The sequence below is a fragment of the Spermophilus citellus genome (assembly GCF_964194105.1).
Source record: "Spermophilus citellus genome assembly, chromosome: 1".
NCBI classification, from domain to species: Eukaryota; Metazoa; Chordata; class Mammalia; order Rodentia; family Sciuridae; genus Spermophilus; species Spermophilus citellus.
In genome coordinates, this window is record NC_138182.1 from 153,344,598 (window position 1) to 153,488,776 (window position 144,179).

At 34.3% G+C, this 144,179-nt stretch overlaps 1 protein-coding gene across 1 annotated transcript; it reads left to right on the plus strand.

The window, feature by feature from the left end:
* Window positions 1-34,105: 34,105 nt before the first annotated feature.
* On the plus strand, window positions 34,106-80,841 carry LOC308652000 (solute carrier organic anion transporter family member 4C1-like; the record flags this gene model as incomplete). The annotated part of the gene is given in 13 exon segments (XM_081299660.1): window positions 34,106-34,295; window positions 34,298-34,444; window positions 37,162-37,311; window positions 37,314-37,415; window positions 63,223-63,405; window positions 65,528-65,624; window positions 68,063-68,184; window positions 69,946-70,064; window positions 71,423-71,567; window positions 72,119-72,314; window positions 77,266-77,330; window positions 79,213-79,350; window positions 80,681-80,841. Coding segments are annotated over 13 exon segments (1,815 nt in total).
* Window positions 80,842-144,179: the final 63,338 nt, after the last annotated feature.

A 144,179-nucleotide genomic window follows, 5' to 3' on the forward strand; every position in this document is an offset into this window, starting at 1 on the left:
TGTAAGATTTTTACATGTCAGCTTATAATATAGTTCTTATTAAGAAATTAAAGGAAAATAAGGGGAAATAGGAGGGTGTCCCATGAAAACAGAAGGAAGATCAGTGTCAGTGAAGTAGAGAAAGGGGAGACACGGGGAGGGAGGAGGGACAAGAAAAGGGATGAACTATGGAATAAAAAGCCAAATTATGCTATGTACACATATGAATATACCAAGTGAATTCCACCTTTTATTTATACTTATGAAGTACCAGTTTTAAAAACTATAAATAAATTGAAGGAAGACCAATTGAGTGGAGAAGGGAACAGGGGGAGGGAGAAGGGGAGGGTGAGAGGAAGTACTGGGAACTGAAGTGGAACAAATTGTACTTCATGCCTGTATGATTATGTCACAGTGAGCCCCAATATTGTGTATAATACACTAATAAAAACATAAAAATAAGCATAAGTAAAAATTAAGAAGTAAAGTTTTAAATTTTAAAAATATTTTCTTAATATTTTGCTGTCTGAAAATGTATACAAATAGGGCTGGGTATATAGCTCAGTTGGTAGAGTGCTTGCCTCGCATGCACAAGGCCCTGGGTTCAATCCTGAGTCTCTCTCTCTCACACACACACACACACACACACACACACACACACAAATGTAATACAAATAGAAAATGAGATAAAGATAATAAGATTTAGGTCAACTTTGAAGGTACTTGTAATATGTCTGCTTCTTTGTGTGTATGTATGTGTAAGTACATGTTGTCAATATCTTTCTTTCTCTTCAGAAAACAAATGAAGCAAAGGTTTGTTTTAACAAAATTATAGTAAGTTTGGTAGTAGTGCTAAGATTAATACAAAACTGTGTTTCTGTATCAAAAACCATTGTATAGTGGCCGGGATTGTGACTCAGCTGTAGAGCACTCGCCTAGCACATGTGAGACCCTGAGTTCGATCCTCAGCACCACATAAGAATGAAATAAAGATAATGTGTCCAACTACAACTAAAACATAATAAATATTTTAAAAAATTAACAAAAACATTATATATAAGGCATTGGTAAAGAGGAAAGTGATGTAAATATAACCCATCAGTTCCTTTGGTTAAAACCAATGTAAGTGCTTTTAAAATAGAACAAAGTTTCTCAGTATTGAAGAGGAGATGATCAGCAAAAGTTTTAAAAGTGCAAAAAAATACATCAAGTGAATTCCTTTGGAATCAGTTTGTAATAATTTAATTCATTTAAGAATTGTGCTTTTTGGCAATGTATCTAATGAAGCTACATATGAAGATGTTTCATAGATTTTTTTTAAGAGAGAGTGAGAGAGGAGAGAGAGAGAGAGAGAGAGAGAGAGAGAGAGAGAGAGAGAGAGAGAATTTTTAATATTTATTTTTTAGTTCTCGGCGGAGACAACATCTTTGTTGGTATGTGGCGCTGAGGATCGAACCCTGGTCGCAGGCACTGCACACCAGGCGAGCGCGCTACCGCTTGAGCCACATCCCCAGCCCTGATAGATGTTTTTAAATATCAGATTTTTTATTTTGGTGAAACTGATGTCTTTTGGAAATTCATACCTTGGAAGATCACTATCTTTTTGATTATAAATTGACTACTTAGAGTTGTAAAGCTTTACAGGATCCACTGTGGTATTATAATTTATGAATACAATGTGGCATAATTAAATCATGCTACTTAAACATATCCTTCACCTCACCTACTTCTTAAAGGCAGATGACGACCTTAGCATTTAAATATACAAAAGCCTGACTATGATATTGGATAAAAATGCTAGTAGACATTGAACTGTGTTAATTTTAATTAAAACAGTAATTATTTTTGTTAGGTTTCTATTTGTAAGATTGCATATCTTTTTGAGTTATTTACATCAATAATATTTTCTCCATAAATTCACTTTTTTTCTGATGCTTTATTTTGCCTAAAGAAATATTGTAAATTAATGCACAAAAATATTTTGGTGGAAATCCTTATGTTTTAAAATCAATGAGAATTTCTGTTTTCTAATGCACTTGGATCAAGTCTTAATGTAGCTGCTATGAAAATGAAAATCCTAGTTTATCAGTCTTTTTCTTTCTTTCTATTTGTTTTCTCTTTCTTTTGGTGGTGCTGGGGATTGAACCCATGGCCTTGTGCATGCTAGGCCTGGTCTCTACTACTGAGCTACATCCCCAGTCCCTCAGTAGTTTTATTTTTTGTTTTTGTGTTTCCTGAATTCTTTCATATTTGTTTAAGATTTTGTGCTTATAGCATTTAGTATTCGATCTTTTATATGTATCCTAGAACAGTTCAATTTTGGGTTTACTAACAGTTTACTCTCCAGTTCATTGCACTGCTAAGAATTTACTCTTTTTTAAAATTTTTTTAATATGTATTTATTTTTTTTAGTTCTCGGCAGACACAACATCTTTGTTGGTATGTGGTGCTTAGAATCGAACCCGGGCCGCACGCATGCCAGGCGAGCGCGCTACCACTTGAGCCACATCCCCAGCCCTAAGAATTTACTCTTGATTACTTATTTTAGTATACAGTCATGGAGAAATAAAGACATGCTTTTAATCAGTTATCTTATTCCCAACTTCAATTTAAAAGCACTTCTTATAGACTCTTAAGCTAAGTGAAAAAGCAATCCCCCTCCAAAAAAATAAAGGTGGAATGTTTTTTCTGATATGTGAATGCTAACACACAATAAGGGTGAGGAGGTAGAATAAAAGTTCAGTGGATTAGACAAAGGGAAGGAGAGAAAGAGAAGGTAGACGAGAATAGGAAAAACAGTGGAATGAATCTGACACAACTTTCCAATGTTCATAATGAATTCCACAGTGAAACTCTGTATCATGTACAACCACAGACTGGGATCCTAATTAGAATAAGTTATACTCCATGTATGTACAAATATGTATAACTAAAAAGACAAAATATAAAAGCACTCCTTATGTTTTTAATATTCTCTATTATAATCTTTAATTTGCATATAGTACAATATTGGTTTTAATATCTTAAATCTAAGAATACTTATTGAGGGTCTGAAGATCTGCTATTGAAAACACTGATAATTATTGTGTAGATCTATTACTGATTATTGACAAGGAAGTTTCACTAAATAGTGCCTTGCATAAAAGGTTTTCTATATACCATTGATTATAGCACTTTTCTATAAAATACCAGTTTACCAGTTTAATAACCATGCTAACTTCTAAATGTTTACCTATTATTTAAACTTGAAAGATCTAGTTAAGAAAACAATGGAGAATGTATCCCTGTTTTTATCGGAAAGCAAAGGCACATATCACACAAAATGTTGTATTTAAGTAAGCATTTGAAATTAAAACTTCTGTATTTCATATTTGTAATAGGGGTAAACTAACTTATTTTTCTCTATAAACTATTCTATTCTTAAAACATAACAGTACCTAGTAGAACCTTGTGTTCTTTTTTCCTTTTTCCTTGTGCTCAGATAACACTTTCCATTTTTTTTTGACACACAGAGAAATTACTTACATGATAGTAAACTCACAGGAGGATATTACAATCTTATTATTATGAAAACCTGTAGTCACAATATTTATCTGTCAATTGAAGTAACTATTAACACTGCTATTTGAAAGTACCTTAATGTTTATAATGAAATAAATCTTACATTAAAAACAGCAAAGAGAAAATTATATTTATGTACTGAATTGCCTTTTAATTTCTAGTCACTGGTTCTCAGAGAAACAAGAAGAGTGAAAACAGAAAGTGTGTGATTTTCAATGTGTACATGTGTCTGTTTCAAAGGTAGAAGACAGAGAAATTTCTTGCACAAAATTAAACTGGGGGATAGAGTAGTTGAAAAAATTAAAATGAGCCTTATATTTATTTATAATATGCCAATGAAAGGAAAAATACTAAAAATGTCTCTTTTTATCAGAAGAGACAGTTGCTGATAAGAGCAGAGATACTATATAGTAGAACAGGATACATTTTTCCTACTTAAGTGCTAAGGAGTTGTGTGAAAGTTGTTCTAGAATTATTGACTCTATAATTATACTTAGGGCTTATGAAAGTGGAAAACTCTAAAGCATGTTCTATATAATAGTCTAGAACTTCTCAGAACATTCAAACCCCATGTAATTTCAATAATTATTTGTTCATTAATGCACCATCTTTTAGTTTCCTATCATTCTTTATGTCCATGTTAATTTCTCCTCTGGTTCATCTTCCCTAATCAAGCACTGTACTCAAATCCTTGACCTTGGTTCTGCTTTTAGAGAGATTCAACCTCAGAAAAGTGTGATAAAGTCTTGTACTTACCTATTCTTTTGGAATGTCCAATAGTTTTAATCTAAAGCAGATTCTTGGTTTTGGTTGCGGAGTGTTAATAAATCATACTTTTAGGTGGTACTTATTTTTACTGTTACGAGTCTTAGATTTAAGTCTCCAAAATCCATTTTGAATTGACTTTTTATAACAGGGATATAGTTTATTTTTCTAATGTGGACACTCAGTTTTCCTAACACCATTCATTTCCTTTCTTCAATGCTGTTCTTAGCACTTTTTTGGAAGATTAATTTGTCACAGATATGTGGATTTACTTTTGGTCGCTCTGATATGTTCGTTTTGTCTATGTGTCTGTTTTGTGCCAATACCATGCTATTTTGATTACTAGCGCACTTTAGTACTATATTTTTAGGTCAGATAGTATAATGCTTTCTGCTTTATTCTTTTTATTTAAGATGGCTTTGGCAATTTGGGGTCTTTTATGCTTCTGTATGAATTTTGGGACTGCCTTTTCAGTTCTATGAAGAATACTATGAAAAATGTCATTGACATTTTGAATGATAATATTGAACCTGTAGATCACTTTTGATAGTGTGCACATTTTTGCAATATTGATTCTTTTAATCCATGAAAATTGCATATCTTTCCATTTGTGTATGTGTGTTTAATTTGGTTAATCAATATTTTATAATTTTTAATTGTAGAAATATTTCATATTCTTGGTTACTTTTATCCCTAAGTATTATTTTAGTTATTGTAATGTGACTGCTCTCTTGATATCTTTTTCAGATAATTTGATATTAGTGTATAGCAATGCTACTGATTTTTACATTTTCATTTTGCATTCTGAAACTTTGCTGAATTTATTACTTCTAATAGTTTTTTTGGGGTAGTGGGGTCTTTGGTGTCTTCTACATGTAAGATAATGTCATTTGCAAATAGTGAAAATTTCACTTTCCTTTTTCTGTGTGGATGATCTTTATTTTTTCTCTTGCCTGATTGTTTTGGTTAGGATCTTCAGTGTTTATTGAATAAAATTGCTAAAAATGAGCATCCTTGTCTTATTATAGGATGTAATTATATTATAGATTGTAGAGAAAAAGATTTCAGCTTTTTCACATTCAGTATTATGTCAATGAATGACTTATCATATATGACCTTTATTAAATGAAAAAAAACATTACTTATGCATCAAATATGTTCAGAGTTTTATCATGAAAGAATGTTGAATTCTGTTAAATACCCTTCATTTATCTGTTGAGATGATCATATTGTTTCTTTCCTTCATTGTGGTGATGAGCTGTATCACAATTATCGATTTGTATATGTCCAACCATTTTTGTATCACTCAGATGAATTTCACTTGATCATGTAAAAAGTATTCATAATGTGCTATTGCATATGTTTTTTTATCCTTGTTTTTAAACATATTTTTCTATAGCTTTCTATTTTTGTAGTGTCCTTATCTGAGTTTGGCATCAGTATAATGCTTGCCTCATAGAATGAGTTTGGGGTACCTAATTTGTCTTCAATCTTTTGGAACAATTATAAAATAATTTGTATTATTTATTTTTGAACATTTAGTTGAATTCAGCAGTGAAGTCATCTGGCCTTGGACTTTTCTTTGTTTAAAGTTTTTTATTACCAATTCATTTCATTCTTGGTTTTGAAATATTTGGTATTTTTTAAGGATTCAATTTTGGTAGGATTTATATGTCCGGGAAACAGTGAATGTGTAATCAAATAAAGATAAGATAATTTGGGATTAGGGTGGATCCTGCTTCAGTAACTAGAATACTTATAAAAAGTGAACTTGGACACAGACCAACAGAGGAGAACACAGTGTGAATGCGACTCTCAACCAAGGAAGAATTACCAAGGATTGTAGGCAACTACCAGAAGCTAAGAAAGGAAAAGGGAGGGTTTTCAAGTAGCCTTCAGAGGAAACTTGGCCCTGCTAGTACCTTAATTTAAGACTGCTAGCCTCCAGAACTGTGAGAGAACTACTTGGATTTGTTACAAATAAGACAGTTAATGGTATTTTGTTGACAGCTCTAGGAAATGTGTGTGTGTGTGTGTGTGTGTGTGTGTGTGTGTGTGTTGTTTGCTTGCTTAGACTGATTCCAAGAATATTATCAAACTTACAACTAGAAAAACTCATTTCTTTAAAGTTTTACTTTAAAATGTTTTACTTAAAATGTTTTCACTTTTACTCATCCAGGAAATTGCTTTTTAATTACCATGTGTGATTACACCACCTTATCCTAACTTTGATTATGACCTTTAGAACAAAACTTCACTTATCCCATAGCTTTGGTTTTTGTTTTGTTTTGTTTTTATTTCCTCTATGACATTTTGTTTTTCTTTTTCACTTCATTGTTGCTGTTTGATGAAGAAGAAAGATTCTAAATGACGTTAATCTGTTTAGGTTTCTATGAGTAATACTTAGAAGACAACAATAACTACGTAAGTGGTAGAAAAGATTTGGCACCAGTTAAGGACTACACAGAAGAAATTTCACAGGGGAAAAAATCTCCACACTAAATTATTTCAGAAAGATCTCAAAAACATATAAAAACTGAAATCTAAACTTGCCTCACTCTTTTCAAAAAGAGAGCTCACACCTCTTTCCCTAGATGTTGAACATGGAGACAACAATAAAGTCAAGATCTTTTTTCTTTAAAACATTTTTTATCATCTTAAATCTGGTAAAAATATGGATATTTCCAGTAGCAAACATTAGAATGGTATTAGAGTAAATATAGTTTTTAATAGATTGCAATGGCACATTAATCTCAATGTATGGAAAATTATTTCAAAAGAGTGTTTCTAAATAGAATGTTTGTGTCATGAGCTGACAGATGATACTAATATTTAATTGGTCATTTAATATGAATTCAAGATATCAAGGTTAATAGATTTGAGACATAGTCTATTTTTTCTTTTAATATTCAATATAACAAATTGATTTCTTTTTCTTTTTATATGTGGTTGATTCACTACATGGTGCTAAGTTACCTAATATCTTGGTTGTTATTTTACTATGTTTAATATGTGATTCTGCTTTGCTTAAACAAGGTCAACCCGGGATTTTCAGTATTATTTTGGGAAAATAACTTTTTGTTTCCTTTAGCTCAGGGATAAGGAGAGAGAAAATGCTAGTGGTTAATTTCTTGTGGAAAAGCAGAAGACTACAGGAGTCACTTCTGTCCATACATTCCACCCCCGCCACACACACACACACATAAATCATAGGGCAATTTGCGTCTTGGGAAGATGTGGGAGGGAAGAAGAGGAGAGGCATGGGTTATGACCTTAAATTTGTGTGGTCTAAATTATTGGTCATCTGCCATCAGGAAAAACAGCTAGGAATGTTTTACCTATTGCCAAGGCATCCGCTACATCCTGGTTCTTTGCTTATAGGTGCATATCTGAAGCATTCTCTAGCCCTGGGCATGCAATTGTTTTTTTTCAGTTGTTGTTAGACCTTTATTTTTATTACATGCAGTGCAGAAAATGGAACCCAGTGCCTCTCACATGCCAGGCAAGTGTGCTACCATTGAGCCACAGCCACAGCCCCTGGGCATACGATTTTTATTTGATTATTGAATATGGTGCTTCAGTGACTATTATTATTTTTAACATCTCTATTTAACTATATGTATGCTTAGAAATAAATAATAAGAATGTAAATTTTAAAAAGATGTATATTTAGGAAGTAGCTGTTTTGAAAAAATTCGTCTTAGAAGAAAATATATAATATAGTTTTCCCACATTGTAAAGAAAATATATCTTAAGATAATCTACAAATATAAGTTATTGGCTGGTAATAAATTTGACAAGACAGATTATGATTATTAATTGTTTATAGAAATGGATTTTTTAATGGTCCCTTTCCTAGAATATTCATGTACTGATTATGATACTTCCAAACAATTTCACCAAGAAGTCTATTATAAAATTTTCTCTTCCTCTCCTCATGACCTATGATTTTCAATGACTTGTGTCCTAAAAAACAAATTGTATTTATGAAAGAAAATATTTTATAGTTTTGTTGGGAGTACTTTTATTGTCTTTCTAAAATTCTATAAATGGCTTTGGTGTTCCCCTTATTGCCTATGAAGTTCCCAGATGCAGTACTACTGACCTAAAGCATCACTTTCCTCCCTAACCTCATAAGTACATAAATACATATTTTCTTACACACACAAAATGTGTTCAATAGCATTATTTCTTCAAATAACCATTATCCTACATGAGCCTCCAGGGGAGCTGATTTTTCCTGCCACTCATAATAATCTTTTCCATTAGTAACTCCTGCTGCTAGAAATCTATTATTTGTTTTTATAACATGAATGAAGTACCCACTATGTGTCAAACATTCTTGCCCTCATGTTTATGTTCTAATGTTATGATTTAAAATAGCATCGGGCTGGGGATGTGGCTCAAGTGGTAGCGTGCTCGCCTGGCATGCACAGGGCACTGGGTTCGATCCTCAGCACCACATTAAAATATAATATATATATATATATATATATATATATATATATATATATATATATAGTGTCCACCTAAAAAAAACTAAAAAATAAATATTTAAAAAAATAAAATAAAATGGCATATTTGGTTGAATGAAGCTGATGACACACATCTATATTTAAATTGAACAAAATATTATCTCAATTTGTGTACAAAGAATTGGCAACTAGCATTGAAATGTATTTTTCTTAAGAACTATTTCTGGATCAATTATTTTTTACTTTGCAATAGATACTTATTGTGCCTTTTGACATACTGATAGTTGGGGAACTAAAGAAAATTGGTTTTGAGATAAATCAAATATCCTACTCATTGATAGGACTATATAACATTTGACATTTTTTATAACTACAGCTTATAAAATTTCCATTAAAATCTATTCTCCAAGAAGATAATTAACAAATAGGTTACTCAGTAATTGAGACAGATTTCCATAGATAAAAAGGAAATTTTAAAAAATTAAAACTATACTGTTAGATAAAATATATAAGTATAATGTTGATCCATTATAAATAGCATAATTTTCCCATTTATAAGTATTTTCTTTGCAGAAATGATTTAACTAATATGTAGAAATAAAGTGAATTATAAGCTGCCGTGTTGAAGCCTCTCCAGAAAGACAGAACCAATAGGAGATACAGAATTGTCTGATGCAACTACAGTGGCTGGGAAGTCCCATAATATGATAGTTGCAAGCTGGAGAATTGTGGAGCACACTTAATGGAGCACACTTAATCTGGCTGGTACCATGGCTCAATGGAAGTCCAAAGGCCTGAGAAACAGGGGAACCACTTATGAAAGTAGTAAAGTCGAAAGGCCAGGAATTTCAAGTACTGATGTTCAAAAGTAGGAGAAGTGCACTGCACTCCAGGGAGAAAGCAAATTTACCTTTCCTCTGAACTTTTGTTCTTGCCAAGCACTCAGCCAATTGGATGGGGCCCAACAACATGCAGGGCAGATCTTCCTTACTCAGTCCATTCAGAAACCCCCTAACTGTATTCTTAATCCTGTGTATTCAAATTGACACCTACAATTAAATATTACCTAAGCTTTATTTGGAACACTAAGATTTTGCTTTTCTTCTTGTGAATGGTTTCCAAGGACAAGCTGGCTATAGCCAACTAAGTCCAGAATGCTACTAAAGAGAATTGAGGTACAGTAAAGAGACTGATAGAGTGGAATAACAAGTGGACAGGGAAATCACTTGGTTTAATGTAGTTTGAGTGAGTTTGGACAATTCACTTAAAATTTTTTGAGTCCCAACTTGTAAAAAATGCTTATTGGTTTGGTTGGTGGGTAAAATTATACCAGCTTTAACATTTAGTGATGTCACCATTTGTTTGTTGTCTTAGCCAGATGGCATTTTAAAAAAATGACAATTTTTTAAGTCATCAAATATTTTAATTTTCCTATGACACTTTGCAACTGAAAGGATAGTTTACAAATAATAGTAACAACCCACATTGTCAATAACATGTAGTGATTTTGTACTTATTTATAGGCCATCATGGAGCATACTTAATTTGCTCTCTGTAAAAATAGCCAGTAGTGGGTAGATTAGATATTTTGAAATTTTAAAGTTATACTAAGTTCCACTAGTATAACTTTAAAATTTGTTTAGAATAGATACTTTGGAATTTTTTAAATATATTTTTTTAGTTGTTGATGAACCTTTATTTTATTCATTTACTTATATGTGGTGTTGAGAATCAAACCCAGTGCCTCATATGTGTGAGGCAAGTGCTCTACCACTAAGCCACAACCCCAGCCCCATACTTTGGACATTGCAGAGAATATTTACTCTTCATTTAGACATTAACAGTTCTAAGTTAGTTCTAAGTTTCCCCCAGCGATATCTAAAACACTATAAATTATAAGCTTAAAAAATAGTTAAGTTATGGGAAAGCTATAAGCAAAAGATACAGAACTGAAATTCGAGATATCATTTAGACTAGAGTCTAAAAATAAACACTAGAACAGAAGAAACTTAAATAAGTTTGAGGAAGTTCTGTGCAGGAACAAACAGAGTTTGGTTTTCAATATGTGCACATTCATTAAGACATTTAACAACTGTTTGCTGAGCTCATGTTATGACAGGTACTGCTGTAGGTATTGAGAAAACAGCAAAAAATAAAAAATAAAAACACCAGCTTTCAAGTAATCTACATCCTAGAGGGAAGCAGATGATGAAAAAATATACAAGTAATGTATGTAATATGTCAAATAATAATTAGTGTGTTGGAGAAAAATAAGATAAGGGTTAGTGCTGCTTTACAGAAAGACCAGCAAAGTCCTCACCTCCTGAAGGACATAAGGAAGTGTATTATGTTCAATGAAATAATATTTAAATAAGAGGAACAACTGCAAAGGCCCAGCATCAAGAGAGTTCTTGTGAAACAGCAAATGTCATGAGATAACTGAAAAGTAACACCTTGTCAACCTTTTATCAAGATTTTAACTTTTAACTTGTAGTAAGATGCAAACATCTGGAAGGTTTTGAGCAGTGTCATGATCAGGCTATGTCTTAACAGACTCACTGAGCCTTCATTGAGAAGAGAATAAAGTGAAGCAAGGATGGCCCAATAGAGATCACTTGGGAAGTTTTTGAAATCTAGGCAAAACCAGATCATGATGGGAACCTGGGTGGTAGCTGTGTAGGGAAAGGCAGTGATCACAATCTGCATGAACTTTGAAGGTAGAGACAAAATAATTTGTAGGTGGGTAAACCATGGGATGCAAACAAAAAACAGTCAACAAAAACAAAATCCCATGATTTAAGCCTAGGAAATTAAAGGGAAGAAATATATATTTTAGTAAAGAAATAATTTGAGATTATTTTTACTATTATCACAATTTCTAAGTAAATATGTAACTTCCTATTTTGCACAAATTATTCACTATGTCTTCGAAAATAGTTTGATAACATCAAATATATGCACATACTCAATTGGTATATTTAATATGTTCTTAAGAAAATAAAAGTTATAGCCAGAATCTGAGGACAGATGTTCAATTAAATATACAAAAGTTATAAATTTAAGATTACGAAAATATTTGTAAAAAAAATAAAGTTAGGAAACTTTGGGAATAAGTGACTGAGGAGGTTGGCATATCAATAAAAGCAGATAGAGTTATTGAAAATGACCACATACAGACTGGAAACTGACCAAAGACAGATAACAAACAGATAAATTTATTCAAGAAAACGTGAAACTTGACAAGAATAGTGGAAGTCTGTGTGATTTTATTTAAGGGGTGATTCCATGCTACCTCCCAGATTATGGTATAGAATTTCAACCTAAGCAGAGCAGGAGTGCAATGAAGACTAACATCTCTTCTACCTTACTGGTAGATTAAATGAAGAACACAGAAAAATAAATTAATTTTCAGAGGCATTGTCAAAAGCAGTTGTGAGCCGTATACCATTGCACACTCCTGTAATCCCAGCAGCTTTGGGGGCTGGGGCAGGAGGATTCCAATTTCAAAGCCAAACTCACCAATTTAACAAGGCCCTAAGCAATTTAGTGAAATCCTGTCTCTAAATAAAACATAAAAAGATCTGGGGATATAGCTCAGTAGATAAGTGCCCCTGGGCTCAATCCCTGCTATAGTCAATCAATCAATCAATCAATAGAAAGAAAAGAAAAAAAACAGTAAAGCAGTTGTGATCTCAGGGAAGGATAATATTAGCAATAATCTAAAGTTGCAATTGTGGTTGGGGCCAGCAACAAAACAATACATCCTCCAGAAAATTAAAAGGAGTTTCTAGAGAATGAGGTAGCTAAAGAGGGTCTTATAATATGCTTCCTCTGGTTGTTTGGGAGACTGCTCTAATATACAAGGCTCATTAGAAAACAAAAGCCTTACTGAACATGAAGCCTCGTGGCTGCAGACAGTAATTACTGTCACAGATTTATAAACTTATAAACTCCCTGAACTTTGAAAGCACTCCCAATCCACACACAGATCCATCAGCAAAGTGTGGAAACATTAGTGCCTCCAGAGGTATAAGCACAATACTCCATCAATCACTGACTGATCATTAAGCTATACTAAGGAGAATCTTTAGAAAGGGAGGCTTAAAAATAAAGACAAGTGGTGGTCATCAGACGCCACACAGTGCAAAACATACAGAGTCCAAAGATTTAAGGCAAATTCCTAAACAAATAGCAACAATAAAAGAGTGGGGGAATCAGAATCCAGATTTGCTACAGTGTGTTTTCAATTATTTCATTTTTAATTTTAGGCAGCTTTTCTTTTTTTTTTTTAAGAGAGAGTGAGAGAGGAGAGAGAGAGAGAGAGAGAGAGAGAGAGAGAGAGAGAGAGAGAGAGAGAGAGAGAGAGAATTTTTAATATTTATTTTTCAGTTCTCGGTGGACACAACATCTTTGTTGGTATGTGGTGCTGAGGATCGAACCCAGGCCGCACGCACGCCAGGCGAGAGCGCTACCGCTTGAGCCACATCCCCAGCCCAAGGCAGCTTTTCTTTAGCATTTTATTAGAGGGAATGTTAGCGTACAAAAAATGTACAGATTATAATGTTTTTATATGCCTTTGTGTTACTTGCCAAAATCAGTTTGTGACCAATACTGCCCTATCTACATTTGCATCCGTTCTCCCACATTATCATATCATATATCCTACATAAATATTTTTGCATATATATCTAATAAGGAGAGGATTCCCTTTTTGGTGTAAGCACATTCAGCAACTTTAAAAAAGTAATGATGACTTAATATATTCTAATACTCAGTTAATGTTCAAATTTAAAATGATTTTATAGGATTATTGGTTTTCCTTTTTGTGCTATTAATTTTTATTGGTGCATTATAGTTATATATAATGGTGGGGTTTGTTGTTACATATTCATACATGAGTACAATATAACAATATAATTTGGCCAATCTCATTCCCCATGTCATTTCATATTTAAGCAGAGAGAAAAACTGCCATTCAAGACATTTATTTCCAGAAAAGCTATTATGTGAATAGCTTCAGAGGATAGGAATGAAAGCAAAATAATGACATTTTCAAAAACAAGGACTGGGATAACTTACTGCATCAGACAAACCTTATGAGAAATACTGATCGAAGTTCTTTAATTTGAAAGCAAGTGACAGTAGGCAGAAACTTTAGTTCACTTGAAGAAAGAGAATAATGGTAAATTTGTAATTATATAGATAGTTATTAAAGACAGTTGCCATGTTTTGGACATGCTTTTTTGTTTTCCACAATTATTCATGTACTGGAGGCTTGATACTCAATAACGTGAGGTGGCAGGTGATAGAATCTTCAGGAGGTATGACCTAGTGAGAGGTTGATCAGTCACTGTGGGTGCTGCCCTCAGAAGGGAATGCTGATCTTTTGAGGTGAGTTCTTTTCAGAGCAAGTTCTTATCAAACCCTGATTCCTAAATCTCTCTGACTTTTTATTACAAGATGTGCCCCATCTACCATGAAGTCCTCTCCAAAAGCTGAGCTAATATTGACATCACTTCCTTGAGCCACCAATGCCATGAGCTAAATAAAACTTCTTTACTTTTTGAAGTTTGCTGACCTCAAGAATTTTGTTAGAGTAATAAAAAACTGATTGAGAAAATATCTTCATAGATTAAAAGAGAGGAGAAATCTGCTTTTCCCATACCAGATGCGGTATGCAAACCAGAAGAGTTGCAGACCAGGATTTAGTCTGGTACCCAGCTAGCCTCTGACTCTTATGCATACTTGCATTCCTAGTCCAAATACTTTAGATACCTTCATATTAGAGGCCTTCATATCAAAGGTCCAAAGGCCTCTCTAAGGTGCCTCTGCTGAAATTTCATTATCAGAAGATATTTTTTCTTGAAGATATTTTTCTCTCTTCCAGCTCAGTATTCAGAACTTTACTGATCCTTTCTATATCTTCTTTATCGTCATCCAATCCATAACGTGGCAGGGATCTTGAAGCAGTGAGACAATTCCCAAATCTGCACTGATCTAACCTGATCCTTTGAAGATGAGAACACCCACCACTTTCTCCTCTCTAGCTTATACTATCATAGTAATTGATTCAATTCTTGACAGTTACTTCAATTTAACTTTGTCTCAACTGATTAGGCCAACTCCTAGAAGTTCAACTGTCTTCACAGAACTTGACAAGAATTTTCTTCTCTTATTGTCATCCACTCATGAGAAACTGATGTGATTCTCATCCTTTACATTAATAAGTACATATGTTCAAAGGGAGTTTTCAAATACTCAGTATGATTAGAGAATAAACACAGTAAATAATTCAAAATTCTGCAATCCACAGGACAATTATGTCATGCACCATGAACAAAAAACTGAAGTTCAACGGAAGTACAAAGGTCCAAGGAGCAAACAGAAGTCAGAATTTGATGGTCAATTCAAGGTGTCATTTTTTTTTTTGAGGGGGACACCAGGGATTGAACTCTAGAGCATTCAACCACCGAGCCAAATTCCTAGCCCTATTTTGTATTTTATTTATATACAGGGTCTCACTGAGTTGCTTAGTCTCTTGCTTTTGCTGAGGCTGGTTTTGAACTCATAATCCTCTTGCCACAGCCTCCCCAGCTGCTGGGATTTCAGCTGTGAGCCACCATGTCCAGCAAGATGTCATTATATTAACTACAACTTAATCTCCACATGTCTGAATTAAGAGGGGAAGGGGAGGTTTCTAACTGGAAAAGAGTATGAGAATGGGCAGCAGTCTACTACAGAGTTCCTAAATCCTCTCACCTTCTCTTAAGCATTATGAATGTCCTTGGTATATCAGTCTAAGACAAGAATTTGTGAACTGTGACTCTTGGAACAACTGCTAAACACAAACTGGCTATTCTATAAACTAATTGACCCAGCTGGGAGCTAAGGCAGTAGTCAATTTTGTATAAATGCAATTTCACTAAAGATAAATAGGTTGTATATGATCATAGAACAAAAAAAGTCAGAGAGGAACATGTAAAATGGGATTCATTTTCCTCACAAGCAGAATGTGTTGAGTAGACAGCTTTGGGTGACATAAAGACGCACAGAAATAAGTACTCTGGTTCCTTCTATCTTCCTGCCCTGCCATCCCAAATATTTCACTCCTTTGTCATGGCCTAAAGATAAATACTCCAGCCTGTGTGTTCTCATACTGGGCAGAAAAAAAGGGAGAAAAGAGAAGAGCCAAAGACAAACATGAGAAAGATATGTGAGGCACTGGGTTAGATCCTCAGCATCACATAAAAATAAATAAAATGAAGTTCAAAAAAAAAAAAAAACAATGACTTTGTTTACCTGCTTAAACTCATAATCCAGAACGGTCAATTGAACATCCTGTTATAAGGATACTGGGGAGTTATCTTTTAAGTTCACACATTGCCATCATAAATATTGAAGTTAGCAGGATCAAATGATGGTTCCACTCCCAGTTTTCCAAGGAATTTCCAAACTGCTTTCCATATTCGCTGCACCAATTTGCAGTCCCACTGTACGTTTTTCCCCACATCCTCGCCAACACTTATTGTTGTTTTATTCATAATAGCTGCCATTCTGACTGGAGTGACATGAAATCTTAGAGTAGTTTTGATTTGCATTTCTCTAATTGCTAGAGATAATGAGCATTTTTCATATATTTGTTTATTGATCATATATTCTCTTCTGAGAAGTGTCTGTTCAGGTCCTTGGCCCATGTATTGATTGGGTTATTATTATTATTTTTTTTTTTGGTGCTTAGCTTCTTGAGTTCTTTATATATCCTAGAAATTAGTGCTCTATTTGATGTGTGAGGGGTAAAGATTTGCTCCCAAGAAGTAGGCTGTCTATTCACGTCAGAGACACAGCGACATCAAAGTTTATAGGAGCACAATTTACAATAGCTAAACTATGGAAACAACCTAGATGTCCTTCATTAGATGAATGGACAACAAAAAAAATATGGCATATATACACAATGGAATATTACTCAGCAATAAAACAGAATAAAATCATGGCATTTGCAGTTAAATGAATGGAGTTGCAGAAGATAATGCTAAGTGAAGTTAGCCAATCCCAATAAACCAAATGTCAAATGTTTTCTCTGATATAAGGAGGCTGATTTATAGTGGGGCAGGGAGAAGGAACAAGGGAGGAATAGGCGACATCTAGATAGAGTAGAAGGGTGGGGAGGAAAGGGAGGGGGCACGGGGTTAGAAACGATGGTGGAATGAGATGGACATCATTATTCAAAGTATATGTATGAAGACACAAATGGGTATGAATATACTTTGTATAAAACCAGAGATATGAACAATTTTGCTCTACATGTGTAATATAAATTGTAATGCATTCTGTTGTTACATGTAAATTTTAAAAATGAGGTTACTTAAACAGCGAATTGAATGTACAATGTGTAAATAACCAGTAGTATCTGCCACAAAAATGCAAGTTTTGTTTTTTAGATATGATACATGTGAAAGGCACTTAAATGTATGTAAATTTCATTGAGAGAAGAAAATTAATTTGCTTTAAAGTAAGTGTACAGTGTGGAAGAGAAGAAACATTTGATTTAAAAATAAGTAATCACTGAAAAGTTAAAGATCTTTGGCAAAAGTTAAGAGGAAGAAACACCTTGTGTGGTTGAATGGGGTTTGTGTGTGTGTGTGTACACCTTGCTAAAAAACAGATTTTAGGTAGCTGAAAATTAAAGTTCAATAGAAAGTGTTGCATATAGGAGAGTAGTCTCATAGCAGTAGGAATAAATTAAATATGTTATATGTTCATGTTATAAATTCAATCTGCTTAATTTATAACATGGTCTTACTAGAAAATAATTTGTTATCAAAATTTCAAACTTCAATAATAAATAATAAATAACAAATACATAAAATACAGAGGAGGTAAGATTTTACCTTGGATATCATATGTTCAAGAGACAAGCCCTTTCTAAAAGGGATCAAAGTAATCAGGATCATAACTAATTATGTCCCTAACATAAAACAAAACACCTGCTATCAAGATGCACAACTCTGCCTGACACTTAAACTTGAGTAAAAAAATTCCCATTTCGTTAATAAATGATAGAAACAATAATATTAATTATTGGGTGCTCACTTACTGCTAACATTTAGTTTAAGCACTGAGCATGAAGTAGCCTAATTAATCTTCATAACAAGATAGACACTATTGTTTCCATAATTTACACAGATAAGTGAACTGTTCCACAGACCAAGCTGTCACTATGCGAATCTGAAGAATACCCACCTCACCGTAATCATAAACCCAGGAGTTCCAGGTCCCTCTCTATGTGATGATAGTCCAGCTACACAGAGCAATACAGCTAATCCTCAATCAGAATTCAAGATCTTCAATGCTGAAGTCTCTGATGATCTGGCATAATCCATTTTAGAGTCTGTAAAAATGTGAATATTCCATATTTGACAGGAGTGGTTCACAAACTAGAGGCCAGGAGACCCTTGAGGATGTAAGATGTGAGGACCTAGCTTTTTGAGTTCTTTATATATCCTAGAGATTAGTGCTGTATTTGATGTGTGAGGGGTAAAGATTTGCTCCCAAGAAGTAGGCTGTCTATTCATGTCAGAGACACAGCAACATCAAAAAGTTTATAGGAGCACAATTCACAATAGCTAAACTATGGAACCAACCTAGATGCCCTTCATTATATGAATGGATAAGAAAAATGTGGCATATATATACAATGGAATATTACTTAGCAATAAAAGAGAATAAAATTATGGCATTTGCAGGTAAATGGATGGAGTTGGAGAAGATAATGCTAAATGAAGTTAGCCAATCCACAAAAAACCAAATGCTGAATGTTTTCTCTGATATAAGGAGGCTGATTCATAGTGGGGTAGGGAGGGGGAACAAGGGAGAAGTAGAGGACATCTAGATAGTGTAGAGGCTTGAGAAACTTGATATTTTAATTTGGCTTCCCCAATTGTATAGGATCAATAACTCAAGTGAGTACAATTTTGATTAATCAAATAAAGAATATTTTTAAAAGTTGAATTAATTCAGGTCCATATTGACTGTGAATTTTCTCCATAAATATCAATAGCAGAATCTATTATAATAGTTCTCATGTAAAAAAAGTTCAGGATCAGCTGGGTGTGGTGGCGCACTCCTGTAATCCCAGAGGCTCAGGAGACTGAGACAGGAGGATCGCAAGTTCAAAGCCAGCCTCAGCAAGGCGAGGTGCTAAGCAACCCAGTGAGACTCTGTCTCTAAATAAAATACAAAATAGGAATGGGGATGTGGCTCAGTGGTTGAGTGCTCCTGAGTTCAATTTCTGGTGCCAAACAAACAAAAAATGTTCAGGATCTATGAATATTAATATCTAAATTTCAAACAAGCTTACAGTTTTGGGAGTCCCTATATAGTCAGGATACTAAAAATAACAATTCATTTTCCAAAATTTAAAACATAAAAATCTTTAAAAATTAAGTCCACACAAAGTAACCATTTATTCACTAGTTTAAGAAATTATAGTTTACTGACACTCTTTCTCCCCAGATCAGAAGTACCTGCTGCTCTGAATTTGTTGAGAATACTGTCTGGTTTATGGCTTTAAATTTTTACCACATATGTCTGTACCCCCAAGTAGCATGTGGAATGTTACATACTCTTAAATATTTCATAGGTGATATCAGAGCAGTTGTATTTTGGGAATTTTCCAGTGAACATTTCTTTAAGTATAGCTCTAGTTTATTAATTTTGAGTATTGTATAGTACTCCATTTTGTAAATTTACCATATTTTGTTTTGTGCATATTTTGTTGTTGCACTTTTAAATGGTTTAAAAAATTCTTGCTGTAGCAAAAATCATGCTATAATTTTCTTCTATAACACTTTTTATAGTGAAACTCTTTCATGGGTGAAAACCAGAAGACAGAAAGAGAGTCAGGGACAAATACAGTTATATATACAGGCATTCCTACCTGTGTTGTAAAACATGCATCTCTTGAGTGTTACCAGCTATTGCCCAAGTGTTCTTCAAAACTAAGCTATCAAGTTATCTCCATTGGCAGTACATAATTGATCTAATTGCTTCATTTTGAAGCAGGGTTGCAGTTTCCAATGATATAGATATAATTATCTCTGATTATTTGTAAAGTTGAGAGCCTTTTTAAAAAACTTCTAATTTCTTAAGCTTCTATTTCTGTGAGTTATCTAAACTGTTCATACTCTCTCTTCTATTGGGTCATGCTTCTTTTATTACATGACCCCAAATCTTTAAGAGCTTATGTACTGCATGCAGTCTCCATGGAATGTGTATTTTGACTAAGAAAATGTACCAATTTTATAACATAAAGCAAAAAATATAAATTTTATGGTTCATATTTTATGAATGAATATGATCTAAGAAATCCTTCCTTACCTTTGTGCATGCTTTGCATTATTTCTCTTATTTATCTATCTGTTTGGATGAAAAAATTAGATAATCACTGCTTAAATATATTTCTAATGTATAATTTAAAGTGGTAAATATCTTCTAGGCATTATGTGCATTTATAAATATTGATATGTTTTGTTTTAAGTATCACAACATTTACAAAAATCTCTTGTAAATTTATTTTACTTATGAGTTATTTGGACATTTGTTGCTTAACTTTCAAATATCTTAATATTTTCTTGACTTGTAATGTGGATTTCTAATATAAATTCATGATAGTCAGAGAATGTATTTTGTTACCATTTCAATCTTTTGAAATGTGTTGAGTCATGTTTTCTGACATAGGATAGAGTGAAACTCAGTGAATGTTTCACAGTCAATTGAAAAGAATGTGTGCTATATAGTCATTGGATGTAGTGTTTCATAAATATCAATTAGCGTAAGTTGACTGACAGTGTTGATCAAATCTTCAATAACTTTACTGTTTCATAAATTCATTTTTAAACATATCAAAGTCCTCAACTGCAGTTATGGATTTGTTTATTTCTCCCAATATTTCTGAAAATTTTGGCTTTCTGGATTTCTAAGCGGTGATCAATGCATACATGTTGAAATTATTATTTTTTAAAGAACTATCACTTTTGTAATTATGAAAAAGATCCTTACAACTAATAATAATCCTTGTTAAGAAGTCAGCTTTGTCTATTATTAGTATTGACAAGCTTTATCATTAGTACAGCACCCCAACTCTTACCCATGTTTTCACCTTCTACTGTTTTAGTTGCCTGTAAGAAATCATGGCTTGAAAATAGAGAAGTTCAGAAATAAATAATTCATCAATTTAAAATTGTGTGCTGTTTTGAGTAGCACAATACACTTTTCTACCATCCCATTCTGTTCCACATGAAATATCCCTTTTACCCATCCATGCTATATTCACTACCTGCTTGTTAGTCACTTAAGAGATATCTCAGTTATCAGACTGATGGTCATGGGTTGTAATGCTTGAGTTTTAGTAACTCTCATTTTACTTAATAATGGCCCCAAAGCACAAGAGTAGCAACACTGGCAGTTTTATTCCAGCATAGTGTTATAATTGTTCTATTTTATTTTTAGTTATCATTATTAATCTCTTATTGATATTTATGAAACACTACATCCAACAACTATACAGCACACATTCTTTTCAATTGCCTGTGAAACATTCACTGAAATTTTGGTACTGTCTGATTTCATACATCTTAGAACAGTTCTCCCATGGATAAGGTGGCACTACTATGGTATTACATAGTGTTTTAATCAGCCTTTTTGCTGCTGTGTCTAAAAAACCCAATCAAAACAATTATAGAGGAGGAAAAGTTTATTTGGGCACTCATGGTTTCAGAGGTCATGGTCCATAGGCAGTGGGCTCTATTTCTCAGGGCTTGAGGTTAGACTGAACATCATGGTAGAAGAGTGTGGTGGAGGGAAGCAGTTCAGATGATGATCAGGTACCAGAAAGAGAGACATCTCCACTTGCCAGATACAAATATGTACCCTGAAGACATACCCTCAATACCCCTACCTTCTCCAGCCACTCCCTACCTGCCTTCGGTTGCCACTCATTTAATCCCAACAAGTGATTATTTCAGTGATTGGGCTAAGGATTTCATAACCCAATCATTTCTCCTCTTAATCTTTTTTCATTGTCTCATACATGAGCTTTTGGGAGACACCTCACATCTCAACTATAACATATAGCATATTTTCTTAAATATTTTGAGATAACTGTATCTTCATTGAGTTATGCTTCTCCTTCTGCTCTGAAAAGCTCTTTTAACTAGATTTTTTTCATTTAAATTCAAAGTAATTTATGTGGTAACCTTTAAATTTACCATCTTGGCTTTGTGTGTTGTTTGTCTGTTTGTCCATTTGATTTTGTTTTTATTTTTGTGGTTACTGGGCATGGAATCCAGGTATTGTGCATGCTAAGCAAGTGTTCTACCACTGAGCTACACCCTTGTTGTTACATGTTTATCTCTGTTTGCTTCTCATCTATATCTTTTTAATGGTATATCTTTTATGTTTGTTTTGTTTTTTAGTTGTTAATCTTGGGATTTCAACACAACTCTTGACATATTAGTTTTCCTTGAATTAATTTCGCACAACTAATATATCTCAGAACTTAACAATAAAACATTTCCATTTATCCTTTGGCATTTCATTTTACATCAACCCCACAAGGTACTGTTATTCTATCTGCCTTTAACAACCACTTGTTTTTGAAGAAAACTCAACATTAAACATGTCTTGTACATGTACCTGCAGATTTACTATTTCAGAATCTCTTCATTCTGTGAGAGATGCATTTTGAGCTTGGTTTTTTCCCCTTCTATGTGAAAAACAACCTATAATGTTTCTTACAGTGCAGGTGTGTTGGTGAAGAAAGTCCTTAAATTTCGTTTATCCAAACTTGCCTTAGCATTTCCTTTCTTTTTAAAGATTATTTGCGCTGGATGTAGAATTCAAAGGAGTAAGCTTTGAAGAGAACCTTTTCATTTTCTTATTGCTTGCATTATTTCTGAAGAAAGTTTAAGGAAATTTTTCTTATTCCATTTTATGATATTATTCTTTCATTTGAAAGAAATGATTTTATTTATTTATTGTTTTCAGGAATTTCAATATGATGACCTAAATGTGGTTTAATTTTGTTTAGTTTTTGAACTTGGGTCTGTCTATGGGTTATTTTTCTTATTTGTAGATATTCTCAGATTTTTTATGTGTATAATCATATGTCTGTTAATAATGAGTGTTTAATTTATTTCTTTACAATTTTTGTACCTTTATTATATTACTAATATAATTTTAATGGAATCAGTGATGATGGGGATTCATACTCTGCTTTTGAATATAAAACAAAGTCCTATACAGCCTTCCCCCTAAATCTTATTGCTATAAGTTTTAGGTAGAAATCTATCAGTTCTAGAAACTGCCTTAATCTTTTTAAAGTGTTTTTTTACTTTAGTTTTTTTTAAAGAGAGAGAGAGAGAATATTTTTTAATATTTATTTTTTATTTTTTTGTGGGCACAACATCTTTGTTTGTATGTGGTGCTGAGGATCGAACCCAGGCCGCACGCACGACAGGCGAGCGCGCTACCACTTGAGCCACATCCCCAGCCCCTAAAGTGTTTTTTACTTTAAATATGTGTCAATTATCATTAGAATTCGTAACAACTATTGAGATAAACATTCTATATTTATCAATGTGAGCCATATTGATGTTTTTAAAAATTAAGATATTCTTATAATTCTGAAATAAATCCTACTTGGCCATAAAAAGTTTAATATATTGACAACTTGGCTTACTCATTTTTTTTTGAGAATTTTGCATATATACTTTTTTTAAATTAAAAAACTAAAATTTCATTTTATGAACTTTGTGTTTTCTTAATATACTTTGTGCTTAAACATGACTTTGCTTGAAAACTCAATCGATTGAATTTATTTTTACCAGATGCATAATTCTGAATTCATTTGAAATGACAAACATAAAACTGTCTAGCAGCTTTTATCCCATACTCACAAAGACATATTTTCTATTCTAATTGTGGATTTTTTCTTTTTTTATTTATATATAACAGCAGAATGCATTACAACTCATTACATATATAGAGCTCAATGGTTGTATACATAATATACTCACACCAATTTGTGTCCTCATCCATGTACATTGGATAATAATGATCATCCCATTCAACCATCATTAATTACCCCATGCCCTCTCCCTTTTCCTCCCACCCCTCTGCCCTATCTAGAATTAATCTATTCTTCCCATGCTTCCCCCTGTCCCACTCTGAATCAGCTTCCTTATATCAAAGAAAACATTTGGCATTTGTTTTTTGGGGATTGGCTAACTTCACTTAGCATTATCTTCTATAACTCCATACCAACAACAATAAGTGTTGATGAAGATGTGGGGAAAAAGGTACACTTAGAGACTGATGGTGGGACTGCAAATTGGTGCAGCCAATATGGAAAGCAGTATGGAGATTTCTTAGAAAATTGGGAATGGAACCACCATTTGGCCCAGCAATCCCTCTCCTTGGTCTATACCCAAAAGATTTAAAAACAGCATACTATAGGGACACAACCACATCAATGTTTATAGCAGCCCAATTCACAATAGCTAAATTATGGAACCAACCTAGATGTCCTTCAATAGATGAATGGATAAAAAATCTGACATATATACACAATGGAATATTACTCAGCAATAAAAGAGGATAAAATCATGGCATATATACTTCTAAGTAGAATTTTTCTGTAACCTTTATTTTCAGGAAGTAACATTTTTTTTTGTTTTGATATCAAGGCTGCATTTACCAAATGAAATAATTCTTCAATGGAGCTGGGTCATGGCTCAGTGGTAGAGCGCTCACCTTGCACATGCAAGGCCCTGGATTTGATCCTCAGCACCACATATAAATAAATAAAGTTAACTTATTGTGTCCAACTACTGTTTATCTCCTGCTGGACATACTTGTGTCTTCATATACATTGTTTTGTCATTCCAAATAAATGTTATGCTTCTGAGGGAAGGGATACTATTTTATTGCTTTGAATATTCTTTCCTGCTGTGCTTTCTACATGGTTGTACATAATATACAAAATAAGTTTGTTCTACACAATGGTGGCAAATATTTATTTTTCCTTTCATTTTGCATCCAATATTCTATAATTGTTATTGATTGAGCAAAGCTAACATTATTTTGTTTTTCTATAAATGCACTTAATAAAACAGTTTTGCTTCTAAAATCATTGGAAGTAGCAGGGAACATTTTTTCAAAGGAAAGAAATTATAAGGCAACCCAGGAAAACAGGACATATTTATTCCAGAAACTGATGTTGTAAAATGCCTATAGCAGGGACTGGGGCTATAGCTCAGTGGTAGAGTGCTTGCCTAGCACATGTGAGGACTTGGGTTTGATCCTCAGCACCACATAAAGATAAATAAATAAAATAAAGGTATTGTGTCCATCTACAACTACAAATTTTCTTTTTCTTTAAAAAAGAAATGTCTATGGCAAGTACTACCAAATTCATTATTCTTCCTTGCCTCTAAGACAAAAAGAAAATGTATTGAATTGCTTCATTCCTATAAATTTATACAAGGAAGTCTATCAGTCCATACTTACAGTTTTTAAATATGAATTTTATGTAAAGGCATTGCACAAAATACTAAGTATTATTAGCAGGTATGAAGAAACTGTAGGAATGTTTTTCCTATATTATTGAGGTTGGCAGAAAAATGGCCACTCAAAGATTTCCCTGTTCTAATACCCAGAGCCATAAATCAGGTATGTTACATGACAAAGTAGAAGTAAGATAACAGATGGAATTAAAGTTTGAATCACCTGACCCTTAAAATTGGGAAAATGTTCTGCATTATCCAGGTTGAATGTAATCACAAGGTTTTTTAAATGTCAGAGAAGAACACAGAGAGCCAATGTCAGTAACAGGATGTGAGAAAGACTACCTTGAATATTTTTGGGGTTTTTTTACATGTATAAATTTTTCATTCTAATTTGTTATATACGACAGCAGAATATATTACAATTCATATTACACATATGAAGCACAATTTTTCATATCTCTGGTTGTATATAAAGTATATTCACACCACTCGTCTCTTCATACATGTACTTAGGGTAATGATATCCATCTCATTCCACTGTCTTTTCTACCCCCATGCCTCCTCCCTTCCTCTCCCATCTCTTTGCCCTATCTAGAGTTCCTCTAATCCTCCCATGCTCCCCCTCCCAACCCCACAATGAATCAGCCTCCTTATGTCAGAGAAAACATTCCACATTTGGTTTTGGGGGGTTGGCTTACTTCACTTCACTGGAGTTGCAGCATTATATTCTGCAACTCCATTCATTTATATGCAAATGCCATGATTTCATTCTCTTTTAATCCTGAGTAATATTCCATTGTGTATATATACCACATTTTACTTATCCACTCATCTACTGAAGGGCATCTAGGTTGGTTCCACAGTTTAGCTATTGTGAATTGTGCTGCAGTAAATAGAAGGAACCCAGAGTCTAGGAATACCATCACATGAGACCCATTTTGCATTCTCTAGTACTATAAGATCACAAATGTCTTTCTTTTTTAAGTGACTATTTTTTTGGTCATTTGTGAAAAAAGCAATAGGAAACTAGTGTAGCTATCATACTAGTTTCCCAAAACTTGTAGGAGTGGCACTGTCCCAGAGATAATATTCATCCAATATTCTATTCACATCTCCCACTTACATTTTTTTGGTCTCATTTAAATTTTGCTGTTACTAATTCTGTTCAGTGAAATGTGAACAGAAATGAAATGGATCACTTCTGAGATTCTCTTTGGGGCTACTGTGTCTATAATGGTTCAGACAGTACATCTGCAGGCTGGTAGATCCTCAGTTAACCTGGGCTCCTGAGTGAATGTATATTATATAGCAAACATCCCCCAAATGCTTGTTAAACATGTATGGAGCTAGAAATAAAGTATTTACTATGTTAACATGCCACAATTTGAAGAGTGGCATTTTTAATGCAATATGTCTTGACATAGTTTATACTAAAAATACATTTACCAAATTATAGCTCTGGGTAGATATTTCTATAAGGCAAAAATTTTTTTCTTATTCGTAGAGTTCTGGTTTGACACTAGAGCTTTAAAATTTTATACCTCATAATTAATATTCCCCTTCAACCCTTGTATTTCATCTGCCCTCTGGCACACAGATTTGCAATTCTAAATTGTGGTTAGTGATTGCAGTGAAGAATGTATATCTCATTTAAAAGTCATCTTTTTAAAAAATACAAGATAGTAAAAAACCAGAGTAAAATGTAACTATACATTAAAAATCTTGTTTTGTTTTGCCTAGAGTTAGCCCCAGTTCCTCCTGCAAGTGCCAGGGCAGAGAATACATCAATGCCCAGGAAGGGGCCAATATTTTTCTCAAAGTGTTTTGAGGCTCCCATGTGCACAAACACTTCTTTGACACTTCACATTTGCCTGCCAAGTAACAAAAGTTATGATCTTATTTTAGCCTAAAGGTTTTTAAAGCAAGTTGTTGCTTGTTGGGTCAAGTCAATTTGTAGAACTCTAGTGTGGATCTGTTATATGAATGAACCAGAGATAACCCCTGGGTTGGTTTATTAATTCCTGGTAGTCTGCAACTCCTGAGCTTAACTCTTTATGCTTACTAGTGCCAAATTCAAATTTTTACACTTCTGGTGTTTCCAAGATAGCCCAGATAAACAGATTCTTATCCATTTATAGCCTATGTGCTTTCCATATTATGGGAAATTGCTCAACAGGCATTAACCACAGATCAGATAAGCCCTACACACTGCTGCCTCCTTTTGCAGCTATCTGATCCTGATTCTTGGCTGGAGTGCTCGGAACATCAAGTAGTCATGAAAGTCTCCTCCATGTTCCTCTTTTCCCCTCTGAGTTCTCTTGCCCTCCTTCCTTTCTGGATACTGCTTACCCAAGAGCTGTAGCCTCTACATGGTATGCTGTGAGAGACTTTCCTCACATGCAATCCTGTTCAAGTGTTTCCCAAATAAAGCTCATTTCATATATTTCTCCTTGAGCAGTTCTGAAATCCCTCAATGTAACTGTAAAGAATCTTTTGGAATTCTGATATTTTCTGTTATTATTGGGCTACTGATTGTTTTGAGAGTACCTCCAAGTAACTAAGAGAATTTGCTAGTTCAGTGTTATTGCTTGTTATCATCCATTTGGAGTGTGATGATAATAATGCCACCCCATCAAAGGAAAAAAAAAACAGTTTTACTTGAACAGAATTACATGTTAAAGAGTATTATGTTCATAAATTTATTTGAAAATAGATTCCAGCGTTTTGTAAAAAATTCTGGCTTTAAACAATTTCATTAGCAAAAATGTAACTACTGTGTTCACTTAGGCTGCACATATGCTAAAACTGAAACCATAAAGAGAAGATTAGCGTGGCCCCTGTGCAGGGATGACACTCAAATTCATGAAGCATTCTATATTTTTAGGTTGACTTGGTGATTTATTGCAATCTGGCCATAACATGATCATTTTTGTTTCACACACACATATATTTATATTTATATATATATACTTATATATACATAAATCTACTATCATACAGGACCTTTTCTCACATTATAATTCAATGATTAAGACAATAGATTTTGTCTCTGAAAAAAAATAAGATTTGAATTTCAGTTTTGTCACTTAATTGTGTGCCTTTGGGCAAGTTATATAACATTTTAAAAATATCTTTATTTTATTTATGTATTTTTATGTGGTACTGAGGATTGAGTCCAGTGCCTCACACATGCTAGGCAAGTGCTCTACCACAGAGCCATGATTCCAGCCTCTAGTTACAAACATTTTAAAGCCACCCTCCTCATTGTCAAAATAGGCATAATTGTACAGAATAATCTATCTAGGTTACTAAGTAACCAAGACAGTATGTAACTCAGTAATTTTTTATCAAATAACAAGTTAATCCAGAATGTAGTGGCTTAATACAGTGAATACTTATCATACCAGTTTCTGTGGGCCTGGAATCTGGATGAAGTTTACCTGGGTTCTGTGGCTTAGCATCTCAAGGGGCTGAAATCAGTGTTGGCTGCAGTCATCTCCATGTTTCTGCTTCTGATTCTGAGCTCACTACTATAGTTATGGTGGTATTCAGTTCCTAAAGGGCTGTTGGAGCAAGGGCCTCAGCCCCTCCTGGAAATTGACCAGAGACCACTTACAGTTCCTGGCTATGCAGACTTCTTTATAGGTCAGCTCCTCTGCAAGTTACTTCATTAGAGGCAGAAAGAGAGAGTGCAAGATGAGTCACTGTTGTTGACAGCCTACTCTCAGAACAAACATTCCATTACTTTTGTTAAGCTAAATTACAACTTCATTCACATGCCACCAGCATTTTAGCCAATATTTTTTCTTCCATTTCAGGATCTCATCTCGGACATGACAGTGTCTTCTGTTGTCATAGCTCTTTATCCTCTTTGATCTAGGATTGTTCCTCAGGTTTTTATTTTATCTCGTAACCTACAAACTTTTATGACTAGTAGTCACTTTGTAAATTACTCTTCAATTTGGATTTGCTTTACATTTTTTTCATGAATAGATTGAGATTTTGCATTATAAGAATGCAGGAGTGATTAGCCCTTTCCATTGCATCCCATAGGGTACTTGTTGTCAATATATATTACTAATATTATTTAACTTTGATAATGTAACCAAGGTCATATCTACCAAATTTCACTTTAGTATGTTTGCTATTTTTTTTGTCATCTCACAACTTTTTCCATATTTGATTTGTAAGAAGCAAGTTAATAGTTCTAGCCAGCACTTACAAAAGAAGGGAATGACCAAGAGTTGTGAGAACCACAAGGTTGGGGTCATTGGAAGTCCTTGCAGAAGCTGCCTATCACACCAAGTAAGATTGGGAAGGTTAACATACTAATTGTACCCATAAAGAATTTCGCATGTTACTGTCAATATAAATGACAGGTATCATGATGGTTATTATAATGTTTACAATTTTGTGGATTACTTTCAGATCAATTCATTACATTCAATAAGTGTTTGTCATGCTAGGTGTCGGAAAGTAACCCAAAGTCCTTATTTTCTATCAGGTGGAGTCTGGACAGTTAAGGGTTTTGAGCATTAGAGCAGTCCAGAGGTCCACAGTGACAAATGGCAAGTGAGTAGACAAGGCAGACCTAGGGCAGGGGATTATGAAGGTGGCTAGTGTTGCAGTGACTTTCCTGAGTTCAATTTCCTTTTTCTCAAAGTTGACTATGATGGAGCAACCTGTACCATTCAGGGAACAAAATGTAAATTAAAAAAAAAAAAGTTTGTCCACTACCTTGAACAAGTTCACTAGAGTTCTTACTTGATTTGTGTTTTGTTTTGCTTTTAAATAATACCTTTCTAGCTCCCTCAACCTCACACTATTTCCAACTCCCAGTAAATTAAGAAAAGATTCATATGAAAGAATATATGAAAATCCCTTAGTCACCTCTCTCTCTTTACTTATGATTGGTCTCTTTTTTGGTTCTGAGTGCATTGATCTTGTGGGTACATTTGACTTTAAAATTCCTGGAGGTAGGCTTCTGGAACAAATGGTATCTTAATGTTCTTTGTGGTTCTACAAATCTAAATTTTAACAACTTTTATCATTGTACTAGTTCCTTTTGCTGAGAGAAAAGTAATGACTAAATTAAATTACAGAACTATCAAGAGCTGAAGTTTGGCTGTTTTTCTAATCAATGATGATAACATTTTGTCATGATTATGCTATTGTGATTACATATCTTCCATATCTTCCTAGCACATTGAAGGTTCTATTAGACATCGAAATCAGATGTTGAGTAGCAAAGAAATACATTTTAGGTATAATATCCTCATTATTAATTTACAATGAATTCTTTTAGTTAAAAACACCTCTTGATATGTATAAATTCACTATGATTTTTTTGCAATAATATAATATTTGTATCATAAGTATACTTTAGGAAGCTCAATGGTGTTTTGAGTAAATTGCAGTAATATATCAATAGAAAGTTTAAATTGACATTGTGTATTATTTTTTACATTGTAGGGAATTTTTTGTATCTACAAGTTTAGCTTTCTTAAGAGATTATTGCATTAACTGTTGTGTTGACACAAGTACTTTCAAAAATTCTAATCTGTCATGTTTATGCTATATATCTCAATAATTTATGATTAGTATAAAAGGAAAGTATAGCTACATTTCATTTCAATATAAATATGTTTATGTGTAATTGTAGTTCAAAACAGCATTAAAATACATAATTTAGCCTTAAATTTTTCTTATTTTTCATTATATATTCTGTGAAACATTTAAATGGGAAAAATAAAGAATACTAAATTATTTAGATGGATTTATTGCTTTGAATTAGTTAAATAAATCCTCTGTATTAGTAAAATGTTAACTCTGGGATTTTTAAGGCTTCATTAATATCAGTATCATGTTTGTATTGAGGTACTGTCAAGATCCTCAAGGTTAGTATTCTATGAGCCTTTTAGTATTATAATGCTAAAAAATTTTTACATTTGGTCTGCAACTGGAAGGGAATTAATAGAGTACACCGAAGGGGAAATTATAGTACTCAAAATAGGCATATCAGTACATTTTTTATCCAGTAGACCAATCAACCTGAAAGGCCAAAATGTAATCATAAAGTGCTCTCAATCATGGAATCAGAGAAAAGGGAGTTAGGGGACTAATCTCAATGGCTTCTCTCATTATGCCACTTTACCTTAGTTAATTCAATTACTGATAGGGAAGATATATTGCACAATGCAGAGGATAGCAGAGATATCTGCTTATATGTACAGTGTTATAGCTTACCATAAAATTTAGACACTGTTTTCGCCCCCATTATCTCTCCCTTAAAATATAGCAAATGAGATCCACTTCAAAATTATAGCAATTTGTCAAGTACATTTACAATTCTCATTAGAGACATATTTATCATAAATTAATCAACATATTAACTTAAAATGTGACAATTTTCCACTGAATTATCAGATGTGAAAACTGTCAAGTGTTTGAAAATCTTTGTTGTAAACCTGAGTCCCTTTACTTCTATCATTGCAGCATCAAGAATGTAAGGTAATAGGAAAGTGGTGTTGGTAATACTTTCAGTAAGAGCAAGAGGTGCTTAGTATGAAGCAATAGAACTTTTGCCAGTCTTTCAACAAAATCCTACACTCTAACACTGTAAAAGTGATTTCTTGGTAGTGTGAATTTAAGTGTATGATGATTATAATACTCTGATTTTGATTGGATAGTTTGGATTTGTTAATTAAAAGCTGCAGAATAGTCTTAAGCTATATTTTCAGGTCCACATTTCCTCAAATAAAACTATGAGTGAATTATTTATATTCTATAGCTAAAATAGTGATCTCTCATTATACTTATAGATGCCAAATTTAAGTCCATTTCTGTCAAAAGGAAGGCTAAGCAGGCAGAGTGGTGAGTGCCAAAGTTCCAGATATTTGGGAGGAGAGTCAAGATTATCACAAATTCATGGCCAGCCTGGGCCAGATCCTGTCTCAAAATAAAAATAAAAACAGGTTAGAGATATAGCTCAGGGTAGAATGCCCTGGGTTCAATCCCAGTACAATGAAAAAAAGAAAACAGAAAAAAAAAGATGGAGTGGGGAGATTAAGAGGGTTACATACCATATTTCATTTGGACACCTCCAAAATTGAAGTATTCAATGCAGCATAAGTTTCCCAAACCTCACAAATATAGGTGAAATATGTGTTCTGATATCTCAGAATGTGATAATTCTGACTGTGGTTATTTAAAAACAGAAAATAAAAATGTCCAGGCTGAGAGAACTGAGAACAAATCCTTAACAAGTGGCAGAACACTTATTGCTGTGAGAATTACTGATCCTTGCTGGTATATGATTTCTTCAATGTGTAAAATGTAGGTAATAATAGTTATGATCATGCAAGGATTAATAATGTGGCATATAGTAGACATTTTAAAATGTTAGTTTTTATTGCTACTCCTTCCCCATATTCTAGACTAGACTTTTTTTTTTTTTTTTAACTGTTAGGGAACAGGGAACAGAATGTCTTTTCAAAGTAAGTGTATATTTTATAACTCAATCCCTCAACTCAGAAACTACAATATAAGTAATTGATACAAATATTTTACAAATCATTTATCATATTATGTACCACCCACTATGTATTATTATTTACTGGCTCTCTCCTTTGAAATGTTAAGTACATAAGGGTCTGAATACTTCTCAGGTTTTTTTTAAATACTTTATTTAATTTATTTATTTTTATGTGGTGCTGAGGATCAAACCCAGGGCCTCAGATGTGCTAGGCGAGTGCTCTACTGCTGAACCACAACCCCAGCCCTATTTCTCAGTTTTTGTTTGCTGGTATACCCTAAGAGTGTCTACAACCTAGGATTTTTTTTTTTTTTTAATGATGAAAGAATGAACAAATTGCAATTCCTATCACAGATAGTGTTAAGGTCTTTAAAGTCTGCTTATAATTTCATGGGTAAAAATTATATACATGATTATTTGATACATGATAATTATTTACATGATTATCAGCATTGTTGATCTTAGACATGCAACATACTGTCCAGAGAAGGTTAAATATAAGTTTTCAGTTTCATGATTTCTACTCTTTTCTTTTGGAGGAAATAAAAACTAAGAAGTGGTTATGTTGCCAATAAAGTGGTTGTTATGGGAAGCTAGTATGCTTTCTGAGGAAGATGACAGGTAAAAGTTTTATCACGATGTTCATGGAATCCAAAATTATACGTGTGGCTGTTTGATTCTTGGAGTCCAGGATTCTTGCTTTGGTAAGTAGCAAAGGAAGAAAACCGCAAGATATTTTCTTGAAAGATCTTCTGATGCAACTCTGTTTACAGCTTTCATATCAGCACCCAGGGGGAGTTTTTGGCCACAGACTCCCAGAAACCTTATTTGTTCCCTGTCCCTGGGCACCAAGAAAGAACCCCAAGGGCCTGGGACTTAGGGTAGGGCGGCTCGCACTTCTCACCTGGAGCAGGCGGGATCGCGTGCCTACGCTGCGGTTTCCTATAAGCCCTATCCTGACACCAGAGGTGACAGGTATGGCGCAGCCTAGCGCCACCCACTTATCATGCAGTCTGGTGACTGCATTCCAAGCTCCAGGCAGCGGTGAGCTTCTGGGGGAGGGTCCGGATGACTGTGGCTGCGAGACAGCCAGAGGTGGGAGGGCCGGGAGGTGGGACGCTTTTCCGCACGGGGGCGCTGTCACCTGTCCAGGGGAGGAGCCAGAAAGGAACCTAGCGTTTTGCTGCTCCGAGGCACTGGAGTCCGGAGAACAGTTCACGACAATGAAGGGAACCAAAGGCATTGAGAACCCGGCTTTCATTCCTTCCAGCCCAGACACCCCGCATCGCTTGTCTGCGTCGCCCTCCCAGGTGGAAGTCTCTGCTTTATCCTCCGACACCCAGAGGGAGGGTTCTCAGCCACAGGAGTCTCCGGAGTCCCACAGGTCATGGGAACCTCCTCTGCCTTCATCAACTGCCCCGGCTTCGAAGAGCGCCCCGGACCACAGTCGGAGTTTGAGGAGGGGCCTTGCGGATGGAGCAACTTGCATCCCCAGTGTCTCCAGCGCTGCAACACGCCACAAGGGTTTCTGATTCACTACTGCCTGTTGGCCCTCAATCAAGGTAAAGTCAAGAGTTCTCTCAAGGGGGCGTCAGTCCGGTGGAGAGCTAGCTAGACGCGGCGAGGTTTCAGGGAGAAGAGGGCAGGTGCAGGGATCCCCGCGCCGCTGACGCGCTGTGCGAGGCGAGGTGGGCTTGGAATTTGTTGGAGCCATCACCGACGACAGCCTACCAGGTTCAACCTTCTACATTTTAGCTTCTACTTTATTGCAACATTTAAAAACTTGCTATACAAGATTTTACTATTTTGTGCTTTTCCTTGGTTAAGCTGATTGGATCCCTCCAGGGAAGATTAGAAGGACCTCTGGGAATGATATAACCCCGGGGGTAATCCATTCTACTTTAAAAAGCCTATTTTTTCAGAGTTCTTTATTAAAGGGATTATTTTCCATTATTTCTCCATCTGGATTAATAAATTTGTAAATGAAAATAGGTCCCTTCGAAAAGGAAATAAATTTAAAATCTGTAGTATAGATTAGATACAAGCATTCACATTTTGTGAGTATATTTAGATAGGGGCTGTGGACACAATTGCATTCCAGTGAGTACATTAGCAAAGGCTTCAGGCCTTGTGGAAGGGTGAAGCTTTCCTAGCCATTCAGACACAGGAATTATCCAGGATCTGTTTTGTTCCAGGAATTTCATTTTGGTTTTCTTGGGAGTTACAGATTAAGTCCAGATTTAGGTCCTCAGGAATATGCAATCTCAGCGAGTTTAGAAGAGAAGAGAGAGAGAGATGGTGGAAGGTGAATGACTTCCTTGAAAGAAAGCATAGAGAAGGTGAGAGGAGTAGGTGTAGCTCATAATGCAAGGAATGATCTAAGTGGGACTTTATCCTAAGGTGACTCCTGGGGAGCAGTGTATGGGTGTGTAAAGTGGAGTAGACTGAAGGACACATTGAAGCTTAGTTTCTTGTCCTCCCCTCAGGTCTCCTTCCATTATTGACTCAACTTACTTGTCAAGAGTTAGTGATTGTGAAATGTCTTTGTGTCAAAGGAATGTAAAATTCAAAAACTCGAAACTTACCTTGTTTTTTTACTTAAAATTTATTGTGAAATTTCTAAATTATTCTAGAATATGTCATTTATACTTAATATATAATCTTGTTTTAAATTATTATAAAATATAATTGGTGCACTTAGAAAAATGTTTGTTTTAGCCTGAAAATTCATGTACCGAGAAATCACCAATTTAAGAAGCATAATCTGGGATGAATGTGATCCAATAAATTAATTCATGTTTCAGTTTAAGTTTCAATGATGGAAAACATCATTGCCATAATCCTTGGGAAGACCATTTCTGTCAAATATTAATAGATGTTTAATTGGGAGGGAAAACAAAATTTGAAGAAATTATTTAACTCTGCATTTCTCAAAGACAAACAGGATTTTTCTTAGCACTTAACTTCCTAATGTGCTTCCTATCTCCATGCATTTACGATAGAAAGAAATGTGTGTGGTATTTCATGGAAGTGTTTTTAAAAGCAGTGTTCTTGGAATTTGCATAGCATAGATTTCACTTAGGAATTCATAGGATTAAAGTGTAGTCCTTCCAGAGGAAATTCCAATTTATTTTCAAAGAGAAGTTGTTCCCTAAAGATTTCTAATGACAGATATTTAATCAGTATGAGAGGTGTGGGAAGTTGATTTTTAGGTGGGGGGATTTTCAAATTATCAGATATTTTCTTATAAAATGTCCTTTCCTAGGTACTTCAGATATTTTATCTTGAAATCTCAGAAATTGTTAAAGTCTTATTAAACTGGCATAAGAGTAAAAACCATATTAACACATTTGAAAGCTGCAATTTCAATTTTCTTAAAATAATTTTTAATTAAAGTCTTGATACAGAAACATTTAAAGAGATGCTAAAGATTTTGCCATGTGTAAACTCATTGTATTAATTAATAATGAAAACAGTTCTTGATACTTAACTAAAATACATAACTAGTTAAAATTTTCAATTTATGCTAATGTTTAAACTCTTGTAAATTTCATCTATACCTGGGCAGGACACTTAAATCAGTCAAAGTTGGGTTTTCCAATCTTTGTTTATCTTGTAGTCCTTCATTATATTTATAATAAGCAGAGGAAATTCTTTTTTTTTTTTTCTACAGTGCATATGATTTAGAATGCTAGTGGTTGAAATAAAACTCAACTCATTTTTTTTTTTGCTATAACCTTTTAAATGATATCTTCAATATCCATATAAGTTTTAGAAAAAAATAAAAAAAGGTTTGAGAGCTTAATTTCCTCTTCTTAAAACTCAAGGTGAGCTGTTGTGATAGATAAGTATGTTAGGGCTCAGGAAGCAATTGAGCATTACTTTAAGGCCTTTAGGGTCACTTGTACACTCTGTACTCTTAGGTCTTTTTAAGTACAGAACACTTGACAACTGGCAAACCGACTTCATGGGACTCTATAAGTCTGACTTTTATTTATCACTTAAAGGAAAATGAATTAAGGCCAATTAACTGCAGTTTAGTATGTGGCAAGCATCAGTTTTGTTGGGCACCTGAAAATTCACAAGTAAACAATTTAAAAGGCAAACTGATTTTCGAGGAAGTATGTTCAGGTTGCCTATCTTTGAAACTTTGAGAACTTTAAAATTGACACTTTAAAAACAACAAAAAAGCCAAACTTTTTAGTAGATTGTGTTAATAATCATATCCTATGTAGTAAACTTAGAGTAATCCACTTAAATTTCCTTTTCTCTTTTTTAGGTGTTGTTGTAAATGGCCTAGTAAATATCAGCATATCCACTATTGAGAAGTGCTATGAGATGAAGAGTTCCCTGACTGGCCTGATATCATCAAGCTACGATATTGCCTTCTGTTTATTGTCATTATTTGTATCATTCTTTGGTGAAAGAGGACAAGGCTTGTATTTGCATCCTTTATGATAGGACTGGGGGCACTTGTATTTTCCTTGCCACAGTTTTTTAGTGGTGGATATCAACTGGGGTCCATTTATGAAGGTAAGTTTCTGTTGTGTTTTTGTTTGTTTTGATTTCAGAAAGTAGTACAACACCAGATCATTGACTCTTGTAATTCACTTCTACGGAGGGGAAAAGGTTAAGTCTTTTCCAGAGCTTACTGCATACTTCATCATGTGAATTGTATAAGGTAGAAAATTACAGAGACAGATTGTACATTACTTGTCATTTCAGTAGTTCTCTGAGTTTTTAATCCTTTGATTCTCATTACCTATATACATGCAATCCTCCTCAAAACAAGTGTTCTGTTTGTCTGCAGGTGTTGTGATCTCACTGGGGTTCTGTAATCTCTAGTTTTTCCTTCTCTGCTATTATTTGCAGTGCTTACAGCTCTGTGCCTGGAACATGTTGATTCCTGATTTGAGACAAAGAGAGGTAACATTAACAGGAGCAGGACTCTTCCTAAGAACTGAAACTAGCTCTTTGTGCTCCAGTTTAGAGACATAACTTCCGGGCAACCTACAGGGTTGCTTCAGTTAGGTGATATACCTTCTTCACAGGCACAGAAAGGAAATTTAATTATTTCAATTTTTTTCCCAAAGAATCATTTTTTTTAAATGGAAAAACAATTATGGTAGAACTGGAGGAATGTGCTAATGAAAGTTCAAGTTAGCATTTTTATGTCCTTTCTGGGACATTTAATAGCAAACATTAAAATTATGAGGAATAAAATCAGATGGTTACAAATTTAGAGACCTTCAGGGATTAGGTAAGTGAGGACAAGTCTTAGAATACAAGGAGAATTGGAAACTGCTGAACTATAGGTGTTATTTTTGAAAGTTAAAATATTTATATTTGCTTGTTAGAATTAAAAAATTAAAAATGTTAATTGCTCCCAAGACACATTTCCCAATTATGATAACAAATAGCAACGTGTTCTTAATAACAAAGTATAAAATATGCTATGATTTAAAAAGTGCACTTAATAGGTAAGCAGACTTCATTTTAAAGTAAAAATAGAATATACAAGCAGATGAATAGGGAGTGTTTTAAAATGAATAAGAAAGATAAGGAGAATGTGTTATCAGTGGAAAAAGTACTTATATAGATTCTAGTCATTATCTAAGATGGGACCAAATTTCAGTAGGCAAATTTGACATAATTTCACTGGGGGCAGTTTCAGGAACTGGGCCCGCATTGTAGCACAGGCTGTAGTATAACACCTTTCAAAATCTCAATGGTAAGGAGATATCTAAAGCTTGATCTGCCACACAGGAACACATGATACTGATTGCATGATAGCAAAATGTTTTTGTGTTTATGGCATTTAGGTGGTTACCTCTGTGCTGTGTCTAGGTCTTTACTCTTCTAGTTAATCAGCTCCCTTCCAGTTCTTAAAATAAACTTTGCACAAAGTCTCTGATTTTCTAAACTAAACATAAAAACTTCTTCCCGTACAAAGTTTGATCTGTCTTCAGCAGTCTCAGTATTGTCTCTTGACACACACACACCTGGAATTACAGCCAATCTGGACAATTTATGTTTCCTGAAGGGAAATGGCAACAAGTTAAGGTGTGTGGTGGGGGTGGGGGTCGGGATGGGGTGGGGTTGGGAGATGAAGCTAAGAAGATCACTGAAGCCAGATCATAAATTTTTAGTACATTATTGTGTACTAATCAGGTTTTCACCAAATTCTTGTTGACCACGTGGGCATTTTTCATTATCATAGTAGATCAGATTTAATAGATCATTGAAATAGAAAAATTCAGGTTGGCCTTATGTCGTTCTGCCATCATACAACACATATTTGTTGATATGGGCTGTACATGGTGCTGAGATAACAGCAGTAAAACAGTTCCATGCCATCTGGATTTTATGTACTAGTGGGAAGAAATATACAATGAATAAGCAAGGTATCTGGAGACTGAAGTTAGAGACAGAGGGGACACATGGTATGACGTCATAGTATACAAACAGGTAAATAGGTGGGCAGAGAAGGCTATTGTAATAATAACTGGATAAGGAGGGCCAGCTTGAAAATGCTTTCCATATTGGAGAAAAGCTCTAAGACTGGCTGATTTTAGGAATTGTCAGTTTGGGCTGACCTGAGAGCAGCAGGGAAGAATGTAGCATGAGATGAACTTGAAGAGGCAGATAGATACCAGGGTGGCGTTTAAATTTTTCTTGAAATGCAGTGCAAAGTCATGGATGAGGTTTACAGAGGGAAGCACATTGATCTTCTTTGAAATCACTTTGAGAGTTTTTTTCTGCAGTTCAGGGTGGTAGTGGTAGAGATCACTGGATGACTGACAGTATATTTTAGAGGAAAAGGATTTATTCTTAAGGAAGAATGAATACTGGCTCCTTTATATTTGGCGTGACCAATTGGGACAAAATAGCAGAATGTTGAAGACTAGGGGCAAAATTGTGGGGAGTAGAAATAAAGAATTTGGGTTTGGCCAACTGGGGATATCGCTCAGTTGGTAGAGTGCTTGCCTTGCATGCCCAAGGCCCTCAGTTCAATCCCTAGCATTGCACAAAAACAAAAGAAAAAGAATTTGGGTCTGGACTTGTTAAGTATGAACTGTATATTATATATCCAGTGTTGGAATACATTTTCTCAACATATTAATCTAAATATGCAAGTTATTCATTAGGCTTAGTTTCTAGAAGTGCAAACATTGAATCTGAAGGGCTTCTTCATTCTAATTTTTGATAGATGATGTTTGGGAAGGGATGTCAGTTCCTTTTTCAACTATCAACATATGAATATGCCTATCTGCTATTTTTTTTTCTGGTATCAGAGAGGGATTGAACTCAGAGGTACTCAACCACTAAGTCACATCTCCAGCCCCATTTTGTATTTTATTTAGACACAGGGTCTCACTGAGTAACCTAGTGCCTTGCTGTTGCTGAGGCTGGCTTTGAATTTTCGATCCTCCTGTCTCAGCCTCCCCAGGTGCTGGGATTACAGTCTTGCACCACTGCACCCACTTTAATTTTTTTTCTTGAAGTTTCTCCTTAACACAAATATTATCATGGTGGGTGTATACGTGTGTGTTTGTAGGTGTAGGTGTTGGTGTTTACACTATAGTAGATATAGAATTCAGGACTAAGATTACATTGCACATCTAAAAGAACCCAGATACTTAGAAATGGAAGGAATATTAAAAATAATAAATATCTTTTTTTTACAATGTAGAAATGTAGGACATATTTTAGGACTTTCATGAAAAAGTTACTTCATAGTGATTTTATGCCTGGTTAATACCAGATAAAACTAATTCTAGTACTTATGTTTTTTGTTTTTCTTTTTTCTCTCCAGTACTGTAGATGGAATCCAGAGGCTTGCACATACTAGACAAGCACTCTAATTATGTTTTGTTTAATATTTTTCAAATGTTTGTACTTATTACTATGGTAGGTTATTAGCTATATTGAATGAACTCAATATTTTCATGAATTTAAATAATTTAGTGTCTAAATTCAAGTATGATGGTCTACATTTTTTTAAAGCATCAAAACTTGTCTTCTCAAGTACAATAATACACTTTCGCAACAATGGGAAACTATAACCAAAAATCTGAATTATTTTTGTAACTGTAAGGAGAGTAGAGTAGAAAACTGGGTACTTAAGTGTGAAGAGGAAAACAAATGAATTGAAAGCTTCCTGTAAATGAATTAGAAGGAAGGGAATGTACAACCTTTTTAAGTAGCATAACAAAACATAATGACCTATAATATAAAAAAGAGCATACTATTAAGAAATAAATTTTTCATTTGAAATCATATATGTAGTTTAATTAGAAACAAACCCTGAGGAAATTAACATATGCTTGTGTGCATTTTTTTGTAGCTAATGTTTTTTTGAACTTGAGAGAAATAAAAGTCAGGGTTCGCTTTGGACAAGATGATCTCTATAAGAGGAGATTAAAGTAATGCACTGTAGTTAGAGGAAGAAAACAAAGTGTGAAATTTGATAAGCATGTATAATTTCTACAGGTGTGAAAATAACAAAAGGAGGTTAAGAGTTATCAAAAGGTAGAAAGGTGTATTTGAAAACAGCTTGAATGTTTTATTGTTTTGTAAAAAAATAAAGTGGGTTTGGGGGAAAGTTTTTTAAGGGAAGCTTTTATGGAGACATAAGGGCTAGAGATAATTGTCTAACTTTGAGTCGAGATGATAAAATTTATCAAAGGGAAGTTTTGGTTGTTATTGGATACAAAAAAGAGGAAGTATTAAAATTAAAAGGAACAAATATTTCTAGGGCTAACTTTTGTACATGTTACCCTGAAAATAAGTAGTGTCAAAACATTTTCACATGTCATATTTGATGCTTTTTAAAAAAAAATCTTTTTACTTCCAATGGGTATTGACATTCACTTTTAAAATAACAGTAGTATAATTTTTACATATTTAACATTTAATAAATAAATCTTTGTTACATAACATTTTTTTCATCGAAGTATACTTTAATTCCTTTTGGATCAGTGTTTTTATAATGCTAAGAAAAATAATCTTTTTGTCTCTTTGCGACTCAGGGAGGGAGGTCATTTTTCAATAGCAAGGAATTGGTGAAAAGTGATTACTAAACCCAACAAAGTGCTTCTTCTTGATCAATTTTTTTCCTAAGTTGTATTGTTTCTATTTTCCATCCCCTTCCCTTCTCTCCCTGCAAAATGTAAGCTTCAATGATAAAAGTTTCAATTTGTTACAGAAGTAAAATGCTAAATCTTTATAACTGGCATTTTTTGAGAGAGTTCTGTATAAAGGACTTTGGTTATGCTGAATAACTACTTCAAAAGTTGTGCTAGAAAAATTTTTATTCAAGTGAGACTCAGAATTGAACTTAATTTCTACATACTTTCTCTTTTGTCTTGTATTCTCAAAAGTTTTTTTCCTAATTTGTTTATATTTAAATACGGAATGCCTGCCCAGATTGGAGAAGACCTAGAGCAAAGAACCTTAGAATTTCTCAATCACTAATTCAATACAGCATGCTTTAATTTTGGTTGGTCTTGGAGTATTCTTCCCTCTTTTACTATTTCTTCCTTTATGGAAATCACTTTTATTTTTCTTATATTTCAATTGTATTATAATGAAAATGAATAAAGGTAAAAGGAGAAGTGATTTCTTAATAAAACAAATCATTCAAATTTAACTTTAATACATAAAATAAAAGGATTAAAGTAACTTTTTTAGAGATAGTTGATGTTCTGGATGCAGCTAACATGATTTTTCATAGAAGAGGATCTCCAGTCTTCCCCTAACTTCTTAGATGATCTGAATTATCCTAGATGATTTCTATACATGCTTAATGCTGCCTTTTGGAGATCCTGATTCAGTAAGTCTATAGTAAGACTCAGGACTTGATCTTAAAAAAAAAATACCCAGTTTATCTTAGTTCAGTGTGGGAAATACATTCCAATTTAGGTCTGAATATTTTATGACACTTTCAATTGTAGAACCAGAGAGAAAGGTTTCTTTTCATCTCAAGATTATTGCTTTATATCTTCCTTTAAAATAGGAGTTTCACAACCATCATGAAATACTAGGTCCTCTAACATTGCCAGTTTTGTTGAAATTCAAATGACCAAACTTCTGAAGGAGAAGAAGCCTGCAGAGAAAAATAAGTCTGACTTGTCATTGAGATGTTAATACAAACTCAGAACTACTTCTGCTCATAAACTATAATTTGCTGGCAGGTAGAGGTTTAAAAAATGCATGGCCTTCAACAAGAGAAAAAAGTCCCAGTGTTTCCCAAGCCATGATGTGCACAGTAATTTCTAGAGATATTAAATGTGTGTTAAAAATATGTTCCATGGTTGAAGAGTTTGGGAAATAAAGAAAGTTATTCAGGTGTCTTTGCTGCATCACTGTATAATGCAGTTTGCTATGTAGAGTTCAGAACTTACTGAGCAAGGGACTCTATTACAATGATTGCCCCGTGTCCTGCTTTCTATCCTTAATTGTTAACTTCCCTCTTCCAGGTGTTTCAGTGAACATGCTTTGGGAAAATCTGCTCTATGCTGTTTTAGGTCAAGTATGTGTTTGTTAAAGATGCCCTGTTGAATTTAGAATCTTCTTCACAGCCAGCATCTAGAACAGCATGTGAGGTAGAGGAGGTGTTCAAGAAATGTTTGTTGAGATGGGTGTGGTGGTGCATACCTCCCAGTGACTCGGGAGGCTGAGGCAGGAGGATCTCAGTGAGACCCTGTCTCTAAATAAAAATAAAAATAAAATACAAAAATGGTCTGGGATGTGGCCCAGTGGTCAAGTGCCCTTGAGTTCAATCTCTGGTAAACACCCCCCCTCCACCCCCCAAAAAAGAAAATGTTTGTTGAGTTATCAAATATAAAATAAATGAGTGGATCCCTTTGATAGAGACATATTAGGAGCTTAATGACTTGCTCTTCCACAGAGGACAAGAATATACTTTAATACAAATATATATTCTTGTATATAAGAATATACAAGAAGAATACAATGTCAGGGAAAGACAGTTTTGATAGCAGCCCACATTTTCTAAAACTTGGCCAAAGAATAATGAGACATTTCTTTGTTTTCTATCTCTGTCTGTTTTTCTGTCTCTCTCTCACCATTGAATTACAATTTGTGTTTAGTGATCAAAGAGGCAAGAATTAGTGGCTAAAAATGACCATTATATGTGAGATTTGGGATCTGAAAAATTTGCAATGTGTAAAAAACCCTAAAATTAGAAGCATATTTTGAAAGAGCAAAGCACTTTGATTTTCTGCTTTTGGTTTTTGTCATAATTACTTGCTAAAAAATTGATTTCTCTAAAAGTGCTTATAAGGTAATGCAAAAATGTGGGATTTTTGATGGCCCATAATTATCTCACATATAAACTTAAAACTTTCTGACAGAATATTTAAATAGGCCATAGGCATAGTTGTGTCAGTTAGAAAAAATGTATAGGAGAATGATGAAACATTTTTTTTCTTGTAGCTTCCTCAGAAAGATTGGTAAAAATGTGGTTTGTGGCAAAAAAATTAAAAAGGAAATTCTATTTTCTTAGTCATTGTTCTTAAAAAATGCACAAATTAGCCATTGCAAGTTTTAATGTATTTTTTCTATTTTATTTTAATGCTAGTATTACACAATATATTTAATGAAAATAAACAATATAGCACTTATATTAGGGTCAGGTAGAAATGAGTTTGTGTGTTAGAACTATGTGATCCTGCCTTATGGAAATTAGACATATGTTTTGTAAAGGACATGCCCATTGTCTGGAAAGTTCTCAGTACATTGTAGCAATGAATAATAATGATGATCCTGATAATTAAATTTTTTGTTTCCTTTTCAGTAACTATCAGTGGTAGTTTCAAAGTAATATAAATAAGCAAATCTTTCCATAGAGTATATTTGTTTTTTTGTAGGTGCCACTTGGTCTTGATGTATTTTCAAAGTCTAGCCAAACACTTTCAAAGTAAGCCAGGAGAAAGGATTTTAATTATATTTATTTCCAGGATTTTATTCTCATGAGATATGAAGCTATAAATATCTTTTTTAAATTTTATTTTTATTTTTTATTTTAATCATGATACATATCTTGTAAAATACTCAGAAGATAGCTGGGCTTGGTGGCGCATGCCTGTAATCCCAGCAGCTCAGGAGGCTGAGGCAGGATGATGGCTACTTTAAAGCCAGGCTCAGCTGTTTAGGGAGGCCCTAAGCAACTCAGTGACATCTGTCTCTAAATAAAATGCAAAAAGGGCTGGGGATGTGGCTCAGTGCTTAAGTGCCACTGAGTTCAATCTCTGGTACAAAAAAGAAAAAGAAAAAGAAAAAAAAAACTCAGAAAATAGAAAAACACAAACAAAAATATAGTAAGAAAGGGAATAAGTGTTTCTCAGATAATACAACCTGGATTACCCACTGTTAACACTGTTCCTTTTTAAAATGCATACATGTATACATGTATTTTCAATAATAGTCACAATGAAATTTAATTACATAATAATTAACAAACATGCATACCCTCACATCCATACAGTTTAATATTTATGCATATTCAAACATCTTTACATCACATTTACACATATATTTAAAATTTATTTTTAAGGAAGCAAAGAACATATGGAAATCTACTTTTTTGCTTCTAGTATGTTAGACATCATTTTGTATTAAGATGGAGATAAGGTTCTTCATGCTTTTATATTATTTCATTTTTAGATACTTTATTTAGTTGAATCTACTTTTTTTTAGTACATTATGTATTTGTGGTTAAAGATGTTCTATGGGTCATTGATGATAATTTGAATAATATTAAGAAGTAGAAAGAGAAAAAAATCTATACATTGTTATTCTTTTCTCAGGGAAAACTATTTGGGGATTAGGTTAATATAATATTTAGCAAATTGTTAGCATTTTTATTACTATATAGCATTTTGTTTTGCTTTTTAAGTATTCTTGAATATTTACATTTAACACTTTTTATTAATAGTGTGTGATAAACATGATACATACTTGATAAACATTTTATGTTTAAAGATTTTTTTTCTCCATTTTGTAATTGAACAGTATGCAGCCTTTTAGAGTTTGCCTTTTCTGTTCAGAATAATTCTCTGAATATTTATTGGGTTGCTGTGTTTATCAAGTGTTCATTCTTTCCTATTCTTGATTAGTGTTATAAGGCATGGATATTCCATGATTTGTCTCACCACTTGTTATCTGAACCGTTTCCAGATTTTAGTTATTACAAATAAAGCCATGGACATTTGTGTACAAACTTTTGTATGAAAATAGTTTTCATTTTTCTGGAATAGAAAACCAGAAGTAAAATTGCTGGGTTGTATGATAGTTATGTGCTTAGTTTTTTGGAAAATTGCCAAACTGATTTCCAGAATGTCTGTACCATTTTATGTTTCTCTCAGCAACATGTGTGAGTGGTCAGGTTTATCTGCATCCTTGCCGCCCTTTTTTGGTGTTGTCATTATTTTGTTTTTATTTTAGCTGTTTTGATAGGTGTATACTGAAATCTCTTGTGTTTTAATTTACATTTCCCTAGTGGCTAAGGATACTGAGCATTTTTTGCCTATGTGAATTTGCCATCTGGTGAAATGTCTGTTCATATTTTTTTCCATTTTCTAACCAGATTTTTCTTCTTCTTTTTTTTTCCTGTTTAGTTTTGAGTGTTATGTATGTATTCTAAGTACTATATCTTTGCAAATATTTTCATCAGTTTTATGGCCTGTCATTTAATTCCCATAAAAGGGTCTTTCACAGAGCAGAGTTTTAAATCTGAAGACATCCTCTTTATCTATTTTTCCTTTTATGGGTTATTCTTTGTTGTCAAGCCCAAGAGCCATTTGCCTAGCCCTAGATTCCAAAGATTATGTCCTACTGCTTTAAATTTTTTTTCCTAGTCTATGTTACATTTATGTTAATTCTATGAAACATTTTGAGCTAATTTGTATATAAGATGTGAGGTTTAGATCAAGTTTCATTTTTTTTTTTTTGCCTATAGGTGTCCCAATTGCTCCAGTACCATATTTAAAATATGAAATTCTTCCAATGTTGAATTGATTTTTAGTTTTATAAAAAATCAGTTGGGCCTATTTCTAAGAATCTATTTCTAGGATCTCTATGCTGTTCTGTTGATCTGTGTTCCACCAATATCATAGTCTTTATTGACGTGGCCATATAATAATTCTCAAAATGAATTTATTCTTCCAAATTTATTCATGTTTTTCAAAATTACTTCACTACTTAATTTTTTTTTATTTCCAGGAAAATTTTAAAATAATATTGAGTATATCATGTTTTATGCAAACTGGAAATTTTATTTCTTCCTTTAAATTCTGTATACCATTAATTTTATTTATTTTTTCTTCATTAAACACAATAGAACTTCCAGTATTATTTTGAATAAGGGTCGAAAAAGTGAACATTCTGACCTTGTTCTTTATCTTAGGGGGAAAAACTTTTAACTTTTGCTGCACTTCTTTTAATAAATCAATTTTATCAAGCTTATATAATTACACTCTATTATTTTTTTCCCAGAGAATTGTTAATCATAAATCATTGTTGAATTTTACAAATTCTTTGGCATCAATTGATATGATCACATGATTATTACTTTTTTATCTTCGGAGGTAATGGAGTACAATTTTTTTTTGTGTGTGTATGTGAAATTTTTGATTATTGAGACAGCCCTGCATTCCAGAATAAACCTCACTTTTCAATGGTTTATACTTCTGACATTAGTTCATTCTATTTGGTGATATTTTGTTAAGAATTTTTGTGGGCTGGGGATGTGGCTCAAGCGGTAGCACGCTCGCCTGGCATGCGTGCGGCCCGGGTTCAATCCTCAGCACCACATACCAACAAAGATGTTGTGTCCGCCGAGAACTAAAAAATAAATATTAAAAATTCTCCCCCCCTCTCTCTCTCTCCTCTCTCACTCTCTCTTTAAAAAAAAAAAAGAATTTTTGTATTTGCACTTGTAAATTACATTAGTATGTCTTTTTAGTCCTGTCATTATTTGATTTTTGTTTCAGGTAATTACTGGCTTCATATGATGAATTGAGAAGTGTCCCTTTATTTGGGAATAAATTATCTAGAATTAACTTTAATTATTCTGTATATGTTTGTTAGAATTCCCCAAGTGAAACTATTTGGGCCATCAATTTCAGTTTTGGAAATTTTTCAATTAAAATTTCAATCCCCTCTGCCCTAAATTTTCAATTTCCATAATGGTTATGGGGATATTCAAATATAGCTCTTCCTAGCATCCCCTTTTTTGGCTGTAGTGTCTATTGTGAATCCTTTGGTTTTTTTTTTTTTTCTCCTCCTGGTATTGATAATATTTGTCTACTCAGTTTTATTCTTTGTCAGTCTCTTGTTAGATGTACTCAATTTAATTCAGTTTTTCAAAGAACAAATTTAGTTTTCATTACTGTTTTCAATTCATTGATTTGCTATTTTTTTTTCTTCTACTTGTTTTAGGCTCCCCCTACACACACACACACACACTTTTTTTTTTTTTTCCTGAGACTTCTTTAGTTGGCTGATGTGGAAGCTTTGACTATCAATTTGAGAGTTTTCCTTTTTTCTAATGCACACATTTATTTTATTTTATTTTATTTTTTGTATTAGGGATGGAACCCAGGGGCACATTAACACTGAGCCCAACCCTCATCACTTTTTATTTTTTATTTTGTGACAGTATCTTGCTAAGTTGCTTAGGATGTCATAAGTTGCTGAGACTGGCTTTGAATTTGCTATCTCCTGCCTCAGCTTCCCAAGTCTCTGGGATTGCAAGTGTGCACAACTGCACTTGCCTTAATGTGTGCATTCTATTACTATGAATATTCCTCTAAGCATTGCTTTAGCTTTTTCCTATCATTGTGATGTATTACATTTTCATTTTCATTCTATTTAATGTACTTAATGCTGTATATTTCCTCTTTGGTTCATGGATTGTTTGAAAGTTTGTTGTTTAATAGTTTTCAAAATTTGGAGATTTTTCTGTCTTCTTTTAATTGGTATTTGTTGAAGTCAGAATGCATATTACCTAAGATATTAGTTCTTTTAATTTTAGTGAGGTTTACCTTATGGTCCACAGTATGGTTTATCTTGCTGTGTGTTCTCTAGGCACTACACAAGAAAGTATATTCTTTGTTTGGTGGAATATTTTATAAATGTCAATTAGATGCTTTTGGTAATTGAAGTTGTTAAGTCATCGTATATCCTTGCTAATTTTCTAAATAGTTGATCTATGAATTGTTTTTAGAGGTGTTGAAATAATTAATAAGTATAATAATTAATAAGTATAAATAATAATTAATTAGTATATATACTAATATAATATTAGATTATATATAATAAATATTATAATTATAACATCATTATTAATATCAATATTAATATTAACTAATTAATATTATTAACATTATTAATAATATAACAATTATTATAATATATAATAATATATGATATATTATATTATAGATATTAGTATATTAATATATTATATTGATATATAACATAATAATAAGTATATAATATAATAATTAATAAGTATAATTGTGGGTTTTGCTGTTTATCGTTTCATTTCATCTGTTTACTCTTCATGTTTTATAGCTCTTTTGTTGGTGAATATGTATTCAGGATTCGTATGTCTTCCTGGTAGATTGACTGTTTTCTCATTCAGTTTTTCTGTATGTCTGGTAAATTTCTTTGCTTTGAAGTCAGTTTTGTTCTAATATTAATATAGCTATTCTGAATTTATTTTGATTAATGTTTGAATAACATTTGGATAAATTTGAACCTACCCACATCATCTTGAAGTGAAATTCTTGGAGATAGCACCTGTTTGGGTTATTTTTTTCTGCTACCCTGCCAAAGTCTGCCTTTCAATTATATTCAGACCAGTTAGGTGCAATATAAGTATTAACATTTAAGTCTACACTTTTATATTTCACTTTGTAAACACAAAGTGTTTGGTTCTCTCTCTTCTTTATTTCTCTATTTTATGCTTCCTGCCTTCCTGTGGGATACTTGAACAATTTTTAGAATTCGATTTTGTTTATCTATGTTTTAAGTACCTTTCTTTGTTTAGCTTCTTGAGTGTTTGCTCTAGGTATGGATTCTATGTACATAAGTTATCATAGCCTTACTTGATATTATTCAGCTCAGGACCTTATTTAAAACTTCTGCAATAGCTGTGCTCCCTGATGGCTTGGAGGTGGAGGTGGGTGAGCCCAGATTACAAAGAAGTCAAAGTTCTACTGTTAGCCTCAAGTAGTACCCAAGATGGAAACAGCCTCCTTGTTGTTGTCGAGTAGTAGTGGCAGTTCTGGATCTCCCCCAGAACATCAATGATTCCATTCTGTCGGAGAGGGAGATGAGTGACTCCCTATACTTGTCCTCATGATGTCTTTGACCCCCCGAAGGAGACATATGGCCTAATTCCCACTGGGCTCTTCTGAAAGTCCTGGCTTCACTAGCCTTCTTCTTACATCACCTAATCAGAAAGGGAAAGGAATGCCTTATTGATACAGGAAGAAGGAAATGCAGGCTACTGCTGAAGACTCACTGGCCAGGGTGGGGCTTATTACCTCTCAGTGGAGATCAAACCCTATATCTGTTCTCAGCTTTCTGGCACCAGCCTGGAGGGGTGATCTGGGCACCTTGTTGTAGCTTCTTTTTGTGTATTGCCGGTGTGGGTGTGCATGCAACTATAGCTTTTTTGCTGTGGTATTTGACTAGAGTGGTTATTGTCCAGAGATTTCTTCCATGGCAGACTATGTCTTTCCTTATCTTTTGTTAGAATAATCAGGTATTTTTGTGGCCTTTTTTTTTTTTCCCTGTCTTCACCTTTTGACATTTAGCTCCAACAGTGGCATACATAAGGCAAAAATAAAACCTCAGGAACTCACTATAGTGTTGTTTCTTGAGTAACCAATTATCACATGCTGGTCTGTCTTCTCTTCAGCTTCAGTCACATATAAACACACACACAAACACACACACATGCACACACATATACCAACACAAGTGCATATTGCTCTGGACTTTTAGTTATACGTAGAGTAGGAATAAAGAAAAACACGGGGCTGGGGATGTGGCTCAAGCGGTAGCACGCTCGCCTGGCATGCGTGCGGCCCGGGTTCGATCCTCAGCCCCACATACCAACAAAGATGTTGTGTCCACCGAGAACTAAAAAATAAATATTAAAAATTCTCTCTCTCTCTCTCTCTCTCTCTCTCTCTCTCTCCCCCCCTCTCTCACTCTCTCTTAAAAAAAATTCACATCTATGCCCTCTTCTCAGAGAAATCCTCTCTGTCTTCTATTTATCATTGCATTGCTAGCATTCTGCATAATTTTGGGGAAAATATCATCACTCAGAATATACTTGTTGAGTGGCTAAGTGAGGGACATTTGACCTATAGTCTAGATAGATTTGGTTATGTGTTAGTAACAAATAACACCAAGATCTCAAGAGCTTACAGAAGTCTTGTGGGTCTTGTATTAACTGTGTTTTTTACAAGTCAGCCACAGCTAATCTCTAAGCCATCTTCTGAAGATTCAGGTAAATTGAGCAGCCACTATTTACATACTGCAGGTTGTGGGGGAAAAAAGATGACTAAACAGTTTCAGGTTGTCGAAGCAATTGTCCTGGATTGAAGTACTTTCCTGGCACTCACCTGTCAGTGGGTAAAGCAACTCATATTTTAAATGCTAGCTAGGTGAAGGAATCCTAATGCCAGTGGGGCAGCGGAGTCTAATCTTTTTCCTAGACGAACAGAAAACAACTTTTGGATAATAATGCAGCCTATCACATAATAAAATTTTAAGGGTGAATAATATGATGTTTAGGTTTATTGCAAAATTACATACCAACAAGTAAGAAATGAAATTGGGGCAAAAGATTTAAAAAAAGATGCATCATGGATTGATAGTTGTTGAAGTTGATGGTTGGCTTCAAGGGAGTTCATTATACTCTTCTCCATTGTATTTGTTTCAGTCTTTATACAGTAAAAAAACAAAAATTAGTACATATGGAGACTGAGGAGTAAAACAAAGAATTTTATGAGAAAATTGATAATATCTGAACAATTATATTGTAGTCTAAGAGATCAGAAAAAATTTCTGTAAAGTGCAAGGTAGTAAATATTTTTGTTTTACAATGATACGGTCTCATTGCAATTTACTGTTTTGTTTTATAGTATGAAAGCAGACATAGCAACCCAGAAATAAATGGGCACAGTTGTGTTTCAATTAATTCTTATTTACAAAAGATTCAGTGAGCTGGAATAGATCCATGGGTCATAGTTTGCATTCTCTGGTCTAAGTGCCTGCTGTTTTTTGGAGCTGTGCAGTGCTACTTTCCTATGTTAGAAAACAAATATAGTGTCTCTGGAGTATGCCATCTGCCTAAAATTTAAACTACCTTTATGAAACAATGAGTTCAGTGGGACCAGAAAGTAGATTGGTCTTGTTCATTGCTATATTTCCCATGCATTGGGATGGTATATAAAGTAGGTGCTAAATAAATATATTGAAATGAATATATTAGAGGTCCAAAAAATACTTAGATACCCTTTAGATAAAAACTGTGAACTTTTCATTGCTAGAGAAAATCATAATTTTTTTCTTTCTTTTTTTCTTTCTTTCTTTATTTAGTTAGTTAGTTATTGGCGGACACAACATCTTTGTTTGTATGTGGTGCTGAGGAACGAACCCGGGCCGCACGCATGCCAGGCGAGTGCGCTACAGCTTCAGCCACATCCCCAGCCCCCCCCAAAAAATCATAATTTCTCTTGAAACCTTTTGCTTCCACCTTGACTAGACTGGAAGAAAGAGTTAGTTATCACTTTGTTTATTTTCTATCTAATATAGTATGTATAGCTATAAATGGAATAAAGTAATTATCAATATTTGGTCACTCTAAAAGAAATTGTAGTTGATATTTTAAAAGATGACAGTTATGTATTGCTAAAAAATGGAATGTGTTTTCAGATTTTGACAACTTTCATGAATGCATCAGTAAATTTTCACAGGAAAGCTACATAGTTCAAGAAGTTTATTGAACAAATTGATGAGATAATAATGGTGATTGGACATAAAACTCTTTGATTTTATTCTCTTCATCCTTGTTTCTTTATCTCATGTAGCAAAACAATGGACATTTTTAGCATTTTCCCATTGTATGCTACCACTTTCTTTATTCTAGATTGGATTTGGTGTACACCTCAACTACTGTCTTTCAAGTATCTTTAACCCACTTTTCTCCTAGCTATATTCCTTTAGCAATACACATTAAAAAGAAAACAAACATCCTTTTTGACTTTTTTTATTTACAATTAGCATTCTGTTTCCTTCTGGTAGTTGAAAGAAGAAGAAAAACCAGAGTCACTGTTTTGTAGAAATTGTGAATTCAAGGTGTTATGAGTATTCCCCCAGTTAACAGCTTCATCATTCTTCTCTGGGTCTTTTTTTTTTTTTTAACCATCTTTGGCTACATTTGAGGAGAGCACATGGAGATCATCCGCCTTGAATGCCAAGGAGGAGTCCTTTCAGACTGTTTCCTGCCTGTACAGTCATAATTTCTCTTAGATGTTGGGGGTAATTTTGGCACTACAATTTTTAAAGAAAACATTTCTTACTTAACTGATTTCTAATATCAATTCCACACTTACTTGGTTGGTTTTTAAATCATATTCCTTTTAGATTTAGCATATGCTTAACTTTTTTGTGGGAAGGGAAGATGGTGGTACTAGAGATTGAATCCAGGGGCAATACCACTTTGCCACTGAGGTGCATTCCCAGTTCTTTTAATTTTTTATTTTGAGACAGGTTCTTGCTAAGTTTTTTAGAGCTTGCTAAGTTCTGAGACTGGCCTCAAACTTATAATCCTCCTGCCTTGACCTCCTGAGTCACTGGTATCTCAGGTGTGTGCTGTTGTGCCCAGATATTTCACCTTTCTTATCTTTCCGAACATCATGTCTTTCTCTAGAGTTTAATAATCCTGTCAGTCTCACTGAAATCATAATTTTACTTTGACCCATATTTTCCAATTAAAATTATTTGTTTCACTTTAATCCTTTCAAGTAATGAATAGGACCATCTTTGATCTTTTATAGGATCAAGATGAGAGAAGCAATTGGCCTTCCCTTCTCCTAAGTCTTAGTCTTTCTATTTCCTTTCATTTTTACCTAGAATATTTGGCAAAGATCCAATGTCTACCACAAATTTTGTTGTTGCTTGTTATTTGTTTATAGGATCCAGTCAGAAAAGAAATGTACCACATTTGTGTAGAATGTTAAAATATATAGCTCGTAAAAGGGTTCTAGCACACCAGATTTCACCATTTTCCAGTATATTATCCCACATATTATGGAGAACAGGTATTTGTTAATTTAAGGGATGGAGGAAAGAAGAAATAAAGGAGTGTTTCAAAAACGTAAGGAACAAAGTTAAATCACATATTTATTGAAAGAAGTCTAAAGATACTTAATATTACTAAAATGCTTGTAGAGTCACTAGGAATAATATGTGGAGGATTTTTATATTGAATAAGTAGGAAAATTATCTATATCAACACCACTTTATTTTTGTAGATGATATTTCCTATCATTTCAATGTTATTATCAATCTAGTCAGGTTTCCAGGTTGAATTCAAACAATACATCTGTAACAGAAGTATTTAGAGGTTTTTTTTTGATGTTTTATGGACTTGGTGTTACTAAAATATTATGTAACAATATGATTGGACATTTCTAAATTTTTGTTTTATGGGTGTAGTTTAAGTGCTATAATATTGTGATCTGAAACACCATAAAATACTATTGCTATTGTTTTTGCTAAATGCACCAATATCGAGGATATATTTTTATGTGATAAATCTCTGGTTCAAAATGAAGTTTATTCTCTAGATCTATTGTATCACTTCAATTTCATTAGTACATTGTTTAGTTTATGATTTCTACATATTTGTTTTCAGTTTGATCTGTTGTATTCTGACAATTTCAATTTTATTTTGCATTTCTGTATAATTTTAAAAAATGTTACTGTAGTATTTAGATCATATAAATTCTGAAATTTTCAGGCTTTAATTTATATATTATAAACTACCACTGCCACTATACAAACTTAGTTTTTTGGGGGTATAGGAGTCATAGTTTGTTCATCTTTCCAGTAACTGAAAATAGCTGTGGCTCATATTAGCTATTCTGTAAATGTTTAATAATTAGAATTAGCACCCAGGGCTTTTTTTACTATGAAATCCAATTTAATCTTATATTTCCATAGTAACCCTTCCTTTTCAAAAATTAATTTAAGACCTATAGTATGGACCTTGTAATGGATATTCTTCTTTTGCTCATTCAGAGCCTGGAGAGAGAGAAACTAAATGACCACACTATGCGTTAGAGGCAAAGTTGGTCCAATTATTAAAATATAAATATAATAATTCTAAGTCCTATGAACAAAAAGCTGATCTGAATCTACATAATGGAGTTTCACAACCCTCTGTAAGATTCCCAAGTCTAAGTCAGTCCATGGACTCAGAATTCATTATTCATGGGAAAACAGATCTTTTTGGAGGACTTTACAACAGGGCCAGGAGTATGTAATATGTCTGTTCTAAATCCGTCTTGGATGGGCTTGAAGCCTTTCAGCAGAATGTTGACAGGGAAGGGAAGTACTGATCCATCAGCTGGCAGAATTTGTGAACTAAGAGCTGTTATAGTTAGAAGGGCTAAGTACCAGTTCCCAAATAAGATGTTAAGCCTGAAGTAGTAGCTTATCCTTAAGGGAATTAAAGAGTTTTGTGACACCATCAAAGATCTGAAACAGTGGTAGAGTGCTTGCCTAGCATGTGCAAGACGCCGGGTTCAATCCTCAGCACCACATAAAAACAAACAAACAAACAAATAAATAAATAAAATGAAGGTTTTTAAAAAAAAAGATCTGAAAGACTTAGAAGTAGTGAGTCCTAACAATATTTCTCCTTTTTTTCTACACAATTTTCTAGTGCAAATGAAAGATAAAGTAATGGAGCATGACGTAGATCATTGTCAACATAGTCTGGTGGTGACACTAACCACAGTTAGTGCTATCTCTGAAGGAAACCAAAACAGTTTTAGATACTTAATATGTAGCTATTTACATTATAGATGTTTTCTTTGACTACTGCAAAGAATATTAGGGTGGCCCAGTTTCACTCAAAGAGTTAGATTATATTATTATTAACTTATCTCAGTACTATAAGAATCATCTTAATCTCTATCTGGAGAAGTGGTTCTCAACTGGGGCAATTTTCCATGTCAGGAAACATTTTTGATTATTATAGCTGAGAAGGAGGATGCTTCTGGCATCTAGTAGGAAGAGACCAGAGACATTCATAAACCCCATACCACAGGAGAATTCTCCACCACCAAGAATGAGGTGGTCTCAAATGGCAGTAGTGCTAAGGCTATAACTATGGTCTAGAGGTACCATGATCATTTTATCACTCCACAGAACACCATGCTGGGTTTTACATTGATGGAATGAAGCTTGTTAGATATGAAGAATTGAAAAGTATTTTAGGTGCCTTAGAAAAACATATGCATGCCAGAGGAAAGGAGATAAACCACAAATCCTTTATAGAGGCCTACCACAGCAGGTAAATTTCTAGTAGTTTGGCAGCCTGGGCCATGTCATATTACCTGTTTTGCTTCTTGCACATAAGGAAACAGTACTTGGTTCATCTTTTGGAGTATTGGAGGCATCTATGACCTCGTTTGTGCACATACATCTGCCCATTTACTAGATAATGCATGAGGCTGCCAAAGTTTAGTTGAAGTGAAGCAAAAGCAAGTTCTGCACCAGGTACAGGCAGTGTTTACAGCAGAGAGGATGTAGGAAGCTTCTGGAGATCTCCACAGGGAAATCATAGGGATATCAAGTTTTTATAGTAAGACTATAGTGTCTCCTGCCTACAACTGTTCTTCATTTGAAAAGCACATCTTGAATTCTGCCTAGATACTAGTAGGTCAGACTTAAATTTGCTTACCTTCACCATGTGACCTGTACTTCCCATTATGAAGTATGTGCTTTTTGTCAAAAAAGCATAAAATTAGATGCATGAAGTAGCATTCATTGTTAAATGAAATGACAGAAGTAGTTATGGAAATCATAAGCATCTATGTGAGCAAGCAGCTCACATAAAACTATCCTATTTGCTTTTAGTGTCTTGCATTTCCCATTCGAAAATGGAGAAAGGTCATCATTACAGAAATTAACCAAGCCTTACTCCGAAAACTTAGATGTCCTCACTGTAAGGACCTCACAGAGATTTCCCCATGATTGGCAGGCAGAGGAGGAAGCGTAGCTTGCTTTACAGAGTTTGCAAGCTTCCTGGCACCCAATACTAGTAGCTGTGAATAACAGCCCAGTCATGTTTTACAAGGCAATGATAAACACAAATTCACTTAGATAAAGGGAAAGAAGGCCCTACCTTTAAGATTATTTTAGCAATTGACAAATAACTGAAAACTATAACTTAAAAAATCTGGCTTTCACATAGTGACTGCTACTGCTCACCAAGCAGTGCTTACAAGCTCTCTTGGGCACCAAAAGTACCCATAAATTTCATACTAACTTCAGAAGATTTCTCTGTCTTTGTAAAACCCCCAATCTTTCCTTTCTTCCTTGGACATACCAGAGGCTACCCTGGCCTGTGCATGTGTGTCATGCAAGAAAAAGGAAGGGGTGTGTGTATGTGCTTGATATTTACTTAAATAACTTGAGATGGATATTAAAAACATTTCCATAATAATTTCTATCAAGATGAAATGACAAACATTTTTGAGATAATTATTAACAGTCAATCTGCTTATCTAAAATACAGAACCTTAGGCTAACTGGATATTAAAAGAACAACAAAAAATGCTGAAAAGAAAAGGTAAGAAATACAATACCGTCTATTCAAACTCTTAGGTCGTGGATTCATTCATCCGTACTCATTGATTGTTTCGATGCACGCTATACCCCTTATTAGTTTCTAGGAGGGAGCACACAAACTACTCATTCACCATTGTCAACTCTGAAATCATTTAGAAGTCCTTCTAATGTGTGACATACTGTGTACTGCTGATATTATCTGCAAAGTATCTCAAGCCCCAGTGCCTATGGTTTGGAGTCTCTTCAAAGTCTTGCCTATGCTGTATCTTGGGGATGACTCATTAGGTCATATTTCCTGGGTACCCAGTTATGAAAAATTAATTTACATTCATATTTTTAGATTTTACTATCATTTCCTCAATCCTATATTTGCATATTTTGTTCCACAGCTTTAGTTCTCTTTCTCAGATACTTCAATTATATGTATACATGATCCCCATTGGCTAGCTTATGTGTTAATTTTTTTAATCACTTTTTTATTTATTTTTCTCATTTCTATTCAGTATGTCCATTGCTCTATTTTTTTAGTCTCTTTACATTGGATCTCTTTACATTGTATCTTCATTTCTATGGAGTTTTATTTTTTTTTTCTTTTAGATTTCCTGCCAATGCATATTTCATCTTTTTTTAAAAATTTTGTTTCTGCTTTGCTTTCTTCTTTCACATAAACAATTGTTTCAGTATGAAATTTATATTTAAAAAATTTCCTCTGCTTCATGAAAATATTTTTGGGCTAATGCCCTAACATTAATTTAATTTAGTTTTAATTCTTCTATTTATTTTTCTTCTCAGATGTTTCTTTCCAATGAATTGGTCATTACATTTATAAAGTTTTGAAATGGCTGACAGAAACTAGAAAGACATTTCTTTTGGCCTAATGTTAATTTAATGTAATTATGCTGCTGGTTTTTCTTATAACATCTTTCTAAGAGGCTGCAGTAGCTGTTTTTTGAAAATTATTTCATTGACTCAGTTCCTGTTAGGCCCCCAGAGATGGTGAGTAATCAGGCTGTCATCCCAGGCAGGTGGGCTGTGCTGGTAAAGGCTACCTGCTTTTCAATTCCCACAAAGAGGGCAGAGCTGCCTGTGAGAGTCTTTGTGTAAACTCCTCCCACTCACCCTACTTAATGAATCAAAACTGCTTTGCTGCTCCCTGGCTCATTTCCTATTACAGACAAAGGATATGAATTTGGACTTGGGAGTATTGCTGATCCTCACCTGCAGGAAGAACATTTTCCTTTCTGCTGTTTTAGATGCCACCAGCCATCTTTGTCCTGTGGAAGAAGGACCTTTCCCTGAGCCCAGTGCTCAGAGGGCCCCACACTTTGCAAACATTGACATTCAAAGATCTTTTATTTTTCAAATTTTATAAGAAAGGTTTGAAAGACTGTTTTATAAGAAAGGTTTGAAAAAGGCTTTAAGGGAGATGCAGAAATGAGCTGAGCTCCCCAGGTAGGAAGGTGCTCTTGTGACTAGGGGAGGGAGGGTGACCAAATATAACAATCCAGCAGGTTTTTCTACCCTGTAGGGCCTTGTCTGGGAAATAGAGAGTGGGGACAGGGGATGAAAATTACACTTTCCTGGAAGAGAGAAAGTGAGGCTGCAGGAAAGTTTGCCAGCTCAATCTGCCTGATGCAGGTAATTAAAGAGAGTGGGTTCTCTGTAAAACCTTGCCTCTTCAATCCAACCTGGGAGACCCAGGCAGCTCCTAGAAATTCTCTCAGAAAAGGGACTGGGGGAATGGAATTCCACTGCCCTGACGCAGCATCCATCCTTCCCTACCCCTGGCTACAGGATGGGCCAAAGGGAAAGAGATTTCTTCAGCTTCCAGGTGTCTAGGGCAAATGCTTGGGAACAAGGCTGTGGGTCTCTGGGTCTGGGTGGGATTAAGGGTTGGGCTGAGCTTGATATTTAACTTATAAATATTCTGACATATGGTATGTGGATTTTTGTTCTTTTGCTGCAGACTCTGCAAATATTATAGGCAGGACCTGCTACTGGATTCTCTATTAGGTGAAATTCTAATCTGTGATTTTAATGGCAACCCTATTCGGAATTCAAAAACAACATAGGGGCTCCACCTTGTGGTGTGTTGTCAAATAACATGCCTCTTTTTTGTTGTTTCAATTTAGATTTTTAAAAATTTACATAGTACTTTACATAAGTATGGGGGACAGTGTTATAATTCACATGCAGACAGTGTGTCATGATAAAGTCAGTAAATTAGTATTTCTACGTTCTGTTAGCCATTTCAAAACTTTGCGATTAGTATTTCTATGTTCTTCCACATTTGTCATTTCTTTTTATTTGAAGCCTTTAAACTCGTTTCTTGAGGGTCTTTATAACCTTTATAGTAGGTTGTTGTTGTAAACTAATATAATCTCCCTACTGTAATGGAAAGCTTAGTTCTTGTTCCTGATGTCAATCCAATGAGAATACAGCTTTGAGAAAAAGGAAAATGAAGTTTATTGCTGTGGTATCAAAGGAGAAACACAAGGGAACACCTGTCGAAGAGGCTGTGATTCTTCTGCAGGAACTGAGGTGATTCAAAGGCTACATTCCAAGTGTTCTCTATTGGAGTTGTGATTGACTTGTTAATTTGGGCCATAGTCATTTCTGAGATCTTCTGGTTCCATCCTCAAAGTCTGGTTTACTTTGTTCCTTTGGTGGGTGTGTAGTCAAGGACAGATAAATCTGCCTAGGATGGGGAAGACAGGGAATCCTATTTCCCTGGAGGTTAGGGAGGAAGAGAGATTAAAGAGGAGCAGAGAGAGAAAAAAAGAGAAAGAAACATGCCCATGTAAAAAAATAAGTTGCAGTGGAAGAGCAGTAAAGGCTATATTCAAAACATAAAGTGGTCCTTCGTTATACTACTGCGCTGTGAAACACCAGAATTTATTCTTCTATCTAACTGTATTTCGGTAGCCATTATCCAATTCCTCCCTATTAAGCAATGTTGAGTGTTTTCAAAACTGATTTTCCATTGAAAGTCAAAATCATAGGTTCAAATAATTTCCTCAACAGTATACACAGAGTTGTTGAATCCGTTTTATAAAATGATATTATAACAGTCCAATTTAATAAATTATTTTGTATTTGCTTCTGAAGTTCTTCAGGTCCACATTCATCTCTGAATGGAGGATTCCTTGGTAGATTGACTGTACTCTAGCAATATTTTTTTTCAAACAAGATTTATTCTATGAGGTTTAAGATGTGTTTAAACACTTGTTTTTGTCTTTATATCTGAAAGAGTTTGAGTATAAAGTTTGTGCATCATGTTATCTTTCATTTAATACATTTTTGGCATTCCTTCGTTCTTTTGTTGGATTAAGTACACACTTACTGGGTTTTAATTTGTTTTGATATAGTGGCACTTTACCACTGAGCCACATACCCAGTCCTTTTTATTTTGTGACAGGTCTCACTGAGTTCTTGAGGCTAGCCTGAGGCTAACCTCAGCCTTCCAAATTTCTGGGATTTTTAGGCATACACCATCATGCCTGCCAAACATACTGATTTTTATCTCCCTCTGCATAAATAACTTTACCTTTGTGTCTTGTTTTTCAAAATGCTATTTCTTTACCTTCTAAAATCCAGTGAATTTGCAAGGGAATATCTTGGTTTCAAAAATCCTGCATCACATTTCACTCAGACATTCTATGTCTTTTTAAATTATAGATTAGTCTTCATTTATTTCAGGGAAGTTTCCTTATTTTACCTTGGAGTGTGTGTGTGTGTGTGTGTGTGTGTGTGTGTGTGTGTATATATATATATATATATATATATATATATATATATATATATATATATAATATTTATTTCTAGATGATTAGGTATTTCTTTGTATTTTTTGAATCCTTATATATAATATTCTCTCACATTTATAAATTGTGGTATTTTAATTTTTCTTTAATATTCTTCATGTTTGCATCTTCTCTCCTTATAATTCTCTTAATCTTTATTTCCTTTTGATCATTCCAGTGTGATCCTCATTTCTGATAGTTTTGTTGTTTTATTTTCATGTCTTTTCTGAATTTTATCAGCCCATATATATTCTTTCCATATCAGCATGCTTCCATGAATTTATAAGCTCTGTTTGAATTCTCAACATTAAGAGGTGATTTTCAGTATTATTTTTTAAGTATCATAATGTGATTTTATTTATTTTATTTTTATTTTTTTAAAAATTATTTATTATTTTAAATTGTTATACATGAGAGCAGAATACATGTTGATTCATAGTACACAAATGGAGCACAATTTTTCTTTTCTCTGGTTGTATACAAACTAGACTTAATATATGTACCTAGAGTAATGATGTCCATTTCATTCCACCATCTTTCCTACCCCATCTCCCCTCCCTTTCCTTTCCTACCCTTTGCACTATCCAAAGTTCCTCCATTCCTCCCATGTTCTCTCTCCCTACCCCCTTATGGATCAGCATCCATTTATCAGAGAAAACATTCAGTCTTTTTTTTTTTTTTTTGAATTGGCTTATTTCACTTAGCATGATATTCTCTAGTTCCATTCATTTACCTGCAGATGCCATGATTTTATTCTCTTTTAATGATGAGTTGTATTTCATTGTGTATATATGCCACAGTTTCTTTATCAATTCATATACTGAAGGGCATCTATGTTGGTTCCATGATTTAGCTATTATAAATTGTGCTGCTATAAACATTGATGTGGCTGCATCACTGTAGTATGATGTTTTAAAATCCTTTGGGTATAAACCGACATGTGGGATACTGGGTCAAAGAAACAAATAACCAAAAAACAAATAACCCAGTCAATAAATGGGCTAAGGAACTGAACAGACACTTCTCAGAAGAAGATACATGATCAGGCAACAAATATATGAAAAAATGTTCAACATCTCTAACAATTAGAGAAATGGAAATCAAAACTACTCATAATTTCATCTTGCTCCAGTCAAAATATCAGTTATTAAGAATACAAGCAACAATAAATGTTGGTGAGGATGTTGGATAAAAGGCACACTTGTACATTTCTGGTAGGACTTCAAATTGGCGCAACCAGTCTGGAAAGCAGTATGGAGGTTCGTGATGTGATAATTTAGAAACTACATTCTCATGATATTTTATGGAGAATTCTGTCATACAATTTGCTTTTCTTTTTTGGTTGTTATTTATCTTTCAATGAGGTTAATTATTCACTAACCAGCTCTTTGTAAGATGTTTGCAGTAGGTTTCATTACTTAACAGAAACTTTCATTTGGGGCTGTAAAATGGGTTGCAGCCAGCAAAGAGACTGATGCCATCCAACTTTAGAAAGTCAAAATATAATCAAAGTGAAGTGATTGAAAAAAAAAAGTAAGGACTATGTTAAGCAAAAATCATTTGTAAGCTAGATATTTACTTGATAAATTTCTGTAGATTCACTTTTTTTTTTTTTTTAACTAAAGACACTTGCTCAACAACAAGGAATAGCACCAGTTGTACCTCATCCAACTCTTCGCTTTCTAACTACTTGTATGTCTTCATCTTGGGGCAACTGTTGCTGGGGACTGGAGGAACCCCTCTCTACACCCTGGGAACAGCCTTTATTGATGATTCTGTGCCCACTCACAAGTCTTCTCTCTACATAGGTAAGTTTAACCTCTAATATAATCATCCCAGGATCATTTTGTCCTATTGTTTACTTTATGAGTATACTTGATCTTTGTCAAGGTAAAGAAATTTGGTTCTCATTTTACAAGTAAAGCAAAACAGGCTTGGTAAAAAGTTATTTGTAATGTCATAGGCATTTCCATTAGGTAAATGCAGTATTTCCTTTATTTAACTATTTACTGCTATAACCAGATGATTAATAAAATGCATAATGATTTTTGCTTATATCCTCCCCTGGGCATGCTAACCTTCCTGGATGGAAAGAACCACTGGAGAAGCCTTTTGTCTGGGTTGCCTAAATCCTGGGGAACTTACACAGAGTGTGGCAATTGTGACTGGTTACATCTATGTTAACTTGAATAGACTCCACAAAAAACAAAAAAACAAAAACCAGAGGGTGTGTAGAAACTCTTACATTTTCATTTTAGATTATTAACACTTTTATATGAGTCCTTTTTTTTCCCCTTTGTGAACTAATTCTAGGTAAAATTCCTTCTCTGAAGTCTAGAGCTAACCAGACTATGCAAGGTGCTTCATCTAATTATTGCCTGATTAATTTTTATATGAGTTTTCTCTTTATTGTTTTTTATTCTATCATAAGAAACTCATTGCTGTAGTACTGAAAGTCAGTGTGTTCGGTGTGGCCCTGACAGACTACTAACTCTACCTGGGCACATGCTTTAATTTTTTTTTTCTTTTCTTTTTTTTTTTTTGCCTCCAGTGCTGGCAGTTGAACCTGGGGGCTTTGTACAGTTAGACAACCATTTTATCACTGATCCATATGCCCAGATCTAGGTACATATGTAATATGGAAACTTCTATAGCAACTGTGTGCTTTACAAAAGTTTTAAGATGTCCTTACAAAATTGTTGGTTTAACTGAATTGGTAATCATTTCTTTAAAAGATCACCACTAAGCTAGGCATAGTGGCGCATGCCTGTAATCCCAGCAGCTTGGGAGGCTGAGACAGGATGATCATGAGTTCAAAGCCAGCCTCAGCAAAGGTGAGGCACTAAGCAACTCCGGGAGACCCTGTCTCTAAATAAAATACAAAATAAGGCTGGGGATGTGAGTCAATGGTTGAGTGCCCCTGAGTTCAATCCCTGGTACCAAAACAAACAAACAAACAAGATCACCACCAAAAAGAATTTATAAATTACTGATTTCTTGCATTTTTAAGATGCCCTTTTATTCATAAAGTATTTTTGAGTATGAATTCTTTATATGTACACAACTACTTATGAATTATATAGTTTAATTTTTCTACTAAAGTATTTTTTACTTTTTAAAATACAGCTGTATTATAAATTAAGGAAGTTGGCAGATAGATAAAAATTATGTTTTCAGATCATCTTCCATGAGCTTCATTTTGGAGACTTGATTTAGTACATTAGTTATTTTTGCCATTGAGATGTACTTAGTTTAGGTAAAAACTAAGTTTCCTCTTCTTTTTTGTATAAGAATGAAAAACCCAGCAGTAGTCTGTAAGTTGGTAATACAGTTAATTTTTTTTTATACACAGGAAAATGTTAAATATATAATAGACATAAGTTCAATTAAATCTTGCCTCTAGTTAAAAATGGAGAATGTCTAAAAACAAGAGGTTTAATGAATGTCTATTAAGAAATGGAATTAACAGCAGATAGAAGTTTCAAAATCCTTTTGTATGGCAATTTAAATACTCTCCAAGTGGGTGCAAAGTAAGGAGACTTCTTGTTTCATATTGTTTTATTTCCTGAGATTGTAAACACTAATTATCATTCATAGTACAGAATAATAGTAGATGTGCTACTCATGCCACCAGTGAACGTAATCTAACTTTCCATGGAGTTGCAATTATTTTGGCTTGTTGTAATTATTATAGTTAGACATACATTTGTCTACTGACATACATTTTAGATTCCTTAACATAATTATTGATAAAATGATACCATTCAAATGATATATTTATTGAATTTTTTGTAATTTTGAAGTAGACTTCCTTAGTTATATTTTTCTATAGCAAAATATTTGTCTTTTTTTCACTGTTGTTAGAGATGTAAACAAAGTTGTACATTTGGCTCTTTCCAATGTCTGTTTGTTTGTTTTCTTTCTTTCTAGGAATCGGCTATTCTATGTCAATCTTAGGCCCAGCCATTGGCTATGTTTTGGGAGGACAACTGTTAACCATGTACATTGATGTTGCTATTGGAGAAAGGCAAGGCAATATCTCTTTTTATTTCATTTGAGTCTATTTGATTTCAATATACTAACATCATAGATCATTTTCACTGTACTTATTCAATATGTCGTGGGGTTTTTAAGCCACAAAACTGACCATATACAACTTTTATATGATATCTTATTCTGGCTGCATTGCTTCATAAACAAATACCATACCATCTCTTGGTGTAATAATGTATTTATTCATAAATAAGGATATTTAATAGGGCTATGTGGTTAAATTTTTAGAAATACATTTTTTTCTAAGATTTCATGCATTGTTCAAAATCAACAATTCAATATAAAGTAGTCATGTTTTCTGTAGATTTAGTTGGGGACAGCTAGCCTGAAGTATCTGATGGGGCTTTGATTCTCAGAATAAATTTTCTGGTAGCTCTGATAATGTCATACAGATTACAATTATAATTATAATGTCATAGAGATCACTATTTTAATAACGTGGTAGTATAATAATAATGATATATAATATTTATCCTATACTATACTCCAGACAGCAAATGTTTCCAATAAACATAACTTACATGTTTTCTTACTTAATCTTCCCAATAATCCTTTAAAGCAGCTGATACTTACAGGTTGGTAAGTAGCCACAACATTATTGAAGTAGATCTTTTAATTGCAAAATCCACATTACCTGCCTTTACCTTTTCCTGAATAGACAAATAAATGACCTTTGCTGAGAATCTGTTTTTTCATTTTACCATTGGGAATCATAACTGCACAATCCTTTGCTTGATTATAAGCAATGAATAAGGAAATGTGGTCCTTCATATGTGATTTTTTCCCCTAGAGTTTTTAGTCTTAGTATAACCTTTTATAGACTGTGATAAGTTAAAACAAAACAAAGAAAAAACCCTCAAAATGGTTTAAAGATTTTGATGCAATACCTAGAATTCTGAAACTACTAGTGGAAATATAGGGAGAGTACTTCAGGATACAGATTGAGAAATGATTTTTTGGGTAGGACCCCAAAATTTCAGGAACAAAAGCAAACATTGACAAATTGGATTACATCAAATGAAAAAGCTTCTACACAGAAGAGGAAACAACAGACAACTTTACAGAATGGTAGAAAATGTTTGCTAGTTACTCATTTGATTTAGGATTGTTAATATCCAGATTTTTCTTAGGAACACAAAAATTTAACACAAGTTATTCAATTAAAGAATGGCAAATGATCTGAGTTAGAACTGCTGTTATACAAATAATTTGGCAAGAATGTGGAGAAAAAAGGAAACTCTTATACACTGTGGTGAGAATGTAAATTTGTATAGCCACTATGGATAATAGTATGGAGGTTCCTCAAAAATGAAAAACGGAGCTTCCAAATGATCCAGCTATGCTACTTTGGGTGTATATACAAAGGAAGTGAATGTAGCATAAATCAGATATTTCTGCATACCCACGTTTGTTACTGCACTCTTCTCAATAGCCAAGATAGGGATTCAACCTAGGTACAGATAAATGGACATGTGAAAATATTTTATACACACACACACACACACACACACACACACATATGACAGGATTAAATAAGAAAACATATATACACATATATATTTATGTGTATGTGATGTGCGTGTTTATATATACATATATAATGTATGTACACATATATCAGAAATAAATACATATATATGAATATTATTCAACCATAAAGAAAAATAAAATTCTGTCACTTATAGCAAAATGAATGGTTTTGGATGACATTATGGTAACAGAATAAAAGCCAGATACTGGAAGAAAATTATCACATGCTCTCTCTTATGTGAGGAAACTGAAAAACAAAATCAACTTGAAAGTAGAACAGTGATTTCTAGGGACTTGGGATGAGTGCCAGCGGACAAGGGGAGTAAGTGTAAAGATGGGTGGGTGGATAGGGTCAAGGCACACAGTATGCATGTGTGGAAATATCAGTGACTCCAAATCACTTTAGAAGAGTTTATACTTAAGTAAATGCTAAATGTGAAGCCCTGAATGTGGGCTTTCAACATAGGTCAGTGATTTTTTTGTGTGAGATATATTTAATTAATTTTAAATAATTATATAATAATTTTAAGTAATTTTAACATAGTAGAGGGTAAAAACAGCCATAGTTTAATAAAGAATCCTCCGAAATTCTATATATATGTTTTCAAATATCCATCATACTTATTAACTGTTAAATATTTTAAAATTTTATGTCACATTTATTGTTTTAAAAAACTTTGTAAATAATTATTCATTTAACTTATTAATGTCTGCTACCATTGTCTGATTATCATAAAAGGCATCAATAAAAATTTGGTTATTATGATAATATCATACTTGATTCTCTTTAATTTTCGAGTCTATGCTTATCATAACTGAGTTTTAATTAACAACATTGACTTGGCTTTTACCTCCTTTTTTTTTTTTTTTTTTTTTGTTTAGCTCTGGTATCACTGAGGATGATCCACGATGGTTGGGGGCTTGGTGGATTGGATTTCTCATATCTTGCTTCATTGCTTGGTCTTTGATAGTACCTTTCTCTTGCTTCCCAAAACATTTACCAGGTAAAAAAGTTTTCTTTAAAACCAGAGTGTTTTTTTCCAATTCTAGCAAGGATGGAGTTTTCTTTTTTTGGTAAGGAGATTGAACGCAGGGCCCTGTCCATTGAGCTAAACCCCCAGTCCTTTTCTTTTGTGTATTGAGGCAGGATCTCACTAAGTTTCTTAGGGTTCTGCTAAATTGCTGAGGCTAGCTTTGAACTTGCCATCCTCCTATCCCCACCTCTAGAGTTGCTGGTTATAAGTGAAAGTCACTGGGCCCAGCCAGATGTTGTTTTCTATACGGCTAATAAGATTGTACATTTGTCCACTTTGCTTTTGTATAGAATCTCAGGTGTGTACATATGTAAACTTTTGAATACATAACTTTATTTTAGACAATTTTTACTTGCAATTTTAATATGCATGTATTTCTCCTTAATATATATATATATATGCAATTTTAATATGCATGTATTTCTCATTAATATATATATATATATATATATATATATATGCAATTTTAATATGCATGTATTTCTCATTTATATATATATATATGTATATATATATACATATATATATATATATATATATATATTTATATTTTCATCTCCTTACTACTTACTAAATTTGTTTTAATTTGTTTTATCTGGAGTCCTGCTTTATTATATTACATTGTAAGATACAATATCTTTAAAACTCTTAGTTTGTATTTTGTTAATGACTAATTTCAAGGAACATTCTGCCTCAAATCCTTCATGTTAATTATTTGTGGTTACAAGTGCTTATTTTTTTCAATTATCATTGAAGTCATATTGTAATACATTCATTTTTATCATATCTTAGTACTAGACATTTATTTAAAAGGAAAAATTTAATAGAGAATAATGTTCATTGTCCTCTGAGATCTTGCTTCTGTATCTGAAATAAGTATATAGAAGTACTCTTCTCTAGGTTGGGAATATTTAGTGATTCCCATTGTTATTTGCAAAAAGATAGATGATTAATTTTTGGAAATGGGCAAAAGAGAACTTGACAGATTAAAAGTAGATGAACTCATTTATTTCTTTTTACTGCAGGTGTCCTCCAATTTATGATCTCATATGTTGACTATTTTCTCAGATTTATTCACATAGTACTATTGAAAAATGAAGCCAGGCCTAGTAGCACTTGTCTGTAATACCAGCTACTTTGGTAGGCTGGGAATTTGCAGGAGGATTGCAAATTCAAGACCAGCCACACCAAAGTAGATGTTCAGCAACTTAGTGAGACTTTTACTTAAAAGACTAGGGGATATAACTCAGTGATGAAGTGCACTTGGTTTCAGTCTCCAGTACAAAATTAAATAATAATATTGAAAATGAAAGGGACATTGTGATAGTAAATATTATTTTTCATCTACCAAGAATCTTAGAAAAAAAGAGGAAAGAAAAATAGCCATAATGTACTTTAATATATGAAGGTTGAGAAAGAGAAACATTTGAAATGTAGACAACATGTTAAGAGACTTGAAATGAAGGAAATATATAGGAGATGAGAGCAAAATTGTCTCATTTTAATGTTTAGACTGTTGGAACTTCCTTAGGTAGTGGTAAAGAAAGTTAGCTCTTGGGCCGGCCTCATCGCAGACATAAATATTTGTACCATTTTATTGACAGAGAGGAACTGTCCTCTTTTGTTATAGAATTTACATAGCTGTGGAAGTTTGTGTCAATTAAAAAGTAAGCATTTTTTGAAATGGTGAGTGGGATGATAGAGCAAGTACGTTTACTATTTTTTCCCCAGGTACAGCAAAAATTCAAGCTGGAAAAATTTCCCAGACTCATCAGAATAAGAGTAGTTCCTTGCAACACACAGATGAGAATTTTGGAAAAAGTTTTAAAGATTTCCCAGCTGCTCTGAAGGTGAAATAAACTGTTTTCACTTTCACTTTTTTCCCCTTACTTTCCTTCCATCCCTCATCTGCATGTACATAATGCATATGTAAAACACACACACAAACCTTTTTGTAGTATATTTTTGTTTGCTCATTTACTGAAATTCTACATTTTATCAACATCTCTTCAGATTTAGTTTTTTTCCCCTTGAGAACAACTATTCCAGAGTAGAATAGCTGAAAAAGCATGAGTTATTTTATTGGTGATATCAATAATCTGTGGTCCCCTTTGTTAACTAGCCCATTTTCCTCTCTTATTTCCCTTATGCAGTGCTTGATCACTTGTCACTGAAGCCTTTTCCTTCTCCCCTCAGCCACCTTTCGTCTCCTCTCCACATGTGCACATTCTTATAAGCTTGTTCATAACTTAATTCCAACTACTATTATTTTCTCTTACAGTAGCTCTGTTCTGTTTGATATATTTTCCTTAACTTATTTTATAAATTATAATTTACACTACTTTCAAGAATTATTGGTTTCCATTTTTTTTTATCCTTATACCTTCTGTGTAGAAATCCCTATACTGATTCAGTTCTCTATGAGTACGGAGTTTTATTGCTGCTTTTCCTTGGATGGGATACCACCTAATATCCTTGAATGTCTGAATAATATTTCTGACTAAATGAATATTTTGAGGGTCATTCCCCTTTAATTCCAGTAGTTTTGGGGTACTGTTTGTTCTTTTCTTTGTAAATGTGTTGCAGTTGAAGTTCCAGGTTAGTATGAGGTTGATTTTCTATGTGTTAATTTGCAAAAATTTTCATGTATCTGATTTCTAGTTAATGCTTAAGCATACCGATTAGAAGCATTCCAGCAATAAAGATATTTAGTTGTTCAACTTTATTCTAAATTTCAGACTCCTTATTCTTTGAGTGTCATTATGATCCTTAGAGACCAATCTCATCTGTGCTCATAGCCTCAAGGTTTTTGTTTAGTGGACATAAGAATTCAAAACACAATTAAAAATCAAATAAGTGGATTTATAGTACATGCATCTATAATAATAAGTGTGGGTAAGGAAACCTTTCCAAGTGAGCTTCTACCTTCTGTCTCTAGCCTGTTGAGTGTAATAAAGGCATGATCATGGCACTGATGAAGTCTCTATAATTCTCTAGATGCTTCACCTACCCATTTTCTCATTAATACATATGTAAATCTATTAATTATCCTTAGTTATATTTTGATACTGGAGAGAATGCTGTAATTTTACAGGCTAATATTGTGTTTATTGAAAGTTTTGATATTTCACAATGCTACCATTTTAATGCTGCACTTTGCAGTATAATCTTAGTTATTCATTTGGTCAACTGTATTTTTTTTCTTTAGAATTTGATGAGGAATACTGTCTTTATGTGTTTAGTTTTATCAACTTCTTCAGAAGCCTTAGTTACTACTGGATTTGCAACATTTTTACCTAAATTTATAGAAAATCAATTTGGACTGTCATCCAGCTTTGCAGCTACCCTTGGAGGTAAAACTTTTTCTTTGTCCTAACGTAATCTAATAATTTTACTTTACCACAGCAGCACATTTTCAGTAGGATAATATATAATTTTGAATATCTTATACCTTGAAATTTACACTTTATACTTAAAAATTTTCAATTTCTTTTTCTGTTTTTTAGTTGTAAATGAACACAATACTTTTATTTTGTTTATTTATTTTTATGTGGTGCTGAGGATCAAACCCAGTGCCTCACACGTGTGAGACAAGCGCTCTACCACAACCCCAGCCTCTACACTTTATACTTGTTTGGATAAAAGTTTCTGATTTTATGACAATTCATTGTATGAACCTGAGATAGACAATTCTATCAGGCTAAAGACAATATCTTCATGTTCAACAGTTAATTTTACTAAATCCTTACTTAATAAAACTACTTTCATTTATGCAGTATTTTTATGTTGGCTGAAAACTTCTGTATGTTAAACCATATTGTAGCTTGCTTTTTACTTTTTCCCAGTTGTCAGCTTGATTTACTCAGTATTCCTGTGTTTTCTCTCTTGCCTTTTTTCTCCTTAGGAGCTGTTTTGATTCCTGGAGCTGCTCTTGGTCAGATTTTAGGAGGTGTTCTTGTTTCAAAGTTCAAAATGACATGTAAAAATACAATGAAATTTGCATTGTTCACATCTGGAGTTGCACTTGTGCTGAGTCTTATATTTATTTATGCCAAATGTGAAAATGAGCCATTTGCTGGTGTGTCTGAATCATATAATGGGTAAATATATTTCAATGCTTTTTATATTACTATCAGAGTAGCAAACTATGTATGCATTTACAAGTATATGCATTCTTAAATTATGATTAATTGACTTTTTTTACTTAGAAGGCTTTTTATTTCTATGAAAGAGCATGTGGAATTTTTTGTTTTGTTTTACTTTTAGTCTGAATAATTGATATCTTCTTTAAAAAAATTGTGTTTGTTCAAAGAGCTTTTAAGAAGGAAATACCATATACTGGGTGGGCACTATACCTGCCTCAGGGTTACAAAGACTAATACAACACAATATTTGATTAAGAGATTCACACCTACCATGTGAATGTGTTCCCCAAATGTATATGTGTTGAAATAATTTCCATCTTTATAGGGCAATAGTATTTTTTTTTTTTTTTGTGTGGTGCTGGAGATCGAGGGCCTTGTGCACACAAAGCAAGCACTTTACCAACTGAGCTATATCCCCAGGCCAGTCAATAGTATTTGGAGGTAAGGTCTTTCGAAGATACTTGGAATAAGAGGAAGTATCTAGAGTACAACCTCCCTGATGATGTTAATGGCTTTATAAGAAGAGGAAGAGAGACCTCAAGCCGGCTTTCTTTCTCTGCCTTGCTTTATGATATCCTCTACCATGCTCTGATATAGCAAGAAGGCCCTTACCAAATACTGAGCAGATACTGGCACTGTGTCCTTGGACTTCTTGGCCTCCAGAACTATGAGCCAAATAAATTTATATTCTTTGTAAATTACCCAGACTAAGGTATTTTGTCATAGCAACAAGAAAACAAACTAAGATAACAATGTGGGTAGAATTTCACATTTTATTTTCCCGTTAATTTTTTTAATTAAGATTATTCCATATTTTTTTAAATTATTATTGGTTGTTCAAAACATTACCAAGCTCATGATATATCATCTTTCATACATTTGACTCAATTGGGTTATGAACTCCCATTTTTACCCCAAATACAAATTGCAGAATCACATCGGTTACACACTCACGTTTTTACATAATGGCATATTAGTGACTGTTGTATTCTGCTACCTTTCCTATCCCCTACTATCCCCCAACCCCTCCCCTCCCATCTTCCCTCTCTACCTCATCTGCTGTTGTTCAATTCTCTCCCTTGTTCCCCCCCCTTTTCCCCTCACAACCTCTTATATGTAATTTTGTGTAACATTGAGGGTCTCCTACCATTTCCATATGCTTTCCCTTCTCTCTCCTTTTCTCTCCCCCCACTCATCTTTGTTTAATGTTAATCTTTTCCTCATGCTCTTCCTCCCTGTTCTTAGTTGCTCTCTTTATATCAAAGAAGACATTTGGCATTTGTTTTTTAAGGACTGGCTAGCTTCGCTTAGCATAATCTGTTCTAATGCCATCCATTTCCCTGCAAATTCTATGATTTTGTCATTTTTTAGTGCTGCGTAATACTCCATTGTGTATAGATGCCACATTTTTTTTATCCATTCATCTATTGAAGGGCATCTAGGTTGGTTCCACAGTCTAGCTATTGTGAATTGTGCCCCTATGATCATTGATGTGGCAGTATCCCTATAGTACGCTCTTTTAAGATCCTCAGGGAAGATTATTCCATATTATTAAATTTTCTTAATAGTTGGGTTGAAAATAAAATAAAAGATTAAAATGAGGCTAGTCCCAGGTATACCATTGTTGTGTCTACTTAGAAATCTATGTGTATTGTAGAGAAATATGCAATTTGCTAATCTGTGCTATAAATGTGTTTCTACCTCTAACCAGTTTGACTATTTGCCTTTCTTTCTTTGCATTATTTATCTTGCTTTGAAATCCTAAGACACGAGAGGGTGATCAGGCAGGAGGCATTTCACAGCAGTGCATTTTGTAGTTCACAGTAGTGCTTTAATTATTTCATTAGATGTGCATGAGGCTGTTGAGGGAGGTGGTACTCCAGGTCCAGGACACCATAATTCTGTGTTATTCAGCATTTCAGATGGTAAAATGAATTGTAATTTGTTTGGAAAGTTTGTCAATACCAATAATCATGATTTGTAGTTGTTATTCACATGTCTATCATTCCTTCACATCAGTGTGATGCCCAGTGTACTAAAGTAGTGTTTGGTTAAGCTCCATAACATGTATACAACACTTGTTGAATGCTTGCTCTGCAATATCCTTATTCTAAAGGAGAGGTTTAAAAGCACGATAGTGAATGAACAATGACTTAAGTCATTGAGGATGTACAAAGTGCTATGTAAATCAAAAGCAGAGCTTTCTATTTGATTTGATTAGATTCAGAATGAGTTCATGGCCATATAAAAAACTGAGTTTAAATCAGGTAGAGATACAAGAATTTTGAGATTGATAGGTTAGAGAAGAGGGGAAGATAGAGGTGTAAATGCTGTAAAAAGTGAAGGCTAGATTCAAGGATCAGTTTGAATGGGGCTTCTTATGTTATATGTCTAGAAATATTAGAAAAATATCTAGGAATGTTGAAAAGTAGGTAGAAGTAAGTTGTGTAGACCTGACTTTCATCCTTATAAACTTTACACAAACTTATCACAAAAAAGCACCTTTTTTTCCATATTCTTTTTAGAAAAACAAAATTTTAAATAGTTTATTATTCCAAGTAACAAGATAGATATGAATTCACTTGATATTTTTCTGTTCTGCACAAGTGTTACTACCAGGTGAGCTTTCCTTAGCATAATCAGTAAAAAAGTCAAGGTGTGTTATTTGAGTTTGAGGAGGATATAGGGACTGATTATCAAGGTATGTCAAAATCTGGAACATAAAGATAGTGATTAATATATATGCACATCTCTTGGTGGTGCAAAAAACCCTGAAAGTTAGTGTCATACACAAACCCACATTCACCCATGTTTATGTATGTGTGTATAGAGAGCTATAAATAGAGATAGGGCTTGATGTCACAAAGTAGGTGTGACAATGTCTGATTATTTTTCCCTGTGCCCCCCAATTCTTAATTTTAGCTTTTATACCTGCACATTAAAATGTTTATGTCATGACCACTTAGTCAAAATAGCCTCATCCAAGAAACATGAGTATAAGAAAAAGGAAAGAGCAAATCAATAAGCTCAAGAAGTACCACTTCAGGGAGGAAGGGAAAGGTTGTGAGGATGCAGTTTCTAGTATAGAGGTGCAGAGAATCTTTACTCTGCCACATATAATTTTCTAACATTTTTATATTGCCTTGACATTTGATAAAATCCTTGTGTCTTAATTTGGTAATTAGTGCTGGTGATGATGATTTGTGTTTCATTTTGTATTTAAAACCTTATAAAATATGATATTCCAATATTTTTTTCTGAATATATCCATAGCTACATTTTCTTTGCTTATGAAATAGCTCTTGAAAGAAGCATAACTATTATTGCTATAGTTTCAGGGAATTACTTGCCTATTGTAGAGGCATAATTTTAGAGTGATAGTTTGAATTTAAATAAAAACTTAGTGTTTAAATTCTACTACTTGTGATAAACATGACTATTTTTAAAACATTAAAATATTTAAAGTAAAATATTTAAAAGTAATTCTAATGGTACGTGCATATAAACCATATACTTGGCAAACTCTTACTATTTTTCTACTAATAGTTTCTCCCTTGCCTTACAAAATAAATATTTATAAAATAGGGAGGCTAAAGTGACCTACTCTTCATAATAAAATGTACATTCTATGCACTGTAGTTTTCATTATTCTATCTTATACTTTGTGTATTCTCAGTAATTATTTATAAATAACATGAGAATTATATATTAGAAAATTTAAATTTGAAAATTATTGTATTAAGGCTATTTCTGAAGGTGAAGGGTTAGTTTCTCTGTAGTCCTCTCTCAATATTTGTGCTGGAAATTTTTTGTGAGTTGAGGTGGTAATGTTTGTGTTTGTCAATAAAATCATAAACCTGGCAACAGCATGTAGAATAGGTTAGACTAAGGAGAGACTCCAGGCAGAGTGACAGATAACTTATAAAATAACTATTCTGAATCTTTCTATATGAATATTAGAATTATGTTTTCTGTTTTTGTGAAAGATGCTATTGGCATTTTGATAGGAATTATATTGAAACTGTAGAATACTTTGAGTAGTAGATATATTTTAACAATATTAATTTTTCTAATCCATGAGCATAGGATGCCTTTCCATTTATTTTTGTCTTCCTGAATTTCTTTCATTATTTTTTTAAATATTTTTAGTGCATAAACTATACTCCTTTGATTACTATTATTCCTACATATTTTTATGCAATTGTAAATGGGATTGATTACTTAGATTTACCTAGTTTAGTTTTTGAATAGTTTATTGTATCAGTCCCAGAATTTTACTAAATTCATTTGTTAATTCTAATATTTTTGGTGGAGTCTTTAAGAATATATACATATACATATACATATATATATATATATATATATATATTCACACACATATAAATAATTAATATAAATCATCTGTAAAAAGACAGTTTTAATTTTTTATTCCCATTTTTATGCCTTTTATTTCTTTTTCTTACCTAAGAACTTTGGTCAGGAATTCAAATACTGTGATAAACAGAAATTGTGGTATTATATTCCTATCTCAAAGGAAAGGCTTCCAGTTTCTCACCATTAATTATGATGCTAGCTATAGGTTTTTCATATATGAAACTGTTCCCTCTATACCTAACATTTGAGAGATTAGGTGTAGAGGGAACATTTAAACATGACTCTTCTCCTTTACCTTTGTTAAAATTCATAGGGTCTGGTGATGTTTTTTGGTGTTATTTAATTATGATAAAACTTTTCTTCTTTTATAATCCCAGAATGATTAAACTATAAGATCTTTTAAATAACCTGTTTATTTATATGCACATTTACTTTTTTATCAAAATGCTAAACTGATATAGATATGAACTTGTTCGAAGAGTGATTATTCTATATAACCTTTTTTGGTCTCACTTGCATTTAATATTTCCAGGTGTGTTAATCAAAATCAACGATCTCTAGCATTAGGAATACAGTTCATGCTACTTCGATTATTAGGTATGTCATTTCATTGGTAATTGTTGGCTATTTTGGTTCATTGATTTTATGAATATATTTCTATATGGTATATGCCAAGAAAATAATTAAAATAAAGAGGAAAACTATATAATTGTCATTTAAGAAAGCTATTTTCCAATACTCAGGATGTAACATTAATTATATACCACATGATAACATGACAACTTTTCACTTACCCAATTTGTTACGGTTGTTTCCAATCATGTTGCAAATATAACTTTATAAGGTGTATCAAATTTACTTAGAATATAAAATAAAATCTTTAATACACAATTTAATTTATCCCTGCTTTTATCTTTATTTGTGACACTGTTATGATGCATTAACAGTAAAAAATAATGAGTTAAAATATGTCAGTAGCAACAGTGGTGTAAACATTTTTACAAACTAAGAACCAATGGGAGAAATAATATATTCTAGAGAATTTTCTAAATTTTTAGATATGGGAGTTTGCAGATGTAGAAAGAATAAAAAAGAAATATAATAAACATAATATTGTGATAATTTATTAAAATAAAAATAAAAAAGAACATTAGAGATTACCTAAAACAAATTTCTTATTTTTCTCATGAGTAAATTAAGTTTCTAAAGAATTCAGGGTTTTGTTCATAGTTACACAATTAATAATGGAAATGAGACCAGGAAAATGATCCTTTTCAGTCAATTGCACATATATATATATAAAATTTCAGTTGTTGATAGACTTTTTTTATTTTTTATTTTTTTTATATGTGGTGCTGAGAATTGAACGCAGTGCTTCACACATACTAGGGATGCACTCTACCACTGAGTTACAACCCCAGCCCCAATCAAGTGTATTTTTGACTCTATCATGCTACATGTTATGAAAGCACAGACCAGATATAGCCTGTTTTTTTCTAAGAAGTACTACTGGAAATCTGACATTTGACTTGTAACAATTGGAAGTGTCTTGACTATAGTCATCTTTGAGTGTCACTGGAGGATTTGTTCCAAACCCCTGCAGGTACCAAAATCACTGGATGCTCAAGTCCCTAATGTAAAATGGCTTAGTATTTGTATATAATTTAGGCATATCCTGTTTTTCCATATAGGTCAATCTGGGTTGGGGCTAGAGCTCAGTGGCAAAGCAGTTGCCTAGCATGTGTGAGGCACTGGCTTAGATGCTTAGCACCACATAAAAATATACAAATACATATAGGTCAATCATCTCTAAATTCCTTATAATACATAAACAATGTAAGTGCTATGTATCAATACAACTGTTATACTATATTGTTTAAGGAATAGTGACAAAGAAAAACAGTCTGCACGTGTTCAGTATAGATGAATTTTTTAAAAAATATTTTCAACCTATTGTTGGTTAGCTCCAATAATGTGTGTGTGTGCATGTGCATGTGTGTGTGTGTAAGAAATACTCATGTTTATTAACATGTTACATACATGTGTGTACTCATACAAATTCATATTAACTTGTATACACAACACATGTATTATATATATTATATAGTTCAACAGACTTACTTTTATATTATGAGTAAGCATTTTGATTTTTAAAATCTATAATAGCTAATTTCAAAGGCATATTCATTAAGTTATAAAAACAATGAATTAAACTCTTTACTAAGTTAAATTTTAATATAATATATGCTTAAGATTTCTGTTAGTATTTTTGAACTGATTACAAATATATAATTAAATATATTTATTTAAAAGTATTTTATCTGTCTTTTTGCCTTGTACATGAAATGATTAACTTTCTCATTGACAGTCTTGTGCCCATTTTTATGTATGTAAATATACGTATAGCTATATATATTAAAAACTTGTGATTGCAAACTGTAACCTTTACCCTTTTGTATTTTGCCTATAATTCTTCTAGGCACAATACCTGGACCAATTATATTTGGTGTCACAATCGACAGCACATGTATTCTCTGGGATATTAATCAATGTGGAATTAAAGGTGCTTGCTGGATTTATGATAACATAAAGATGGCTCATATGCTAGTAGGTATAGGTAAGTGACTTCTTGAAAACTTTAGAGTAAATGTGAAGTAAAAAAATCTCATTTTTGGTTCCGTAAGTCATAGGAGTTATGGAAAGTTCAGTGTAAACTGATGGACAGTCCTGGAGTCCTGAGCAGAAATCATTTGCTACACCATGTAATGAGAATCTCTGAAGACAGTCTTCAAGGCTCAGTCTTAACTAGAAAGTATAATTTTAACTTTCATTATTTCACACATCGTATAATTTTCTTTTTAAATTTTTTTTCACACTTTTTTATGGGAGTTTACCCAAAAGCTAAAGATAAATTCTGAGAATGATGGTCATCTAGGTGTTCAGGCTTTGGAAAACATAGACCTGCTGTAGGGAAGTGTCCTTTGGTTCTGAGACATGTTGTAATAAATTTTTTATAGTTTTTTTTTACTGTTTATAGCATTTTATTATTTTTTTATATATTTTTTTATTGGTTGTTCAAAACATTACAAAGCTCATGATATTATAGTTTATAAGGTTAGTCTTGATGCTTAACCCTATTTACCTTTTATGGTCTGTGATATTTTGATTAAATAGCAAATGAAAGTTAAGATTAAGGAAGTAGAGTAGCACATGTAATGTGTAGTAGTATGATAAATTTAAAATTTAAATTTCAAAAATAACTCAAGTAATTAGAATATTTAAAAATAGAGAAGTGTTTAATATTTTTGTATATCTATGTAGCTCCTCTTTCCACAAATATAGTAATGGTTGTATCAATGAGCATTCCTGATTTTCAAATATACATTTTTAAATAAAATAGTAATGATTAGTAAAAAGAAATCAGCTTCTAGAAAAACTACATGGCAAGATCACATTTAATTTATTCTACTGGCACTTATTAAATGCTTAGTATTGTGGTTAGAGCTAGTTTTTCTTTGCCTCATTGATTTCAAAACCAGAGTTCTTTGAAAACAGATCAAAGTTTGTGAAGTAAATCTTAATGTTTCATATTTTTAGGTAATACAGCAGGGTAAATTTGGTTAAGTAGTAAATGTGATATATTTCTGTAGAAGAGTTCTCCTAAGAACTCCAAAGGTTTTTTTTTTTTTTCATTTGAACACGAAACACCTGCAACTTATTCAAGTTTAAGAATGATATAGGCTATTTTATTTTATCACAGTCACTTGGTTACTTATGAATTTCTTAAGATATGATAGTGTGTTAAATTTATAAATAGAATGTGGATTTACTTAATCCCACACAACACTTACTTGACAAGAATATGCAATCATGACCATGGATACAATAATTACTGTATATTTAACTGAAGGGCCAAATACATCATTAATTTTTATTTTTCTATTTAGCTGTTACTTGTAAAGTTATCACCATTTTCTTCAATGGATTTGCAATCTTTTTGTATAAACCACCACCACTGAACACAGATGTGTCATTTCAAAATCAGAATGCAGTTGTGACAATGGTTACAGTAGAAAGGGATCTCAACAAAGCAGGAAATGAAGGGTGAAGAGGAAAAGATTATTTGACAGTTGGAAAATTGACCTCCATTTCTAAGAACACACAGTGCCACAGCAGCATTATCTACCGAGTATAGTCAATGGTATTTTAAACACTGATGGTTTATAATCACATGTGTTTGTTGTATATGTATGGACTCTTGATTTTCATACAAGAAACAGACCTGTGCCTTCAAAGCCAACCAAAGCCTCAAAACACACACAGGCTCACTTATTTTTCACTGTCTAGGTATGAAATCTCCAACCAATAACAAGAAAAATAGCTAAAAATTAGTTTAAAATCCATATTTAAAAAACACCATGATGAAAAGTTTTTATTTTGTTTACAACTTGTTGCATTTTTGTCTCTAATAATCTAAACGTATTTGGAAAACTTGTAATGTAAAAATTTAAACTAATCACTGTTATGTTATTGTTTCTTGGAATTGTGAAAGTCCGTGAATTTAAAGGCAGCTTTACAATGTAATTTGTTTTTAAATTACATATATTAATCTGATTTTTATTTTACTAAAGTTAAGTTATTGAACTATTTAGAATATAGGTAGGTTAGTTACATTCTTTGTGTCCCAGTATATGAAAAATTTCAACATCAAATATACAAGTTCATTTCAACATAAGATTTCCAGTAGCTGATTTTTTATGTTGCTGATTTTTAATACTTATTTTTTTTTGTTCTGTGATAGTATTATTCAATTATATATTTCAGAAGAAAGAACCAGCTTCCACAATGAAAAGTGCCAATTAGACATAAAAAGATTCCTTAATGTGATATTACTTGTATACAGAATAATTTTTCTTAATTTTAAACCTGATAACCTAGCACATTACTTAGACTACCTACAATATTGCTTTGCACATAGAAGGCATCTATTATTGTTATTTGATTAAAACATTAAACCCTGTTCTTTGCTGCATTTAGTATAAAGGTGAAGTATTCCATAAACCTGATAAAATTATAAATAAACTTCATTTATGTAGGTCAGATTTATGTCAAATTTACTCAATATATAGAAGAACTAGTTCAAATCAACCAAAGCAACTTCTACTATTGTTAAAAATTTTACTGACTAGAAAAGTGTTATCAGATTTTCCCCATCAGAGCCTTCCCCTAGGTTTTTTTTTTTTTTTCCCAAGCAGGGTTTTAGTAGACTGTGATGAGGTTATCACAGAGAGAGTAAAGACCTAGTGGGAAGTTAGGGTCAGAAGGACTAGACATTTGCAGAATTTAAGAGATTGGTTGGTGGAAATCTGTGATAGATGAGTATTCAGGATCCTAGGAGCATTCATAAGCTGAAATTCAAGAAGAAGGATGGAGGTGTTAGGAAGCAAGCACACTTGGCTATTAGATGGGAGAAGCAGAAGGTCAGGAAGCAGAGGGATAGATAGAGCTGCTTAAACTGGAACATTTAAGCACCAAAAATTAAACCTGGAAAGCCAAAAATTCAGGTATTTGGGAAGTGGGAAATTTCAGCAATCAAATGTGAGAGAGTCAGGGGAACAAATATGTCATTACCTCATGTGAGACTCTTCCTCTCACCCAGCCAGACACATTCAGATGCTGCTACCTGTTGGGACCAAGGCTAAAGTAGAATTTAGGCTGATGAGTGCTAGTGTGGACACAAAGAACTGCAAGGGAAAATTTCACAGCGAGTAAACTAATGGTAAATCTGAGACACTTACTGATAGAAATGTGAAATGAGAATAAGAAAGTAAACTAGAGAAAGTAATTATACAAACATGTGAGTCTAGGACCACTTAATTTAGGGAGAAGAACAAAAAAAATCATCCCATGCATAGAAACAGTTTGAACAAGTCATCAAATAATTGGCATTTGTACTCAAGGGCTACATTGTATTCAGTATACTCTGTTTTGTAAGATGATAGCATTTTTAACAAACATTTTAATGAAAATAGAATAAACCAATAATTTTAGCCTTTAAAAGGATTCATTATTTATGATATACATATTTAGAAAGAATACCTCCTTTGACAATAGGTGATACAGACACTACTATAATTTATAATCATCGTTTTTACTTTTGTATCTGCCTAGGTTATATGGGTTTTTACTTTTGTATCCACCTAGGTTATATGCTACTTCTAGGACAAATTTTTCATAATATGTGTTTCTTACAATTTGTAATGATTTTAAAGTAAGGTTGAACTTATATGTTGATATATGGGATTTTGTACATAATTGGATATATATCTTAAAACTTTTAAGACATTTTTGTCTTAACTGTAGAAAATGCAAATGTAAAACTGTTATATATATAGAAAAACTGAATATATTTGACTTTACCATGTACATTGAAGGAATATATAGATATAAATTTCTTTCAGGATTTTTATTGTAAACAATTATACAAAATAAATGTACATATATTTTATTGAATCAGAATGTTTGTATTAGATTATTTTAAGCATTTGATCTTATTAAATAACACAGTTTTGGAAATTTTGGCTTGTCTCTGTTTGTGAATATAAACACGTTTATGGATGGGAAAGGGACCTTGGTGCACATTTGAACTTGGTGAATACAATTTAATGAATTCATTGATTTTTGGTAACTTAACAGATGTATTTAATAGAAAACATTTGTTATTAGATATATACTAGAAACATTCTTGCACATGATAGTTTCTGTGTGACAGAGTGACATAAGATTTATATGAGTAGGCTACATGTTGCAGATAGTTTATTGTAAAATATCTGAAACTTAGAGAAGTAATATGGTTTATAACGGACATATTTAGTTCATCTTGGTTATCAAAATGCTCATTAAAATACTTATGAAGAAATCACATGGGACTCTAATAGTTTTTACCTAGTCTGGCTCTTTCCTAAAATCCCACATTAAATTTATTTCTCATGGTTTCTTAGTCTTTTCTTATTGTGCTTCTTTTCTATTGCTGAATATTTATTAACTCCAAACTTCAGTGACTTAAAATATTTATTTTCTTATGGTGTCTGTGGGTCAGCAATTCAGGAGCAGTTCCACTGGGTTTTCAGTAAAGATGTTAATTAGGACTATAATCATAGAAAGACTTGCCTGGGATGGAATCATCTGCTTGTAAGAAGGGGTGTTCATGTGGCTGTTAGCTCCATTCCCCAACATGTGGTCCCCTTCATAGGGCCTGAGGACATGGCAGGGGTGAAGGATAGAAAGGAGAGTGGTAGAACAACCAAAACTCAAACTATAGTATCTAGTGGGACCTAGTATTAGTGACATATTGCTTCTAAAAGCTGCATTCTGTTGTCATTCAGAGAACCATGGCAAGCCTAATCACATATGCAAAGATGCTTCACCACAGCACCTAAATTCATAGGTTGAATCAACCAGGGAGGGGGAGACATCTTTAGAAGTCTGCCTATCACGTCTGATACAATGTGGGAGGAAACCACAGAAATGAAAAGGCTGGGTCACTGGAGTGGTCCTAGTGGCTGGCTACTATACAAGATCCTCATGTTTTGGAAAAGGATTGGCCAATGATTTTGTAAAATATCCTTTAATTTGGGTTTGTCTGATGTTTCATAATGATTAATACTGATATATATTTTTTGGCAAAAATTCTAAAAATGGTGCCCCTGATCTTCCAGCACATTGTATCAATATGATGACTGTATATGGTAGATTTTTGATCATTTTGATAAGTTTTGTGTTCGCCAGCAATGACTGGTCTAACTTTATTTCCTTCTTTGTTTTTAAGAAATATCTCTTGTGTAGATACTTGGAGACCATGCAAATATTTATTTCTCAACAAGCTTTCACCCAAGTATGACATTTATTGATGACTCTTACATGCACTCTAATCTGTTTTTTGCCAACAATGATTTTCTATTTCCATCACTTCTTTAAGTTTATATTAATTAGGATTCTACTCTAAGAAAGAGCTATCCCAAATAAGTTTGCTCAATTGTGTAAGTATACATTGATTTTTTTTTTATTCTGTGGAATATTATTTTTATTCATTAAATTGTCTTACATTCGGTAGTTGGGAGCACTATCATGTTGGTAATTGTTTCTTTGTTTCATATGCACATCATTATTGAGCATATTTGTATAGCTCAGCACCATAAAATGTTCCTGGCTAGCTGAGCACAGTGTTGCCTGCAATATCAGTGACTCGGGAGGCTGAGTTAGGAGGACTGCAAATTCCATGCCAGGCGCAGCAATTTAGTGAGAACGCTGAAACTCAGCAAGAAGCTGTCTTAACATTAAAAATGCCAGTTGCACGCCTGTAATCCCAGTGACTTGGGAGGCTGAGACAGGAGGATCTCTAGTTCAAACTCAACCATGGCAACTTAGAGAGACCCTAAGCAACTTAGCAAGACCCTGTCTCAAAACACAAAAGAGCTGGGGATGTGGCTCAGTGGTAAAGGCCCCCTGGCTTCAATCCTTTGTACCAAAAAAAAAAAAAAAGACTAAGGGTGTAGTGTAGCACAATGGTAAATTACTCCTGGATTCAATCCCCAGTACCATAAATAAATAAATAAATAAATAAATAAATGTTCCTGGTTGTTCTGCTCCTGTACTTTATCTTCTACCAGAATTCCTAGTTCCTTGTATTGAAGAATGGCTTTTAAAAACCAAGATTTTCATGTCAACACAAATCTCAACATCTGTTTCTTTTTTTTTTTCATATGTGAATATGCACTGAATACCTCCAATTGAGATCTAGTGCCACTGAGTTCATTTCAGTTTTCCCTTTTTTTACTTGTAAACCCTTTCTCTGAGAGTGAGAAACCTGGCTCTCATTATCTACAAATCATTTGTCCTATATTGCAGCATTGGTTTTCTATTACTAACATGACAGATTATTGCAAATTTAGTGTCATAAAACAATATTCATTAATAAGTTTCATTTGTGCTAGTTGGAAGTCCAAGCACACTGGTTTAGCTTGTTTTCAATCTTTTTCTTCTCAAGTTGAAGCCAAAGTAAGGTTGTGCATTTGTGGAAGGTCTGGGGAAGGATACACTTGCAAGCTCATTCAGGCTGTTGGGTAAATTCAGCTTCAGACCATTTTATCAGTAAGGTCTCTGTTTCCTTGAGGGCTAATATCTGGAAGCTACTGTTCTTGGGTCCTGGGGATCATCCACATTTCTTGACTCATGCACCTGCCCTCACTTCCTCATCTACAAACAAGCAAGGACATGCCAGTCCTTAAGATTTGAATCTCTCTGACCTCCCCCTCTCTTACACCTTTCTTGCTCTCTGTATTGCTGCATTTTTCTCCACTTAGCATGATAAAATTATCTGCTTTTAAAGGGCTCGTGTATTTAGATTGGGCCAATTCAGACAATCCAGTATAAAAGCTCTATTTTAAGGGCCTGCAAATTCTCTTTACCACACCATTTGCATGAGTTTTCATTGAACAGGCCAAGGGAAGGGAATCTTTAGAATTTAATCTGCCATACCTGATATACACATAAGTAAGTCTATCACTGCCGAATATGCTGTAAAGATCTGGTTTACTGAGACAAACATTTGGGATGGTGGCAGGAGAAGCTTATCAGATGCTTTCCTAAAATTTGGTGATGTAACATAATTAGGAAGAATTATTTAACTATTTCATGACTCAGGAAATCAAAAGCATATAATAAATTAGGAAATATGTATTCACCAATAAACCACTAAATTTCTGATAAGAACAATGGGAATGCCTGGGTGTGGTAGCTGGGGTTACTCCCATTCCCTTATCTTTATAGTTACTATGCTTTGGAGGCAGAGTAAAAACTAGCAGTTTTGGTGGTAGAGGAGGCTAACTTGGTTTGGAGTGGAACACAGTAAAACCAAAGGCCACAGGGCATTTCCCCAGATACTATCAATGTAAATGGCCAGTCTTGCAGCCTGCCTGAGGCCAAGATGCTGGGAGAAACAAACAGACCTTCCTTTCTGAAAAACACTTTTTATAAAAGAACTGGAAATCTCTGGAGAGACAGTTATTGCTGTACTGAAAAATATCTATCCCATCTGCAAAAAGGGCTCAACAATAATGACTGTTAATGTCTTTTTAAAAATAATTAAACTTAAAAATGATATTTTACTCTATATAATTTTACCCCCATAAAATTGGTTAAAACACTTTATTTTTTAAGGAAACAGCTATTGATGGTTTCCCTCAAGTCAAAGGAGAGAAGGCCCTAAGAGAATCATACTAGTGATGAAAATTGAAAATGTGTGTAGAATTGAGGCTAATATTTCTTCCCTAGTTTAATATTTGCTGAGTTGCCATGCCACCAGAAGAATGGAGTTTGTGCCCTAATACGTTGAAAGGGTAAAGGAACACAGAAAAGCCTTTCTAGACCATAATCAAAGAGGAATAGACATGTTTGCAACTTCTGAGGATCAGAACTTCCCATGTGTTAACATGCTTTGATGTGTTGCTGTGTATGTAACTTGTGCAGTTTTCCTGGAACTTGTCCTCAACCATTCCCTGCTAAGAGCTCAGACCAGAAGCTAGAACAAAGATGGGTAATGTCTGTAAGAAGTCAGGTCAAGTGAGCATCAACATACCTGGGACCCTCAGTTCAGCCTGGACCTACAATTACATTCCATAAATGAACCAGCCTTTGAAGGCCTGCCACAATGGAGGACACAGTGGTCTGTCAGTGATATCCAAGAGCAGACTAAGAAGGCCTGACAGTGACATATTTTTGCCTTTCTTCCTCTTTTTCTGTAGCAGTGGTCCCTTTATGCTTTGAATATAGCCTTTGCTGCTCTGCTACTGAAACTTATTTTTTAAACAGACATGTTTCTTTCCCTTCCTCTCTCCCTGCTCCTTTCTAGTTTCTCCTTCTCCCTAATCCCAGGGGAAACAGTGTACCTTTCTTCACCATCCTAGGCAGTTTTATCAGTCCTCGAACACATACTGGCTTTAAGAATGAAATAATTCAGACTTTGGGGATGGTACTAGAAATTCTCAGAAATGACTCTCCCAAATTAAAAAAGTGCATTACAACTCTGGCAGAGAACATGGTAGAACATAGCCTTTGAATCACCTGTTTAAAAGTCCCTGCTCCCCTTGATGGGCAGAATCACAGCCTCTGGGACAGGAGTTTCCTGTGTTTCTCTCTTACCAGCAAAACAAACTTCTTTTTCCTTTTTCTCAAAACTGAGTCCTCATTATTGGGTTGGCATCAGGGACAAGGACAAAGCTTTTGGTAACATTTCTTCCGTGCATTTCTGGATGCAGAAGAACACAGTCAGTTCTAATTTGGGGGAAATAAGAGACATGAGACCTTAGTTCCTAAAATGGCTGCATAGCTATGGAATGTAAGAATATTGCCATGAGGGTGTGGAAAGTAAGTCATGCAGGATGAATTTGAAGGCAACATTGGGATAGAAATAAGGCCCTTATAGTTTAAATCCTGCGGGTTTCACCTTTATTAGTTACTTTGGTATATGAGTACCCTATTATACGTATTCAGAGGAAATAAACATTAAGATTTTCTTGCATTTCTTCCTCTCAGACCAATGCAAAAAATCTGTTTCTTACTTTTAACGTTAATTAAGCAGAGATTAAGTGGAGTGGATGGTAATAATGATGACAGTTTAGGTGATTTATAGAACTTTAAAAACTAAGAGTACTCAAGTTCTACCCAGGACTAATTACATTTGCCTGCTAGACATTTCCCAGGTGGGGCTGGGTTTGTTTGTGGCTCAGTGGTGGAGCGCTTGCCTAATATGTGAGACACTACATTGGATCCTCAACACCACATAATAAATAAATAAATAAAATAAGTTGCTAAAAATATTTCCAGGAGATTCTGAGATAAATCCAGGTTGGAAACTACTAAATATAAACTAACACATTGTAGAAGATTGGGGGTAGGCATGCTCACATTTTGTGTTCAATGGTTTAATCATGTTCTCTTATTTCTAATTTTGATTATTGCGAGACTATAAATATACTTTAAAAGTAAAAGAGAGGGAAGAAATAGGGGTAATTTTGAGGTAACTGGAGCTTGTGAAAATACAGAAGCTCTGGGTGGTGGGGCGAGGAATTAGGTAAAAAAATATGCTAGAAAGTTAGAAAGCATTGGAGAGAGACAGGTTAAAACAAAACAAAACAAAAACAAAAACGCGTAACTCTTATGGGTATTAACCCAATTTTTTTAAATTCTATGTTTATATTTTATTAAATAAGAAAATTTGAGGCAGTAGGCATAAAAATGTGGATTATTTCAGGGACAGAAATTGTTAAATTTATATTTTCTTCTTTCCAGGATGCAATTTATCTTTTGGCCACAAGGTGGTAGTGTTGCTTTTACTACTTCAACAAAGGATTTTTTTTTTCTTTTTTCCTGAACCTGTTTCTCTTCCTGATGTAGTATTTCTGGCCCTTCTATAAAATTATATTTGCATTTTCTCAGCAGTATTATTCTCATTCTACTACTTTCTCATTGCAGATCCTTTGAAATATTGACAGTTAGAAGATAAACTAGTAGCTAACAACAAATTTTTTTATAGGTGCAAGTTTCGTTATTTTAAGTTATTTTGGATAGCCATGTAATCTATACATTATGCAATGTGGTTTTCATATAAAATAGCCTTTACCAAAGTTTTTTTTCCAAGTTATCTGAAGCTTTAAAATGCAACATTGTGACTAGAATTACGTCCTCATAAACCTAAAATCTAACTGGTAAAATGAAGTGTGTGTATGTATGTGGAAAATTAATAAGTGAAACAATCAAAGATTTAAACAAAAAATCAAGGACAATACATTCAGATTCTAGAAACATTTACTTGCCCTTTTCTTAATCCCAGGAATGTTTTAAGCTTCAAAAACTTGTGAGAGAGAGAAGGGAGAGAAAGAAAAACTCTGCTCATATTATTTATAGACTCTTGGATTTTTGTAAATAGAAATATATATATATATATATATATATATATATATATATATATATGTATGTATGTATGTATATAAAATGTATATTATATATGTAAAATAGAAATATATTAAAATTGTTTTGGGGTAGGTACCAGGGATTGAACTCAGGGACACTCAATCACATCTCCAGCCCTATTTTCCTATTTTGTATTTTATTTAGAGACAGGGTCTCACTGAGTTGCTTAGTGCCTCGCCTTTGCTGAGGCTGGCTTTGAACTTGTGATCTTCCAGCCTCAGCCTCCTGAGCTGCTGGGATCAAAGGCATGCTCCACTGTGCTGGGCTTAAATAGAAGTATAAATAATCAATTCTATTAAACATTAAAGACAATTTAATATTTCACCAGGAGTTTTATTATGTAGGCATTCAGAGTCAAGACTAGAACAAGTAATATAGATACATACAGATACAGCACCCCTTCCTCACTAGACAGTGTTTATGATAAAACAGTGAAGATGTTATGGAAGTCTTAGGCCAGAGGCCTGATTCTGTGAATCAAGAAGTCAATTCCAATTACTCAATCATAATGGTGAGAAGCATATGCAATTGTGCACATTTCAATCAGTGCAGCTACACTGGAAAGACAATGGGACCAATGTCCTTATCCTTGTCTTCCAGGGTCTGAGGATGACTTTGAGTTTTTATAGAAAGGGGAACAAAAACAAGGGCTGGGAGGTTTGCACAGTTAGGGACATTTCACAACTACCAAACTGGTGATCTTGATCAGATATATTCTGTTGTTTACTATCTCAGGACTGGTCAGGCAGGGTCTTGTCCTAGGTAAGAAAATTGCTGTTGCCTAGAGGATAGCTTCCACTAGATCAGATCTTGTTTCTGGAATCCAAGGTGACTGGGAGCAAGGGGATGGATGCAAAAATGGAGGCAGAGAGGCCAGGTCTTTGATTCTGCTTTTAGCCACATACTGAACGTTTTCAGGCAAAAGTGACAAGTCCAAGTCTTTTGTTAAGAATGTTCAAATTTTCACCAGAACACAAATGGGAGGGACACCAACCCTATCTGAAACTTTTATGCAGGAAAGTGCCAGCTGTGGTAGTGATACAGAAATTGATGGATTAACATAATGTGACAAGGCAATACCTAACCACAAATGACTTCACAGCTCTGTCCCCAAACTGGTTTAGTCAGACCTACTTCTGCCTCTAGAAATATTAATTTCTCCTCTCTCCCATCTCTTGTTCATTTAAATAATTCAAAGTTCTTCCTTCTATAGAAAATTCTTCCTCTCCTCTCATGCCTTCAAAATGCCCATCTTCATCCTTGCTCTGTCTCCCCACATGCAGGCTTTTTCGGGCATCTCCCTTCGGGTAAATCTTAGGCATCCTAAACTCAATCTGTCAGGAACTGCACTTACCAACTACCTCCCTTCTGATGCCATCCATTTCTTCATTTTGATGGATTGTAAACTAGCATCAAACATTGTATATACTGATGATAATTTCAAGGAAAGAATGATAAATAAACATTAATGTTTCCATATTTTACTATGTTAAAACAGAATAAGCTGAATGTCATATTCATTATATTTTTATCCATTTTCTCTATATATATCATTGAGAAACAATTTAATGGAAAAATCAGAATGACACAATAATTTCATTCCTTCATGTACTTTTATTTTCAAATATCATTTCATAAATGTTATGATATTTTGATAATATTAAATATGAGGTTTTTGCTGATATAAACTGGACATGTAAATGCTTTATTTTTTAGAATCCTCTTCTAGCTACACAACACCCAGTTGATACACCAGAGCCAGTCCTGGAAAAAAGCTATGAAATGAAACTGATAGTTTTGAATATGTTCTATAATTATTGGACATTGGAGTGTCAAACAAAAACTGTCTCAGAGTTAAACAGGCAAATAAACTTTATTCAAAGCTATTACAATAGGGAAGAAAGATCAGAACTCAGTCTGAACTCCACTCCAGTGAAACAAAAAGTGGTAGAGTTTCTATGAGATTGGTTGAAGGTGGATCATGGACCATTTGTTTTTGCCACTGGCCTTGCCAAAGGAAAAGTAAACGTTCTCACATCTTCAAGACAAGCAGTTGCAGGACATGAAACAAGGAGCTTGCTGAAGTCAGACTCTTGTCGTCTTAAGGACGTTGGAAGATCCCAGCCCTACCTTCCTGGATGATTAGTTTCAATGGGATATCTTCTGGGTCCTTGAGAAAGACTTGAGCAATAACTCTTGGATATTTACCTCTCAATGGGGCTGATAAAGAACACTTAATTCTAGGATGGGGGTATAACTCACTTGGTTGCATGCTTGCCTTGCATGCACAAGGCCCTGGGTTCAATTCCCAGATTTCTCTCTCTCTCTCTCTCTCTCTCTCTCTCTCTCTCTCTCACACACACACACACACACACACACACACACACACAATTTCCTCTGAGGGAAATGTCAAGTTTGTCTTGGTCAGAAGAATGCAAATTATTTTAATTGGTTTCAAATTGCCCATGGTCTCTCTAAACAAGTTTATACAGCATAACCTGTAGTCATTTGGTATTTGATTTTGAACTTAGGGACCTGGTAATGCAAAAACACTTCTTAAATTTTAATCTGACTTACCCTATTGTTTTTTAATTAGACAGCACATCTGTCTGGATTTGTGGTTTTAAGCAAACGAGTATGAGTATGACAAAGCAATTAGTTACTAGAGACTGAAAAAAGTTAGCCACAGTGTCCTCAACAGACATTGATCCTATTTTTATGCTTTTAAACTCTGATATAAGAAGAGTAATCATAAAACACGGCTGCAAACAGCACAGGTTGAGATAACAAGACCCAGGCACACTAAAGCTAATAACCTACAGTAAGTGGCTTGCATGTAGGCCAGTAAGAGATTGGGGAGTAAACTTATTAAGGTCAAAATAATAGAAGACATGAAATGAGACAAAAGAAATGAGGGGTGGAAATGTAATGCATGGAAGGAAATTCTTATGGGAGATTAATAAATTCACATTGCTATTGTGTTTTATTACAGTTAAAGTGAATGACCTTCACTGGCAATGGTTCATGAATCCAGTGATGATAACATACAGATTAACTCTTTTTGTGTTTTTTTCCTGTTTCTTTTCTGTCCTATCTCCTTTATTATGACTTGGGTAATTAGCTACATTGAAGATATGCAATTGTGCACATGAAGTCTCAAAGGGTGGAAGTTGAACAGGTTGTGCTTACCTACCTGAAGAATTTTCCAATGTCATATCCTCTTTGCTAGTCACAAAACTGCCAGATTTATACATCGATAGCTGTGTAGTTAATGGAGTGCTGCATTGTCATAGAATTTATCAATTTGCAGTGAGTGTGAGTGTTTTGACCCAGGATTTGAGCTCCATGGTTGGGTGGATGTTTCTGTTTGGGTCGAAAGATGTTTATTCATTAATTAATTATCACCACATATAACTATGAATAGTAAGCTTCATTATTCCTATGAACATATAGCAGTGGCCTCTGGAGTTGGTAAAAGGAATGAAACCTAAGTTAGGCACCACCTCAGATCTGTGTTCTTTCTGCCTAGATAAAATCATTTTCTAAGACACATCCTAATCTAATAAAGTCTCAGAGGATGGAAGGGAAAATATTTATTAATGAAATTATGAGGAAAAGAGGCCCAGACTGAGGTGAGTTTACTGTATTTCTTTTACTTGGTATAGTACTTTTGCAGAGATTAGGTATTAGTCCAGGGGATTCCAGATATTCTCAGTTTTCAGCAATTTTTTTTGTCTCATTCATTTTTTCATGAAACATAGACTCAAAGGGATAACAATTATGTTTATTAACCTAATAGGTCAAAATTAATAATATTTATTCCCTGAAGTTTAATGGTTACTTGAAAAAACATAAATTGAAATTTAAAAAAAATTGTATTCTATTGTTAAGCACAATTAGTAATGTTTGCACCTGTTAGGTACGGTATAACTTCTCAAACCTTGGACTCATAGAATGCTGTCACCTTCCTTTCCTATCTCACATTCTTTTGCAAGTAATTGCTCTTTATCTTAGCAATTGCTGAAGACCCAGCTTTGGCAGAGAAATGGCATCACCTAAAAGAACTGAGCAATCAAGTCTCTGAATTCCTCAAGCTAGCAGTTTAAACAGAGCCTGGCAGATATCAAGTAGTTTAGTGCTTTTCCAAACAATTTTCAATATCTCACAGGTCCCCTGTGAGTTTGTTACTGAACACTGGGGTACATAAGGAAAAATACAAATTTAAAATAGCGGGATTAATTAAAAGTACAAAATAGCATTCTTGTTTCTTTTTTTTTTTTAATTTTTTATTGGTTGTTCACAACATTACAAAGCTCTTGACATATCATATTTCATACCTTAGATTGAAGTGGGTTATGAACCCCCAATTTTACCCCAAATGCAGATTGCAGAATCACGTTGGTTACACATCCACAATTTTACATAATGCCGTATTAGTAATTCTTGTATTCTGCTACCTTTCCTATCCCCTACTATCCCCCCTCCCCTCCCCTCCCAACTTCTCTCTCTACCCCATCTACTGTAATTCATTTCTCTCCTTGTTTATTTTCCCATTCCCCTCACAACCTCTTATATGTAATTTTATATAGCAATGAGGGTCTCCCTCCATTTCCATGCAATTTCCCATTTCTCTCCCTTTCCCTCCCACCTCATGTCTCTATTTAATCTTTTCTTCCTGCTCTTCCTCCCTACTCTGTTCATAGTTGCTCTCATTATATCAAAGACGACATTTGGTATTTGTTTTTTAGGGATTGGCTAGCTTCACTAAGCATAATCTGCTCTAGTGCCATCCATTTCCCTGAAAATTCTATGATTTTGTCATTTTTTATTGCTGCATAGTACTCCATTGTGTATAGATGCCACATTTTTTTTATCCATTCATCTATTGAAGGGCATCTGGATTGGTTCCACAGTCTAGCTATTGTGAATTGTGCTGCTATGAACATCGATGTGGCAGTATCCCTGTAGCATGCTCTTTTAAGGTCTTCAGGGAATAGTCCGAGAAGGGCAATAGCTGGGTCAAATGGTGGTTCCATTCCCAGCTTTCCCAGGAATCTCCAAACTGCTTTCCAAATTGGCCGCACCAATTTGCAGTCCCACCAGCAAAGTACAAGTGTACCCTTTTCTCCACATCCTCGCCAGCACTTGTTGTTGTTTGACTTCATAGTGGCTGCCAATCTTACTGGAGTGAGATGGTATCTTAGGGTGGTTTTGATTTGCATTTCTCTGACTGCTAGAGATGGAGAGCATTTTTTCATGTACTTGTTGATTGATTGTATGTCCTCCTCTGAGAAGTGTCGGTTCAGGTCCTTGGCCCATTTGTTGATTGGGTTATTTGTTATCTTATTGTCTAATTTTTTGAGTTCTTTGTATACTCTGGATATTAGGGCTCTATCTGAAGTGTGAGGAGTAAAAATTTGTTCCCAGGATGTAGACTCCCTATTTACCTCTCTTATTGTTTCTTTTGCTGAGAAAAATACTTTTAAGATTATTTAAGTCCCATTTGTTGATTCTAGTTGTTAACTCTTGTGCTATGGGTGTCCTATTAAGGAATTTGGAGCCCGACCCCACAATCTGTAGATCGGAGCCAACTTTTTCTTCTATCAGATGCAGAGTTTCTGATTTGATATCAAGCTCCTTGATCCATTTTGAGTTAACTTTTGTGCATGGCGAGAGAAAGGGATTCAGTTTCATTTTGTTGCATATGGATTTCCAGTTTTCCCAACACCATTTGTTGAAGATGCTATCCTTCCTCCATTGCATGCTTATAGCCCCTTTATCAAATATAAGATAGTTGTAACTTTGTGGATTAGTCTCTGTGTCCTCTATTTTATATCATTGGTCCACCCGCCTGTTTTGGTACCAGTACCATGCTGTTTTTGTCACTATTGCTCTGTAATATAGTTTGAAATCTGGTATCGCTATACCGCCTGATTCACACTTTCTGCTTAGAATTGCTTTTGCTATTCTGGGTCTTTTATTTTTCCATATGAATTTCATGATTGCTTTATCTATTTCTACAAGAAATGCCGTTGGGATTTTGATTGGCATTGCATTAAATCTATAGAGAGCTTTTGGTAATATCACCATTTTAATGATGTTAATTCTGCCTATCCATGAACAGGGTATATTTTTCCATCTTCTAAGATCTTCTTCTACTTCTCTCTTTAGGGTTCTGTAGTTTTCATTGTATAAATCTTTCACCTCTTTTGTTAGGTTGATTCCCAAGTATTTTTTTTTTTTTGAGGATATTGTGAATGGAGTGTTTTTCCTCATTTCCATTTCAGAAGTTTTGTCGCTGATATACAGAAATGCCTTTGATTTATGCGTGTTGATTTTATATCCTGCCACTTTGCTGAATTCATTTATTAGTTCTAGTAATTTCTTTGTAGACCCTTTTGGGTCTTCTAGGTATAGAATCATGTCATCTGCAAATAGTGATAATTTAAGTTCTTCTTTTCCAATTTTTATGCCTTTAATTTCTTTCGTCTGTCTAATTGCTCTGGCCAGTGTTTTGAGAACTATATTGAATAGAAGTGGAGATAGAGAGCATCCCTGTCTTGTTCCGGATTTTAGAGGGAATGCCTTCAACTTTTGTCCATTCAGAATGATGCTAGCCTGAGGCTTAGCATAGATAGCTTTTACAATGTCAAGGTAAGTTCCTGTTATCCCTAGTTTTTCTAATGTTTTGAACAGAAAGGGATGCTGTACTTTGTCGAATGCTTTCTCTGCATCTATCGAGATGATCATATGGTTCTTATCTTTAAGCCTATTGATGTGGTGAATAACATTTATTGATTTCCGTATGTTGAACCATCCTTGCATCCCAGGGATGAATCCTACTTGATCATGGTGCACTATTTTTTTGATGTGTTTTTGTATTCGATTCGCCAGAATTTTATTGAGGATTTTTGCATCTAGGTTCATTAGAGATATTGGTCTGTAGTTTTCTTTCTTTGAGGTGTCTTTGTCTGGTTTCGGAATCAGGGTGATGTTGGCCTCATAGAATGAATTTGGAAGAGCTCCCTCTTTTTCTATTTCCTGAAATAACTTGAAAAGTATTGGTATTAATTCTTCTTTAAAGGTTTTGTAAAACTCTGCTGTATACCCATCCGGTCCTGGGCTTTTCTTGGTTGGTAGTCTTTTGATGGCTTTTTCAATTTCATCCATTGATATTGGTCTGTTCAGATTGTGTGTATCCTCCTGACTCAGTCTGGGCAAATCATATGACTTAAGAAATTTATCGATGTCTTCACTATCCTCTATTTTATTGGAATATAGGTTTTCAAAATAATTTCTAATTGTCTTCTGTATTTCTGTAGTATCTGTTGTGATATTGCCTTTTTCATCCCATATGTTAGTAATTTGAGTTCTCTCTCTTCTTCTCTTTGTTAGCATGGCTAAAGGTCTGTCGATCTTATTTATTTTTTCGAAGAACCAACTTTTAGTTTTGTTAATTTTTTCAATAGTTTCTTTTGTTTCAATTTCATTGATTTCCGTTCTGATTTTAATTATTTCTTGCCTTCTTCTACATTTGCTGTTGTTTTGCTCTTCCTTTTCTAGGGCTTTGAGTTGGAGTGTGAGCTCATTTATTTGTTGGTTTCTTCTTTTTTTGAGGAATGACCACCAGGCAATGAATTTTCCTCTTAAAACTGCTTTCATTGTGTCCCATAGATTCCAATATGTTGTGTCTGTATTTTCGTTTATCTCTAAGAATTTTTTGATTTCCTCCTTTATGTCTTCTGTAACCCATTGATCATTCAGTAATATATTGTTCATTTTCCATGTGATGTAGGATTTTTCCTTCCTTCTTTTATCATTGATTTCCAGTTTCATTCCAGTATGATCAGATAAAATGCATGGTATTATCTCCACCCCTTTATATTTACTGAGGGTTGCCCTATGGCATAATATATGGTCTATTTTTGAGAAGGATCCATGTGCTGCTGAGAAAAAAGTATATCCATTTGATGATGGTTGATATATTCTATATAAGTCAGTTAAGTCTAGGTTATTGATTGTGGTATTGAGTTCCATAGTTTCTTTATTCAACTTTTGTTTGTAGGATCTGTCCAATGGTGAGAGAGGTGTGTTGAAGTCTCCCATAATTATTGTGTTGTGGTCTATTTGATTCTTGAATTTGAGGAGAATTTGTTTTATGAATGTCGCAGCACCATTATTTGGTGCGTAAATATTGATAATTGTCATGTCTTGTTGGTGAATGGTTCCTTTTAACAGTATATAATGATCTTCTTTATCCCTTTTGATTAACTTAGTCTTGAAGTCGATTTTATTCGATATGAGGATGGCCACTCCTGCTTGCTTAGGAGAACTGTGTGCGTGGTATATTTTTTCCCATCCTTTCACCTTGAGCCTGTGTATGTCTTTTCCAATCAGATGTGTCTCCTGGAGGCAGCATATTGTTGGATTTGTTTTTTTAATCCATGATACCAGCCTATGTTGCTTTATTGTAGAGTTTAAGCCATTAACATTCAGAGTTACTATTGATATATGGTTTGAACTTCCATCCATGTTTGATTGTTTATCCTTTTTTTAAAAAAATTTTAGTTTGTTTCTCCATGATTGTCTTTCCCCTCGCCCTCTGTCTTTACTGAGGCACTTCCCACTGATGGTTTTGGTTATTGTTTTTCATTTCTTCTTCGTGTAGTGTTTTGCTCAAAATGCTTTGCAATGCTGGTTTTCTGGCTGCAAATTCTTTTAACTTTTGTTTATCATGAAAGATTTTTATTTCGTTGTCATACCTGAAGCTTAATTTTGCTGGATACAGAATTCTAGGTTGGCATCCATTGTCTTTCAGTGTTTGAAATACATTGTTCCATGACCTTCTTGCTTTCAGTGTCTGTGATGAAAAATCCGTTGTTAACCGTATTGGTTTACCCCTAAATGTAATCTGTCTCCTTTCTCTTGTAGCTTTTAATATTTTCTCTTTGTTCTGTATATTGGATATCTTCATAACAATGTGTCTTGGCGTTGGTCTACTGTGATTTTGTGTGCTCGGTGTCCTGTATGCATCTTCAATTTGTATATCTGTTTACTTTTTTATTTCTGGAAAGTTTTCTGTAATTATTTCATTCAGCAGGATTCTCATTCCCTTGGTTTGAATCTCTGTACCTTCTTCTATCCCAATGACTCGTAAGTTTGGTTTCTTCATGTTATCCCATAACTCTTGGATGTTTTTCTCGTGATTTTTTACCAGCCTTTCTGAGTTGGCTAGATTCTTTTCAAGATGGTATATTTTGTCTTCATTATCTGACGTTCTGGTTTCTACTTGCTCCACTCTGTTAGTGACACTCTCAATTGAGTCTTTAATTTGGTTTATCGTTTCCTTCATTTCTAGGATTATTGTTTGATTATTTTTTATAATCTCTATCTCCTGATAGAGATGCTTAACTTCTTCTTTTATCTGTTTATGAAATTCATTCTCAATGTGTTCTTTTGCTGCTTGAATTTGCTGTCTTGTATCCTCTTTAAGGTTCCATTCCATCTGTCTAAGGTGTTCCTTGAGTTCTTTATATGACCATTTTTCTGATGACTCTAGGTCCTCCTGAATATTTAGGCTGTCCTGCATTGTTTGTACTCCTTTTCTTTCTTGTTTTTTGAAGCTGCTCATGTTGCTTCTTGTTCTATTTGACTGCTGGGTTACTGTTTACTCCTATAAATTAATTTGATGCTTGGGAGGAAAGGTATTTGAAGGGAAGGGATGAAGTAACTAAAGAGAATGAGAGTAGGCAGGTAGAATTCAAGGAAAGGGGGGATAAGAGAAATGAAAAGACTAAAGAAGAAAAAAATAGGAACTAAAAAAGAAAAAAATTAAAAAAAATAATAATAATAATTAAAAAAAATTAAATTAAAATTAGTAGAAAAAAAATTAAAAAAAATATTTTGTAAAAAAAATTAATTAAACAACAAGAAAGAAAAAAAATGAAAATGAAAGAAAAACCCAAATCCAAAAAAAAAGAGAAAAGAAAAAGGAAAAAAAAAAAAAAACCTAATAAATGCCGTCTTAGAGTTTGATTAACTTCTCTTCCAGTAGATGGCGCTGTGCCCACCAGGTCAAGTTTCTCCTGTCAATACGCGGGAACCAATCACTGTGCAGCAGCTCCTCCCAGACTGGGCGAGTCTCCAATCCTGAGTGTCTAGGGCCTCCTCTTGTGTCTAGTCACTTCCCACTTTTTCTCTAGCCAGGCCCCTCTCACCACAATACTGGCTACACGCCAGGTCTGCTGCTCCTGGGAGCCCTGTTTTCATGAACGACTGGGCACACTCTTCCAGTTTGCCATTCCCTCAGACCCTATGTTTGTAGAGATTGGGGCTGAGAATCCTCAGCGGATTTTACTTGCCCTCCGGTATCCACTTCCCCGTAGCTGGTGCAAGAGACCTCAGCAGTCAGCCCTGGTGGGAGCGGTAGTTCAGCGCCACGGGACCCGCACCACCTCTGATTCCCTTGGGCTGGCTGTAGCACTCACGGGAGAGTTGGGATTGGCCCTTAAGGTTTTCCCGATGTGTGGAGAGGGAAGGCTGTGGGATCACACACCTGTAGCTGTCGGTTTCAACGAAGTTATCTCCTCCGCAGCAGTCTGATGACGTTGTTTCCCTTTGTGGGCGACCAATGCAACGGGTGGGTCCTTCTCTCCCAAGCCCCGTTTCAAACCTGTGGCCACTACTTATGAAGACTCGGTAGGCATTTACCTTCGTATGATGAGAAGGGCTGACCAGTTGTTTCAGCCGGATGGATTAATGCCGAGTCATAGCTGTTTGTCTGCGGGAAGCAGGTGACCGGGAGTTTGAATTCAGCAGATCAGGGCTCACTGCGTGTTCTCGGATCACTTGGATTTTAAATTGTCACTCATCTTATCAGCTGATTCATTTAATTCGGCAGCTCATTCGTGCAGTGAAGAGTCTGCTCTATGGTGCTCTGTGGGAGGTGGCGGCGGCAGCGGCGGCGGTGGCCTTCGGGACCCCCTGGGAGGGGGTGCGGGTTGGGGGAGGGGAGGCGGTGCCTCGGGGCCACGGGGGCCGGGTACCGGACACGCGGGAGAGCGGGCGGGGTGGGGGAAAGAAATTGAGATCTAGATTTAGAGACTGAGCTTGGGAGGAGAGACAGCTGGGGAGAAGCAAGGCGGAGAGGTGGAGAGGAGAAGAAGATGGGGCCAATAGAGCCATGTAGCTGGGGCTGCAGCCTTACTGCTCGCGCTGAAGTCGTGATGGACTCCCTCCACCTTGGCTCATGACTTGATGTTTTGAATCACAGGCCTGGGCTCCGTCCCTGGCAGCGGCTCCGCGGGGCTCCGGCGGTGGGGGCCTGGCGGCGGCGAAAGCACACTCGGCCACCCAGGGACCTCAGGGGCGCTTGAGGGGCGGGGCCCGCTCAGCGCTGGCGCCGCGGACTGGGCTCCCGACGCGGGTGGCGCGGACGGGTGGGCGGCGGCGCGTCCCGGCAGGTCCAGGTCCCACGCCGGCGAGGTGCCCTCCTCCTCACACGCGGCGGGATGCGGCTTCGGCGCGGCCCGGTCCGAGGCCCAAAATAGCATTCTTTCCTGATAAAAATAAGAACAGATTTTTCTCCTTTTCCCTTTCACAAAACATGTAATTGTCTCTTTGAAAGATAAGTAAGTCTTTTCAAAAGCCAAATGGCCCCTTTTCCAGTTAGTGACCCATGTATGTCTTTCTCAAAGACCTGGAACCATCCTTTGTAATGAAATGAACAAGAAAGACAGCCTTTACCTCCCAATTTCTTGGAAGGTGGAAGCCTAACACAGGCAGGTTCCTTGTTTCCAAACTACCTCCTATTATAATGACATGAAATATTTATCTTTTTTTTTTTTTAGAGAGAGGAGAGAGAGAGAGAGAGAGAGAGAGAGAGAGAGAGAGAGAGAGAGAGAATTTCAATATTTATTTTTTAGTTTTTGGCTTACACAACATCTTTGTTTGTATGTGGTGCTGAGAATCGAACGCATACCCCTTGAGCCACATCCCCAGCCCCCGAGATATTTATCTTTTGGATAAAGCCAATTAGCTAATTCAGATGGTCTCTCTGGTTGCCATGTAAACCTAAGAAAGCAAGTCTTCATCCTACATGTGACAAATGACGCTGCCAGGTCTTCTTACCTGAGGATCAGTTATTCTGTATCTTGAGAATATGAACATAACAGGATGCATCTGTTTGGCTACATGGAAGTGTAGGGATTCCTTCTGTTCTTGCTGCTTCTTTAGTGAATTGTGCTATGATGCACATAAGCCTCGGGTTTTAATGAATATTCAATAATACAATTGTTTTCTTTCCCTTCTCCCTTTGTGGTGATATTTCTGGGTTGGGGGAAGATTTTTGTTTTTATTAACATTTCACCAATAGTTGTTTTCATATTTGCTTTGAGAAGATGACTGTTTCAGGGATAACAGCTTGAGGTTAAAAAATAAATGAGGTTCAAATTTGAAAAATTGTCAGAAAAACATCACCACAGAGAATGTCAGGAAAAGTAATGGAAATGTAACATATTCCATGGCTTAGAAATATTTGATAATACAAATCATAAATAAATGGAGATTGGAAAAGAATTTATTATAGTTGGTGGACAAAGTGTAGGGCAAGCTAGATTGTAAGAGCCTTAATATTTTCATTTATTACAACAGGGAGTGGAAAGATAATAGCAAATATTTGACAAAAAACTTTATTGAGTAATGGAAAGTAAATATATAAAAAAATGAATAACAGGAAAACAATTACTTCTGCCCTGTAGGCTATTGAGTATGAGGGCAGGATGAAGAGGCAGGCATTGGTGATACTCTTGTGTTTGCCAAGCTTTCAAAACTATTTATTTTGAACTCTTCAAATATTATATTTATATAAAGATTAAAGTTAAAAACCTATTGATTCATACAGGAAAATTATTTCTAGGGGGAAACATTTTCAGAGGAATGTCTAAAATTTTCTTTCAGTTATGATTTTCCACACTTTAATGTACCTTGCACAAGCATATCCTCTTTCTTTCTATCTCTTCCATGAACTTATGAAAAGGATGCTCAGAAATTGATGGATCTCAAAGTGAAGCACACAATTTAAAGACTTTTCCCCAAGTGCCAATGTGAGATTTATGATTTGTCTGAAATTTTGGAATAGATACTAACACTAACACTGTCTGCTCTCCACATGATGCCAAATAATCAGCTCCGACACTCATTGTCAGGTTCTTTTTTGTCTTATACACCCAAACTTGGTACATTCCAGCACCAACATGAAAGTTTTTGGAAACAAATTGGTTATGGAATGGCTAAACATAACTCCAGCCTTGGCTGGGTGTACACATGTGTGCACACACAAACGCACCTATAAGTAATTTTTTTCTATAGGAGTAAATTTCTGAGATGTTTAAAGTTTTCTTAACCACAGAAATAGAAATTTGTGCAAACAGAATACTTTATTTTATTTATTTATTTTTATTTTTTTTTTACTTTTTTTATTGGTTATTCAAAACATTACAAAACTCTTGACATATCATATTTCATACATTCGACTCAAGTGGGTTATGAACTCCCATTTTTACCCCATATACAGATTGCAGAATCACATCGATTACACATCCACATTTTTACATAATGCCATATTAGTAACTGTTGTATTCTGCTACCTTTATTTTTATGCCCAGAAGCACAACTTTAATTTCATTTAAAAATGCAATACTAGTAGCTTGTGGCAAGGGAATAAACAGAAGTTGGTCAGAAAGACATGTTCTGTGGTTCAATCCTATGGGGAATATTTAGATCCAAGTGTGTCTTAAAGAATTATTTGCTCCACACATCAGCTAGAGCACTAATCTCCAGGACATATGAAGAAGTCAAAAAAACTTAACATCCAAAACAAATAATCCAATCAATAAACGGGCTAAGGAATTGAACAGACACTTCTCAGAAGAAGATATACATTTGGCCAATAAATATGTGAAAAAATGTTCAACATCTCTAGCAATTAGAGAAATGCAAATCTAAACTACTCTTAGATTTCATCTCGCTCCAATCAGAATGGCAGTTATCAATAATACAAGCAACTTAGTGTTGGTGAGGATGTGGGGGGAAAAGCACACATGGTTAGATGTGTTGGCAATCATGAATAGTGCTGCAATGAACATGGAGTGCAAATACCTCCTCAGCATACTAATTTTATTTTGTTTGGATATATACAGGAGAGATTGGATTCCTGGATCCGATGGAAGCTCTAGTTTTGATTTTTGAACTGTTTACCATAATTGCTGTAACAGTTTCAGATCATTAAGTTTGTTTCTGGGTTCTCTATTCTGTTTCATTTGTCTATATGTCTGTTTTAAGTCATTGCCATACAGTTTTTATTACTGTAGCTTTGTAATACATTTTAAGTCAAAAATGTGATACCTCTGATTCACATAGATTCAAATAATGTCAAATCCTTTTGACTCTTTAATTCCAGCCATACCAAGATGCCGCAGTCTGGCTGGGCACAAAATCACGAGCCACTCAAGCAGGAACAAACTTTATTTTTGAAACTGCCGCCAATGCCCTGTACGCTCCTGTGACGATTGCCAACGGACCCACACTGCGTTCTCTTGGACCCCCACAGGAAGTCCCTCCTCCGGAATTCCCTCCTACCGCACTTCCCCAACCAATGGGAACACTCCAGGAGTCTCGTAGCAGGCCGAGGTGGACAGCAAGAGTCCAATATTCATATGAATGCAAATCTTAACATAATCATATCATCTCAATGGCTTGCCGGGGCGTCACCTTTCAACCAAAAATGCCATGCATCATATTACTTGGCTGTGGCTCTTAGCACCAAGATGCTGTCAATTCCAAGTCATACCACTCAGTCCCTCCCAGGAATGTATGCACATGTAATTACCATACTCCTTGACATGCCAAGGAAATTCCCTGTTCTTAGGAGCATGCTTTACTCAGAATGGAAATGCAAGGAGGTTAATTGATTAAAATTAAAACTAACATCGTTAGTATATTAAAATAGGTAGTATTAAAGTTAATCACCTAGAGAAGGTTTTTTTGTGATTTTACAAAGACATAAAATCATAATTTTATATCATAAGTTAATGACTTATGGAAACATCAGAGAGAAATTTATAAAACACCTGTCAGAAAAAAAAAATCAAGTTGTTCTCACAGTGTTAGCATAACACATATATTTATTTTATTGTATTACCCATTCTATTAAAGAAGATGTGGAAATCTATATGATTAAATGAATCATAAAATTTATATTTTTTGTCGCACAAATACAGCAAATGAGTGCCCTATCTGTCAGCCTCCTAAGGTAAAGTATCTGTTGATCATTTGTTCCATAGCATATTTATTACAAGCTTGCTATTCTTCATGTGTCTTATCTGTGACTGTTAACAATTTTGCCAAGTGATAAGGCAAGATTACAACTGAAGAAATATTGAAGAACCCTGACTTGGGGAGTGGTTTAGTCTATTTTTTGTTTGTTTGTTTATTTTTGTTTTTTGCAGTGACTAAAAGACCCGAGACAGAAAACATAGAAGAGGAAAAGTTTGTTTTGGCTCATGGCTTCAGAGTTTCAGTTCATGGCCAACTCCAGAGCTCTGGGCCTGAGGTGAGGTAGTTAGAAGAACATGGAAGAGGAAATCAACTCAAGCAGTCAGCAAGCAGAGAGCAAGCTGTACTCACCAGGGACAAAATATAAACCTCAAAGTCACACTCCCAGTGACCTACTTCCTCCAGTCATACCCAATCTGCCTACAGTTACCACCCATTAGTCCATATCAGTGGACTGATCCACCGATTTGGCTAAAGTTCTCATAATCTGATCATTTCACTCCTCAGTATTCTTCCATTGTCTCACAGATAAGCTTTTGGGGGACACCTCTTATCTAAACCACAACAGGGAAAGAACCATGGTAGAGAAAGCCAAAGTAAATTTGAGATTTTATATAAGTGTAAAACATGCTGGTGTATCTGACTTAAGTGCTCATCAGTTCCAAGTTCCTACTATAAGATCCCCCCAGGCTGAGGCAGGAATTATGTAAGGCAAACCCTTCTCAGGGAGAGAATTCTAGTATTTAACAAGTTTATTGTTTCATGCTTCAAATTTTGCTATTGATCTAATCTCAAATGTGCCTTAGAAAACGACTATATGGAATATGCAATTTATAATCTTGTCACAGAAAAGCAGGCATCTGAAACTCTAAACCTTGGTTGTTGTGTTCCAATGCAAGAAAATTAAAACACACCAAAAGTCAGGCAAGAGAACTTTATAAATAAGTGAAAATGAGGTGAAAGTAAAGTAAAAGCAAAGTGAGGCTCAAGCAGAGAGCATCCTCAAGAGAGAAAGTGGGCCATATCCAAGCAAAGAATGACAAAGGAAACAACTCTGTCTCCAAATTTATTAGTGTTTGATATTTACCAGGAGAGCTAGGAACCACCTTCTGTACTCTTTGCCAATCAGGTGTTTAACTCCTCCTTTAAGTCAGGTGGCAGAGTTTTTGACTTTAGTTGACCCTCTCTGGAACTGTCATGGTGGCCATCATATTTAGGGGGGGGTCATGTACAAGTCAAATCCATGTTAATGTGGGCACTAGAGTCAGTAACTGGTCAGAAATTACCTCAGTTAACCTGTGCTACTAAAGGAATCTTCCTTCCCAGACAATTGAAGACACTTTTAGCAATGATTCCTAACTTCACATCAACCTCAGTTGACCCTGGCAAGAGTTAGTCCTATTAATTCTTTTCTCTTGATGTGATTTCCAACTAACTCCCCTGCTTCTGTATATGTTCTACAAATTAACTACTACTCTTTGTTTTCTTGTCTACTTTAGAATTAGATTAAAGAATACCCTAAAGTAATTTAAAGAACATTTGTGATCTTGCCTGCATTTCATTGATCATTGCTAGCTACTACCTAACACTCTTGTATATATTCAAATCATCTCCCTCATATGGGGCAATTAATGAATCAACAAAGATCACATAGATTCAGAACCTAATTTTCCTGAAATCAATACAAGTGTCTTCATGTATGCTAACTACTTTAATCTGGATAATCTTATCTCTTCTTTTCTTCCTTCCTTTCTTTCTTTCTGGACTCCAGGGATTAAACCCAGGAGTGCTTAAACACTGAGCCATATCCCCAGGCTTTTATATTTTTTATTTTGTGTCAGGGTCTCACTAAGTGGCTTACGACCTCACTAAATTGCTGAGGCAGGTTTTGAACTCACAATCCTCCTGCCTGCCTCTGGAGCCACTTGGATTACAGGCATGTGCCACCACACCTGGCTAGTCTACATAATCTTTTGTGGTATATTGACAGATGAGGAAATGATGGTTTGAGAAGGTTAAATTACTGTTTGGTATTCAAGCTGATTCCTATAAAATGAATGAAAGAATTTACAGCTGTGTTGGCACCTTTACATCATGACCTCATTTCCTCTTCCCAGCTCCTAACACACACAAAAGGTAGTCTTTAGGTCTGTCTTAAATCCAGAAAGTAGTTATTTTCAGTAACTCTATGAGGATATTTGGGGGACATTATTTTAGTACTCAGAAATAATAGCATTTGTGACAAATTTTCTGTAAACCTTTGGTATGTAGAAAACCATAAGAAATCATGTGGAATATTTGAAAACAGTTCTTGACTTTTACTTTTGTTGGAAAACTATACTGAAAGAAGCAACAGTATGAAATACATTAATTATCATCACTGTTCACTTTTTATTACTTTAACTTCTCTTCACAAAATAAGTCAGAAATGAAGTGGTGTTAGCATCGAAGACATGTAGTCCAGCATTTCGACTGTTGAGCCATTCAGAGTGGAAATGGGAATGCTACTTTCCCTGCCAGATGCCTCTCCACCTTTCTGTAATTCACAAATTGATTTTCCCCACCTTCCAAATCCATCCTTTTGGCTTTTCATCATGCTGCCAAATTTGAAGAGCTGGGGAATTTTAAAAAATGCTAAAGACACTTTGCAAGGGTTGTTAGCTTCTCAGAGGGAAAAATATTTCATTATTCACTCTGCGTCCATGCCCCATCTCTGCTCAGTTCACTTTCCAATAGTTTATTACCTAATAGCAAGGGTTAAAATCTTCTGAAACATTTGCCTATTTCTCTTTCCTTTTATCTCACTTCAAATAATGTCCTCATTATACTTCACTTTTCAAAGGGCAGAAAAAGATTCCAGGAGGTTTTGTTTTCCTTCCCTAAAAATCTCTCTTAGCAAGGAAGTACTAAATATCTAGCTATCACTATGAAACTAGAAAAAGATAAATTATTGACCCATCTTTTCTTATCTCAGAATAAAAGTTGCTTGAAAATTCCAAATTAAAAACATAAGATGAGATGTCTGATGATTTATCTTTATTTTGTCATGATTAGACACTATATTTAGCAGTGTTATGGGCCAGACTATATGGGCAATGACCAGACTCCATTTTGCTCTGGGACTCCATGTCATGTAAGAAATGCTTCCCCCTGGGGAACATTCCATCTCTGTACCCATAAACAGTTGCTTAACATAGCATGTTTGACAACACAGCATGAAAATGCTTATCCAATGTAAAATTGTTCTTTTTGGTTCCCATTTTTCTTGGACCATGTACCCTATCAGAGAATGATTGTCTAGACATTAGTAACTATTCTTTAACTGTACCCAACTTGGGTTGTTTTGGCCCACTTCCCCTCTGCTTATGATATTTTTTCTCATGTTTGTTTATGGTTTTGAGTCATAGCAACAGCCACTTACAATTAATGTAGTTTTGGAATATAAAGGTATACCCTAACCCTTGGAGGGGTTGAAGGGTGTAGACCTGCAGCCTGTCCCTTGATCGCCAGCTAGTGAATACAAACCACCAGCTGGTGAATAAACATAGTTCCATCTCTTCTGTAAGATCAACTCAGTGATTTATTGCAATTTCACCATAGCTGCAGGAAGAAGTTTGGCACTAGAGTTTTCAATTAAGGGTATTCATTTATTTATAGTTAACGGTGTCTTTAAATAAAAAGATCTCTTAAACATAGCAATTATTATTTTTTATTAAATGGTGCAATTTAATGAATTTGATAAAAGTGTTCATAGTCCGTGGATACCTATATGCCAGCTACTTATCCTTTAATTAGAGTGAAATTAGTAGGAAAAAAGACATGGATTTATATAATTAAATTTTCTATTTTATTTTTAATATTTGATGTGGTGCTTTTATTTTTTTAATTTACATGATTACATACAATTTGAGGAGTCTATTCCTTCCATTCTTTACAATGAGAAAATGAGTCAGAATCTCTGTTTTCAGAAATGAGGATTGTTAATGTAGCAAAAGATACCATACCGCATATCTAGCAGGGACTTTACAAAAACTTTTAGTCAAAAGTAATAGCATTTCTGGGAAAAAATTTAAGTCCAGTTATAATTATTTATTTTTGTTTTTCCACAATTTTATTGGTACATTATAGTTGTACACTATGATGATGATGGAATTTATTATTACATATTCATACATTCGAACAATATAACAATATAATTTGGCCAATATCACTCCCAGCACTTCCCCCTCCCTCCCTTGGAAAGTTTTTATATCATTGACTCAGACTTTCAAGAAATATCATAATATAAAAGTTTGGAGCAAATTTTAAAAAACAAATTTCTAGCTATGAAGAACTGCTGTATTTTCAAATTCTTGTATTTATTTCTGTTATTAATATTCTCTAAGAGTCATCTGGGAAAATGGATCTTAATTTCTAATTTTAGTTATAAAAACTAGCATATGACTGCATTGAACAGTTAGAGAAAGATTGCCTTTGAAATAATTTGGATTGCCTTCACTTACTCTGGAGGCTGGGGCAGGAGGATCACAAGTTTGAAGCCATATGGGCAACTTGGTGAGACCCTGTCTCAAAATTAAAAATAAAAAGGACTAGGGATGTGACTAAGTGGTATAGTGTCCCTGGGCTCATATATATAGATATATCTCTATATATCATCACCACCATATTACAAAGATACACCATATTATATTGACATAGGTGGTCATCAAAATTTCTTGTTCTAAGGCAAGGACAAATCTACTGAAGATGGAAAACTATTTTAACCAATTCAAACTTTCTGTCTCAGTTTAACATATCATCTAGCTTGGACAGAAGTCACATTCTAAAACCTCTTTTAGCCTTTCCAAAATAGTCATAATTTCGTAATTTAAAATTTTTGAGGTTGAAGAAGGTCATGTTAAAAGTGAAGCAAATTTCTAACTTTTCATAAAAAACATTTATTTTTTTTTTCCTTTTCAGTGGGAGTGCATTATCCCACTGACTTTGACTTGAAATCTATAGATGTTAGTTGTGATTCCTTTTGGTGTTTCATCTTCTTGTGAGAATCTAAGCCTTAATCTAAAGGTGAAAAACTGCATTGAGATTTTTTTTTCTATCTCAATATGTAGAAAGAATGCAGAATTGTGATGATTGTCACTGGACTAACATCATTTCTTCACAAAATGAATTTTCTAGGAATAAGTATTCCTAGAAAATAAATAAAATGAACATGTTTCTCTCTTTCCTATGATTTATCTGTTCTTCCTTACAATGCTTCAACTCTGTAAGGTAGAATAAAGCTCCCTATTGTCCTACTTTTACCTCAATACATTAATTTAAAATACTGTAAATGAATTCATATTCAGAAATTTAAGCAATTTCTCTGGGTAACTTGTTAACTTGTTCTATTTGGGATGATTTGAATTCTCAAGATCGTGTCTCTCATTCTCAGCTTTTTGCCAGTATCCTTTCTGATAATATGATCTGGAGCTCACAGGGAACTTATGGTAGTGTCAAGAGGCAAAGTCTGTGGAATCAAGTGATTTTCTCTGGTCAATGCTGTAGAGTGAGTCATCCCATGCATTTCTTGAGTTAGTGATCACATTGATCAATGGATGTTTGGCCGTTACACATCATGACATCTATTAATGGAAAGCATGGTTCTCATCTTTTTTTTTTTTTTTTTTAAGAGAGAGAGTGAGAGAGGGGAGAGAGAGAGAGAGAGAGAATTTTTTTTAATATTTATTTTTTAGTTCTCGGCAGACACAACATCTTTGTTGGTATGTGGTGCTGAGGATCGAACCCGGGCCGCACGCATACCAGGCGAGCGCGCTACCGCTTGAGCCACATCCCCAGCCCTGGTTCTCATCTTTGATCACTAGTCATAAGGTCCCTACACAGAGCATTCTTTTTATCATAGTCCTTTGTGCTTCTTAATTTCCATTGCATTATCTTTATAAAGGAGCGTGAATACCATTGACTCCCCTGTATGGTCCCTACAATTGGAGAGGAAGCAAGGGGAAAGTATCACCTTAGGGTATCTCTAGCTGCTTTCCTTTGCCAGCACTATGTGGTTCCTGACTTGATATATTGAACAAGGCCACATGCATGGCTTCCCTTAGGCCAGTGGATGCAAACAGCAATTTGTAAGCAAAATCCACCTGCCACCTGATGTTCTAAGAATGTTTTATTGGAATACAGCCCCATTTATTAACTTATTTCCGGCTGTCTTCATGTTCTAGAGGGAAGAATTGAGTCGATGTGATAGAAACCACATGGGCTACAAAACCTAAAATATTTATTACCCAGACCTTTATAGATGACATTTACTGACTGTACCTATGTTCAAGACTTGCAGCCTTCGTGGTGTATCCTGGGTAAATATAACTATCTTTTGTCTCCCACACCTCTTCTCAAGATCCACCATTCCCAGTAGGATTTTTCTTTTTCCCCCAAAGGAAAAAAAAAAATGTGCATATGGCCAACCTTTCTCATCACCTTCCTTACTCTTTTCCTCAACATCTATGAGGCCTCAAAAGTATCTGGCCACTCTGTTATTTTCTGCCTGCAATTCCCTTTAATCAGTGTCTTTTTTGTAGAATGGTATTCACCCTGTGTCCTTTCTTGAGATCCTAATGACAGGTGGGGAGTATGGAGGGAGAAACAAGTTTATAAAAACATTAGAATACAAACAGAAAATTTTAACAAATGTACTTGTTTCATATGACCTATTTTAAATTTCCTACTAGTGTGATTGAATGCCAATATATAAGTTCGTGAAAGGGAATATATTATTATTTTGTTTTGTCAAGTAATGCTAAATATCCAGATAAAATCTTTCTATTTTTCTGAAATAAATTAAGTAAAAATTATGATTATGAATATCTAGGTAAATGAAGACCAAATCAAAAAGAATAACATTGTGGGGCCAGGGTTGTGGCTCAGTGGTAGAGCACCTGCCTAGCATGTGTGAGGCACTGGGTTCGATCCCTGGTACCATATACAAATAAACCAATAAAATAAAGAATAGCATTGTGACACAGCAACTATGTGGAATGTTCTGCTTGTAAATCACACATGGCAAATCAACTTCTTTCTTTCATACCTGGTCAGGTGTATCTAGATACATATTTATTCTATCTTTATTTCTATTAGTTCTAAATTGTAATTTGGGAATGGACATTCAATTGCATTTAGGTATTTTGCAATGCTGTATTAGATGTCATTACTGAGAGGATAGTAAACATTTTTATTCATATTGTTTGAGTCTGAACATCTATGAAACACCTGAATGAGGTTCTTCTAGTAGCTACAATAATGCACTAAATTTTCACTATAAATTTATGGCACAGTAAGCATCGCAACTAACATCTATAGGTTTTCAGTCCAAGTCAGAGTTTTCTAAATTAACCTCTTCAGCTAAGCACTATCAACCATAAGAATGGGACACTTAGGAGTCTTGTGCAGAAGCAACACTTTAAAAATTTACAATTTAGTGGGGTGCAGTAGTACACACCTGTAATCCCAGTGGATTGGGAACCTGAAAGCCAGCCTCAGCAATTTAGCCAGGCCCTAAACAACTCAACACGACCTTGTCTTTAAATAAAATATAAAAAAGGGCTGGAGATGTGGCTTAGTGGTTAAGTGCCCTGGGTTAAATCCCCAGTACCAAATAATAAAAATAAATACAACCTTGTTTTTTTTTTAACTTTTTAAAAACTTTTATTTATTATTTTTTAATTTTTAGTCATACATAGCAGTAGACTATATTTTGACCCATCATACATACATGGAGTATAACCTCCCATTCTTGTGTTTGTGCATGATGTGGGATTACATTGGTCATGTATTCATATATGAACATGAAAAATTTATGTCCGATTCATTCTACTGTCTTTTCCATTCCCCCTTCCCTCATTCCCCTCTGTATAATCTGTTGAACCTACACCTGTGTCGCTACCCCCAGGTCAGCATCTGCATATCAGAGAGAAAACATTCATTTGGCCTTTGTTTTGGGGGGTATTGGCTTATTTTACTTACAATGGTTGCCTCCAATTCTATTCATTTACCTGAAAATGTCATAATTTTATTATTCCTTGTAGCTGAGTAATATTCTATTGTGTATATGTACCACTAAAGACTTATTTTTAATTTGTAATTCTTCTGCCTCAGCCTCCTGAGCTAGGATTACAGGTGTGCACCACTGCATGCAGTCTGTGATGAAGTTTCAGATTAGTGAGGTGAATCTGAAGTCCGGCCCTAGGCAATGGTGACATTGCCCTAGGCAATGAAGGGGAGCTTCTGAAAATGTCCTGACTGCTTTCAGTTCCTTCTAGGTGTGTGCTCTGCTAGGAGAGCTCCACATAGATAACTATGGCCTCCTTTCTTAACTTTATTTCCTCCTGTAATCTTAAATGATGTGTCACATTTAAAAGTGCTTCATTTCTCATGTGTTTCTACTTGACTTCTTAAACTAAAAAGTGAGGTACAAGCAATAATAAAAGAAACAAAACTGAGAAATCAATTATGAGATAAAATTGGAATTTCAGGTAACATAATCATGTCTCTAATACAGTGAAAAACAATGACGTATTTTAATATAAAAACTGGAGTTTTTAATTTTATTGAAATAGTTCATGTCAATGGTCATTATTATCTCTGCTATGAGAAGAAACTAAATCTTTACCCTCATCTATTAATATTATTTCCCATTAAGAAACAACTTATGGGCTGTGGATATAGCTCAGTTGGTAGAGTGCTTGCCTTGCAAGAGCAAGGCCCTGGGTTCAATCACCACCAAGAAAGAAAGAAAGGAAGGAAGAAAGGAAGAAAAGAAAAAATTATTTTGTCTCACTTAAATATATTCATCATTGGAATACTTATCATTTAACATCATTCAACATAAGAAAATTTAATTATCCTAATAATGGTATCTATCTTGAAAAGTCTTTAGAAAGTATTTAGAAAATATAAATGAGTTTATTTGAAAAATTCAGATTTTATCATTTGGATTTTAATATATTGGTAAAGACCATGAAAGGATATCAATTATTAACTCATTCGTAAAACGAAAGTATAATGTTAATTTTCGTATAGTTATCTTTTTCTTTATTTTATTGAAGGTTTTCATGGTTTTTATCAATTAATTCAGATGGGCCACTCTCAATTTCTTTTGTAGTTTTTCAGTCTTAACATTTCCCTGCTTGCACTGTGTAAGATCAAGGCCACATTGAGAATTATGAAGAGCATCATAACCACATATATGATATTTCAATTTGTACACAACTCAAAAAACAAAATGATAAAATACAAAAACCTGAAATTGTTCACTATTCTTTAACATTGTTAAAATGGTCAATTTTTAAACAAAATGATGAAAAAAATACAAAAACCTGCGATTGTTCACTATTCTTCAACATTTAAAAAATGGTCATTATGCTTTTAATGACCTGAGCAGCTATTTATTTTAAAATGAGTTTTAGCAGTTTATTTTTATGCCCCATCCCTAAAAGCACACAATGATTTTTTTTTTCTTCAAGTTCCTTGAAACTCCCTCCAGTAGCAGTTAGTAATGACATTCAGCTGCCAGAAGAAGAAATCAGCTTAAGTGGATTAAGCAAAAGAGAGATATATTTCTTTTTTCTTTTTTTTGTCTATAGGAAACTGGTATGGTCTTGGTGTGACCTTCAGTTGTCCTGACTCCCTCTATATTCTTGTCTTCCATCCTTAGCATAGGTTGAAATCCTAACCCCAAGGTCAGGTTATTAGGAGGTAGGACATTTGGGAGGGGATAAGATCAATGGAGTATGAAAAACCTATTTGGTTGTTGTTGACACTATGTGTTCCTTACATATTTTGGATAATAATCCTTTATTGGGCATAAGGTTTTCAGTTATCTTCTTCTATTCCATAGATTCCCTTCATTTTTGAAAGGAATTCTTCTTTCCTGTAAAGAAGAATTTTAGTTTGATGCTATCTCATTTGTTTGTTTTTGTTTTGAATGTCACTGCTTTTGATATCTTATACCAAAGAAATCATGTTCACACCAATAATAAACAACAGGGGTTTCCCTATGTTTTCTTTGAGGAGTTTAATAATTCAGGTTTTACATTTAAATAAGTATTTAGTCCATTATTAGTTGATTTTTGTGCATAGTATGACAAGGATTCAATTTTATTCTTTTGCCTTTGAATATCAAGTTTATCCAACACCTCTCATATATTTATCTGTTCCTATGCCAATGCCACTGTTTTTATTACTGTAACTTTGCAATAAATTTTCAAAATTAGGAAGTATAACATTTCCAGCTTTGTTCTTCTTGGTCAAAACCTCTCTGTTCAGTATATCTGTGGTTGCATATAAATTTTAGAATTATTTTTCTATGTTAATAATTCCATTGGAACTTTAATGTTGAACTCAATGAATCTGTAGATCTATTTGGTAACATGAACATTTTAACAAGTTAATTACTCTAGCTTATTAATATGAATAATTTACACTTGGTTCTTAATTTTTTGCATCAATATTATTTTGTGTGTGTGTCATACAGGTCTCTTATCTCTTTAATTAATTTATTCCTACTATTTTGGATATTATTCCATATCACTTTATATATGCTATACATTATGCTTTTAAATATTGTGCTATTTTCCACACTAATGATAAAACGAGGTCATACAATCCATTCTTGTGCCAATATTTCATTTTGATTAGGCCACTTTAATATTTCACTATGTATAAATAATACTGTGTTATTCCAGCTCAGAGTGTATATATCTTTAGGAGGAATTACTAAAAGTGGAAGTTCCAAGTCAAAGATTGGGGAAGTTTTGTATTCTATGAATATTGACAGATTGTTCCCTGAAAGCCTTGTCAAGGAATGAGACTGAAGAAAAATTATTAGGACTTACTTTCAAGTAACTGAAACACAGTATGAACTCTAACAAACACACCACAATATTCAAGTTAACAAAAGAAAAGAAAATTGTTTGAAAAGTGTGGAGAAGGCTTGAAGGCGTGAATGTGGAGTAGAGGGAAGCCTTGTCTTCAGAGAGTCGACTTGGGCAATTTATGTAGCAAAGATTTGCTCAGCTTCTCATTTTTGCCTCTCAGAGGGTCACCTTCAGCTTTGTCCCTGGATAAGGGGCATGGTTCTGAGCATTCCTGAAAACATATCTTTTAGAACACATCCTAAGAGAAGACGATCTTTTCTATCAATAACAATAGAAAATTCACCAGAGAAGGATTCTATATAGCCTGATACATTCAGTTGGCAAGTACATGTGGACTGAAATATGAGGTGCTGCTATTGGTCAGCTAGCTATCACAGATTGCCTGATTAATAGGAACTACTGCCTCCACGGGGTGGAGGGGTCATTATTTGTTCATGAGTAGTTTCCACCTACCTCCTGAATTCATACTATGTGGCTGATGCAAAAACTTAAAATTTTGTTCTAGAGAGGGGAAGACAAATTGCTTGTTGTCATATGTGAAAAAACGCAGGAAGAAGAAAGAAACAAAAGGAGAAAACAGGAGAGAGAAAAGACAGTCTACACCAATTAATGAAGGAGAGAGAAAAAGAAACTGGACACAGTAAAGCAATGCAAAGGGAGGAGTCAGACTAAATGAGGGTCTTGATGGCAGCAAAGAAAGAAAGAGAATAAGAATGGTTAACAAATGGAGGGTATAATCCTGCCTCAGAGCTCTGCACTTTGGCAAAATCTTATATGTCCATGGAACATTTTGACTATGCTTTTAAAACCATGTCTTTGGATTCCTATTTGGGAGATTAGGAATAAGATTTTACTAAAATCACTTTTGAGTGTTGCTGCCTGACTGAATATAATTGAAAATGGTTATTATCTTATCAGTGTTTTACAATGTGTAGTAAAATGAGCTCCGAACTCAATCCTGTCAGCATAGTCTGTGCATCTCTTAGTTCTGAAGAGCAAAGCAGCAAGTACATTTTATACACTGATTTAAAACTAAATAGGAAGGGGAGGAACTGTCTTGAAGATCTGAATTCTTTGCCTAAGGCCATGAGGACATATGACAACACATAAACCATTCATCTTTCTTACTTAAATCAATTATGAAATCAATGGAACTACCCAAAGGGGTTGAGATCAGGCATCATGTAATTGACTTCATTATCACCTGTCAGTGGGTTCCCTTAAGAAGTGAGTAGACACATGATTATTTGGTGATTAATGTAAACTCAGCTTCCATAAATATAAATGTGTTATCTTACAGAAGATTGGGAATTCATGTGGCATTTGGCTTTATTGATATAATGTGATATGAAATATTTATGCACAAATGTACTTTGAAACACATAATGCATAAGACTTTCCTTTCTGAGTATCAAATTTATCTTAAAACAAGGTGTGTATCATAATAATCTGCAGCAAAACATAGGTATTGTTTCCTCAGGCTGATTGTATCATTTAAATCTGACCATCGGTGCCCATTATTGTAATACTGCTCTGTGATGGATGAAGTCTTCTCTCTCCAATAGTGATTGTATATTTCTTGAGATCAGGGAGAATAGTTTATCTTCCATATTCTTTTAAAATGTCTTGCAGAGCCAGGTGGGGTGGTGCACGCCTATAATTCCAGCAGCTCTGGAGGCTGAGGCAGGAGGGTTGCAAGTTCAAAGATAGACTCAGCAATTTAGTGAGGACCTCTGCAACTTAGTGAGATCTTGTCTCAAAATTTAAAAATAAATAAATAAATAAGTAAATAAAGGGCTGCTGGGAATGTGGCTCAGTAGTTAAGTACCCCTGGATTCAATTCCTAGTACCCCCACAAAAAAAAAAAAGTCTTGCAGAGTTCTAAGCATAGGATGTGTACTTGATACATATTTATTTATTTTTTAACATGGCTGAATACAAGATGGGATAGGTTGGCCTACAGTGTGATTTCTTTCTAAATTTTCAGATTCCTAAGATCCTCTGTCTTTGGCTTTCTTTCAAACTATCCAACATACTGTCCCTGAGCCCAATCTGAGTGAGACTAAAGGAGAGTGAAAGAATATGTCTGTCACTTTCTGTTGTGTTTTTTTTTTTTTAATGCAATAGGGCCTTATTTTGTGATATCTGTTTTTTTTTCTGTAACTGTCTGTATCACTGAATCTTCTCATCATATTCTTGGAAAGACGGGACCATGGCTTGATACATCCTTATCGTTGTCTCTTTAATCCTGAATCTAGGTTATGACTCTGCTTCATGTTATCTCACATTCAATTTAGCAAAACTAATCACATGGTTGGGCCTAAAATCAGAACGGGTAAAACTGTATAGACTGAAATGTGCCTCCCTCTCTAAGTTCACATTTTGAAGTCCTGATCTTTAGTGTGACCATATTTGGAGATGGGTGCTGCAGTCTGGCTGGGCACAAATCATGAGCCACTGAAGCAGGAACAAACTTTATTTCTGAACTCCACCAGCACACTCCGCACACACTTCCGGGAACTCCCCCGAACGCCACGAGGCTCCTCCAGGAACCACCAACCTGAAAATCCCTCCTCTGGCACTTCCCCAACCAATGGGAACTCTCCGGGAATCCCCGTGAGAACTCCAAAGTAGCAGGCAGAGGCAGACAGCAGGGGTCTAATATTACAATTGAATACACAGCTTAACATAACCATTATCATCTCAATGGCTTGCTGGTGTCACCTCTCAACCACTCTGTTCTGGCAAAAATGCCATGCTTCATTCTTTTTTGTTTGTTTGTTTTGTTTTATTCCCCAATATAAGGGACTTATTTCTTTTATTTATTTTTTATTGGCACATTGTAATTATACATAAAAATGAGATTCATTATGTCATATCCATACATGCACATAATATAATTTGATCAATTTCACTTCCTAGTATCTCCCCTTTCCACCCCTCCCAATCCCCTCATTCAATCGCTCTACTCTAATCACCTCCCTTCCATAATTATTATTGTTATTATTTTAATTAGTGATTATAATTATATACACAAGTAGGATTCATGGCAGTATATTGGTTCATAGATATCACATAATTTGGTAGGTATCATTCCCTAATAATTCCCATGCCTTCTCCTCCTCTCTCCCTCTGTCTACTTCCTCTACTCTATCGGTCAAAAAGACTTATTTCTAAGGTCACTACAAAATTGAATTCAAGGTTACTTTGAGTCTAACCTCAGCCAGGAGAAGAACAATTGAATTTAAATATCAGAATAGCTAAAGATACTCATTTGTTAAAAAAAAAAATTCAGATTTACTTGAAATCAAATCCTTACTAAAATCTTGACATTTTTATAAAATAAATGGCCAGCACATTTTATCTGTGGTTCACAAAATGCAGGGTTTGGGTATATGACAGCCAAAAGTAGATAAGAAGTTCTTTCCTCAGGGAGGCCTGAAAAGGAAGGAGACTGGGTAAAGGCAGGGAGGAGGGAAGGAGACGGAAGCTATGCAATTGACCAAATTATACTTATATGGTGTGCATATGTGAATATGTAACAACAAATCTCACTATTATGTAAAATTATAATGAACCAATAAGAATTGTAGAAAAAGAAGTTATTTACTCATTTAGTTTCCCCTTTGCTAAATTATTTTTGTATGTGTGTGTGGCAGTCCTACTATTTCCTCTGGTATAGCTTATGTGCATCATTCTGACTGGGCTATGGCTCTCAGCAGATGGGCACTTTAAGAGGATATTTACACTTTAATGAAGTCATAAGGGTGGACCCCTTATACAGTATGGGCAAGATGAAAGACACCAAAAAAAGAGAGGCAAAGAATAGATCTTGTGAGAACACAGTGATAAGATGATTATTTGTATGTCAGAGAGAGAGAGAGGCCTCAGGAGATCTTGCTGACACCTTAATTTGGGGCTTCTAGCCCCCATAACTAAGAAAAACATTTCTGTTATTTAAGCCCCTCAGCCTCTAACACTTAGCTATGGCAGCCCTAACAGACTACAGGGGGTCTCAGAAAAGTTCTGAGCAAAAGGTGTGGGTATAGACAGGACATTAGTGCCACTGATCCACAGAAGAAATCTGCAAGGTTCTTTTAGAATATATTTTAGTGTATTTTATAATTTAACACTAAATATATACTACATAATATATAGTATTTGCTACTTAAATATTTATGTAAAGATTTACATATTTACATAATGTACATGCAGAAAAGAGTGAAATCCTGAATGTCAAAAATTTTTCCCCAAGCTGAACATTCATGTATGTGAGCGAGGCAGCAATCAACTAGTTATTTTTAACCTATATCAATAAATCTTGCCACACCAAATAGAAAGATGTCTTGTTTTTTACAGCTACCCATATCAACTATGCCACAAATTGGGTTCTATCATTGGTTGTTTCTCACACTATATTTTGTTCTGTTACTGTGTGTGAACTGGTACTACTTAGTCTTACTCACTGTATTCCCATGAATATACTCTATCCTAGCCTTTTTGTAGAAATTTTTCAATCATCATGTCAATTTTCATGAAACGATCACCTTGGATATTGATTGAGTGGCACTGAGTCAATTTGATTAAGAGAGACATGCTATGTTTATAGTATGGAGTGATTGCATCTTACTTTTACTTGGGTTTTATACATTTTGTATGCTGCCTAATATTAGATATTTGATATTTTGATTAACATGCTAAGTTATATCATTTAAAATTTTAATTATAGAGTATTGGATACTCCAGGTGTGTACAATCAATGACAACGTATTGTTTGTTTGGTTTCTACATTATTATATAGGTTGTGTCATTTAGCATAATGTCGAGTTGAGCTAAAGGGATAATGATGCTCTTAGTTGTCTCATTCACAATTTCAAGAAGCAAGCTCTTAAATTTCATCATTAAATCAGCAAATGTGAAGTTACTGCTAGGATTTAATAGATATTTCCTATCATATAAAAGGAGTATATTCCTGTCCATATTTTTGTTAATAATATGAAAACATGAATGGATATTGAATTTTATAAAATATTTTTACATTGTTTGTGTTAGGGTTTAGATATTAGATGCCTATCAAAAGCTTGTGTTGAGACAATGCAAGAAGGTTTAGAGGTGAAACGGTTAGGTTAAAAGAGCCTTAACCCAGTCAATCCCCTTATAGGATTAACTGGTTGATAACTGCAGGCAGGTAGGGTGTGGCTGGGGGAGGTGGCACCCTTGAATTATGCCTTTGGAATATGTGTTTTCTTGTTGAGTGGAGCTCCCTCTCTTCTCCCTGGTGCCATGTCCCCAGCTGCTTTCCTTCACCACACACTTCCACTATGTTCTTTCTCATCTCAGGCCCTGAGGTTTGGAACTGGTTATCTATGACTGCATTCTCTGAAACCATGAGCCCCCCAAATAGACTTTTTTTTCTCTAATTATTCTTGTTAGGTCTTTTGGTTGCAGTGGCAAAAAAGCTGACTAAAACAGTTTGTGAAATTATTTTTGTATACTTTAAAAAGTGGTAAATCAAATTGTCATTATAATTATGAACTACTCAACACTGGAATAATATTCAGTACAAGGTGAGATATTCATTAGTTTCGCTCTGTTAACCTTTCATGTATTTATTTATTTTAATTAACACATAAAAATTATACATATTTATGAAGTACCATGTGATATTTTGATACGTGTGCATGCTTTGCAAGAATTAAATTAGGTTCTCCTTAGACATCTATCATTCTTTTGTGGTGAAAATATTCAAAATGCTTTTTTTCTAGCTTTATTCAAATATAATTACTTATAGTTATGCTAATGTACATTTAGACACTACAACTTATTTCTCTTCTCTAATTATAACTTAGTACCTGTTGATCAACCCCATCCTATCCCTCTCCTACCTCTACTCTTCCTAGACTTTGATAACCACTCTTCTAGTGCCAGTTGTCAAGAGATTAACTTTTCAAGATTCCATATATGTATGAAATCATGCAGTATTCGTCTTTCCTTTTATGGATTACTTCATTATATTGTAATTTACTCTAGGTTAGTTTGTGTTGTCATAAATGACAATATTTTACCTTTTATATGGCTAAGTAGTCTTCCATTGTATGTACTCACTGTTTTCTCTATCTATTCATCAGTTGATACACTAATTTCAAAGCTATTGTGACTAGTACTCCAATAAACATTGGAGTGATCATATGTAGTGTGCATGCCTGCAATGCTAGCAATCAGGGAGACTGACACAGGAGGATTGCAAGTTTGAGGCCTGCCTCAGCCAGCCCCTATTTAAATAAAAAAATACATAAATAAAATAAATAAAAATTAAAAAAGGCTGAAGATGTAACACAGTGGTAAATATGCCTCTGAAGCCCTTCCCCAGTTCCATAAAACAAACAAGAAAAAAAAGCACACATGTGAATTCAGATGTTTCTTTGACATATGAACTCATTTCCTTTGGATATATACTGAGGAGTAAAATTGCTGGATCAGTGCTTTCCTAACATTTTTTTGTGGTGGAGGGATACTGGAGATTGAACTCAGGGGCACTCGACCACAGAACCACACCCCCAGCCCTATTTTGTATTTTATTTAGAGACAGGGTCTCACTGAGCTCCTTAGCACGTTGCCTTCACTGAGGCTGGCTTTGAACTCGAGATCCTCCTGCCTCAGCCTCCTGAGTTGCTGGAATTACAGGTGTGTGCCACCACACCTGGCTTTTCTTAACATATTTTTATAGATCTTTTTAGTTATGTTTGTGAGAGAGATGATAACATTGTTCCATGTTGTATATCCTAGCTGATTTTTGTTTTAATTTTCTGGTTATATCAAAGCTGTTAAGAAAGCTGCATTAAAATTTCTAACTATGATTAAAGATTTATATCTATCTCCATTTATTTCTTTTCTGTTTGCTTTGAATGTCTTGAAGCAAGAAAGAAGGTATATATACACTTTGAAATGTTATATTATCCTACTGGGAACAATCTTTTGTCATTGTCCACAGAATATATCTTTTTAAAAAATATTTATTTATTTAGTTTTAGGTGGACACAATATTTTATTTTTATGTTGTGCCAAGGAACAAACCCAGTGCCTCACACATGCTAGGCAAGCACTCTACCACTTGAGCCACAACCCCAGCCCTTAGAATATATCTTTTAAAAAGTCTCCTTTGGCATTATCGTGACCACAACAGTTTTCAGTAATGCAATTCAAATAGTATATTTTCCTCTTTTAATTACTTTTTTTTGATGGCAGGGTATACTGAAGATTGACCACTGACCCACATCTCCAGCCTTATTGTGTATTTTATTTTGAGACAGGGTCTTACTGAGTTGCTTAGTGCTTCAAATTTGCTGAGCATGGCTTTGAACTCGATATCCTCTTGCCTCAGCCTTCTGAACCACTGGGATTATAGGTGTGTGCCACTGCACTCTTTCATTTACTTTTAATCTTAATATGCAACTTTAAAACCATGGAATTTCGTCATGTTTTTAATGCAATATAACAATACTTTTCTTCTTTAGGAACATTTAGTTTAATCACATTAAGTACAATGTTACTTAAGAATGGTATAGAATTTGGTTGAACTCTTGGGATTTTTTTTTTTTTTTGAGAGAGAGAGAGAGAGAGAGGGAGGGAGAGAGAGAGAGAGAGAGAGAATCTTTTTTGTAGATGGACACAACACAATGCCTTTATTTTTATGTGGTGCTGAGAATGGAATCCGGTCCCGCCCGTGCCAGGAGAGTGCTCTACTGCTGAGCCACAATCCCAGCCCCTGGGAAATTTGTTTTATATGTATAACATTTGTTTTTTGCTTGTTGATTTCACTTTTATTTAGTTTTTTTTTCTTTTTGACTGATCAGATTTTTTTACCCCCTTATCTATTCTATTAGTTTTTGTTTTTTGGGAACCAGGGATTGAACCCAGGGATGCTTAACCACTAAGATACATTCTCAGTTCTTTTTTATTTTTACTTTGAGACAAAGCAGAGGACCTAAATCAGGGCATTGCACAAGCTAGGCAAGCTCTCTGCCACTGAGCTAAGTCATTAACCCTTCTTTTATTTGGGTTTTAAGTGTTTGTTTTATGGATTAAAATATGCAGCCCTCATTTATTAAAATCTTTTCATATTAGCAATTTGTTTATTTAATATTGTATAGGTTTAAGATATTTATTTTGATATCTATATAAATAGCAAAATGTTTACTACAGGGAAGCAAATTAACATATTCATTTTCTTCTGTAGTTCTCTATTTTTGTGACTATGTGGTAAGAGTACATAAAATCTACTCTCAGCAAATTTTCAGTGTACAATAATATTAGCTATTGTTCTGTTGTATATTAGATCTCTAGACTTATTCATTCTATATAATTGCAATTTTTTTCTCCTTAGCCTACACTTGCCCATTTTCTCCTCTTCTCAGAAGTAAACTCAGGGGATTTATACGTAATTTATACATATACAGTGATCTAATTATCTCCAAGATCTCCAAGAAGAAATAATGGTGAAAGGACTCCTCATTAAATGGTACTGGGAAAACTGTATATCCACGTGCAAAATATTAAAACTGGGCCCTTATTTTATACCAGACGAAGATTGAATGTAGAAACTAAAATTATAAAGCTACTAGAAGGAATTATAAAAGAAAAGCCCTTCAATATTGCTTTGGTGACAAATTAGAATTTTTATCACTTTTTAGCAATATAAGAAACTTACAAGAATGGAATTTATTTTTCTCTTCCTGCCCTTTGTAGTATTTGTTGTAATATATCTTATTTTCACATATTTATGAATTTAATATATAGATATTAATGTCAATTTAGAAAATCAACATTTTTACAGAATTATTTGCTATTTCTTGTATTGTTTATTCTGTCCTAAAGCACTTTGCTTTAATTAGGATCATTTATCTTTAGTTGGAAAAACTCATTCAGTATTTAATAAAGGAGAAATATTCAGCTTCTTTTTGTCTGAAAATATAAACTTTTATGCAATATTTTAAATTAAACTTTATTTTAAGATAATTGTAGAATCATATGATATTATATGAAATATTATAAATATATTCTGTTATCCTGTGCCCTTGTTACCTAGCCTCCCCCAGTGTTAACAAAATACCACAATCAATATATTGACATAGATATAATCCACCAATCTTACTAGGATTTCACCAATTTTGTTACTTTGTTTATTTGTATGTGTGTGCATGTGTTTAATTCCATGACATTTAATACATGTACACAGTTAAATATTTACCACCAGAGTTAATACAAGACTTTGCATTACTATACAAAAATATCTTGTCTACATTTTAGAACCAGGCCCTTTTCATCCCCGTGCCAGTGCATAACCTTCCAATCAATATGTTCTTCATCTTCAATATTTTTTTTTGTCATTTAAACAGTCTTATGCAAATGGAATCATGCAGTATGTGGCCTTTTGAGATTGACTTTTTCCATTCAGCCAATTGCCTTGATATTCATACAAGTTGTTGGGCACATTAATAGTTCACTACATTTTACTGCTGAACAACACTCCATGTGTAGTATTCTGCAACCCTTTATTTAACCATTCACCAATCATAGGACTTTTAGGTTGTTTTCAGTTGTGACTATTACACATAAAACTGCTGTGTATCTTTTAGTTTCAAGACCTACAAAATTGCATTGCAATGGCAGTGGATACAAAAGACCAAGGTGGGCAACTGGTGACATTCAAAAATTTGTCTGTAAGTTCTTAAATTTTCAACCATGCCTGTCTTTGTATTCCATTTGTATTGTCAAGGATATTTTACAAATATTTTGTTCATATTTATATCCTATTTTTTCCTAATGGGAAGTTATGTCAGATGCAATTTATTTACTTATTTTTAAATTTTTATTTTTCTTTTTAGTTAAATGTGACAGAAGAATGTATTTTTTAATTTTTTTTTAGTTCTCAATGGACCTTTTATTTTATTTATTTATATGCGGTGTTGAGAATCAAACTTAGTGTCTCACACATGCCAGGCAAGCACTCTACCACTGAGTTACAACCCTAGCCCAGTAGAATATTTTCATACATGAGTATAATGTCCCATCCTTGTGGTTGTGCATGATGTGGAGTTACACTGGTCATGTATTTGTGTATGAACACAGGAAAGTAATGTCCAATTCATTCTACTGTCTTTCCTATTCCCATCCTCTGTCAGATGCAATTTAATCCTATAAAGCTAGAGGTGGAACCCCAATGATAATATTTTTAAAACACAAATTTTGGAAGAGTAAAAGATTATTTGTATTTTTGGAAAAGGTAGGGATCTAAATCATAAAACTAAAAATGGTATAAACTGTTTGAAAAAGTCTCAAAGCACGTTTGATTTCCTTTGTGTATGATGAATGTAAGAATTAAATAATTTAGCAACAGCTGCCTAATCAAGATAGAGATAGAGCAGTAAAGGGAACATGACATTCTTTGTTACAAGAGAGAAACAGAATGTAAATGGGGAATCAAGATGAAGCAATAGATCTGTGTCCAACATCATGGATTCATGAATGAACTTGCACATCAGAGCCATGGTACACACAAGAAAAGAAACAAGATGGATTTCTTTACAATGGCTAATGCTCATACTCTTTTATCACAATGAAATTATTTTTTAAGGATAAAGACCAACTGCACAATCTTACATTTACATTGAATTCCACATGGTATTTCTCATGGTATCTTTTTTTTTGGTAATATGTGATGAAATGATTTAATTCTTTGTGACAATGCTCAATAGAAGGATTAAATATCTTTCTACTAAGTAAATTAATTTTTTTGTCTTGTTTAGATAATCACAAATACAGAATTTATTAAGGATATCTATGAATTGTGTCTTATTATAATTTCTAGTTAAAAAATTCAGGATGCTTGCTTTCTAAATAATAATAAGACAAATACAAATATAGTGCATACATCGAGGATAATTTTTATTTATTCATTTACTTATTTGTTTATCTATCTATTTATTGTTACTGGGGATATCACCAGGGGTGCTTAACCACTGAAACACATCCCCAGATGTTTTTTTTTTTTTTTTTTTTTTTTTTTTTGAGACAGCACCTTGCTAAGTTGTTTGGAGACTCTAAATGTCCTCAAACTAGGTGTCCTCCTGTCTCAGCCTCCTAAGCTGCTGGGATTACAGGCTGCACCATCACACCTGGCATAAAGAATAATTTTTTTAAAAAAATGTGTCAAGGGAACATGGAAGTGAAAGCATTAAATAGGAAAACTGAAATCAAACCTAAAATAATAATTATAGCAATGAGAGTAGTTGTACAAATTTTGTTGTTTAATTATAAGGAAGTCTCCGATTTGATTGTTAAAAATCAATCCAATATAAGAAACAAATCATTTTCAAGCTAGAGTTCTAATGGCTTAAAAGAGCATTAGATCTTACTACCAAGGTTCTGAGTGGAGCCAGAACACCAGCAGCCTCACACCCACAGTTGCCAGGGCAGCAGATATATATACTCCTGTTCTAGGATTTATTCAGATTGGTAGTCATCTTTTCTATTTTGATAAAATGGTAATTAAAAATAAAAAGGAATATGTGATAATGGGGAAACTAATTGAAGAAAAGCCATGAAAGTAATCAGCATAATGAATGTTATCCAAGTGGTCTATATTCATTAACCAATGATGATTTTCATATCAGTTACATTATCAGACCAAATTCATAATTTTTCAGAGCCAGCACTGTGAACTCAACTGATCATCATGAAATTAAGCTATCTGCTTTCAAATTAATGCATATCACCAACAATAAAAATCCTGAAATCTGAAATTTGCAATTATCTTGATAAATGAGGAAAATTAAAAACCAAAACAAAACAAAAAAAAAAATTAGTCTTGCTTTGCAATACCAACTCTTTTTTTGGAAAGGCAGGTGAGTAACCTGCACCCATACTGCTCTTCACCTTTGTGCTTTTTATCTCAGCAGTCTTGCTTTTCATCGAGCTGTTCATGTTAATCCAGCTACCCTATAAATACCTACTACATCCTTTCTCTGCAGCTCCAGACCTCCCCAGGATGGCTTGGGTGTGAAAGCCATGACTATATGTCTGTCTTGACTGTTGATGACTAATTTGGCAATGCCATTATCAGTGTCAGAACCAGGATTCTAGCACTCATAAAGCTGAGATTCAAAGTGGCTAAATGGATAGTCCTTAGAGTTTTGCTGTGTATTTAGTAGAATTGGAGACAATGTTGCTTTTCTGACTTGAGTTTGTATCTTCTTGTGCAAGGATTAGAAATAAGTCTAATATGTCATAAATACAGTTCAATTACATTTGCCTGCAGCCACCCTTACCACTAGACTCAACTTCCATTCTGGGAACAGACTGAGACTTCAATCATCCACCTCCTCTCATGAAGATCAGTTCAGGCCACAAAAAAAAACAAAAAAAACAAAAAAAACAAAAAACAACACCTTCTTGTTCATCTCCTCCAGCAGATATCAGACATGCCTGACTAATTTTAATTTTCAGTAAGAACACGAGGTAAGTGCAAGCTGGGACCTCTGGTACACAATAACAGATATAAGCACAAATACATCTCCAAGTTTAGCTCAAGCTGGTACTTTGTAAATGTTTCAATGGAAGTATTCACTGTTCTTATTTTCCAGTTTGTTCCTTTGGCAAACTACTGTACTCAAATAAAGATGTCAATTAAGATTGAAGTGAGTGGAGCCAGAACACTAGCTTATTATTATTGATTATTTTCCTTTTCCTTAAGTCAGAAATTCCTGTAATGATACTTTATAAGAATTATCTAGTACAAATGTTCTTTAAAGAATTGATATTTGAGATGAGAATGCCTGTTTCTATTAAAATTATTTCTTTTCATTGCTTCCTTCAATTTCAAAAGCACAACAATTTTGTAATTTTATTACTAAATGGTTCCAGTGACTACTACTATATTGACCCTTGTTAAGAAATTGCCATTGCCATCAAACTGTAAGTCATTATCTGAAGTGGAGTGTTAGGTCTGTTAACTTCTGAAATGAGTATCCTTGTGTACAAGTACCGTGAGGTTCCCCAAAGTATAGTTTTAACTGCGTGTCTATTAACAGTAGGGCATAAATACAGGGAATATAAAACATTTTGTGAAATGGACATAAAGATATGTTTCTGTTGTTTATAAAAATCCACATAACTACTAACATAAAACATTTTAAGATTAATGGAAATTCAGGGATTTAAAAGAAATGGAAAATGGTACTTTAAACATAATAAGCAGTTTAAGTCTTTTCCACAGCTTCAAGACTAGCTGGGGTAAGTTGAAGAGTAGCAAGAACTATTTCTTGAGGTTATTATTCAGTTGAAAGCACCCACAATGAACAGAGTTTTTGAAATAAATATAATGAATGTGGACATGTCTATTTGTTGGAGAACTCACAGCAGTGCTCCACGAAATAACCTGGAGGTACTTGTGTCTCTTCAGCCTTTTGGGCTGTTGAGGTTTTCGTTAGAAACTGCTGCTTGCTGTTACAACCCTCTTTTCTCCGAGTATCATAGAGCCAGTATGGGTAATAGATTGTAAATCAGTCTCAAATTAAAGCACTAAGATGCAGTCTTCCAAACTTTGTAACTATTCCTTAAGTGCCCTTCTCTCCCAATTGTTCCCTCTTTCTTCCTCTTGGGTTCCCTGAATTGTTAACTACCCTTTCTTCCTCCCCAGCTAACCTAACAGGAGTTACTTACTTTCTTTGTAACTATACCATCTTTCTCTTGAAAATTTTCCTGCTCTGGAATATTCTGGAACACCAACTCACTTCCACTTTACAAAATTCATTCTTTCATGATTAGAGCTCAATACTAAAACTGACGATTTTGATGAATTGTTGATTCCATAGGCAAATATAAGTTGATGTTAGTATGAAGCTATACTAAGGCATGCTATTTATGCGTCAGATGAATATTTCATAGAAATAATATCTTAAAATGACATAGGGCTTGGAATTTAAGGCAACAAAGTGGGCATGGCAATTATACTGGTCTTGAGGCACGTCTTTGTGGACCCCTGTAATAGACAAGTAAGGTGAGTTTGCCTTATTTAGAGTGGCCACAGCTTTCAGCTTGATATGTAGCTACCTGAGCTGGAGGTCAGAAAATTTATGATACTGCTGGAAACCTTCATTCTGCCAGTGTTGGAGTTAGAGAAAATGGTAAAGGCTCATAAGCAAATTTTGGCCTCATGGTTCTTCTTTAGAGTTCTGTGTAGTGCTTCATAAAATGATGTTTTGAGATTTCAGCTTAGTTTCTTACTTTATACTTTATTGAGAAGATATCTTTGCCTGCGCAATAATCACACTCCTATAATTTATAGAAGTTCTACTTGCATGAGATCCCATAGCTGCCTATGAGAACAGCAGAGCATTTTTAGCCTCCTGTGAGTTAGTCAGGGAGTTGAGATGACATCATGGAGGGCAGGAAGAGAATGTGTGTGGGCCTCACAATGATTATTGGTTTCCTCTCCTACCAAATGCAGCCACAAGATGGCAATGTGACAATTTGAATAAAATCAGTGGTTAGAAAGCTTTGTTTTATTTAGTTAAGAGGACTTATAGAAGGGACAATGCACTTTAGGCAAATACTTTACCTGAACAAGGAACTGTATCCCACAATGTGTTGAGGTTCAGGAGATGGGTGACCTCCCGTCAGAGTGATTCAGGCTGGGGCAAAATATAACCTCACATCTTGCCTTCTTTTCTCCTCTGAAGTGCTCTAGTACAATGGTTGATGCAGGTCTCTGGATTTTGCCTTTGCACAGTAATGAGAAGGTTTCAAATGACATTGACTGGCACTAGAGGACAAAGGCAGACACTTTGATTTTATTTTTCTTCCTGTGACATACAGATAGACTGAGTAAATTCCTACCAAGAAGTTAGGAATTTTAGAGGGCAATAAATCCTATTCGTTTACAGATAAGTCATTTAACAATTCCTTCAAAGTTTATTGTTTCACTCAGTGGGTGAGTGTATGATTAACTTTACATTATAAACATTTTATTACTTAGTACTTGCATCAGTGTTGTAGAATATAGAATAATTCATTATACAGAAATGTTTAGCCTGTTTCAGGACCAATGCAGTTTGAAATATGCAGGTTATGCTTATTTTTTTTTTTTTAAATAAGTCGAGGGCATGATTGCTTCCTTATTATCTAGAATTTATGTTTATAAAGTAACTAGTGAAGAGAAAGTTTGAAAAGATGAAGGAAATTATTTGTGTAAAACATTTAGTATAGTCCTTGGCCCATAGACACCAACAACAAATGCCATTGTAAATATTGTTATTGTTGTTTGTGTCATTCTCATAGTTGGTACTGCGTTGACAATTTTTATGGAAACAAATTATCTTAGCTCTGTTGTAAAGCCACAGATAATTTTTTTTTTACCCAAAGTTCTGTTTTGGAAATGCAAAGACAATGCTAATCCATGTTAGCTAAAACTTTAGAGTGGGTATTTTATATGAATAGTCTTGCTTAATTCTCACAATACTATGGGTAACTATGATGTAAGTGAGATACACTCATGCTATGGATGAATTTATATAATGATATCTATAACATTTATATATGTGAGAATAGTAAGAATTTTTATTTCTCTCACATGTTGAAGCCTCTGCGTCAGCCCTTTAAACGGACAGCATTGGGCATAGGCCTAATCATAGCTGTAGCAAATTTCTATTTGAGTTTACCTTTCACCACTCTATACACAAAGCAAAATCTTTTGTGGATCTCAGATCCAGCTGTCAGCCTCCACTCAGTGGCAGCGCCTCACTCTATTTTTGACAATGCTTCAGACATTAATTGCTCCATAGTCATTTGGGTTCCTTTACAGGGGTAATTTTTTAGGACTCTTATGAAATTTTAAGGTTTGGTATAACACTTTGAGGGCTCTTCTTAGCTGTCTCTTTACCCAGTTCTCTCCAGTAAACTTGCTTCCTGGAATTCATATTTTTTTTAATTTTTTTTAGTTGTAGATGGACACAATACCTTTATTTTGTTTATTTATTTTTACGTGGTGCTGAGGATTGAACCCAGTGCCTCACAGTGGTAGAGGCAAACGCTCTACTACTGAGCCACAACCTCAGCCCCTCATATTGTTTTTAAGGAGTTACCATTCATCTCTTAATGCATTTACAGTCAAATCTTCTTTTTTAAAGCATTTTTTTAATTTATTAATTCTTTTTAGTTATATAAAACATTAAGATACATTTTGACATAATCACAAAAGCATGAAATATAATTTGCTCTAATTCAGTCCCCAGCACTTCCTCTCTCTCTACTCTCCTCTCTTTACTGATCTTTCTGCAATTTATTTATAGTTTTTTAAAATAGTGTCTTGTGGATATACTTTATGTTGGAATTCAGTGTGCTACATTGTTTATTTTTATTTTTTTAGTTATAGATGAACACAATACCTTATTTTTATGTGGTTCTAAAGCTTGAGCCCAGTGCCTCAAACATGCTAGGCAAGTGCTCTACCACTGAGCCACAATCTCAGCCCTATAATCTTGGATGTCCTAGCCTTCAGAATTGTGAAAATAAAAGTTTATAGATTAAACCACCAATCTATTGCCATTCCTGTATGAATTAGGACCGGGAGGAGGAAGGGAGCCCTTGCCTCTTTGCTATAATCACTAACAATGTGGGCTTTGCAACTTGGAGCTGAGGCAACAGGAAGTGTTTGTGATTCACACAAACCCACAAGATATGGTATTCCTTGGCTGTGAGTTTAGGAGAGAAGAGGTCCCATTTTCTTGGCCATACTACCTTGATTTGAGCTTCTATTACACAGAGCTTAGGTATGCGAAAGGGAGGGAATGCATTGTGACTTAAGTGTCACAGATTCTTGGATGTCTGTCCCAGATTTAGTAAATTTCCTTGAAGCAATGTGTCTTCTTTTCTGTATGTGTTTAGAAAAAATAACAAAGTTTAAATGATTATTTTAAAATAATTCGGGGCGGTCATGATTCTTTTTCTGGATAACATGTCCATAGAGCTCCCCACATTGCCATTCTGGAAGTGTAACTCCTGTAATAAGCATTTACTGAATGACTTTTAAGTGCCACCCAGGAATAAATATTTAAGAGCTATCTCATTTTATCCTCACAAGAACACTTTGAGCTGTATACTATCATTAGCCTTATTTATGGATGATATCACTGAGACTTGGATTACATGGCTTGTACAAGGTTGCACAGCTGTTAAATAATGAAGCCTGCATTTCAACCAAGGTCTTTCTGATTGCAGAACCTACTTGACTGTGGCTTAAGGAATGGTCAATGTAGGACTCAACAGCTGCTGGCCTTGGGCTAAATCCTCCCTGTCACTTAATAGGAAAGGGACCTGGAGCAAGTGGCTTAATCTCTTTTTGTCTCCCAGTATTCACATAAAAAATAAATGCTTTCCTTGTGGGATTGTGGTGATTCTTTTTTTTTTTTTATTTTATTTTTTTTTAGAGAGAGTGATAGAGGGAGAGAGAGAGAGAGAATCTTTCAATATTTACTCTTTAGTTATCGGCAGACACAACATCTTTGTTGGTATGTGGTGCTGAGGCTCGAACCTGGGCCGCACGCATGCCAGACGAGCGCGCTAACACTTGAGCCACATCCCCAGCCCCTGTGGTGATTCTTGAGAGAGAAAGAACATGAAAAATTTTATGATAGTTCTTGACCCCAGTAAGTGGGTTTGATAGTTACTAGCATTTTTGTTAGTTTTTAATTCCTATTAAAATCTCATTCTATTTATAAAAAGGAATTCTTTGGATATAAAGAAAAGAATTCTGTCACTGGAATGTTTATTGTTATCTTAAGTGAATCTCTAGTATATTTTACACTTAATTATTTGAAGAAAGGGAGGAAAAGTATATTTTAGTCCCATAGCTAATAATTTTTGGTGGATTTTGAATCATTAGCTTTTCAAAATCTATGGGTTTCTTTATTATTTTTCAAAGTAAACTTTAAATTGATATATCAAAAGAGTATGTATTTATTTGTGTACAATATGGTCCAGCTAAGTATATACATTGTGCAAAGGTCAAATCTAGCTAATTTATAGTTACATTTTTAATATGGAGTTACTTTTATTGTCAATATTTTATTTGAAAACAAAAGTACTTCTTTTTTTTCATTGATAAAATGTCAATTGTCTCACCCTCCCCTTTTAGAAATATGTATAATTTTTAATATATGATAATGATATGTACCCCTCCTCTCAGAAGAGACTAGTTATAACTATAAGGTTAAGTCATTTTACAATGTAGCTGGTGAAATGTTGAGCCTGGTAAAAGAAGAAAGGAATTTTTAATGTTAGTTTTCTATAGTTTCTATTACAAATTACCATAAACTTTGTATTTTAAAACAACATTTTTTTGTCTTCAAAGTTCTGGAGAAAAAAGTTCAAAATAAGTAAAATGGATCAAAATCTAGGGCTTTGCTTCCCCTTTAGTCACTAGGAGAATCAATTCTTTGCACTAGTAGGTTCTGGTGACCACCAACATTCCCTGGTTTGTGGACACATCACTCCAATCTCTGCCTATTTGCTCACATTGCCTCTTCCTCTCTTGTTCTCATGAAATCTCCTTTATCTTCCCTCATAAAAAAAATAGTTGTGATGATATTTGGGGACCTCCCATATAAGCTAGGATTATCTGTCCATATCCAGATATTTAATAATATCTGCAAATATCGTGTTTCCTTACAAAGTAACATTTATAAATTCTAGAAATTAAAGAACCCTAATCTAATAATATCAGTGTTCTCAGAGAAGGAAGAAACGATTTCAGAGCTTGCTCTTTACACAGCCTGTGCACAGAGGAAATGCCACATATTGATAGACAGAAAGTGACCATTTGAAAGCCAGGAGGAGAGCCCTCACCATAAACCAATCCTGCCAGGCTTGATCTTGAACTGCCAGCCTTTGATGCTGAGAGAAAACAAAACTCTAGTATGATTTTGTTCCTCATATTTTCTAAAATGAGTAATTATAGTAACTCCTGCCTGAAAGCAGTAAGATGACTTGGGGTCCATTTCCCACTGGGATAAAAATTTTGGTCATACCACCATATAATCATTTGAGACCAGGAGAGGTGGTAGCTGAGGATCAGGGGACTACAGTGTTGGTGTGGAAAAAGGTGAAAGTCACCATCATTGATGGACCAAGCAGCAGTTTCGATCTTGTAATCTTCTTCTTCTACATTTTTCCCAGAATGTGAGATTATCATCCTGATTCCTGAACATATGTGCAGAGATGGATCTCAGTAGTGCTAAGGTCTGAATGCATGGTACATTTGGAGAAATGAAGAAATTATGCAACTGGAATAGGGTTTGAGGACTGATATTAAGGATTTAAAAGATAAGTCTGAAGACAATGGTAATTGCCACCAAAATTTTCACAAATACTAAGTGTTACTTTCAGAAGTTTGGATTTAATGAATGGATAAGACTGAAATCCTTCACATAGGACTTGTTGCCTCACGTCCAGCAGCAGCAAATATTCTTCAGCTATTTGGTGATAGTGTCTATACTGTGTCACTATCTCAGCTAAAGGCATGGCCTCCAGCTGTTTTTATTTAGAGACAGGGTTTTTTCAAGTTGCTTAGGGCCTCACTAAGTTGCTGAGGTTGACTTTGAACTTGCAATCTTCATGACATGGACTCTCAAAATGCTGGAATTGCTGGGATTACAGGTGTTTGCCACTGCGCCTTGCAAGCCCCTGTTTTTTATTTGGGGTCATTGGCACCAATCTCATGCCAAAATGCAAAGTAACACTCAGTGTTTTGTAGCACTAAACAAATGCCTTTGGCATAACTTTGCTTACAATCAAAGCATCGTAAAGGTAGGGAGCACACTGGTAAAACTATGTACTTATGTTTTATTGTAGTCTGTGCTGACAGAACCTAATCACTTTGACGTCCCCTTTCCTTAGAGGAGTCAATAGTTATTGCTGTAACTATTGAAGGCAGATGGGGAAAGGGTAGTATAATAAAACTGAGAAATATCGAATTTTCCTTGCATGGGTGACATGTAATGAGGTCTAACCTTTTAATCTTTGTGATAAAATTGTGCCTATCCAATAGCCATTGTAATTTATATAAATTGGGACCAAAACAAACAGAACAAACTTTTTTTGATCTTTTTATTTTGAGATTAAGCATCCACCCTGGGTAGATAACATATAATTCTATAATTATGTTCTGAAAGCTATTGGAAACAGGAACAAACACAGTGTTCAGTGTGCACATCATGGAAAGAACAACACAAATGTATCCTATTTTATTGATTAAATGCTTTCTCCACCGTTTCTACAATGCAATTTTTTTGGTATATCAATTCTTTTTATTCCATAGAGCTTCCCTCTTGATTAGTGGTGTTCCTCCACTGAAAGTGCTTCCTATAGAGGAAAAATTAAAATAATCTTAAAATCTTTCAATGAAAAATTATTTAAAACATTTAACTATTTTATGTTATGAATGAATGAATAATAAATTTAAATATTAAAGGGAGTTTTTACTTTTGGTTTTGTTATGGTAACTTATATTGAGGTTAATGGGATTTTGGGAATCTGAAGCACACATTAATTATAATAATACCCTTTGAAAATTTCTGAGAGTAAATTTTAAAAGTTCTTACCATACACCTTAAAAATGATTATATGAGATAATACATGTCAATTAGATTGGTTTAGTCTTTCCAAAATGTATGCCTGAGTCAAACCATCATGTTATATACTATAAATATCTAAATTTTTATCTATTAAAAGTAATAATATGCCCTTTTGGCTTTTATGCACTTATTTTATTTCTATGTTCTATATTTTAAAGTTCTTATTACCTCTGTTATTTACTAATGTAGGTACTGTTCATTTTCAAAGTTTAAAAAAATAATTAAATATAATTTTGGTGGATGTTTGCTGCTTCACATATGGCTTTGTTTCCTTATCTCAGAGTTTAGTCTCTATTTTGTTGGTAATGATATTGGATTTCTTTTTAAGGAATTATACCTCTCCCGTTGTCAAAACTGTAGTGAGAGGTTATATCCAGATGCCCTGTACAAGATTAATGGACAGAGAAAAGAAAAATAATTGGAGTTCATGCATTGCAGTGGTTGGTGGCTTCCATGAGAATGTTCTGTAGCAGCAACAGCAGCCGTGACCTTCAGAGCATCTCTGCCTCTCTCCTGTTAACTGGATTTGAATCTCTGGTTATTACTACTGAATTTCAGAGTTCCCTGGCAACTTTCTAATAAATTTCTTTTTCAGTTGTGTTAGACAGTCACTTGATATTGACAGCAATGAAAACAAAATCTCTGTTCCAAAACTTTAAGAGTACACAAAATACCAAATATCAGATTTCTATAAAGATTAGGAAATAAGTAGCTAATAGATTTAAAGTATAGAAAACAAAGCATTTAAATTTTTGTCATTTAATAACTATTACTCATTTAAGTCTACTCTACACTTAATATATTTTCTCTTTATACTGCTAGAATGTATTTGACTGATGGACATCTACTCTAACAAAAGTTTTTTGTTGTTGTTGTTATGTGTTTTTCTTTTTTCTTTTAATTTTTTATTATATGTTTTTCTTGAGACACATGCCAGAGAATTGTCAGAGTGAAAAATCTTCAGGATGTTCAGGTTATCAGGGTTGGGAGCAGGATTCAAATCAAGAAGCAACTATGTTCACATTGATCTTATTGATTAATTTACTCATCCATCCATTATATAGGTATTTATTGTGAGATTTAAGTGAGCCAGGCATATCTTAGAAATTAAAATCAGAGAGTGAAATAAACAGCACATTTTAATTCATGATGAGCTGTGCCCTGCAAAGTGAATGCATCAGTGGTGCCCTGGGAGCTCAGGAGGCTTCTGCAAATGCCATAGAATTCTTAAGTGATAAGGTGCTCATTTTTGGTCTTGAAGAATATGTAGGTAGTATTCAGGCAAGGAACAAGCAAATGGAAAAAAAGAACAGAAAACATAAGGTCAACACAACAGGAAGGAATGCATGGTACATTTGGAGAAGTGAAGAAGTTGTGCAACTGGAATAGGGTTTGAGGGTTGATATTAAGGATTTAATAGATAAGTCTGAAGACAATGGTGATTGTCACCAAAATTTTAGCAAATACTAAGTGTTACTTTTGGAAGTTTGGATTTAATCTTAAAGTTTGGAAGCTACAGAGTTAAGATATACACTTTTGAAGAAACTGTCCTGGATGCTACACAAGGAATAAACAGTAGGAGATCTAAAATAAAAACAGAAACCAAAGCTATTTTAAGAGTCCCAATGAGATGTTGGAGAGAAGACCTAAGGTAGAGAGATCCACTATCATCAGTCTAAATCCTGGCCTGCCCCATAATCACCAAAGGAGAAAACACAAAAGCAAACATGAATTTTTAGTATTAATTTTAAGTATAAGTTCCATTGACAGACTTTATTTGCTGATTCATACATTAAATATTTATTCTGTGCCCTTCTCTAGCATTATTTTACCCATTTAGTATATAAGGGTAACGAAGCAGGAATATTATTTATCCTCAATTCTTTCAGCCAGGATTCCAGCAAGAATTGCTGATACATTCCAAATTGCATACTTTAAAAAATGTTTACTAAAAAGAATATTTTCCCAAGAACCACAAAAATAAAGATTTTTTTTTCAAGTGTGTATGAAAATAACAGAAAAGAAGGTTGTTTTCTTGGGATAGAAAGAGACATTTTAACCCTTTACAAGAGAAGGATGTGTCTTCTATAACCCAGAAAAAGGAAGGAGAGAGTCCACCTTGAGAGAAGTTAAGATTACGGAGGACACTGCTCATCTAAGGTGGCTTCTCACAGAAGGAAACAGAGAATAAACACCCCTATCACCTCTCCACCACTCTTCTTTCTTCTCTTACCCTGCTGGGGAATCTGAATGGCTCAACCAAACAAGACAAAAGAAGGTGTTTCTGTGATGTTTTCTGTGCAAGTCTGTGTCCTGCAGCAAATAGACATGTAGAAAGTTGGAGAGTTGACTGGGAAAAGCAAAATAAAGGTGTAAAGTTTTGTAAATTGGATGAAACCCCCATGTATTTTTTTTGTATGTGTATGCATATATTCATTCTTTCAAAACGATGTCTATTATTTGTTTCACCTTGGCTTCACCCATGTGGAACATTGGAGGAAGGAGAGAGAGATTAGCATACTACGATTTTTCCTATGTTGGCTCTGCTTTAGAGGTAGCCCAGGACTTCATCCTTTTCTACCAGGCAGCCTTCCCTTTGAAGTAGGCAGGTAATTTTACAAACAGGGTGTGTGTAGAACTTTTTATTTAACAGTGTATGTAAATTAGCATGCAAATGACACTTATATTTATTTGCCTGATTTCTTAGAATCTTGCAATTTGGGCATGTGAAAAAAATGAGGTGTTTTTTTTTGTTTGATTTTTTTAAACAGTCTGCATAGACTTTGTGTTTTGTGTCCTTTTCTTGTGACCTCTGTTTGTCTATTTGTGGATTACTTGGTCTTTTTGCTTTTTGCAATGTTTTGGGTTTGCAATGATGAAAAGCTTCAGAGTAAGGTCTATAAAATCCAGTGCCCTCTATTAGTTTTTCTTACATAAATAGAAGGTGACAATAGCATCTTTTGTCATTGGCAATTCTGAATTTATTATTCTGAATAAAACTGACATTCAGGTTCTTAGCTGGTCAGTGACAAGATAAAAGATGTAAAACTGACAGGCAGAGTAAATTTACATAGGTAGGGTGAATTTATCATTGTGTAGTTATATTTGATATTATCAAAAAAAGAAACTTCATGACATTCTCAGGATTGTAGAGAGAAAGATTTAGATTGTAAGGAGTTGATGACTTCACTTGTATTTTCAAGAAGTCTTGTAAATGAACATTGAAAATGCTCTTAAAATAAAGGAAGAAGGCTGAGTCTGATCAGCTATGCATATATTTACTGAAATGGTATGTGTGAGAGTCACAAATTTTCACTTCTTTAGAATATGCCAGTGCTTTGAAGACATATCACTTTATCTTCAATACATTGCATTTGCAAGTAGAATCGAAAACATTGACAAATATAGAACTACCATGAGTTTTAAAAATAATAAAGGTACTGAAATCAGACAACATGATAGAAAGGAACGACTTCTGTTCTCTACTCTTGGTCTCACTGGCAAAAATAGTAAATTAATATCACAGTATGCTGGGCAAATAGAATCCAAAAGTAAAAATCTGCATTAAATCCTCTAGGGAGTATGTACCAAGTGGTGATGGGTTAAAAATCTACAGGCCAAAAATACATATCTTTTATCTGGGGAATACCAAAGGCAAAAGTTCTCACAGGGTCTGCAAAAAATGCTACTCATTTTGCACAAAAAAGCCTACATTTATATGCACTATGCAGAGTTTTTTTAATCCAAATATAAAATTTCACATTGTTTCTCTAAACTTCTAACAGGCTCTAGAAAAAAGTCAAGTAGAAGTGAAAGATGAGGTTTTACCTCTCCCATTATAGATCCTGAACAGTGGTTCAGTCTGTACTGAATGAGGAACATTTTGTATTGAAAATGTGATTAAATATTAATTTAGGATGGATGAAATTTTTTAGTACTTGAAGGTATATCTGACTTACTGAATATAAATATTAGTCCCTGAAAGTGACTCAAAAGTCGTCACATGATACTTATAAAATGTGGCTGGAATAATGGGAATAGAGGTTGAAAAGTGTTTGTTTGAAGGCAAGCTTTATAGAATAATGAAGCTACATGCTGTTTTCAATAAATCAGTAATAATAGTATTATGGAAATTTCTGCATGTTGAATTAGAAGCCAGAATAACATAATTAGTCAATTCTTCCAATTTTGTACTTTCTGAAAAATTTTATTTCATTAACAGTGCAAAAATAAAAGAGAGGGTGTTGACATATTCGGTTTGTGCAAAATATGTGTAGTAAAATTTGATCACCCAGAATAAGCTGAGTCATTAAGTCTTGGTCTCCATACCTGCTTCTTTTTTCTTCTTTTTTTTCCTATCTATTTAATTTCTAGAAAGGTTTACATTAAGACTGACTCATCAGTGAGACAGGAAATATTTAATTCCAGTTTCAAACATCAGCAACTTTGGGTAAATATGCAAGAGAAGCAAACAATCGATAATCTATGGAGGAAAGATTATTTATTTATACATGTAAAGAGGGTTTGACAAGTGTGGAAAGTTTGGAAAAGATGAGGAGGTGAGGGTGAAACTCAGGACCGATAGAAACTTAAGTAAAAAAAACAAGTAAGAAAGGACACATATATGAAATTCTGCAGGCTGGGGATGTAGTTTAATGTTAGAGTACTTGCCTAGAATATGTGAGACCCTGAGTTTGATTCCTAGCACCATGGAAAAAATTGTTTTGCTTTGTGAATTTGGTGACAAATTGTTTTGCCTTGTGAATTTGGTGAGTTTTGATCTATCATGCTGAATAAATTTCTACACAATCTTAACCAGTCAAAATACTTCCAATGCTTTTTAAGTTTAATTATGCAGGGGGTAGGAAAGATTATGGAATGAGATGGACATCATTGCCCTAAGTACATGTAGGATTGCACAAATGGTGCAACTCTACATGTATACAACCAGAGAAATGAAAAATTGTGCTCCATGTGTGTACAATGAATTGAAATGCATTCTACTGTCGGGTATAACTAATTAGAACAAATAAAAAATGTTTAAGCATGTATTTTAAATTTAAAATACCTTTTCCATGAATTTTAAATTCTTGGTGACTAGGCAGGATGTTCATTTCTCTCTGATGATTCAAATGAAGTATGTCCTTCTAAATCTGGGAGAGTTCACAGTGAAGAGTTGTGAATTCCCAGAGTAGATCTGATAAAATGCTTATTTTAGCCTGAGGAATGTATCACACCATTTCTCACTTGCAGTGCGGCTTGAATCCTGCTCAGGAGGGATGCATGATTCAAGACACATGGCATGTCTTCCCATGCTGTATTCTTCTCACACCACTTGTGACCTTTTCCCTTCCCTCTTTCCTGACAGATCAATCTTTCACTTCCTCAGCAGGCTTTCAACAGTGAGGAGTCATGTTGCTGGACTGCTCTCCATAGCCAATGCTATGTTGATGCTAACAGTTGGCTTGTCTTTTGAGGGACAAGGACACCATCGTTTTAATGATTCCTTTTAATTTTTTTTGATTTTTTTAAAAAGGGTTGTTTCTGGAAGGGAACACTATTTCTTTCAGTAGTTAGCTTGGAAAAAAAACTATATAATTTATTCCATCATTCAAAATACCAAAAGCACTCAATTATTTCAGGAGCAAGATTCATGAAAGACCGATATTTGTTCATTTAGCATACACAATAAAACTACATTTATTACAGCAGAAATGGTGTCCTTAGAATACATTTTTATCACTTTATGCTTGCAAAAGTTGATCTTTAATAATCTAGTATAGAGGACAAGTAATCAGTAATTTCCTTGAACAGTAACTTAAGTTTGATATATATTCCTGTCCTCTTAACAAGCTTCATGTAGTCTTATAATTTTATATCTCATTATGCTCACTGGCATCTAATAGAAAATGCCACTGTATAAATCAATTATGAAATTAACCTAAATTGTGTAATAAATTGTATGACAATTTAGATTTTTGAAAATCTTCATTAATCTCATTGTACCTTTACTTATTTGAATAAAAATGAAACTTGTCTTTTTGTTCTTTTTTTTCTTGTATATGCATCTACACACAAAACACATCCATATAAAGTTTGTTTAATCCTTTGAGGAATTTTCAGAGTTTTTAATTCAAAAACAATATAAAAGATTATTCAAAGATATGCTTCTGCCTGGGATATGGAAGGCTGGAAAAAAGGTCTGTCACTCTAACCACAGAAAGAAGTTAAGTAAACTTTAAAAATCATATATATTTTTTATACCTATTAGAGAACTGAAGTCACAGGACCAACAAGTTACCAGATATTTTATAAAAACTCATCTCTTCACTGGTAAACAGCCCAATGTTTTCTACTGTATATCATAGGGGAGACTGAGTCCTTGGAATATGCATGTAAGATATAGGCAAATTTTGGAACAAATTGATATGGGATGAGAATGGCCTACAGTGAGAGGATGCCCTTTATGCCACCAATAAAGAGGAATTTACACTCACTCTCAGGCTCTTTCTCATGAAAATTCAACAGGTATTCACTAGAAATTTTGGGTGAGTGGAAAGACTGTGGAGTCTCTCTCCAAGGTGTAGCTCTGAAGTGCAGCCAGTGTTTTGCAAAATGTTTTAAGGGTTAATTTAAGGTAAATTAAAGCCTTCAACTCCGAGGGAGAGAGACAAAGTTGAAGTCCCCTATGGCATAAGTAAAGATTTCTTTTGGACACAGAATCAAAATGTGTTATTACTGAGAGAGGAAAAAAGGTAAATTGGACTTTATCAAAATAAAATTTTATCTAAAAAAGACACTATAAAGGGAATGAAGTGCTAAACAAGAGACTATGCAAAAATATTTGCAAATCAACTGTTTGATAAAGGACACATAACCAGAATATATAAAGGACTCTTAATTAAAACTCAAAAAAAAAAAAATAAGCAAGGCAACGGAAAAGAAGTAACAAAATATTGAACACATGCTTCATAGAAGATACATGTATATCAAATATGCAAATTTCAAATGCTTACAATCATTTATCATTAGAGAGACTCAAATTTAAAGAATAGTGACATGATTGTTACATACTTATTTGTATAGCAAAAATTCAAAACTTTGACAATACTTTCTGTTGGTCAGATGCAGAACAAGAATGACTTTATCCATTGTTTCAGGAAATGCAAATTGTATATTTATGGCTATGCAGCTTAGGAGAAGTTTTGAGTTGTTATGTGGTGTTAAATATAGACTTGCAAGTCTGACTTTCAGTTTCACATATAAGGAGCTTGGATCACCACTTTTTCCTAACTCACTACTCTCTCTCCTAATAACAGGTAAAATGTTAGAAAAATTGACAACTCTTCTTCGGTTTCTAATAGAGGCGAGGACATGAGGCAAACTGCTATACTAAAATTTTAATTGTAGACAAATACAGGAAGCCATGGCCAACAATAGTAGAGACTTATGAATGAGAAACTACC